Source organism: Pararge aegeria, chromosome 9 (assembly GCF_905163445.1).
Source record: "Pararge aegeria chromosome 9, ilParAegt1.1, whole genome shotgun sequence".
In the NCBI taxonomy this organism is placed as follows: Eukaryota; Metazoa; Arthropoda; class Insecta; order Lepidoptera; family Nymphalidae; genus Pararge; species Pararge aegeria.
In genome coordinates, this window is record NC_053188.1 from 15764556 (window position 1) to 15885560 (window position 121005).

Genomic DNA, 121005 nt, shown 5'->3' on the forward strand with positions numbered 1-121005 from the left:
AGGACTATGCGTATAACAACACGACAAGATTGCTTTTACTTACAAAAAGGGTCTAGCGTACATAATAATATCGTAATAGCGTTTAGATTTTTTTTTAAATTTTAAGTACGTATATATATATATAATACATAAAAAATTCATCATTCTGTTTCTAAAAACGTTAACAACCTCAAGCTATTAGCAATAGTCAACAATGTTGTTAATTCTAGATTTAATTGCAATGCACACCAGAACATGGAATTCCCTATCATAGGTTGCGAAAATAAATAATACATACTAAACGATTGGGAGATAGTTTTGCCGAATTTTAAGTTGTGTATAATTCGCGGGGCTTATGCTGTAAGATTTTGGCATTCAAGCAACTCGCGCAAGTCGTGGCTGTCAAACTGACAGTTTTGTCGACGAAGACAGGAAGCTTTCGACTGGCTACTGTAATATCAATTTTCAGCCTAAGCCCACAGAATTGTAAATCGTTTAATTTGCACACATCCTTAGGAATCAATCGACTAAACTATCGGCCGTTCAAAAGTTCATTATATCCGGGGGCCCTTAGGTTTAAATTTTTCGTGAGAGTAAGTAATTTAACCGCAGCACAATCAGGAATAATACACCACCGATATTTGTTTTTAGTTTTTTTTTGATTAACCTTTTTTTTTCCTGTCTGTAGGTACTGATATTTTTGTGCGTTTGCACGGGACATAATGTGGTACCTTCTTCTTAATTTAAAAATTCATTGCACCTATTGTGAATTTTGCCGAACCTTTGTTGGAACCTATGTTTTTTTCACGCCCCCGACACAGAATTTTTTGAAGACGATAAAAAAGGGGATGGAAGGTTCACCGGACATAAATAAAGAGAAGCTATGGGCAGCTAGTTGATAGAGTATATGGTTTGAATTTCATATTCTCCTATATGACTACGCTTAAATTACTGTTTGCTAGATTCGTTTTTAGTCTTAAAGCCCGGTCAACTGAAACAATTGTATGGTTTATCGGGTTAAATTTTGTTTCATTACACTCCCACCATAAGTAATTATTTCGGCTCAAACTCTTTATATAGTGAACATTGAGCGATAAAGTAATACATAGGTACTATATTTCGTTGTACATGACAAAAATCGTGGTTGCGGAAAGCGGCAGATCCTCTTTCCATACAAATAGACGACTGGAAAGTAAGATTACATGGGAAGTAAGATGGATCACAACCGAGGCAGTGTTTCTTGATTACTGTTAAATCCGTGCCGGGGGTTTGAATTTTAATATTTCGACGTAAAATTATTTTTTGATTAAGTAAAATTTGTTGATTGAGTCTCGCATTCTGAGATCCGATTTGTGTCGACATTCGTATCTTATTAATAGAATTCCTGTAATTTATGCTATTTTCAATATATTGAACGTAAATACGTCCAAATAACAAACAGGGTAGGTATCTAGTAGGTAATATTATTTTTATATTTTATCTACACTATACTAGTCATTTAAACTCTGTTAGTGGTGTATCCAAGGCATCTATTGATATGGTGTTTAAAGTGAAGCGATTCGTAGATAATAAATTACGTAAAGGGATAAAAATTTTCAAGAGTTAACAAAATTTTAGAGTTCTAAATTCGATCTAAAATATTTAGATATAACAAATCGGATCGTGGTACAAGTTTAACTAGGTGACGCGAACGGCGGCGTTACACGAACGTATACTTCACCCGTGTAAAGGAGCATGCACAACGCATAAACAACGTGACGATAACATTAGACCTCAAGCAACCACACGCAGAAGGACTCAGCTATATTCTCTCTCGTTAAGGCGATTATACATTTTATACACTATTTAAAATTGCACACTGAACCACCTCTATAAACTTTTAATTGCGATAAATATTTTGTAATGCTGTATAAAAATATTAAAGGAAAAATCGTCATTTTAGTAATTATCCTTAATTATTAACATTCATAATTAGTTCAAAATACCTATTAGCGTGTATTTTACATTTTTACAATGAGACGTCCGAACACTATACCTAACTAACATACGGTGACATAGAAGCCTAATTCACAACAAACTACACACGATAGTATCGAATATAAACTTTAAAGCAGCCGCAGCTTCTATTTTTTTATGCAAAGGAGTGTGTATTTTGAAAAATTCTTACGTAACATATAAAATTACATTTTTGACTATTTACAACGAACTAGTTGAATAGAATTTGGAGCGTAGCTGATGGCGGTACTCTATAAGTTGAAATAGTTTGGCGTCTACGGGCACCCTGTGGCATGCATGGCTCTACAAATCCAATGAAAACTAAATTATTTTAATTTTACGTGACTCAAGGAGGTCGTGTCCTTCGTCCTTTACCAGCCTAACTTGCACCCGTATTCACACTGTGAATTATCACAGTTCACCCGATCGCACAGTGGACAAATTTATCTGGTAATCACGTCAATACGGGTGTTGTAAGACTACGACACTTGGGTGGAGCCAAGCAGTTGCTTGACGTCAATAGAATAGAAATAAATTCATGATATAATAAATACGAGTAGATAAAGAGTAATTTTTGGACAGACCGATTACTTTGATTCATTTATAACTATCGTGCACAACCATATCATTTATTATAAAATTTTACGATCGACAAAGTTTATTTTTTGCATTGATAACCTACGTTAATTTCACAAATAAAATTATTTATTTATTGATTAGCCAATTCATTTAGTTCGCAATATTGTTATGTTTTTTTTAATTGTTTGTCCGTGAAAAGTCATTGTTTAGAATTTTCGTTCTATTTTGGCTTCTTATATTATAAATCGACACAGTCCCTACAGAGTCCTAAAGGTATGCTCAAAGAATTACTTTAAAAAATCATCATTAAAAATCATCACTGCTGCGGTACACATGTTAACTCACTCCATGGTGCTCAAAGCGTCGCAAAAGATGAGGTGGGAGAAGGTAATTTTGCTAACGTTTTGCCGGCTTACGAGCTAGAGGAGTCCTTTAAAATCTTCTCAAAATATTTTCACCACAAGCACAATTTTATATTATATTAAAATGACTGTTTTTGCGTCCATTAAATATGTCGAAGCCAGTGTTAGTAAGATTTATTGTTACGTTAACCGACCCTAAAGATATTTAACAGAATATTTGGATACATTTTTATTGTTCTCTTAACTGGATCTCAGGTATTTTTGTTATTATATATTTCTTTTAAACACGCTTTCTGTCGTTGCTAAAATAAAATATTATCATGTAAGAGACAGATCACATTTAAATTTTCACGTGTTTACAATTTTTACAGCGTAATGAATGCACAATAATTTTTAGCGCTCGCAAGCATTTTGTACTTTAAATTAAATCTTTAACATGGCCTAAGAAACTTCATAAAATATGGCAGTATGTTTGCACTCAATTCCTTTACGAATTAGTGACGAACTTTATTTTGGACCGTTTTTAGGTTTTCAGGAAAAATTGGTAGATATTATTAACCTACGTATAAGGCCGGTTTTGCCTATTCTATTTTAAAGATGATCCTATTTTTAACCTACAATCGCAAAACTAGGTGAAACACGGTTTATCACATAACTATACTATATATGCCTCATTTACACATGTTTGTTAACACCCGAAAAAAGTAGTTGCAGCCATTTGTATGTCTTCTGACCAATCTATAGAATACTTATTGTTTAAAAGACAGTTGGAAGTTGGTCGAATAATATCACGCGATTTCGGCGTTCGTTTGGCTGTTCCACTACCAGTGTAAATGTTTCTTTATAATATATTAACTTTCAAAGCCTTCCTGTCGCTTATTTGAGTATTTCGTAAATGAGCTTCATTTTTTGATTCGATTAACATTACGATTACAAAATGATGTGCTTCAATATTGCTTTTCTATAAGACCAAAACACGAACAGTTAGCCAATTAAAAGATATACAAATTTATATCGGCAAGGTAATATCCGCAATCAAAGGCTAACTGCACACTTACGGTCCATTTCTTATTACCGTTCGTAAAACGTAAACAATATTTTTTCTTCTTAATAGTAGAAAATATGTTTAAAATATGTAAAAAAAAAACAAATTAAAAAGATACATAGTAGGTTTATAAAAAAAATAATTTATACAAGTATATATTTAGTAACACAATTTTTTTTGTCCTATTTTTATTTTTAAGGCCTAATTTTTAAAAAATATTGTTTAAATAATAAGACACGTAAAAATAAATGAACTGTATGTATTCTATGGTCATCATAAGAGCCCGTTTACACGACGATATTTACGCGCGACATTTGTCAACGTACGCTTATATTTAATAACCAGACTGCAACTGTATCGCTTTTGCAGCTCGTTTCAGTCGCGTTTTCAATGCCCGTTAAAATATCGCTGTGTGCTCTAAATCTCGATAAATTCCCAACTTTATACAGGATGTTTGACGACAATCCAAACCTTTTAACATTAGAAAAACAAAACGATTATCTACGATTTGAGGTATTTTATTCGTTAACGACTAACGTGAAGTTATTAGCGTGCGACGCGTTTAACATTATATTGCGATCCCTATTACACTATGTATATTTTAACTATTTATCTTCATCAAACATCTTGTGGGTAACTTGATTAAGTAATAAATTATTGCATTATATAGTCGTGTTGGGTAGTTTTGTTTTTTATTGTAACTTTGACAGTGCACTGGAAAAGGGCATCTTATTTATTTTAAATGTGATTAAAATAAGTTCGGAATATCAAAAAATTGTTTTTTTTGTTGTTTTGTTTATTAAATAATGCATTCGATAAAAAAAAATCAATTTCCTATTGACTGCCAAAGTTACATTGAAAAGCAAAGATACTCAAATTGAACACACGAACGATAACTAGATGATGCTATAGGTATGAGCCACTAGTCACGTGAGGCGAATCTGACTAAAATAGTACTAAAAAAAATTACTTATGTAACCCTAATTAACTGCCCGCTGAGAATAGTGTATTTATCAAGTTAGAATTTTGTTTTTCAGTGCAGTTAATTAAAGTTTTCTTATCTAATACAATAAACTATGAAGTGTCCACAATCGTCAAAGCACCCGGAGTTAAATCTAATTACATCGCAGGCTTCACAAGCCATTTTATAACAACGACGATCTCAAAATAATATCACACATTAACAGCAAAACCTCACTTTGCACTCTATCCACGTATAACCCATTGGATCTTTGAACATACTCTCAATGGCAATTTTTAGTAGTTTTTTTTTTAATATAATTTGTTTCAGTTCTTTTTTTTAATGTGCAGCGCCGCAAATCACGTCCACTTTGACAATCCCCCGCCCTAGTTTGGGAAATAAGAAACCAAAAAAAAACGAAAGGTCTTTCGAAATGTTTATTTAAAAAAAATAATAAACAAAAAAAAATACTATAACGGTGTGTGGTTTAATAGAAATTGTGGTAAAAGTCGATATTTTCTGTGCAGAGATAGCGTTAAGCCAAGTAAGTACGAGATACACACAGAAAATATAAAGCAATCACCTACTCAACTACTCTACGATTACAGTAAATATCAAAGAATATAAAGAACTAAAATATGAAAAGGGGTGATAATGTAAAACATATGCATACTACCATACCGTGCATAATTTTTAAAGCGATAACAAAATTGTATGTAGCACTAACGCCTTTATGAGGTTTGCTCGTTCCAGTGTTCCGTGTAAGAGCTTTGTAGTATTACCGAAGACTACACATGTTGTGGAACCAATCCCATTCAACATAAAACCGAACGAGTATTACTAAAAAACTGTTAATCGGTACTCGTAAAAGGAATCTCCATATTAATGGCACCTAATGTAGAACTGGTGCCCAATGTGGAACTGACGCCCAAAATGAGATCCGAGCTTAAGATTCCAAAATAGATCAAGCACAATCTCTGGAGTATTTATAGATATACTAAAGTCGACCCGAATTCCCCAACCTAATGAAAACCGCTAGCGCTACACATCTTAAAATAGGTATAGAATTAAATGGGAACCCAATAAAAAACAACTTAACACAATATAAAGTAAGAAAATGTAAAGATATGTTGTGATGTGTGATAGTTGAACTTCGATCAGTCGACAATGACTATTATAAATGCTTAAAATAATCTACATAATATAAATTTAAGAAATAACCTTAACCGTGAATACGAAAAAAGTCTACTGGACAAGGAATGGACAATCTAAACGATAGAGAAAAATATAATTGAAATATGCAATACCTTACAATAATAGTTCGTCCTGTTAAAACCGGTCTTGCAATTAAAAGTTTAAAAGGTTCTCTTTTACATTGAGCATTTGATTATATAGTCCAAGTAAATACACCTATCGGTTAAAGTATGCCTACCCTCACTTTTGTGTTTGTGTGTAGTGTTCCGTTTATAGTTAGGTATATACAAGGTCAAAGATTCTCCCTTACGTGTACGTTTTTGCTATAATCTGACATGGCACAATCTACATTTTCACGACTAAATATATTGAAACACCGAAAGCTTTTTTCTATCTATATTCTTTGTAACCCTGTATATACGCAATATAAAGTGTTGAGTGTACGTTTTATTTACACGTAACTATAATAATTCAGTCTCCGGTGCAACTTTGAACGTCCAAGAATAATGTTTTGTTTTCCGAAAAACGAACACAACAACGAAGCAACACGGATCTTCTAGAATCTTCTAATATGTGCTGGAAGTGAGTGAAAGTTTTGCAGTGCAGTGTCCGATCGAAACCAAAATAAAAACTAAAATAGGGAAGTCCCGATTTAGGTGAAGTTTTCTTTGGGTGGAGGAGATAAACGCATCGAATCCCAGAGCGAATTAATATGGTATGTACGTATCACTTTTATATTTACGATTATGCAATTTTTTCCAACCAATTATCTTTGTTTTTTAACGACATAGATTCTAAATAAGTAAATAGATAGAAGTAAAATAGATTGATTGTAGTTAGCATAAAGTATACAGGGCAAATATTCAGTGTAAGAGAATCAAGAAAAATAATGTGTCGTCGTACGAATGGAATATAAAAGCAATATGCACTTAAAAAAGGTGGAGAGAGCGCATATTAATTTGTGCTAGGATTCGCGAGCACAACTAAAATAGGTCCTAGATGTTAGTGTTGAGTAGAACTTAAAAGGGGCAGCCGTTTAAAGCTACACGATCATTTCATTGATATGTATATCGTATGTGTAACGAATGAGTTTATAGAGAAAAATTGTTTGTAAATTCAATTATTTTGATGTCCTAATCCTTGATGGTGCGGTCAGTACTTCAACCGGCGGATAGATAGGTTTTTCACGAGAGAATTGTACTTGTCGTGTAGTACAGTCAAATTGTGACGATGCTCGCAACGGTGCGGGAAATCAAGTTTATTATCATGGGGACGAGACTGCAGTCAACAAGAGTCAATCAAAAGGCCGGAATTCATCTTTTACCCGCCTTCTGATTGATTCCTCGCACCAAGGCAATTCTGACGTGAACTTCATCCAACAAGATCGTGAAAGATGAGTTTTAAATAGATATTGATGTATGAACCATTAAAGTTAAGTTAAGAAAAGTCTGAATTTTGGCTTAGTTTTAAGTTTTTACTCAACACTATTTCTGTTGTATAACAAAGGGGCAGGGGTTCTCGGGTCGGTGCGGGGCATCGAGTTGGGGTAGGGGGGTTATAGTAAGGTCAGTAGGGGTGGGGGTAGGGGGTAGGGGGTGTCCCATGGGGTCGCGGCGACGGGCCCCGGCGCCTAGATGTAGGAGTAGGGCCCGTCGGTGAGGGCGCTGCACAGCAATAGTCAGGACGCGTCGTCCTTGCCGCCCGCCGCCGCGCGCCTGTGCGAGCGGTACTCCACGCCCGGGTCGAACTGCATCAGCACGAACACCTGCGGGGACATTCTGCTGCTGAATCGAACTTTGAACAGTTCCAAACAATTCGCACAATGTTTGTTCATAACATCCACCCATTACCGGCCAAATATAAAGCACGGGTCTGCTTCCGAAATGTGAAAATGGTTACACCACACTGGCCCATTGCGGATGTCATTATGCTGCTAATTCGATTTTTGAACAGTTCTAAACAATACGCACAATCATTACTAACTGATTTTTCATAAAATCAACCCTTTTCCGTCTCACTACTCATGGATCTTCTTCCACAATGAGAAGGGTTTAGACCGTAGTACTCCACGCTGGCCTAGTGCGGATTGGTGGACAAGCCTTGGAGAACATTATGGAGAAATATCAGGCGTGCAGGTTTCCTCACAATATTTCCTTCACCGTTGAAATAAGTTATATTCTAACGAATTCGGCCCCGGAAAGTGAAGCCGATGCTAACTACTGGGCTTCACAGCTTCATATGTCCATTCTTGCTTAACTAAACATCTCGAACATCACACGCGTTTCACGGAGTTATTACTAATATTGTTTGCTTGTGTGTCCTTCCTTTGTGCAATAACAAAGCAATCAACCAACTAGATTTTTGGCATAGAATTGAAAGGACGGTGAGTGGCATAGGCTACTTTTATCCAAGGAAAACAAGCGGTTCTTACGGGATTTGTTGAAAACCGTAATTAATGCGGACGTAGTCGCGGGCCACAGCTAGTTTACTATAATCAATAAACAATAATAAAGGAGATTTCAAGCATTTGTATTATTATACGGAATTATAATTTCAATGCACATCTTTTTACACCATTTTTGACTAAATTCAACGCGTGTTATTTTACTAAGTAATAATTACAAACCAGACAAGTGTATGCGTTTTTGTTTTCAATTTTTAGTAACCACAAACAACACACAACACATATTCTCATAAAATATGTTATCTATTCACATGTCGCTTCATTACCGAAGCATTCTCAGAGAATGTTAACTTGAAAACGCACAATTGGAAAGGTTGTCATCCTGTGCGTTGGCACTATAAAACAAAAAAAACTACAAACTCAATAAATTATAAATTTCACATTTAAGTTCAGTTTAATGTTAGTTGCAATATTTTTATCTTACCTTACTACCTAAAAATAAATTCCTAGTTATACTCTGGCCTACCACACTAAACCTACCAAACTGAGGAAGCTATAAAACTCCTTACCTGATCAGTCGGCAGCAAGCAGAAGTCATCAGGCGGATTGGTGATGACGTAGCGTTTGCTGCTCGCGTCACAGGAGGACGAAGTATCCCGAAATCGGTAGAGGCCGATGCACAGCATCCCGTAAGTCCTGAGTGCCGCCACAAACAGGTCCCCGTATTTACCGGCCTCGCCGAACTGCGCCAGTGGACCATCGTATAGAGAAATTTGGCCCACTCTACACCGATCCCTGTAGATAACGGAAGATTTAGTGGATGTGGTAGGTAGTTTTTTTTTTTCTCTTGAATATTTATTTTTGAACATGTGTTTTTGCTTGTAGCAAGAAGGCCCGGACGCAGCTCATTGTGATATTTAGCCGTTGTATCTTAAAATCGCTAAGTGGAGTGCTATGAAGATATATTGAAGTGCACCCACTGTAGAGACGTGACACTACGGCGACAAATAGTTGCAGTTCCGTTGTCTAACGAGATCAAATGTCGCGCGGCCACAGATCACGGCTAGTTCTTTGAATTCTGTTTCAAGAATGAGTGCGTTTTGTTGCCCAGTCACATTTAACAGTGTGCGCATTGTGAGTGACAGTAGGTGATGCTGGTGACAACGATAAAATATCACAATAAGCGGCGGTCAGTTGCATTATTATGTGAAAAACTTATTACCGCATATAATGCAGTAATAACGATAGTATAAACCATTAGATACAAAGCTTATATATTGCTCTTTAACAAAAAAGTTGAATATTACATAACCGGCTGTTAGAATGTTGGTGTTCCGACCTCTTTCTTGAGTGAGCACGATAAGCCGTAGCAATAGTCTTTGAAAATAATAGTTAACGCCTTCAAACCTGTATTGTAGAAGTGTGGAGGGTCTAAAGTTCCAGAAGTGAGACTAGAGACTAGTAAGGTATGACTGATAATCATAAAATGCGTTACCTATTGGCCAAGCTCTCAGGCGTAGAGTACCCCCCACGGAGACCAGCTCCCTCGGCGAGGATCAACTCCAGCTCGGGCGTGGCGCCGCCCGTAATCAGCGACCGGATCAGCGTGAGCGCGTTTTGGTTGAAGTATGTCTGAAACGTGTACATTTTTTTTATTGTAACATTTGGCGGACCGAGTTGATAACGGACAGAGTACACAGATCAACACTTCGAAAATTGCCGTCCTGTGTCTATCATTTTGAGGCGTTAATGTTAAGCCTTATATGCGTGTACAAACACCGGCAACCACGTCCTACAGACCCAAATCTTAAAATCACTGCTGTCAAACGTCACTTTTCCACACAGAAAAAAAAATAAAAGTGACGTTTGACAGCAGGGATTGCAAGATTTACGCCTGTCACAAGTCTGTCGCGAGATACGTAATCACCCTGCAGAACACATCAATGCCGCTTAGCGGCACAAACAAACCGTATATTCTCCGAGGTCTCTGCGAGAAATAAAACAATATAAAATACACCAAGCCATTACTTGTAATAATTATGCACGATCCGTATTTGAAGCGCCGGTTAAAACGCAGGATACAGACAGTAATTTATTTACTTATTTACAGAGATCTTTACAGACTTAGCGTAATGCAATAAATAATGTTGCTTTTTTTTCTAACCTAACGAAATCTCACTACTGATTAAGTAAGACCATACCAGTATTACGAGTTGATACATTTTTTATTTGGCTCGCGTTTAATTTCTTGCGGGGAATCAACTAAATAAACAGGGCGGTATTACTTCCCCGGGTGAGCTTTGTCATAAAAAGCTATACTACCATAACTCCACTACTATTTGTCAAGAGTAATAATTACCCAACGTAACTTCATACGTAACTGGTAGTAACAAGTTTCAGATTCCGATCTAAGAACATTATTTTATGTGTTTAATCTGGATGCGTGCTAGTGTGTAATTATTTGTAAGTATGTATAATGTATCTTATATTAATACACCCCACCGTTCGGCTTCTCTTGGTTTCCCTAATCCCAAGGTTGCCTGGAAGAGATCGCTACTAAGCGATAAGGCGGCCTTTGGTATTCTATTTTTTTGTTTTTTGTGGTGTAAAAATAGAGAGGCCTGCATAAACACGTCCTTACCAAAAACAAAGACTTTTAATATTTTTAGATTAAAAGAACTCGTTATTTTTGGATAACGTTTTCCGATCGTTTAACGATTGATATTGGCTGGACAAATTACTATTGTTAATGCAATCGATTCAGTCTGTGACACCTAAAGGTTAATATAATAATGTTGTAATATATCTCACAGTAGACATTAGGGAGTCTAGCACGCTGACAGCGAAGGCAGTCCCGCAGGCGAAGGGCTGCGTGAGGTACAGCTCCGTGTCGGGATCGTCATCGTCGTCCTGGTCTAAGAACTGCACGTTGCTGTCATTTACTAGCTCTGTATTCAAACAAAAAACATCACTTTAATCTTTTTTTAATCTTGCGAGTTACGACGATCGAAAGTTCTATTTACGAATGAGACATTCTAGAGTGTTAGAATATAGATTAATTCTTGATTGTATAACTACTTTATACAATTAAGAATTAATCTATCGTATCATACGCATACATATATGCATCATCTAAGATAATGGAATAATTTACCATGAAAAAAAAAATCAATTTATATTGATAACTTATATTTAAATATTAGTTATCGGTAACAGAAATACAACATCTGTGAAAATTTCAACTGATTAACTATAATGATCATGAGATAAAACCTGGTGACGGACAGAGAGACAGATAGATTGATTCGATAGTAAGTGAATATTTGGAAAAACTTGGGTGTCGCCTACACCGTCGATGGGGCGGATTCTTTAACGGCTTACGAAGGTATTGAAGGTCATTATATCAAACCATTACCGGCCCACTATAGGGCATGGGTTTCCTCAGCAATGAGAAGTTAATTAAGGGTTCTTACCCGTAATCATAGGCACATTGGCACCATACACCGACCCTCTTCTCTGCAGCAAGACCGGCGCGGGATTTCCCCCAGGAGGCGGCTGCGTGGTCGCGCCATTTGTCACTCCTGCACTCAACACTCCAATGGTATCATCAAACGTCATAGCCTTGATGTTCAACGAAGCCAAGATAGCTTCCTTGTCAGCCAGCGTTGGGTCATCATTGGATGGCACCTTCGCTGACAGAATGCAGCACATGTCGCATAGATTCACATTTACTGCACGCAAGTCGGCCCGGCTTAGCGGTGATCCCTGAAATTTTAAAAGAGGTTGCATAATATTCGAGACCGCTTGAAGTATGTACTAGGTGGCAATTACGCTGTCGTTTGAGGTGTAGTAAAATCGATACGTTACGATTTTTTATTTTTACGTATGCTCTAATGTGAAAAATTTTAGTTTACTTCCTAAATCTGGAAATCTTGTATCCCACCACCAAGGTATAAGGTGCAAGACAATGCAACCTGACAAAAGGTGTGTTTGAAGCAAAGCGCTACTTTAATATGGGACTATACCTAATTACCATTAATAAAGCTTTTACATAGCTTGCAAGATATTATGGGAATTTTGCCATTAATTTTTAAATGACTTGGTAAATTGAAACAAGGCGAATGTTTTATTATAAAATATCTTATAGGGTCAAAATAAGAATTTCTTCTTTGTAACGAGGTCAGGATACGCCTTATTACCCTTTTCCACGAACCTCAGATACTGCATAGTTGCTGGTTCCTCTGAATCACGCAGAACCTTTGAACTTACTCAATTGTGATCATCATCATCATAATCATCGTCAATTCAACCAATTGACGACCGTTACTGGATGTAGGTCTTTTGTAGGGAGTTTCACAATCCACGGTCTTGGGCCGGTTGCCTCCAGCGGCTCACAGTGGCCTGATGTCGTCTGCCCACCTCGTTGGGGTCGATCTACGCTGCGCTTACCGGTGAGGGGTCGCCATTCCAGCACCTTAAGACCCCAACGTCAAGCTATGTGCCCCGCCCATTGCCACTTCGCGACTCGCTGAGCTATGTCAGTAACTCTAGTTCTCCTACGGATCTCCTCATTTCCGCTGCCCGCTGAGTGACTCTGAGCCTTCTTATGAGACCCAATAATGTGTATTATTTAATAATGTTATATTTAAAGCTAAACTCACATTCAACACAGATATCTTGGGTAGATTCTGCAACATCTTCCACTCACGCCTGATGTAGTCCACGCTGCCAACAATCACCACGTGCTTTAACTCGTGGTAGTGAAAGTTGGACGCTCTTAGCGGCATCACCAGATTTCTGAGTCCTATCAGAGGCGAGTCTGGATCAGCGAAGAGGCAAACTACCACGTGGCCGTTTAACACGGTCATCGCCGCTTGGTTTCTGTCCTGTGGAAGGTGAGTGAAGAATAGGATATTAAATTTTCTGAACCTAACTCTCTTGTTATTGACAAACTCGATCACTGCGAGAGTTACAACCTATAGAAAAGACTGGAACTCGACTAAATAACATTCAGTTTTCCCCGTTGGGATGCAAAGAAGCTGTAAGTGGCTCAGAAGAAGGAGAAGATAAACCATTATAAATTATTAAATTTACAAATTTAATAATTAAATAGTTAAATAGATAAACAAATAATAGATAATATTTCGCTTCACGGTATAGCTTTATCCATTGAATCGCAAGGGAAGTGTAACCACTTTTACAGATAATACCAGGCATAATAATATAATATAATATACCTGATACCAGAAAATGAAAGTCTATTAAATGATCCGAAAAACTTCTCAATAAAATAATTTCCTTTTCCAGTTTTTAATACACCAAGAGAATCCCGATCTTCAATTATGTGTCACAGTATTCCCTCTTATGATATGAGATAGTTCCTTCAAAACCAGATTAAATATATATTTTATGGCAACGCCTTTGAGTTCTTATAATTTTCAGTCATAAAGTCAAACTGTTTGTTTTGACAAAATAAAGTAGGTACTTTAAAGGTAGTTAAATACGTACTAATATACAATCTTCTAGATTCCTCGCTGGACTCCAATGGAACATTCCAGTAGAATCGTACTTCATTTCAGTCTTTTCAAAGTCGAAGTCCTTCGACTGGTCGTCCGCCAGCCCCGCTGGCAAACTGACTCCGTTACTGTTTTGATTACCCCCACTACTTCTACTCGTCGGCCTGGATTATAAAATTACACTTTAAATTCCCCATTCCGGCAGAAATGTCAGCAGAGCAGCGAATGTTACTTTTTGGGTAAAAATAACTCGTCACTTCATTTTTCGTTTATCTGACAATGGTATACACAAACCTCCAAACTAATCTGAAATAGCAGATGTAAAGATAATGTTATCCTTATCCACGAAAAAACAATATGAAAGGCACGTCACTACTTTAAATCCTGTCAAAGCTTAGATTAGAGATTCGCGTACAACAGTATCAGCACAAACGCATAGCGATCTAGGGTGTTCAGACAAGACCACCGAACTGTATTGTCACCACTCGACGGGCTGCTGTCACTTTGATTTGCATCCAATTGATTGATGCCATTTTGGCGTTGTAAGTGGGCGCTCATGGGAGTGTCCATGGAACTAAAAGCAGAATGACTAAAACATTATATAGAGGATACGACAAGCGGTTATAGCGCATATGGGTAGGAGCTCGACTTCACTTTCGGGGCCGAGTTCGAATCCCAGCACGCACCTCTAATTTTTCTGTTATGTGCGTTTTAAGTAATTAAAATATCACTTGATTCAGCGGTGAAGGAATACATCTTGAGGAAACCTGCATGCCTTAGAGTTCTACATAAGGTTCTCAAAGGTGTGTGGAGTTTACCAATTAGCACTAGCAGCGCGGTAGGCAACGGCCTTAACCCCTTCTCATTGTGGGAGACGTTCCGTGCTCTGTAGTGGGCCGGTAATAGGTTGATGTGATGATGAAAACACCATATAACTAGTTCCAGAGACACTCGTACGTCACACGTGGCCCTCAAATGGGGACAAATTTAACCTGACATTTGTATAGAGACAGCCAGTCGGGTGTGTACAATACAAATCGGTGTTGTTATTGATAATATTGAAATTGCTCAGTAAAAAATTATCCTAGTGACGAGTTTTTACTCGAAAAAATAAACTCGAAGCTCAGGTGCGACTTGTACAGTGTGCGTGATGTAAAAATTTAATTTTTATCATGTGCATTTATTTGCATGTCGAATTATACCTAGTTCGTTTGCTTATGTTTTTTTAGCGTTTGGTATTTCGAAATGGGTCAGTTTAAAAGAATCGTTGGAAGAATTAATTCTCCAAGTATATACGCACAAAAAAAATCTAGATTTCACCAACTAGCAAATATAAATTGAAGCACACACGCACGTAACAAGTACTTTATTAAATTACTTGGAGCATTATTCGTGAAAATAATAAATAGTTAAAATATAAAATAGTTCAAACGATAATTACAAGCAAATTATATAATAATTGCTTAATGCATTAGGTATAAATAATAATTGGAAATATAGGTAGACAGTAGACAAGTAAGTATTATTTAAAATTACAGATGCATAAAATGATTTCTATGTATACGTTCAGTACTTCATATGTTTCAATATTTAGCTACAACAACATTTCATAGATTATATTTGATCGTGGAATGGAATAAAACAAAAATCATTCCACTTAATCGCTTGTATTTAAAGCACACAATCGTTTGAAAGTATTGAATCAACTCGGCAAGCATGCTTCCGCGGTGCATAGCAAATTTATGATCTATCACAAGATGCGCTTGTTCAAGTAGTATAGATTATATTTGATCGTGGAAAGGAATAAAACTAAAATCATTCCACTTAATCGCTTGTATTTAAAGCACACAATCGTTTGAAAGTATTGAATTTAAAATAAGGACAAATGTACTCGGCAAGCATGCTTCCGCGGTGCCTAGCAAATTTATGTTCTATCACAAGATGCGCTTGTTTAAGTAGGTAAGTCTTGTCGAAGGTCAAATTTGAAGGTAGAAAAGCGTGTTGAAGGTAAAAACGTGGTTAAGCTTTACCTAAAGAGGTTGACGGTACAAATTAATTTTCGTCTTGATAGCAATAATTTTGAAAGAGCTGGGCCCAGAATATCCATTTTTACTCTGATTATTGTGAAAATGGGATGGGTTTAAATCTTTGTTTGCAACAATATTAGATCTTATAATCTATGAAATGATGTTATTTACTTCTTTCCGACAGTCACACAATATGTTCAAGGCAATCTACTAAGCACGATGCAAAATAAAGAAAATATTTCATAAGTACTTTTGCGTTACATCGAATAATGTAATTTATATTGACAGTGAATTTTATTGACACTTATAAATTCAGGCAATATTTTCTTTATTAAAAATTCACCCATAACTATTATTCAAATTCATCAAAAGTTTTAAGTGCTGTGCTTAACCTAAGTGCAGAATTCATCACATAGCTTAGGTGGAATAACAAATATCTAACATACTAAAAAACCTAATGTCCCACTTCTGATTTTTGTCTTTGTAACAAAGTCTTTATAAAATGCGTATGGAAATCCGAAGCTGCATGCATTTGTGTCACAGGAACGCATTTTCATACGCAATAATAAATTATATTCGTTACCATGACAATGTCACGTGGTGGGGTTCTAGGTGGAGATAAACAAAAACAATAAGGTACTAATTCTACACGCTACACATAGTCCATTCTCACTAACAACTGAAAGAACATAAATCACTGACTGCATAACCAAACTACAGATCAGAAAAATATCTAGGTGATATATATAATTTTATGAAATTACATGAGTTTTTTCACTTCGTAGGCTAGATGATAGGCTTGGTAATTCGTATCTTGGTCTTGCGTATTCCTGCAAACAGGGCCAGAGTTTCGTCTCCATTGTTTAAAGGAGCCGTGGAAGTGAGACAAAATATTAGACAGAGATAGACATAGATAACGTTGTGCCGTGCATACATAGTGCACTTCGTGCTAACAGCAGACATCAAATGCTTGTAAAAAGCAACAATAATATTAACTTGACATAATAAACGGAGTTTTTACAGGTTTTTTTTTTGTTAGTCTTAGACGGAGGTTACATAATTGCGTTAATTCAGTCCATGTCCCCGAACAATATCAATCTGAAGACGGAATACGTTATCGATTGGTTAGCATAAGAAGTTCAATAAAAATTCCACTGGACTAGACTTTTTAAAAATCCAAACGCTCAAACCTCACGTTGTTTTGACAACCGTCATGGATGGAATTTACGCCAAACTACGTTGAACCTCCGTCTTATAATATTTCGTAAATTAGAGGCGTGTTAAAGTGGGAAACCCACTAGTGGCTGTATGTCAGTGTCAAACAATCACCTTCCTTTTGTATGGAAATATGTAGCTGTCACGTAAAGGTGATTTTTTGTCACCGTGACAAAAACCACTAGTGACGTTGTAGGCTAAGTAATAGTGTTTTTTGATAATTATACTCCTAGCCAATAGAAGGAGCACCCAGTGCCTCTTACCACTACAATGCGTTTAGCATTACAATAAATAATTGGCATAGTATACATTTATCCCGCTGTCTTTTCGTAAATATACCCAATTATGTGTATTAGGTGCAACAAATTATATACCAGTATACCGATATGGCATGAGTACTTATTCTTTTAATTCATACCAAATATCTTCACATATTAGGTACTCAGAGGTTTTCGTTTTACTTGAAATAAAAATATACTTATGTGTATTACTGGATATATTGCGAATTATTAGATAAATTAGACCCACCTTCCACTGTTGGTAAGTAGCTTTTTCGCAACAATCAAATCAATTGCAGTTCGGGGAGCATTTAAATCAACGTTTAAGTTTAGGAAATATACGCTTTTGTATATTTCAACAACATATGAATAAGTTATAACTCACGTACAACTTACGATTCATTTTCATTCATTAACGCTCCGTTTACCACTCTCACAAAAGTGTATTTTAGATATTATACCCACCATACTGCTGCGATGCAGATTGATGGGCCTATTTTAAATTGTTGTACAAAACCTCAAACACGCAAGTTGTACATGAGCTCAAGCAACCGCTAACAATAAAGAAGATAATAGATTAAATAAGACCCAGCCTAGCTGTAAAACTGTCAGTGGTACCAAAAAATTATAGAGCACACAACTCTTAGTAACAAGCAAAATGCCAAAAACGTAAGAACTACGTACTAAAGGAGGTTTCTTCAACTGAATCTTTGATCAACACCTGACTCCCAGATACACCTATCATTTGTAGCGTAATAGACTAAAATAGAATATATAATGTTTTTCTTATTGTCTTGTTTTGCAATAGTTTATTGCAAAACAAGACAATAGGAAAAACACAAAGAAAATATATCCGTTATGCGTAGCGCGCAGACTTTGCAATGTCATCTCAATCATAAGTAAACGAAAAGAGATAGTAAAATAATAATAAATAAATATACTACGACTATACACACATCGCCATCTAGTCCCAAAGTAAGCGTAGCTTGTGTTATGAGTGCTTAGATAACTGATAAATAATTTTAAGAATAATATACATAAATACTTATAATATATAGATAAACACCCAGACACTGAAAAACATTCGTGTTCATCACACAAACATTGTCCAGTTGTGGGAATCGAACCCACGGCTTAAGACTCAAAAAGAAGTGTCGCTGCCCACTGCGCCAATCGGCCTTCGATCATGCGAACAAACTTTCTCATTTTTGGCATGCGAAAGAAAAGTTCTTACATAAAACCTATTTTTTCTCATACGCAAATGTTCCTAGTTTTTTTTTTACCATTAATTATATATTTTCGTTGATCTTTCCATAGTACGTAGTACATTTTTATTCAAAGATACTAAGCTCGGCAACTGTTTAGATTCGTGACTTTTAATTCTACAACTACACTGGAGTCGATATACCGCAGTCTCCCAACCACCAAGCAATGTGTTATTATTTCATAGCGATAATCGCAAATATCGTTTTTGACTTGCTTAAAGTGTATTTTTAATGAGCGAGGCAAAAGGCGATATAAACGTGGATCTGTCAGCTCAATACGAAAATCGAGATGAGTATACATATAATATTACTGACGCTATCAAGTTTTGCGTGCTCCATGACGAGCTTTTAAAACAATGTTTAACTTTAGAACTTTACTCTTCTGTTTTTTCAACGACGTATGAATAAGTTAGAATTCACGTACAACTTACAATTCATCCTTTTATTATTTCTGGGAACAGTTTTCTACTGTCCTGAAAGTGTATTATTATGGGGGCTACCTGTTGGAATAGTTACTGAGAAGCTGGTCATCCCGACTTCTGTGGCTCACACCTTATGGTTAGATAAGTTAGTTAAAAAAAAATGTAACCCAAATTTTAACTAATAGTGTCAAATCAATTGCGATTATCACTAGACTTTTGCCAAAGTTTGGTGGTAGGGCTGCAGATGGCTTACACAGAGAAATAAAAAAAAACCAGTAGTTGTTCACTTACGTATCAGGCGGTGCTCTGTTGACGTTTGGCTTCACCTTGTTAACCTGCCTTGTGGTGGTGGTGTTCATGAGCTGGTTCGCCATTGGGGACAGAAGAGTCGTGGGCGCGGCACTGCGATGATTGCGGTTTATCACTGGAAGTGGATAAAGGACATAAGTAAAATATATCGTATTCATCACACAGAAGGGAGTGATCTTCCAAGATGCAAGCTTCAGGGATATCCGGAAAAAACGTCATTTCCAAAGTCCATTGCGGTTTACCGAGATTTTCCTAAAACTTAATTTTTTTTAATGGTAAACAAATAATATAAACTGACAGAGCGAACCTATTAATAAAAAGATAAGAATGAGTTAGAAAAAAATATAATGAGGCAATATTTTAATGACATAAGTGTTTAATGTAGTTGAGAGGAAACGAGAATAAATGCTGAACTAAGTCCGTGGACTATATCTCCTACTGAAGTACCTACAGCCCTTATCACAATGATTTTCGTTAGTTTTGTGTACAACCGATTAAGTTTTGAATAGGAATGAAAAAAAAACATGATATAAATAAAATAATTATTCCTATCATCATTAAAATTTTGTTACACGTATATTGAGGTGATAATCATGATAATCTGATCGGTTAACAGGACCATGTAAATACGGGAAGATAGGTGATGCCATTTTTAATTGCCTTCTAAAACAGCGGAGGTCCTCAATTGGGCATAGTTTTTTGTATGTAGTTTACACTAACCTCCCAAAAGTTAACAGACCGAAGCGCGTATTTTTTTTTAAATCGGCATTGTATCATCAATTTGTTAATTTTGATAGTGCCCAATCAGACGAGTTGATAGTCTAAAATTCATAAAAAAATGCATAAAGTGCAATATGAATCCATAAATTCAAAATATTTTCATGAAATTTTAAAGAATTTGAAATTTCATGGAAATATTTTGCATTAAATTCACTTTAAAACTTTTTCATAGGATATCATAAGAAATACTTAATACTTACAACTGATATCTTCTCCTCTCTCCCTTGCGATTTCACCTTGAACAATAATTTTGATTATTTAACTATTCACGTTCATATAAATAAAATATATTGAATTAAATTATTTATTATGAGTATATTTTTATTTAGGTAATCAGATTTAATTATTTGAAAATTAAAATTAAAATTTAATTATTTGAAATTGAAAGATATCTCTCCAAAATCTACGACAGAAGCTTTTTACAGAACATTCAATCACAGATATATAAAAAATACAGTAAGATGCAATGTCATGAGAGAGGTCTGCAAGGCTTTAGGATACAAACCAGAAGATAATGAAGATATCCGCTTTAGAGTTAACCAAGAAGCATAGATCAATGAAACTTTCCCAATTTGGAATTGCAATATCTTTGAACAGAAAATGTGATGCAAACAAACAATATATTGCCGTCGGAAACGTGTTAACAGGTTGTATAAAACATCAAGAGACCTAAAACTTTTGGACAGGAAGTTTTCGCTCGCAAAGCGTCAGTGTACGAATACCTCCGAGTACTGAAAAGCTTCTTAAAATTTGAAGGGGACCTTATATTGACATGCTTTCGGCTTTTTTTCTGAAATTGAAAACATCAAAAACAGTCAGATGATATTTTTGGTAACCTTACCATTTAACTAACGTTTCAGTATTCGACCGGTAATCTAAGCCAGGGTCATGCTTGATGGAAGCAAAAGAAGACCATCAGATGGACATTTTTTTTAATTTTTCTTCATCCATTGTGCTCGCTATGAAAAGGCGTGGTGAAGCATCTAAGTGCGTTAATTTTTTTTTTACTTTTGAAACCTATGGGTAAGCAAATCTGGCAGTTATGTGTGGGCCGATGACAAAAAGAAAATAATAAAATCACTCAGTCCTTTGAGCCTGAGAAGTACCTCGAACATGGACCTTCTTGGGCAACTCTGGCGGCGTGAAGGTGGGGGGAGGATGGTGGTCATCTGCAAAACATCAGCACAGTTCGCATTCCAATACACCACTCAATAAAACGACCTACACATCGCATAATGTACCAAAGTTGTATGACATTTTGATGATACACATTTATATATAGTAAGGAAAACAGAAGACATACGGTTTCACCTTTTGACCGGAATTCAATGTTTATAATTGATAAGCTTCATTGAAATCTTCTATAAATGTATCCTAAAATAATTAATTTTCATTTAAAGAACATTTATTTTTTTATTTATATATTCTTGCATCATTTTTTAAGACAAGTAACTTAAGGGCGTGAAAATATCATGAAGCTGATCAAATAAAAAAAGGAAAAGTTCTTTCTTAAATAAAAAAATTGAAACATTATTGAAATGAACTTGATAATATTAGTGCAATAATTATATAGTAATTAGTTTGATAGTTCTATAATTTTTTTTAAACAATTGTTACCTGACATTATCTTAGATATTAAAGGTGAAACTGATGTATAGAAAAAAAATTAAAATAATGAAACATCAATTTAAATTCTTATTAGATGATATAATTGTTTTCAAATCAACCAAAACATTCACATGCAACAAACTACGACTAAAACAAACAAACAACATTAAACATTAGACAAGCGCTGTGTGGGTCTAAACACTAAACTAGTGGTAAACTCTGTTACTGAATTAATTCTTTTTAAGAAATGATAATGACTAATGTTAGTAGAAAATGAAATGAGACTTAAAGATGTGATGACCAGGAGATGGCACCGAGTGTTCTAGGTTACTAAGTTTAATGAGTTTGAGCTCTAATGAAATTCTGAGGTCTTACACGATGTACAGTAGCGTATACCAAATTATCGACGGAATCTGAGGCATTGAGCGACCACTGCAAGGTCCTTGCAAGTTGCAATTCTATGGAGGCGGGGCCATCTAATTTTAAATTAAACTCTCCCTATGTAAATGAATAAAGATTAGAAAATTTCATTTTAACAAATTATAAGCACGTAATCTCAAAATCTATGACGATACAACATCAATTTCAGAGGGGCTATTATTATCGATGCACAAAATTAAGGATCAAAGATACTCCTAGAATAAATGTCTGTATTGATAAGATGTAATAACAAGACCAAAATAAAACTTAAAACGACATCACAATATGTCTCTCTATGTTTAATACTAATAGAGAGGCGAAACATCTAACTGCTGTATAAAATGCACATAGATAACGTATACAAGACAATGACAACAGGACACGGTTCTGCTATAACCGGTGCGTGCGACCAAAGACACCATCGCATCGTAACACCACATCGACATTTACAAGGAAATGTATACATGAGTTACGTACTTGCCCGGCCAACCATCTGGACGGCTCGTACGCCTTTCCTGAATGTAGCCACTGAATCGAGAAACAAATTTTTAGCTTACTCGTTACATTTAACCAAAAACGTCCTGTTTGTGAACTGAAACTGGAACAGGTATAAGGTAGGCGATGGATAAATACATAATTATATGCAGACAGAGATGCAAAGCTTAGACTTTTGACATAATTCGTCGTAATAGGTGGCCAAAGGTGTAGCACCTTTTGGTAACCAATTCCCATGAAAAGCACCATAAACCATAACTTCATCAATTTAGAAAATCTTCAGTTAATATGTTATTGAAAGAAAGTGAAGTAGGCAATTGATATCCAAAAGCGTTTATATGTTCCTAATTTCCTTAACGCTTTATCACTGTATATATTAAGCAATAATATTAACGCAGTTAACATTCGTGAATTAGCATTGCTGCTTTCTATTTGCGTGTTTTTTCATCGGTGAATTAGCATACTTTAGCCCAATTTTATAAGAGTTTTGAGCAGTTGTTAGTTAATGCAAGAAAACTAGTATTGTGAGGTACGGTTTTTGGCGTTAAGTCAATACGTTCCGTACCGTCGACACTTCGATATGTATTAAGACTTTGTTTCACCATCCCCGTCTGCATCATCATCATTCCGACATCTGTAAAAATTTAAACACTGACACATCCGAAGGCACGCTCCTGTTTGACTGAACGGGAATTGATGCTTGACCTTAGTAGAACCAAATTTACAACTACACGAAATCTTGAAAACATTATTAAAGGTAGTTTAGCAGAATTGTAACATGACTAAATCGTAAAATTGATTCCACCAAATGCGTTTGATGATATGAGTAGCGACCGGATCTCTCGACCGTGCGTTAGTCACTTTCAATAGCACAGACAAGCCGGAACTGTCCTATGAAGCCTTTGTAAAGTATCAAAGCTCGCCTCATGAGAATTATTAACGTCCTTTAATCACTCTGACTTTCTGAGACATGCTTTCATGGATTTGCATTTTAGACAGTGTTTTAACTAAGTGTTCAGGGATAAATGAAAGTGCAAATTGCGTTGCGAGTTTCAACTCTACTTTATATCATGCAGTAATGCCTCGGTGGGCTTTGAAGTGCATCATATCAATTTATATGGTTAACTGTCTTAATTTGAATAAAATACTAAAGTGTGCTTTAAAAAATAGTGGCCAAACTGTGTAGCTAAGCACGTTTTGCTACGCACTTGTTGTGTTCGTATAACATTGAATGATGCACTAGAACGCTCTGATTCGAAATAAATCAGAACAGAGCGAGAACTTTTAAAGAGGCATAAGTGATGTGTCAAAGTGCTTTTATTGTGTCGGGCGTATCCATTCACGAGCGAGCAGACAAACACAATGATCGCTAAAATAAGGGTGTGAACGAGCACGGATCGAGAATGGCTTGCAGCCGATCCAGTCTGTGAGGTACGGACGCAACACCACTAAAGCAACTCAAAATTATATAGACACGAAAATAAATTGAAAAACGTCAATCTGTATGCTTATTGTGTGGTGCAAGTTACCTATATCGGCTCCGACCTTCCGCTGGTGTGCGGTCACTAAAAGTTTAGCCGAATATATCATTAATGCTTCACAGATACAAGAAAACATTGCGCTTTACATGTTCCTAAAGTGTTACACAAGTGACATAGATAGGTACATAAAATAGAAAAAATAATAGAGAAAGTAAGTGTTTTGTGGTCTCAGAAACACAGCAAGTGATGTTAGAGAGTCCCAGAAAGAATGTCACAGAATATTGTTACTTTTATTGATTGTATTAACCAGTCTTTATTTCACTTACAAAATATAAAACAAAGAGGTATCTTTATGTCATGGTTCTTATTTAAAACATTAAAGTACAAATTAGTAAAATATATACGATAAAATATATGACACTTACAATTTTTACATTTGCACTTTTTGATGAGCGTCTCGTCTTTGATGTCTTCGTGGCATGCTTTGCAATAAAACCAAGCTCTAAAAAAAAAAAAACTAAATTAATCCAGTGTCAATGAATATCTAGCACTTTCTGATTGATTGATCCCACTCTCGGAATCGGTTTACAATTAGGTATTATATTTTATCTACATTTATTTTTATTCAACAATTGCATCTAAATTATACAACTTCAGCTATAGTAAAGGCCTTTGACCCGTTGACTAGGCTTTATTATGGAATATTAATTCATCTAAAAACATGTTTTTAAAAAGAGTTTTGACACGATGAAGTTCCCGTAAGAGTAAAAAAAATATCAGTTGTCAATACACACTATACAATCCCCAAATGAGAGCGGTGCTGTGATCATGTTTCTTATTTTTTTCGTCCAGTTTACATTTGCCCCTAAATATTGACTAGCATTTACTATGCAGTTATTATTGATACAAATTACAATTAAGAATTACCTTTTTACTTCATCTGCGGACTGTGCAATAAAGAAACCTTGTGTGTTCGCGTGTATCTTTACGTTCCGTGGGTTTATTGAGATTTTGCTGTCTGCACCCTCCTCTCCTTTGATCTCAATCGCCAACAGGAGCAATTTCAACTTTGTAAAACACAACCTGCGAAATATTTACTGGTTTAGGAAGCTCCGCAGCATCATTTTGCCTTTACATAGTTACTAACCTTGAAACTTAATGTGTGGTTTAAAATAAATAGTCAGCAGCATAACTTAAAACAATTACCCGAGTAACTGTAAAATATATGCATACCATACATAAAAGTAATGGTGTAAAGAAAAATAGCATTTACAAATATAAATAAACGCTGTAAAATAAACACTCAGGAGAAATTTAATAAATAAGAATAACGGTTACAATAACATCACAGAATATTTACATGTTAGTAAAATAAAAGAAAAAATGGATGATTAAAACAAAGAAAAAGCTTATAGAAAATATTTTAACAAAAGAGTTTTATTTGAACCTAACCTACCTCTTTCTTAACATTTTAGTACACCCTTACAGCTTTCAGTCAAAGGTGTTGGATTAAAGAACTCTGAACTCAGAATTAGGAAGCTACAATAATGCATATTGAATAGCGTATTGTTAAATAGGTTCTACTTAATGTTCAGAAGAAATGAAGAAATCGAAGTAATAATAATAGGAAATCAAGTATACTCAGTAATCTTACTCGCTAGCTTGTGTAAAGCTCATTCCAGTAAAGGAAGTCGACAGAGTTTCCGTGTACATCTCACAGCCTGTGCCTTGCAGGTAATCGTTCTGCCAAGCCTGAGTGTCGGGGGACTGCAAAAACCAATGAAAAACGCTGAAGCTCGTGCCATGTTAGTCACAGCCAATCACAGTCCTGGTTAGGTTCCTATAGTGCACAGTACTCACAATAAAAGCCAATGACGTAACAATTGTAGGGTTACTATGATATGGGATATATTATGATTTGTTTAAGGAAACTTGTGAATCAGTATAGTCATCACTCTTTTGTCAGAAAGTTAAGCGTCATGGTCGAATACCAGTTCACTTATTCACCCTTTTTTAAACTATTGCTATGTCATTGAACATACCATTCATTCTGCTTTTATATTCTATATTAGTATATTATATCAGACCTATTATTCTAGTTCCAGACTATTTAACAGGACTGCTATCGTTATTTGGTGCTAGCTATATCCAGAAAACATGGACCTAAGTAGGTATAGAGACCGAAAGGGCCACCGCAAAATAATAAGTCTAGATCGGCCGATAGTTTGGTCGTTTACTTATTAAATTGAATGTAGGACTATAGCTTGATCGCTGAAAGCGTGGCTTGAACAGAGGTGTTCATAGTATTAAGACAGTGTCATTAGATGTTAAACATTTTAAGGAACATTTAAATTTGAATATATTATTGTGTACTGCATATTTTTGTTTAAAATCGATTATTTTGCATTTTGCTCTTTTTTCAAACGTCTGTGGCTTTACTTTGCCTTTTAAAGATTTTTTTATTCTCCACGACCCACATACTATCGGCATTCCTGTCTACGTCGATCAAGCTATAGAGACAAAGTACTAAAGGCATTTCCATACTATTAAAAGTTGCCCCAATTATCGGCCGATCGGTAAGGCTATATTCGGTTGCGAGGACAGTAAGCTGGCAAAGCTGGTATGTGTAAGATTTTTTTAAGTTAGTGACGTCTTTCGTAGGCCACGTTATGAGATGTGATTGAACGGGTACTGAAGTTCAATATTTGACGTTGCTTCACAGCCTGTAAGCGTTTGTATCGCACTTACTCCGCTGCATGTATGAACGCCATTCCAATAAAAGTTGGACTGAGATTGTCGGTGTACATCTCCATTCCGGTACCTCTTTTGTATTCATATGTCCATTTAGCCTTTTTCCTTGACTGCGAAAATGCCGCATAGGTTGTGTTAGAGACCAAGTATTCAAAGACATTGTTGAATGGAATTCTATTTTGTACGTTCTTGTCTAACCTAACCTAACGTTTGAAAACTTTTAGATCAAAATTGTTTCAAGGAATTACGATAGCAAAATTTATATAAGTAATTGTAATACATTGGCCAAAATTTCTTGTGATTACCCTAATCGCACATCGTTGCTAATCGATAGAAGACCACTGCTGGTCATAGGTCTTTTACAGAGATTTATATAACACTACAGTCATGTTCTGCCCGTTTCTGTGCTACTTTCAACACTACGGTTATCATAACAACATACGGTAGGCTAGCTAGGTTAAATACAAATAGTTTTTATCCCTGACAGGTTAGCCCGCTACCATCTTAAGACTGTCTCACCAGATACACTTGATGAAATTTCAAATGCTAAGTGAATAAAAAGAAGTTATTCCATTCCAGCGTAAGGTGCCTAAAATTTTAATGGAAAATTTCAAGTAATTTCCCAGAAATGAGTAGTCTGTTTTAGTATTGGGAAACAACTTAAAAACTAAAAGTGTCAAATTACTGAAAAGAAAGCTGACCGTTTTGAAACTTCGCATAGCGAAAAGGTTGGCCATCATAGTTGAGAAACCGGGCGCTAGACAACTCTGCGCTATAAAGCCCAGCTTCAGCTCCGCTAAGCAAATGACGTCGTCTCCTTGCTTCCAGTCCCAGGATGGAATGTTAAGTAGGTAGGCCTAGAATTGGAAAGAAGAGAAATATGATCAGGTGCGTCCATTGGTCTTATTGCTTTTTAAATTTTATGATGCATTTCAAGCATACTTCGTGGTCTTCCCCTGCCTTCGTTTAGCGATAGTAAGATAATAGGAGATTGACGAAGGTTACTCTCAGATAACTCAATTCTAGATACTTTAACTGTAAAACGTTTTAGGAAAAATTGTTTTACCGAGTTCCTCGGACTCTTAGTCAAATCTGCTTTCCGAAACGGCAGCAGTTATCTACTACAAAAAACAATCAACTTGTCAAAAAAACTTTAACTTCGACTAAAAGCTTAGAATAATTAAATGTGCCGTTAATTAGAAGTGTATCGCTTCAAACTATTAGGCCTTCGCCATATATTTTAGTAATATTGTTTTTGTTAACCTTATTTTTCTTTTATGCATACTTTTATCTGTCTATTTACAAATGATCGTTGTTATTTTTTATATTTCGTAGATTGTAGCTGGTAACCACGACCATTGTACCACCCGTCATCTGCGATGGGCCATGCGTGAAGCTCACCAAGGTTTGAGTCCCAGGGCTCAACGACAAGAGAGAAAGATGTTGACGTCTTCCCCTCTTGTGTTGTTGGGTTGACCCTAAGGGCGCCTCCAGTAAGGCTCGAAACTTATTGATGATGTTTGGGCAGTTTGAGTTTGTTGAACTAGAGTCTAGTCTATACTCGTAAATATCCGTGGACGTGGATGCACATCCGAATGACATCAGACATCGGTGATCTCTGTACAGGGTTTATATTTTCGTGTCCCAATAATTTTGGATGCATCGTCGGTCGTTAAACTGTCGATATCGTTATTTTAATTGGCCGACCAAATGTTATAACTTAACATCACAAATACTTTGGCAGATTGATGAAGTTTGGAGAGACCTCTTACTGACCTTGTTGTGGTACTGCATCAATTGGATGATGACCCTGATGTCATCGGAGTAGTTCTTAATGGATATAACCCTCATGATGTTCGCTGCGTCCTCCGCGTCCGGGTCTTGGCAGTATTTGTTGGCCAGTACCAGACACGCGTCAGCTTCGTGTACCTAAATATCAGCGTCAGTTTTAACTATTGCAAATTAAGTAGAACAATTTTTTTAAGTTTGTTCATGTTTTTTGACAGTTATATTGTGATTTTCTACGCACTGACATTTGAAAGTTGCATTAAGTTGAAATGTGACAAAACACCGCATAACGGCGTTTTGCAACGTTATTTATAAGCCCTTATTATTCATTTCATGTTACATGTATTTGCGTTCTTCTTTCTGCTATGTAATATTGTATATGAAAATGTTAAAGCCAATTAATATGTTTGTTTATGAAATTATCAAAGTTAACAAAGAATTGATCAAATACTCATAATAGGTAGAATTCGAGTTATTTTATTGTGTTCATTCCACAGTTAGCAAATTGTGTGTCTTTGTTAATTAATTGTTTGAATACTTACTAACTTTGAATAGATGGCTCATGTCAGAAATCGTTTTGTTATATTTTGTAAATGTGTGAATTTGTAAACAGGTACTTTAATTATATAACTGTGATTGTACATAGATAAGGCCATAGAAAAAGACAACAAATAATGGGGAACCATTTAGAAAGAAAAAATGTATAACAAAAGTAGGGTAGTAATTTAATACCAACAAAATAAATTACAGTGCACTTATTGAATTACACAAAAGTAGGGTATAAGACAGCGAACGGAGCCGAGACGTGGAGGAATATACAAATCACATTATTGAAGAATGCCGTCATCTTACAATAATTTGATTGGTATATTCCGACAGATCATCTAGGTCGAAACGGACACTGACTCTTTGCACACGAAGGCATTTTCATGCGCATTCTCAAGCTACGCTTTCCAAGGAGTGCGGTACCGCTACGTGACGTAGCGGTGCGTGAACTCAAAGAAACTTCTATACAGACAGAAACATTCCATGCATATTTCATAATCGCTGACGGCGAAGCTAATATATTTGGTACGACGAGCTTTATAAATCTATATCTGGATATGGTCTTCTGCTGATTTCATTTATCTTCTTAATAAACTAGGTCATGGTCATTTCCCTACGTTGTGATGGTGATGAAAGTTTTCATATGTCAACACCATTATAACGGCAGCCTGCACGGCCACTTTATCATCGTAGTATTACGGTCATAATTTGACGGCACCGCTCTCCTAGGAAACCGAAGCTTTCGAGATACAGTCACAGCCTGTTTACTTTTGCATACACAAATACAGTTTGCAACACTTCTAATACACGCAAATATATCGAGGTACTAATTATTAAGTAAGAAGAAGCAGATGGTTCTACAATCTACACATGACATGCAAGTAGTATTCCATAACCAAGCCATGCAGCTACAACTTACCGTAAACACTCGACAATATCGACAATCGACATCTGTACTTCGATCTACTGATTAAAAGCCAATTTTGTAACGGAAAGTCTTTCAGCGGCAACCATTAATGCCAATTTTCTTTGTTATTATTTTGTTAGCACTGTTCGGAAAGTTCTTAACTTAAGTTGTACAGTACGAGTAGTTAATATCGATTGTTTAGAGTACACATATTGGGCAAACTCGCACACAACACCCAGGTAGGTACAACAGACACATGGAGACGGGCCGCGGTCGCGGGGAGCGACAAATATCAACACAGCGATAGCACACACACAGCCCAAGGTCATGGCACAGAAGGAACTGTACATAACTCCAACGATAGAACGCCATCTCGTCTGAGAGGGTATAGAACGAGCATCGCTCTACGTCTATAGGGAAGATAGTCTGCACAGCTTCAAACCGACACCACGCTCAAAAGATCACATCGTGGATTGTGCAGTGCTACTTACTTTCACCCTCTGTAGGTCGATTGGATTCATAATGGTGCCTTGAAAGAATTCCACAGTAGTAAAGTGTCTCTTGAACAGGCCTTCGAGCTCCAGGTCGGGCGGTTTCCTGCCATCAACGCTCAGTTAACTACGGACCAGATCCGGCGCGGGTCGCCTTACATGCACTCTAGGTAGTACCAAAATACGCGTGCGGCAGGGCCTGGGCACACGGCCGCAGCCCCGCCGTGAAGCAATGATTGCATTAAAGGAACCACAAGATCAAATTACCAAAGTGATAAATCCTACTGTGACTATGAAACAGCATCTTTACATAAGAAAAGTTCCGATTGATAAATGAATAAAAATACTGGTTCGGATCGGACGCGTATCAATGATAAAAAGTAGGGCCGTGCGGTAACTAATTGCCAGCGCTATTCGGTCTTACGCTAACCTTGACTCGCTCAAGGTCGACGGCATTCATCATTGTACCCTGAAAAAACTCCACGGTGGTGTAGTGACGCTTCAGGAGACCTTCCAGCTCTAGGTCAGGCTCCTTTCTGAAAGCGCCGTTTGATCATACATGATACACCACGCTGACACAGTACATACATAAGTGGATTTATTGGCATTGGTGGATGTGTAGTATCTTCCAATACCCAAACCCTAAACAAACTTAACTCTAAAAGCTGTTATCATTTGATGTTCACGGTTATCATTTGATGTTCACGGTTCACAAATTACCTACAACCTGGAACAGTTTTCCATTCTTGATGTTCGGAGTAAAATTACATGACTGGTTGTTAGGTAAATTCCTCTGTAAAGGAGTTGTCTATAATAAAAATATATTTAGTTGTTCTGTTTTAATGAATTATTGTGTAATAATGTTTGATTTTAATTTAAACATATTAAATTCATTTTAATCCAATCAATGGATTTTAATAATTCATCTAACTTAAAACGATTTGCATATAATAAATTTTCATTGAACATGTATGAATACAAATCGTTTCATATTATAAGCAAATAGATATATTTGAGTTGAATTCGATACGAGTAAATACCGTTTAATAGTTTCAATATCAAGTTATCTTATATTGGATTTCCAATTGTCTTAAAACCTTCGTTCGGCACTAAAATAAGTGAAATAACATTGGTTATATTACCTGTGTAAAAAAACAACCTCAACATCCACATCCTCACGGTCTTCATGTAGGAAGTCTTTTAAGAAATGGCTCACTGATTCGTACGTTATATGTCCACATACGACTATATGCCTGAAATCGTACAAATATATTATAACACCCATCCTTATAATCAATACGAAATCTTCTACAGTGTGAAAATAAAGGAAGAAGCAGACAAAGCGAATTTATTTATCAAAACTTATTAGCTTTTAATTTTTACTTTAAGAGTCTTACAAAATGTCATCAGAAAAATAGCGGAGAATTTAAAAGTTTCCAAAGCTCAAGTGTCTTTATTTACTGCTTTAATTAAATATTTATATTAAGTATAAAAGCAAGTTACACAAAAGCATAGTTCTCATAAAAAGAGAGGAAGGAAAGAAGTTCAGAAATTCGAAGATTTGTCTAACTTCCGTGACCTCCTAGAATTTAAAATGGTAAAATTAGGCAAACTGAAGTCACACCAGATGTTAAACAAAACTAAATGATTAAAGCGTGATACAACTAACAAAGTTTAAACAAAGTCTTCATTCGAATGACACAGACTCAAAATATATAGCCAATACAAAAGAATGGAATAAAATTGTATTAAAGATATTTTTAAACTAAATTTTGACAAATGAAGACCTTGCTGCATTAACCTCCGTAATTCACAATTAGCTTTGTTCATTAATTTGTGATAGCATTATTGATTTATTCAGTTAAATGAGTAACAACGAATTAGGTAAATATAATATTATTGAAGTGAAAGAAACAACAATAATGCCACAAACAAATGAACAATCTCAGTTTCGTTCAGGATACGTAGCTATCTACCGCACTAAACACAAAAATAAAACACAATATGAACAAAATAATACGTTCGAGGGACTATCGCAACATTTCTGTAGATCCAAAGCGTATGCACGAAGATAGGGCGGAGTCGAATGAAATTAATAGACAATATAATCTCGGATATTTACTTTATGAGTTTAGAAAATGCGACTTCAAGGTGAATGTCAAAGTCGGATCTAAAGACAATAGTTATCAGACTGTAGCTAACTTGTTATTATTAATCTTTGTAACCCACATCGTATCCTTTGATATTTAACTACATTCTTTATTGTCTTTAGATAGGCACGTCGGAATAATAATAACAAAAATAAAAGCGCGACGATACACAATAACTTGCCTCTCAGTACAGTGCATAAAAAAAATCAATAATTCAATGTATGTTTTGTATGAATTACAAATGGATTCATTCATATGATCGAAACTCAATTCTTTATAAGTTCAATCAAAAGGGGTTAGGCACGGCATGACATAGAGGTGTAAGTGTAGTAAGAGAGTAAATGTAGAGACAATGATGGAGGTCGGTGTGTTAATACATACAAAAATTCAAAAATAGAGCAGCAAACGTTAAAACGCGGCAAACACTGAAGAGAGTTTAGTAATTGGAAATAAAGAAAATTATATCAAACAAGAAGTTGCCAACTAAATACATCATGCAATCTATGTATTCATCTAAGGTGTGGCAAAGGAACTGAATTCATTTTGATCATAAAACGTAACAAATCTCTACATCATTATGGCTGCATAAATTCGCAAATAATTTTCAAATAATTATTAATTCAAAATTCTGTATGAATGATTCGTGTAGTCTCTTGGCTAAGATGATTTTATTTACGATGGTTTGCCGAGAACTAAACTAAGTTGGCATTAATAATTAATGTCCTCAATGCACACAGCCTTGCCACGCTCTATGAATCTTTACGTAATAAATACATTACACTAAACAACCGAGGGGTCGAGTCAAAAAGTACATTACATATTACAAAATATGATAAAGAGGGTCAACATTACTCGTACAGTACATAGACGTGCAGGCAGGAGTCGGGTCAGGACTCAGGGTTCAGAGGAAGCGAGCGGAACTAGGCGCCGCTCAGCGCCCGCGGGCGGCTGCGCAGACTGTCCAGCAACACACTACGTACCACTCAACATTGACTCGCCCAACTAAGCTTACGTTACCATTAACATTCCTCATTACGCACGTACGTACTAACAGAAATAATAATAACCTAGGACACGAGCTTACACTAGCCACTATCTGCTGGTTCTAGTCAACTGAATACCAATTCACAGATAATTACAATCAATACCGACTCAAACAAAGACAATGCGCGGGACTCGCGTCCCGCCAAGATAAAGTGAGAACACAGAAGCGTGCTAAGAGAGGAAAAGGAAGATATAGATTTACAACACGGAACACATTCAACGGAACGGAGTGAAGACAGCGGCTCACCTGCGTCCCCGCTCATTCTTGAGGGTGCCGCCATACTTGGGTCTAGTGCCGATTAAGTCAATTATCTCTGGGATACAACTGGCAAATATCGCCTAAACGCCGACAGACAAAACAAGACATTCACATTCAAGTCTCGTGGGCGCGGTCGGCGCTCGCCGCGGCTCGGGTGCGCGGAGCGGAGGCGAGCGCCGATGGCGGGCGGGCGCGCGCGGCACTGGCTGTGTGTCGCGGGACGAGTGCCGGAGCTAGCGCTACAGCGTGGCACAGGCGTCGTGTGCAAGCGAACAAACCAAACACTACGTCATCGACAGCATTACACAACGTTACATCGGCTCTCTCCTGATCTAGTCTCGTTAGAAGGATTAAAAAGCTCAATGGTATCTCGAGTGTGATTTACGAAAAAAGGCATGTAGTAGTGCGTCGGTCGACCGCGCGCCTGTCTCTCGAGTTCGGGGAGAGGGGCGCGGCCGCCGGGAGCTAACTCTTCGAGCATGCGCCACGGCACCGAGAGACCGATTCTAGTGAAGGATTAATAAATTTCATTAGCAAACTCCGCATTCAATCAACCAAGTCAGATCGAAACCGTGAGAGGAGGCCCTTGGAGCGGGGGCGTGAGAGCAGGGTACCTGCGGCGGACGTCCTTGTTGTACCGGCCGCCGTATTTGTTGCGCTGCGCCGCCAGCTCCGTGATCTCGGGGATCCAGCTGGCGAACACAGCCTACGATACACAGCAAACACCGCGAGGTGAGCGAGTAGAGACCGCCGCGCCCGCCCCCCGCCCCGCCCGGCCGCGACCCGCGCGCGCGCAAGGCTGTGTGTCTCTGCGTCTGTCTGCGAGTGGCTGTGTGGGTGCAGGACGTGGGTGCCGTGCCGAGCTACCTAGCGCCGTAGCGGCTACGTGGGCAAGCCGAGGGAGCGCGGGTGCATGCAAGGCTGGACGCTAGCTATCGATGAACAGAACTTAAAAAGAAACGGTATCGCCGGAACTAAACTAACACGATGGCATTCGGTATAGACGCATGGTAGTGCGCGCACACGGGCAGGCCGGCGCGCGAGCCTCGCAGCGCGCGGGGCGCCGACGCCACGGCGTGGCGCGGGCGTCCCGAGCGCCGCCGGCGCGGCGGGGCGGGCGGGTGTGCGCGAGTAGATAACGCAATACATCTGACGGCACTGAGCAAGCTGCAGGATGACGCGAGAGGGGCCGCGAGTCAGCCCGCCGGCGCCGGAGCGGCCGCGGGGTGAGTCGCTTCGGCTCTCGGCTCAAATTATACATCAATCTGATACCTTTTTCCGTGTTCGCGCTTCAGCTCGCCACTGTACTTGGACCTACTTCCTACCAGCTCTATAATTTCGGGAATGCTACTAGCGAACATTGCCTGCAACAGACCACGGTGTCGGTAGGCGGCGAGTCTGCGCGCGGACACCGTCGTGTGGTGCACGACAATGCCCACCTCGAGTCTCGGTATCGCTAGTGACGGAGTAAGTGAGGCCGATAGCGGAGCGAAAATAAAAGAAAAGGAACGGGTGTGTGTCTACCGGTGATGTGAGCAACTGAACACAGCCAGGCACAGGTGCGCATGCACGCGAGGGGAGGGAGGGACGCGGCGCGGGCCCGGCGCGCTCGCGGAGCGCGGGAGCGAGGTGCCCCGCTCAGAACACGCTACCACGAGCCAATGCTCGCCATCGCTCGCTGCGAGACAGATCCCCTGGCAGCACATTGGTGGTCAACACGTAACAAAGCAAAAGAAAAAGAAAACATTCATGCAAGAAAATCATCGATCGAAGGGAAGCTCGTCTCGTACGATAGATGCTCCTTTGAAAGCGTTAGAAGGTTGCACATAGAACGGCGACCGGATGTACCGCGTCGGCGACCGAGGCGGCCGGCCGTCTGCTCCCGGCCGGGTCGGGCATGCTCTAGTGAGTGCACTAACAGGCTTACGGTCATTCAACGAGCTGTGCGTTAAACCAGTAAGTACAGATCTCTACCAAGTCCCATGTGAGCTATTATGGTAATCTTAATTATGGTAAGAATCCTTAAATTTCCTTTTGCTTTGTTAAATAATACGGCTCAATGCAAGAAATCGCAAGCGCAACGCGTAATAAGTTTAAATCTTCTGGCTTCTTTGGCAGAGACTGACAAATCGGATAATTTGATGCGACATATATGTTAAAATATCAATTAGGTACTCTTACTTGCCCCTCCTTGCAAATTTGAACTCAAAGAGATAGTTGTGAATTTAAATTTATTCGAATAAGTATACAGTATATTGTTATGGTTAGTACAGAAGTATAACGAAATGAAACTTACCAAGCCGACGAGCAGAAAAAAAACCAAAAATGTTCTGCCAAGAACAGTGTGACAGAACACATCACCGTAACCTACAGTGGACATGGTGACTATAAGAAAGTACACACAGGTCCAATACGACAATGATTGCGCATTGTCAAACTCTAAAGGATCACCAGAATTTTCCAACTGAAACAAACCATGAGCGTCTTGTTAAGCTATTGTTATTGGACTACTGTGGGTACAACTGGGAAAAAATTCCGACATCTTCGTTGCAAGTCTTAATTTTGTTAATTTTTGTACCAAGAGATGGGTACGCACTTTGATGGCGAACCTGTAGCACTCTGAACTTCTGCTGAATAGTTTTACACGCTCCCAAAATATAAGCGACGTCAGTTAGATGGCGAATACAAATGGCTGTGATTACGACAGTTTTCGCAGATGACTTATTCATTAAATCATTAATATTTTCAAAGGGCTACAGTTTCGTTTCAAATATACAAATCAATCAAACTTGAAAATACGCGGATAATTGAAACAACTATTTACAACAATTAAGCACACATAATTCTCCATTGACAAATAGACAAAGATAATCAAAAATACAACTTACTAGATGAATAATGCCGGCCGCCGTAAGCCATACTGATATAAAGATAGAAACTAATTGCGCCAAACGAATTGAGCTCGATGTCTTTAATATATTGAGGTACTGCAAAATATCAGGCACGGTCATTAAGCGTAGAGCTCGAAGAAACCTTAGCCCTGGGGAACAGAGAGAAATTTGTTAAATTAGATCAAGCAAAGGTTGAGACATAGTATTGACATGTAAAGGATGAGATTTTGGGATGGGTGAGTGAAACGAACCGTTGGTTCCAAATGTCCATCTCCATAGTACGAGCTAGGTATATACCATTTTTTTTAAAGAACGTTGCAGCTTTTCCATACTAAAAGTAGCCTATTTTACAAACTATAGTTATAATATGTGCTAGATTTTGTCAAGAACGGTATAGTGTTTGAGCTGAATAAACAAAAGAACACAATTTCGCATCTAAGATTTTTCTCAGGATTTCTGTTTTTGGTACAGTCACCTATTCCCAAGATCTCACCTGGAAGGGTTAGGTAAATCAAGAACTTACCTATCCACGTTCTATCCAGGTATATTGATACAAAGGATGGGGGTATCGTGAAATAATCTACAAATGAATACATCTCGAGCATGAACCATAGTTTGTCACTAGCTGCTATAAACTGAAACAGAAAGAAGAAAGTTTAAAAATATTTCATTAAGATCGTGAAATGACCGGATTCGATTTCAGTATGCAACTTAGGAGTCCTAGAATAAATCTCTGACAAGCAAACTTAAGTTATAGGTACGATATAAGCTGTAATAGCCTCGTGGTTAGGACTAAGTCGTCCCTTTCGGGGGATCTTACGGCTACCCAACAAGTCACTCTAACTTTCCGGAGATACGTACATTTTATAATAGTCCTTTTATAATGTTCCAGCTAATACCCTCTCTTTTATGAAAAGTAAGCCTGCTCAGCCAAAACACGTTGTATGTACAATTGTTACAAGTGTTGCTAGCAAAATATCTTATTTACATGAACACGAAAACTAGTCAGCAATTATTTACTGAATCAAGCAGCAGGTTTCTGTTCGTTTAACTAAGTTCCCTAAACTGATGCCCAAGCTTATTTACTTTAACCTACATAGAACTTCAACTGCACTTAATTGACTGAACTAAAGTCTGTTTCACCCATTCCGGTTTTTTTTCGCGGACAAGGGGAGCACTTTTTCAGTTTTCAAAATAAGTTTGTTGCATGTTCAGCTAAATTACTTACTCGTATAAAAAAGTAGACCATAAAAAATATGTTAAAGGCAAGGTCGATTTGCTGAGTAATATTGTCACTCCATTTCTGGCATCGCTCTACCTCCTCGCTAAAAACAAACAACATTATGTTTACAAGAAGAATAAAATAAAATACGAAAGAACACTCGTACATACGGGTAAGCTTCTAATACAGATACCAGCAGTAGTTTAGGGCTAGCGGACACTGGTCAAGAGAGATTTAAGGGCCGTAACACAATACACAGACACAACACCTCTAGTAGGTCAAATATTACACAAAGTTGCTACAATAGCTGCACATGTGGTTCAATACATAATATCCGTACAAATTGAAAATACCTGCAGGCCTAGCCAAGGTGCAAACTTTTGACATGACATTTTGTTGAAGCTGTATTATGTTGATAGCGGAAAACTGCAAACTTTTTTATTTTCTTGTCTAGGCCTTATTGCGTGTATATACAGATCTTTCAGGATCGAAATAAGAGTGAGCAAGTGAGTTTTAAAACACCTGTGATACGGCACTTAGATACCCTACGATAATTTTTAGCGACCACAAAAAATATTAAGTCGTAGCGATAGGATTATAAGTACAATACTTAGCAGAACTTCTTAGTTGTTAATGTAGTAGTTATCTTGACTACTATCAGCATAAGCCCAATACAGAAGCTAACATTTACTATATCCAGCAAAACATTTGATATCACATTTTTGTGGGACTCACGTATTCCTTATGAATTCAGCATTACAAGATATTATATAATTAATATTGTAGCTACGTTATGCAACTAATCTAGTTATAGAAATGGGTTTTACCTGGACGCGTCGATGAAGTAGATAATCAGCGATGCTATACTCAGAATGAACACCAACACTACCTGGAATGAGGAAAAAAAGTCTATAAGTTAATTTGGAATATCGCTTTATATATGAATACAAAAAGAAGGGTCCTTTGTGTTACTACAACCATCCACTGGGATCACCAACCCGTCTGCCTAGTGTGGTGATTATAAGCGTGGCGTGTGGTGACTGTTATATAGGCTATTGATGATGATCGGTATATCGAGGGAATCGGTGATAGCCCAGTAGATAGGGATTTTTATGGACCAGCATCTTAGGATACGATAGTCAGTTAGGTTGCTAGATTGATAGCGTGTTGGGACCGAGATGAAAACAAGAGGGATTTTTTGTACCGATGGCCATTAAAAATCACAACATGTGTTCTAAGATGCGCGTGATTCATTTATGATCGTATCTAATAATGATAATGCTAACAAGATTAACGTGTTTGTTTTGTTTACGTGGTTTACGTAATGACTCAACCCATCTGCTAGTTTATAGGTTTTGCTGTATCGCTTTTTAAGTATCTTAGAATTTGTATTGAGCAGGTATAATTAGGGTGCTTTCTAAAGGCTCTTCGTTTTGGTTTATACAGACGTTATATTAAAATGCTTTGCTCCGTATTAACGTCACCTTATTTTCAATAGATCAGTGCTGGAAAACGAAGTTTTACTTGCGTCCCTTCCTCAATTGGTCTTAAACGTGGACACTTACTGACGGAATTATACAAGAGTTACCAACAATTAGTTAGTGACCATCGAGCTTTGGAGGAGGTTATGATAAGAGTTTCCCCGAAGGATATAATTCGATTTGATTCGGTTCGATTAAACGAAGAGATTCGCATGATAATAAATGTAACTAACATAGTCCAAATCATCAGCAAATAAATTGTTATAATATAAAAATAAATTGAACAAATTCTGTATATTCGGGGTTGCATGACAAGACATGTTTTATCACATATTCATAAAATTTCATTGCTTTAGTTACGATATGGCGGTGAACAAAAGACTTTTTAAAAAATTATAAATTTAATTATCAAAAATTAATTGAAAATTACAGAAATTATTTAAATGAATAAAATAACAATTAATAGTTAACGCGTGTGTAGGTGACTTCAGACTGACGTTCTTTTCCATTGTTCTCTGCGTGGTTCATTTTGCAAGCTGGCATTCCTCTCTGGCCTATTGTTCGTGAGGCTTGCTGCATCAGCGGGATGCCGTGGTTACGGCATGGTAACTCTTTTAAAGATGTTTTTCTATTGATATTCAACGTTGGTGAGGTGAGAGAGAGAGTGAGTCAGAGTGAGACTGTAAATAGAGTGAACATGAGTGTTCGATCACTCTTTGAGCACTATATTCATCAAGCTGGCTTCGAATGGTTACGTAAGATAAGAGATAAATTAAAAAAATACATTACACACGTAGTCAATTAAAATTTGAATCTAATATGTGTAAACACGTGACATGTTCGTTAAGATGAGCATGATAAACGCTATAGCGTCGCGATATCAGGAAGACAAATTTGTCAAATAAATAATCTAGGTACTGGCATTTGTCCACATTATTCAACCTTCGCATTAATTCCAATCACGCATTTACTGCACGGTATGTGATAATGTGTGCAATGCATTATATTCGCATACTTAGTAAGGTCACTCTGACAGTAAATGTAATACGCTTATGCATGAAAATCTAACCTTAACAATTAATTAACAAACGCTTAGCATGGGTGGGACAGGGCAGAATTCAGGGGCGGCATTTCAGAGACCAAAGTCAACGGTCTACGTGGTAGGCCGCTTTCGGGGGGCCGAGTTCGAATCCCAGCACGAACCTTTAACATTTATAAGGTGAAAGAAAACATCGCGATGAAAGAGTTCTACATAATGTTTTCAAAGGTTTGTGGAGTCCAGCAATCCACACTTAGCCAGTGGTGGTGGCGTGGTGGACTACGGCCTTAACTCCTTCTCATTGTGGGAGGAGACCCGTGCCCTGTAAGTGGCCGGTAATGGGTTGATATGTAGGAAGGTATTGCGTATACATCAAATTTGTGGGCACTTGATACGTAAGAGAATCAACCGATGATGAACTGGGAACCCATAGTTCACTCGTGTATTCGTTTTTTACAGGCCCTCGTTTAAAATTAAACTTATGGATCAGAATTTTTGCTTTAAAAATCATAGAGTGACTAATTTCAAATTTGCAGGCGATGAAAACTCACGCTATGTCACTGCATATTATACGCACTCGATACGCACGCACGTGTTTACTTTTCGGAATTTTATATATCAAAAATACGGGACCTGCATGCCTGAGAGTTCTCCGCAACGTTCTCAAATGCGTGAAGACTGCGAAGTCTACAAATCCGAAGTTCGGTAGCGTGGTGCTTATCTTTCAAACCCATATCATGCTGAGAAGGGACCCATGCACGTTCCTAGTGGATTAATGATTATGATGATGAATATTAAAACCAAAAATCAGCTTGCAATTAAAACAAAAAATACCTACAAAACTACACAAAATACAGCCTAATATATTATATAGCGAATAATATAAATAGCTGCTGGAAAAAAGCGGTGGTGGATTTTGAAACGCCCTACAAAAGATCTAATGTCCAGCAGTCGGACGTCAGTCAGTTAAAGTGATGTTGATTGAATAATTTCAAATGATAGCGTGAAATGGTGATAACAAAAAGAACACCCGGCTAAGTTTGTTGTGGGCTTCTTCTTAGACCACTGCGCGTTTGGAACCCTCGTAGCTTTAGTTTTAAGATTACGAGTAGTTATCGCCATCATCTTATGTACATATTTGTATTGAATGAATGCATCCAAAGTGCCATCTTATTAGAATAAAGAAATAATTGACTTTGACTTTGAACTAATACTCTTGTGAGTCCGTTGTAATGTATGGGTACTAAAATATTCCACAAAAACTATAAAAGTAAAAAATAAGCCAAGTTCAACATCAAGGACGTGAGAGATTGCCAGCTTTGCCGTTAAAAGCATCGATATTCAAAGTAGCGTGAAAATACGTGTAATATTTAAACACATGGCCGGTGCTACGCCCTTTCTGTCTGAAACTTGGCTTTGATACAGTTTTGTTCGTCTAGACTGCGGAGATACTATGAATGGCGTGGCCGAGCAAGTCGTTGTATTTGGTGTTTGTTGTATTACACCAAAATACGTTTTAAGTACCAAATAATAAAGATATAATAAGAAAGATAGTTATGTCTGCACCATGTCCATCCGCTTTAGATTAAGCTCTTCTCAGAATGATGATGATAGAGTCTAGACGCATGATCAGCGTCTTGTGCCCGCCGGGCGAGTATGTATTTGAGGATGTTGATAATTATAGAACAACAGGTTTTGTGGTTCCTATCATAAAAACTTTGTTCTACGACTTTTCAAAACAAGTTATGTTATTTCTGTAAACTTGAAACCAAATACGTGTGATTGGACAGCATCGCGCAGTCGAATTAATATTTATTTTTATTTATTACTAGCTGTTGCCCGCGACTTCGTCTACGGTTGATTTTGTTTTTTGATGTGGCATTCAATTTAGTTGTAGTTCTAAAAAAATTTAATGTATTCAGTATCGCTCAGCCGATTTGCTGAGAGAGAAATTTGCTGCTGTCTGCCGAAGAGTTCAAATTCAAAATTCAAATTCAAAATTTATTTATTTCAAGTAGGCCTAATATAAGCACTTTTGAAACGTCAAGTCTGTCTGTTTGTAGTGATTCTACCACTGGTTCGGAAGGCAGATTCTACCGAGAAGAAGCCGGCAAGAAACTCAGCAGTTGCTCTTTTCCAACATCAACAATTTACATTTTGCATTTTAACATTCATTTTTCTATCTTGTGTGAGCTGATAGCGGAGCCGGAAGCTTCCAAGCAACCTTGTCATTAAAAAATACATCAATTGTATAGTAACCTCGCTGTAATAAGTGTGTTTTAACAAATTCTTTAAACTTGTGCATTGGCAGGTCCAAAATCACCTTAGGAATCATCATATTATAAAAGCGTATACTCAATCCCACAAATGATCCCTGTACCTTACGCAGACGATATGCAGATGACACTAATTTATGACCATTTCTTGTACGTCGACTGTTTATGTCCACTTTTTGTTTATAAATACTAATATGTTGTCTTACAAATACTATATTGTTATAAATATATTGTGAAGCTACAGTAAGTATGCCTATTTCTTTAAACTTCTCACGGAGGGATTCGCGTGATTTAAGTTTATATATTGACCGTACAGCTCTTTTCTGCAATATAAATATAGTTTCGATATCAGCTGCTTTACCCCATAACAAGATTCCATAGGACATAACACTATGAAAGTACGCAAAATAAACTAGCCTAGCTATTTCAACGTCAGTAATCTGTCTAATTTTTCTGACTGCGTAGGCAGCCGAGCTTAGTTTACCCGCTAGTGAATCTATATGGGCACCCCACTGTAGCTTATTATCCAAGGTCACGCCCAGAAAAACTGTGGAAGTCTCTATTCTTAGTGATTCACCATTTATCATTATATTTTTATCAATTTTCTTTACATTTGGTAAGATAAATTCGACACACTTTGTTTTTTTTGCATTTAAAAGTAAGTTGTTAACTGTAAACCAGTGCGACACATGCGACATAACGAGGTTTACTTCGTCAGAGTTATCTTTACTCCTATCAGTCTTAAAAATTAGAGATGTATCATCTGCAAACAATACAATGTCGCATGTTCCACTGACATGGTACGGTAGATCATTTATATCAATCGTAGTCGTCATTTAATCGTATCGTTCTGTCCTCTATATCCAACCACATTCATCAGATCTACACAAAGTTTGGGCAAAATTAAACACACGTTATAACCTCTATAATACAAAATTAATTATTTAAATCGGTTATAATTTGTCGGAGTTATGTGTGTGAAATCGTCAAACACTTTCATCCCCTCTCCCAAAGGAACCAAACTTAATGTCGGGATAAAAAGTATCCTATATTACTTCTTACACTTCCAAGAATATGTGTACAAAGTTTCATGAGGATCGGTTAAGAAGTTTTTGCGTGAAAGCGTAACAAACAAACTTACATTCACATTTATAATATTAGTAGGGGTTATGTAAAAAAAGTCATAGAACAAAGTTGTTAGTTTACGTGTAAAGAACTACAGGCCGAGAGCTTTCTGGTATTTCTTATAATGCTCAGTAAAATATATAGGACTATATATATTACTGAGCATTTTATACAGAAATGGTCGGTGCTGCCGCTATGCTTATTTCCGCCGCCAAGCAGAATAGTTGTGTTTTGTTCTTAAGGGTGTGGTTGCCGGTGTGATTACAGGCACACGATACAGTAAATATATAAGCTAAAGTATTTACGGTGCACATGAGATGAAGGATGCTTTGAATGCACACAGGGCGCACATGCACATTGTGACGGCCGAGTGGCGCAGTGGGCAGCGACCCTGCTTTCTGAGTCCAAGGCCGTGGGTTCGATTCCCACAACTGGAGAGTGTTTGTGTGATGAACATGAATGTTTTTCAGTGTCTGGGTGTTTATCTGTATATTATAAGTATTTATGTGTATTATATTCATAAAAAAATAATTATCAGCTATCTCAGTACCCATAACACAAGCTACGCTTACTTTGGGGCTAGATAGCGATGTGTATTGTCGTAGTATATTTATTTATTATTTATTTACAGGGCGGAACTTTACATTGCGTGTATTAAAAGGTCTGCGAAGTGATTCTCTGTTTATAGCCGATGGTTTCCCACTAATATCGGGTGGGTACGTCCATGATTATATAAAAAAAAAAACTTTGATTTGTTCAGCTAATTTATCATTATTAGGTAATAATTGCGCTACGATTGCGCTGTAGATCGTATTTTTGTCTGGAATATTAAGAGCCTACTTCAATGAATCTATTGTAAATTTTTAAAGTGGGTAAATAATTAAACTTTTGATAACTATAAATTCATTTTTGCCAGATATTTATGTTCATGACATTGAGTTGGTGGGTATTTTGATATAAATACGACTGCATTATCGATGCACGGCAGTCTTACATGGACTCGAGCGATGCAAAGATGCCTCCCGCCGTCCTAGTTGTTTAACACTATATATATCCATCAAAATTTGATATATCCGTCTGGTTTTAGAGTCCACAAAAAGTGAACATGATTGCGTGACCACTAAAATACCAATACTTGGTTTACAATTCGATGAGGTCAAGGGTCACGCTATATGAACAAAAACGAAATGTAGGTACTCCTGTTTCCATCTGTTTGCGATTGTTTTTTGTAAATAAAAAGCGAAGATTTAGAATATGAGACTTACTTGGCGTGTTAGTTACAATATTAGAGGTACAGCGATAACTCAAGACGGCGTTATACAATTCAAAGTTGTTAGTTGCGTCCACGTATGTTGCGTTAAACCGTACGTGGACCAATAGAACCCACGACGTCATTTATTACCGTATGCTTAGACACTATCCAATATTTATACTTTATACTCGATGCCTGCTTTGTATCTCGTCGACTCAGTGGAATAATACAATACAAATAAAATGATTGAACTAGCATACAGCCACACGTACTGCATAAGTAATAATTAATATTCATAAAGTCCACTTATTACTCACTGCCGCGCTCATGATCGAACGTGGTTAGGTGTTGATGTAATGTTCTTAATTTATTGCAAGATGGTATGACGCTAGTTCCGTGGAGACTGGGGAGGTCGCTTGTGATAAATGACTAAGACTCCGGGAAGCATCTTTGCATCGTTCGAGTCCATGTAGGACTGAGGTGGATTTCGATTTTCGGATGGACACTTGCCGCTAACCACCTGAGGGGTTGCTACAGCGTCACCGGAGGAGTGGGGCGAGCGCGAAAGATCGCCATGAGAAGAGCCCCAGGGCTCGACGACATCGGGGGGAGAGTGGGAGACGTCGACCCGAGGGTGCCTCCTGCGAGGGCTCGGACCTCTGCTCGGTTTGACGTTGATCTGAGTGTACTGAGGTGCATCGATAATGCAGTCGTATTTATATCAAAATACCCACCAAATCAATGTCATGAACATTGGTTGTTAATCAAATATAATTTTAATTGTTTCTTGAAAACTGTTTAATAAAATATCTGGCAAGTATGAATTTATAGTTATCAAAAGTTTATTTATTTACCCACTTTATAAATTTACTGTAACACTTGTGTGGGATCAGTGGCGTGCATTTCATACATGCTCAAAAGCACTGCATACCCAAATTATTTTATATAAGTCGTATTGGAGGGGAATTTTTCCATTTTATGCCATGTACCGGCTTTAGCATACCCTGTTAAAAAACCCTGTACACGCCACTATGTGGGATGCAGGCAACCTCGTCAATGGTGGGTGCAGCTGCTACCAGTGGCGAGCAGGCCAAGAGGCGCATATATGAAAACCTTGATAGCAGTTAGGACCGTGGGCACCGGGGGCTCGAGCTTTTCTTAAAGAATTGTCATACGGCTTAAAGAGTTTACCGGTGATCCTAGAGCTGGCAATTACCTTGGACAAAGAATTCGTTTGGCGATTCAAATGAGCAATGGCATCGGTGGCACAATGCTTCGCTGCGGTGGTTTCAAAGACGCTTTAGGTTTTATTTTGGTACATAGGTTATTTTTGTAATGCAAGGCTTGTGATAAAACGACTAAGACACGGGAGGTATCTTTGCATCGTTCGAGTCCATGTAGGACTGAATTGTATAGAAAATGCACCCGTATTTATATCAAAATACCCACCAACTCAATGTCATGAACATAAGTTTTATTATTTACACACTTTGTAAAATTACAGTAGCACTTGCTTAGATAATTATTATTTCGTAGGCATTTTTTAATACGGGATGGGACTGCGACAAGCAATATTATCATCACCAACTATTTGAGGTATAAGTACAAGTGTATATATTTTGTTTCGATGTTTTTTTCTAATGGGTCCCAGATAACCCCCCCCTTATTCGTCTCATTTTTATTTTACAAGAATTACATTGAGGACCTAATTATGTTTTTTTTTTTTTCATACTTTTTAAACTGAGTAACTATTAAAATAAAAATTTGCGGACTCTTACAGCTATTTCAGCTTTCTTTGCAGCTGCAAACCTCTTTTGAAAAAGTACTTTTATAACATTGTTACTATAGTGGTTTTAGTAGGTTTTTTAACCAATTAATATATAATTCATAATCTTTTATTTTTAATTTAATAACAATTTAGGTCGTGGCGCTAATGACGGGTGAGTGGCGATAAATCAATCAGTCAATGTCGATCACTGTTGGCCGGTCGGACAATTTCACGAAAACTTTTTATATGAATTTCAAAGCTCCGCTTATTGGCTACCTTTAAGTACTTAGCTTGAGCTACATGCATTTTGGATGACAAAATAGTTTCTGTAATTATTCATTTGTCTAGAAGAAGACGCTTCGTTAATTGCGAATATCCATAAGAATGTTTAAATTTTGTTAATTATGATATAATATGATACCTCTGCGCTGTAGCCTTAGTACAAGTTTTGAGTGCCCGCAATCGTAATTTAGAGTAAGTTATTATCTCTGTATCAACTACAGGGCACGGATCTCCTCTCAGAATAATGAGAGCTTAGGCCGTGGTCCACAAAGCTGGCCGAGTGCGAATCTGTAGACTTTACACACACACTTTTAGAACGTTATGGAGAACGCCCTGGCAAGCAGGTTTCCTAGCGATGTTTTCCATCGCCGTTAGAGCAAGTGATATTTTTAATTTCTTAAATTACTTTCTTTCTGACGATTTCCCTGGCGCAACGTAGAGCGCCGTGAATTAAGAAGAAGGTCCCTGGTTTTAGCAATTTGGGAATTTATAATTTCTGAATTTTCTCTGGTCTCGTGGGAGGCTTTGGCCGTGGCTAGTTACCACCGGCAAAGACGTGCCGCTAAGCGATTTAGTGTTCCGGTGCGGTATCGCGTAGAAACTGATTAGGGGTATGACTACCATACTCCCTAACAGGTAAGCCCGAGATTGCAGTCATGGGCTAACTTGTAGTGGAATAAAAAAAAAAAAAAAACGTACATAACTCCGAAAAGTTAGAGGTGTGTGCCGGGGATCGAACTCGGTTACATCAAAAGGGAGGCCGAAGCTGTAATCATTAGGCTATCCCCGCTTGTAAGATAGGATCACATAATTCTCTACACAGGTGTAGGTATAGGTCTACTCATAAGAGATTTACAATCTATTAAACATTACTCATACAGCACACTTATATAATCCTAAGAGTGCAAAGGCCTTCGATGACTCATAAATCATAATTTTATTTCACGGCGCATGTGGCCTACCCACATGCGCCGTGAAATAAAATTATTAATCATCAACCAACAATTGTTTCTACAGTTATGATGGCTGGACTAATCGCTGGCCTACCTGTTTTTTTATCAGAGCAACACTCCGCAGTGCAAGGAACACGTGCTTTAAAACGCCGCCATGTTCTCCATAACTTTCATTTGTTATTAAAGATTGTAAACTAAGTTTTTCATGGTTAATAAACATTTCTTAAACATAGTTCAACATGCAACCTGCAACCCAGTTGCATGCAACTGGTTCGAAATATCGACAAATACAAAATATTATCGTAGTATGTACCCGTTGAACTATATTTAAGAAATGTTCATTCAAAGTCAAAGTCAAAGTCAAAAATATCTTTATTCAAGTAGGTGGCACTTTTGATGCGTACATAAGAATTACACGGTAGTGAGATGATGGCGATAACCACATTCGTAAACTTAAAACTAAAGCTACGAGGGTTCCAAGCGCGTCCTGGTCTAAGAAGAAGTCATTTGTTATTTCACTAACGGTTACTGGTTAGCCCTTGACTGCAGTCTAAAATGGTAGCGAGATAACCTGTTAAGGCAGTTATATTTATCACACACCCCTAATTGGTTTCTATGCGACTTCGTACCGAAACGGTAGATCGTTTAGTGGCACGTCTTTGTCGGTGGTACCGAGCCTCCCACGGGACCAGACTAGAGAAAATTTAGAAATTATAAATTTACATATTGCCCTGCCGGGAATCGAACCCGGGACCTCACACCGCTGCACAAGGAGATCGTCAGATGTTATCAAAGGTGCGTGGAGTCCACCAATCCACAATGAGCCAGCGTGGTGGACTACGGTCTTAACCCCTTCTCATTGTGGGAGGAGATCCATGCCCTGTAGTGGGAAGGTAATGGGTTGATGTGATGATGATTCTATTATTTTACATCATTTAATTTAGCCTTGAACTTGGCTGAGAAACTCTATATGCAAAATAATTTCAGAATAAAAAAAAAGCCTCCACAAAATTATTATTCAAGGAACCACGTAGCACATTAATGAAAATTACGCCGTTAATTTTCATTAATGTGCTACGGTCAATCAGGTGGTTTTTTACCAATTTGTCGCACTGAATACTTGATTTATTGCAAATGAAAATACGGAGAGACCGGAGACTTTTTGCGGCCATTAGCTAAGATGGTATCGGAGACTTGCCAAGTGGGCGGGTACTTCACTAAGTGGGGGCAGTTGCTAACTTTTTTCTCTCTTAGACATTTTAAGTTGGCACAATGAATTCTCAATTGTAGTTTTTTTATGAATGAAGCCGATTTTAGTGTACTTTGTTTAAAGAAAACTTCCTTTGTAAGTTACTTGTTTGCCAATACATTTTTGTTTGCGTATTCTTTTTTATGTATATTTTCTCACGAAAAACATTAATCTTGTTCGCAAAAACTATTGACTAACATATGGTTAAACTAGCGGACCCTAGAAGCGGTGATAGCAAAGTGGACTTCGGGGGGCCGAATCCCAGAACACACTCTAACCTTTCTAAATTTATTAATGCGTAGAATTTCTGATTACCGTGAGCTCAAAAGTTTTCTCACGGTTAAACTAAGCAAGCAACAGGCAAATGCTAAAATATATACGATCCTTTCAATAGTTTAAACGAAAGATGGCCACGAACAGACAGACAGACAAAGTTAGCGTTCATACCTATTTACAAGCAAGAGACAACTAAGATCATTAATTTCTATGAACTCATAAATAGTCAAATCGAAAACACCTTTCAAGAAGTGGGTCAAACATAATTGTTCACTGAATCGAGAAACAGTAAACATAACTGTAAAAGCAAAATCAGTTTGACCTGCTTGTTTTTTTTATTTTACTATATGGAAACTTTTCGAAAACAACCCACATTTGAAACGGAAGTTGCTACGTTTCCCGCACCGTCAAATGTTGTTGCTAAAAATATTGTGCCACTTTACCGAAGCGCATAGTAGGAATCCTCAGATGTTTTACAGGAAAAATTGACGAAAATAAATATGTCATCAACAAATAGGTTATAAAGCGATAAAATGAAATATTTCTATGTAATCTATTGGACAGAAGCAGTCGTTACTTTGGGCAATTCCATGATAATCCATAAAAATTAAGCTTAATTTTCTATACTACGTGAAAAGCAGCAGAATATGTACGGCGTAATATCCTGCGTTATAAGGATTTATATTAATCATATTTAAAAAAAAAAATCATAAAATATTTATCTCGTTTCGTATAATATATCAAAACTGAGGCCATTGTATCTGTTAACTTTAAAGGTATAAAGTTATAAAGGCTTACCAAAGATAATAACAATAATGTAGGTCTAATTGTGTCGTGTGTGTGTGTGTTTGTTTGTATTTCAATGTAATCGGGGGAAGAAAAGTAACGAAAATTAATCTGGCATAAACAAAAAAGCTAAGTTACATAGAATACAACCAGATATTTAGATTGAATCGAAATACTAAGAAATAAACTACGGGTATAAAGAAAATTGAATTTCTTCCATCTGATTCATTTTATGCGATGTTCTAAACTGCTTAATAGCTATTTGGACCTGTAGAAAACATGAGAGAGGATATAGGAGGAATTAATGTCTTGCGAGAGCACACATAGTTTCGATTGACCCAGATAGATTTTTGTAGAAAAATAGAGTTAGGTCTATCTGTAAATTTCCTAATCAGGATATTCTTGAGAATCTGGTACAAAATCTATAAAACAGCGATGAGCAATAAATACTTAACATATTTTCTTATTATATGGAATACAATGCCTAATCACAAAAGCAAAAGCAGCGGCGGACTCGAGAAAATAATTCAGCTTTATTTCTGCAATATCTATTTAAATTCCCGCCTGAGTGCAGTACTATCTCGGAGTTTAGTCTGTTATTTATTGCGTTTCCGGTTCAAGAGAAAAAGGATTATAATTCTCGAGAGGGGTTTACAGGACTGCATTGTTTTGTCCTCTTGGATAGATAAGGAGAAATGTTTTTAATTAAGGGTAGACTGAGTCTCGGATGTGACCAAGCTCATTTCCCCTGTTTATTATTTAAAGTTATAACAGAATTGTTAAAAAAGTTACACAATAGTGTAACTTTTTTAATGTTTATTGTATTATGAAAATTGAAGTACTAAATGAGCTTACAAATACATAGTAACATTATAAACAAACATCACTGGCTGTCAAAATACAAATAGCAGCTCAAATTTTGTTCTCATTTGAAGCTTCACATGTGACATACGAATGTCTCTTGAACTAATAAGGTTTTAGTAATTCTCACTTTAGTTCCTTGGACACTCATATAACCGCGTCACACAAAATGGCAAGATAAAAACATTCAAGACTTCAGCCTGTCCATTGTCTATTGATAATAATAACTAATAATAATTGAAATTCGTATGAGTTTATATTATATGTAAGGTTAAAGAGGACTAGAGGACAGTCGATTTTCGGATGGACACTTGCCGCTAACCACCTGAGGGGTTGCTACGGCGTCACCGGAGGAGTGGGGCGAGCGCGAAAGCTCGCCATGAGAAGAGCCCCAGGGCTCGACGGCATCGGGGGGAGAGTGGGAGACGTCGAACCGATGGTGCCTCCTGCGAGGGCTCGGACCTCGGCTCGGTTCAACGTTAATCTGAGTGTTCGTGGACTTTTGGACTAATTATTGTTTAGTCCGAACGCCCCCGTGACCGTGGTAAGGATCCACGTCCGGATGACGTCAGAAAAGGACAGTGGTAGTAACCGACCTACTATGAGCAGTTGACGTTATAGACGCGACAGTAGCGATGACGTCGAGGTATTGGCTGCAAAGATCTTATTAACTAAAGAGGAATTCAAATCAACTCATTATCGATCGATATCTAAGAGAATATTTATTGTCAACGAGATATTGAAAACAATAAAATTATACATTCCTATCATGAGTATGGTTATTAGATTAAGCGATTACGCATGCACGACGCAATCCAATTAAAGGAATCCAATTATGCAGATCTATGGCACGCTACGCTATCTTGCAAGGTTGGAACCTTGACTTAAAAGGGCTGACGATTGGTGATCAGTCGTCATTTTTTGCTGATCAAACGACCTTTTCTTACTGGCATGTCCTAGCAAGAAGATAAGTTTGTTGTCTCGGTCAAGAACAGTATTGTTTTTATGGGCGGCTCTTTACATAAATATACAAATAAAATTGGAATGGGTGTTTGTTATTTATAAGTAACAGCTTTTTTTAAATAATAAAGCTTCATTATTATATTAACAGCTATTTACTAAATGCATGTTTATTAAAAAACTGTTGAGTTGCTTAGTCGTTTTTTTATTGAAAGGTGATATAGTCTTGAGTGTTCTTATGTTTGGTGATCCAAGATGGCCGCCAACACAAAATGGCTGATTCCATTTTTTTCTTTCGCAATATTGGTATCAAATGAAGAGCTTCACAGTTAGAATAATTTTAACTAAGTATATTGAAAGTCGGAAGTCGTTAAAATTTTTAATTTATATATAATTTTTTTAGATTTTTATTTATATATTTGACGGCCGATTGGCGCAGTGGGCAGCGACAGTATTTTTCAGTGTCTGGGTGTTTTTTGTATAATATAAGTATTTACATACATATATTACTCATAAAAATATTCATCAGTCATCTTATTACCCATAACACAAGGTACGCTTACTTTGGGGCTAGATGCAGATGTGTGTATTGTCGTAGTATATTTATATTTAGTAAATTTTATAATCAAGCGTATTGCTGCAATCAAAACATCCCTTTATAACACTGTGGAGTCAAGATAGATATTATAGCAAGCTATTTTCACTAATCCATCGATTGAGGCGGGCGTAAACCTCAACTTAAGAAGTTTGACTTCAGAAATTTACATACAAATACAATTCTATTTGATACTTGTTGGATAATAGCTAAAACGGCACACTCCGTTCACAGTCAACATCAATGGCTATTCAAATTAAAGTTCATTCATAATTTTTTATTGGAATAGGTATTTCAAATACCTATCTCTTTGATTCTCATGTTTGAATTTAGTTGCACATGTTAGTTCGAATTCCACTCTAAAGCCTCTCGACCCATTTAAATAACCGACTTCGACCAGAATGTAGGGATTGTCGATGTTCACGTAGAACTTTTTATTAGGTCGACTAACTTGAACGTGTCTGTTTTTATTTAGCTCGTATCGTAAATAGAGATCATGTATTCATGTTTTTGTTTAGATATAGGTGATTTTTAAGGTAACGTTAGTTTTATTAAAACCTTAACCCTAACCGCCCGAAACCCAGGGTAAATGAATCACCGAAACCGAATCTAAATCTTTACCGGTTTCCAAGCTCTGGTAGTAGGATAACAGGAATATTGTACACGCGAATAAAGCCATAGGCAGAGGTAAACCTATTTAGCTATTTATATTTTTCACATTGTAACTAAAACAAAACATTAAAACACCAGCCGGCGCATTTAATTTCCAAACCGTAACATTTTAAAAGTCAAGAATCGTATTAATTGCAACAAAATACACAAAACGCCGCGGTCTCTTAGCACGAAACAAAATTTCCGCGGCCAATTAAATAAATACGTGCATTTAAATATTACAATTCGGTACAAAGCGAGTTTTTCTGCGAGGCAAATCTATGAAATTCCACGTCGAGCAAATGTTATTGAGGTTGTAACTAAGGTATACCATGTTATGTCAGCATATGCATATATATCCACATCGCTGTATCCAACTCCACACAGAACGCAAATTCGAACGCCAAAATGGACTTCAACAACAGTCCAGTGCTGAACTAAAGGACTTTCCCTACGGGAGGAAACAGAACCTTTAATCACCAAGCTGGGCGGAAGGGCTTTTGATCTTCGTAGATATTAGTACTAGCACAATTCCCTGGTGTCCTTCGTTGTATTCCTTTAAACGCCTCATATGACACTCGCGGAAAGAGAGGGATGGTGATAACTTAATTCTAATCCGCCGTCATAATTATCATATCAACTCATTACCCACACACGGGTCTCCCCCCACAATGAGAAGGGGCTAAGGCCACCACGCTGACCCAGTGGGGATTTGTGGACTCCACACACCTTTGAGAACGTTATAGAGATCTCTCAGGCATGCAGGTTTCCTCACGATGTTTTCCTTCACCGTTGAAGCAAGTGATATTTTAATTGCTTAAAACGCACATAACTTGTAAAAGTTTGAGGTGCGTGCTGGGATTCAAATTAGGCCCCCGAAAAGTCCACTGGGCTATCACACTTCGGCCGTCATTACACGGAAAATAATCAGTGGCGTGCATAGAGGGTATGCAAAGGTTATGCAGATGATATAAAATGAAGAAAATCTCCAGTACGAGTTATAAATACTAAGGGTAGGCTTTTTGGAACTCTTACAATGCATATCCTTAAGTTTTTTATGCACGCCACTGCACAAAATAAGGGTTTATTGGCGTTTAAATTTGCGTCCTGCGTGAGGACAATCACATGACTGTTGCGGTTGCCGCTAAGGACGCATGATGGACGGAGTGGTCTTGCCTTTAGTGCAAAATATCCATTTTTAACAGACTTCAAAATAGGTGATGTTCTATGTTCTATATGGTGCTTTGACTGTGTATGTAGTTTTATATGTTTGTTCGCGGCTTTTTCCGTCAATTCTGGATTAATTTGGAATTTCTTTAATTGTGTTTCCGTTGAAGTGGTCCTTTTGTTGCCTATTTAGCATTTGTAGTCTTCCCATAACAATCCCATGAAAATTGTCAGAAAAACAAAAATTTTAGCTTTATCTATCTCACCGCTGCGTCAAGAAGGTCGTCAAACTACATACGCCAGCTTCCGCTTGCCGCCGCTTGTTATCAGTTAGTCCTTAATCCAGTTACATAACTTTGCTAGCTTTCAGGATGAATTTGGCTGGTAGTGTTGCTACACTAAAAACAAGGAACTCGACAAGGCTCACTAAGAACAAGGCTGCGAGTAAATTAGCACGTATCACCGGGTCGTTAGAGTATTTATTTCATTAACAGTGCTAACGAAGTGGATCTTCCAAAAGCTTACTTCCGGCCTGTTAGATTTCTACGATGGTGTATAATCAAAAATTAAGGCAGCCCAATGGCGCAGTGGGCTGCGAGTCCAAGGCCGTAGGTTCAATTCCCACAACTGGTTCGTTTTTGTAATAGACATGAATGTTTTTCAGTGTCTGGGTGTTTATCTGTAAGTAAATTTTGAAGTATTTATTTATATTATATTTGAATATTTTATTTTATGTTTTTATTTGTGTATATTTTGTTTATGTATTCGTATGTAGTTATTTGAATGTAGCTTTATAATAATTTTACACCACCTATTTGTTCTCGCTCTTGTTGTCTCCTAATCCTGAGATTGCCTGGCAGAGATCGCTTTTAAGCGATAAGGCCGCCTTTTGTATTCTACTCCAGTTTTTGTGTTTCTCTCTATTCGTCCTTTATTTTCCTAACTGTGTAGTGGTGTACAAATAAAGAGTTTAAAAAAAAAAAAAAAAAAATTCTTACTTTGGCTATATAGCGTTATGTGTATTGTCGTAGTATATTTATTTATTTAATTGAAACAATACCTACCTAATTGCCTTATATTGTTATAATGTTCAAGTGTCTCTATATACGTGTATCTGTACAAATACAAATTGTACAAATTATTATTTAATTAAATTTTTAAAAACTACTTACGTAATACGTAACAGACAGCCACTGGAAATCACCGTTAAAAGACGTGTTGGGCTAAGATTTAATTGTCTACCATTTTCTCATACTATTTTTATTAGATAAGACGAGAAACATTATTATTTAGTGGCGCACATTCAGCCCCCCGGCAAGGCTAACATTGGAAAGGACACAATTGTTTCCCCGGGGAAAGGATATTCAAAAATTCAAAATTCATTTATTTCAAGTAGGCCTAATATAAGCACTTCTGAAACGTCAAGTCTGTCTGTGTGTAGTGACTCTACCACCGGTTCGGAAGGCAGATTCTACCGAGCAGAAGCCTAGCAAGAAACTCAGCAGTTGCTCTTTTCCAACATTAACAATTTACATTTTACATTCATTCATTTTTCTATCTTGTGAAAGATGAAAGCGGAGCCGGATGCTTCCAAGCAACGTTGTCATTAAGAAATTCATCAATTGTATAATAACCTCGCTGTAATAAACGTGTTTTAACACATTCTTTAAACTTATGCATTGGTAGGTCCAAAATTACCTTAGGAATCATATTATAAAAGCGTATACTCAGTCCCACAAATGAGTTCTGCACCTTTCGCAGACGATATGCAGATGCCACTAATTTATGACCATTTCTTGTAAGGCGACTGTTTATATCCACTTTTTGTTTATAAAGACTAATATGTTGTCTTACAAATACTATATTGTTATAAATATATTGTGAGGCTACCGTAAGGATACTTATTTCTTTAAATTTTTCACGGAGGGATTCACGTGATTTAAGTTTATATATTGACCGTACAGCTCTTTTCTGCAATATGAATATAGTTTCAATATCAGCAGCTTTGCCCCATAATAAGATCCCGTAAGACATCACACTATGAAAGTACGCAAAGTAAACAAGTCTTGCTGTTTCTACGTCAGTAATCTGTCTAATTTTCCTGACGGCGTAGGCAGCCGAGCTTAGTTTACCTGCTAGTGTATCTATATGGGTACACTGAAGCTTACAATCCAAGGTCATGCCCAGAAAAACTGTGGAATCTTCCATTTTTAGTGATTCTCCATTTATTATTATAATATTTAATTAACAAATATATAAAAATTTAACTTCTCCCACAGCTTTATCATCTCTCAGAGCACTGGCGCGCAAGTGGAAAAAATATCCAAATATATGTGTAATCAACGGGGGTAAACTTCTCCTATTCCATGTTCCCGTGCTTTAGCAGATGGGCACGTTAATTATATCCCTGGTCAGGGGATATAATCGGGGGATATAATTTTTGCCTCTTGCCTTTGCTAGGCCACTTGGTACTATTCTAAATTCTGTGGCCCTACTGCTGGACTGGTTTCCAGTCACGCGCCCTCGAAGTATCTTGCCTTAGAGGCCCTAAGTCCATGCTGAACTGGTTTCCAGTCAAGCGCCCTTAAAGTTTCTTGCCTGAGAGGCCCTAAGTCCCTACACATAAAACTGAGTAGCCTATGTGTTTATGGCGGTACATTGTGATACACAACTGTCGCCAATATGATTATAAGAAGTCCTCACCATACACCATACAGCCCTCGTCTTTGCTAGGAGATACAGTTTTAGAGCGAGACCTACCAAGCTGCTCCAATGCGGGTCGGTGGGCAAAAATAATCAGCACGTAATTTTTATTGCATTAATGCCTCAAATGTTTTCTTACAGTGGTCGATTTTTAGGTAATGCCATAGGTACTAACCAGTGGCGTTCCTAGGGTTTTGAATTTGAGCAAGCCCAGTTACCTAATTGACAAATTTAACTCGTCATGATCTCTAAGTCACCATTCTTGTTGTGCGAAATGACAAACCATATCAACAAATCTTTGAAAAACACTACGGTTAGGGTCAGCACGCGAATTATGATAAAGAAGTTTCTATGCAATGTTTGCCAAAATTAAAAAGTAATTATAGTAATCCCAAGTGTTTCTTTGAGTTCCGCTCTCTTTAATTCTTGTGATGCCTGGTAATTTATGTCGTAACTAGCCGCGTTCCAACCATTATTTTCATTAGAAAAAAAATATGCAAAAATTTACTTGTTGTTCGCCAATTATTGATTTCGCCACAGAAACAATTTGCATACAAATTGAGCTCATATTTAACAATATTAACTATAATTTTTAAGAAAACAAACCAGTAAAATGCACTATTCAACTCAAAAAAACAATAATAAACTCCTAACTAAGTAGTTACTAATCAATAATAATGAATCTGTCAAGTGTCAACTAGTTGTAACGCAAACAATAACACGCGTGAAGTTGTTTCAATTCGCTCGCTGGTCATCTTCACTAACTTCAACTCGCAATCTGGCATTTGATCTCCATACTAACTAAATACATTGAAATTTCTATGAGAGAGCAGTAAAATAAAAGCCCCATATAAGCAAATGAGTGTAAGCGAGACAGAGCGGGGCCTCCGATCGCGTACGAAGACACGCGAAGAGCGCGATAGTGATAGTTCGGCGCAGCGCCGCGCCGTTCGGCTGGTTGCTACCACAGAGACTACCTGCCAGAGTAACGTGTGCTTGCAGTAAAGTAGACAAAGACATTAATAAGCAAAAGTTAAAACATTGTATTTATATCCTCATTGCTATCAAGTTTTAATTATTTCGTTAATTTCATTTCGGAATAGTCGTGAAAAATTTAAAAGAGATATTGATTGTAACGCAAGCCCGGCTTTTCGGCTTGTATGGTAGTACCGCCACTGGTACTAACGTACGTGTAAGCATGTACCAACCCTACCAAAATATGGCTGGTCGGCGAATATTTTCAAAGGAGGTAAATGGGCAATAAAACGCAGGGGCCCGTAATAAAATTATCGGATAAATTTTATTGGTCAAACATACATTAGTTATGTGCCTTTTTACCATACTGCACTGGGCGGGTAGTTTTTGTAATAAATGAATGCGATGTTTTACCCGCGTTAAAGGAAAAGGTAAAAATGAAGGCCTTAGTACTACTAGTACTCCACTACAAGTAAGCCCTTGACTACAATCTTACCTGGTGGTAACTGATGATCAGTGTAAGATGGTAGTGAGCTAACCTGTTAGGGAGTATGACAGTTATATTTAACCCATATTATCCCTAACCTCTACGCGACATCGTACCGGAACGCTAAATCGCTTAGCGGCACGTCTTTCACGGTAGGGGACACCTAGCTAAAGCTGAAGCCACCCAGCAGACCAGACCAGAGAAAATTCTGAAATTTGGAATTCCCAAATCGCCTCTGCCGAGAATCGAACCTCGAATCGAATCGACCTCCAACTTAAAAACACAGCGCTCACCGCAACCGCCAAAAAGATCGTCAAGCAAGTATGATCTAGTATCTATTTACCTGATAACATTAATAGTAAATAAATAAATAAATAGAAAAGACAGTAGAAGCGGTAATAGCGCATTGGGTAGGAGCCCGACTTTTCCATCGGGGAGCTGAGTTCGAATCCCAGCTGGCACCTCTAACATTTCTAAGTTATGTGCGTTTTAAGTAATTAAAATATCACATGCTGCAACAGTAAAGGAAAACATCGTCAGGTAACCAGAATGCCTGAGAGTTTGATGGTGATAACAAATAAAAACCTGGCTAAGTTTGCTGTGGGCTCTTAGACCAGAGCCCGTTTGGAACCCTCCTAGCTTTAGCTTTAAGTTACCGAATGCATTTATCACCATCACTATTATGTATAACATGTTAAATGTATGAACGCTTCATAAGTGATGGCCGATTGGCGCAGTGGGCAGCCCTGCTTTCTGAGGTCAAGGCCTTGGGTTCGATTCCCACAACTGGACAATATTTGTGTGATGAACATGTATGTTTTCAGTGTCTGGGTGTTTATATGTTATACTTATTATAAGTATTTATGTATATAATTAATAAAAATTTTCATCAGTCATCTCACCCATAACACAAACTCACCCATAACCATGAACACCCAGTTCATTTATATATTATAAGTATTATTGATTGTATTATTAAAAAAATATTGATCAGTTATCTTAGTACACAAGCTACGCTTACTTTGGGACTAGATGGCGATGTGTGTATTGTCGTAGTATATTTATAAGTGCCTGTAATAAGGTCTCCATGAATAAAACATTTTTGAATTTGAATTCTGCATAATGTTCTCAAAGGTGCGTGGAGTTCACCAATCCGCACTGGGCCAGCGTGGTGGACTACGGCCTTGACCCATTCTCATTGTAGGAGACCCGTGCTCTGTGCCGGTAATGGGTTGATATGATGATGATAAACTAGATCATACTAGTAAATCAGCCGTAGGTAGTTGTACCTAACGCTAAAGTGAAGAGACATGTTTCAGCGCATATAAGTTTTCCACTTCCTTGGCCTTTCCTATTAGGAGGTTAATCGTATCAGTGTCGCCTGGCAACCTGTCCTCGTGTTTGTTCCACATTTACCATTTACCAAGTTAATACCAATATCGCAGAATTAAGAACACACAGAAACCGTGTACACAACTAATTGAAGTATAAAAAACCCCTCAAATTTAGTAGTGTTTCTCGAACAGGCGGTTATCTACTCCATTAGATTTAGCAGTTGACATTAATAATTTTACCTCTAATGTTCTAAACGTTTACCATAAAATGGGGAAAATGGGTAAAGTTTGTGAGCAACATTCCGCCGGTGTGAAAGCAGGCGTGCGAGCGGCGTTTTCACTGTTTTTGGAGAGAATGCACTGCATGCGATATTAGCATGGGAAAAGTTTGTGAGCTTGGAAAATTACGCGGGTGTGATAACAAGCGTGCGCGGGGCGTTTGCACTGTTTTTGGATGAGGGTTCTGTATGTTCTTAATTCTGTGACCTATATAAGTAACACGTATGTCTAGCTGAGTTTGAGTTCTTATTAGCTAAGGCCTTAAAGTCTACTATGTAAGGCCTCAGTTTAAGGTTGTGTGGTGCTTTCAAAGACCCTCTTCTTTATGTGGTTGTCGTACAAGGCGACAAAGGGAATATAACGGAGCACACACTCGCACATACAGCAGCGTTTATGGTACTACTGCCATCTACTGCGATCACCAACCCGTCGGCCTAGCGTGGTGACTAGACCTTTACTCCAGCAGTGTACTGTTACAGGCTATTAATGTATTATGAAAATTAAGCTTTGCTATAGTCCGCGAAAAGCAGGAGAATCTGTATGGTGTAATTAATAATTTCTTTAATCCTTATACTCCACACCAAACAGATCTTCGGCAATGTACCCTCTACGCACGTTTCGCTCCGAAACCGGGCATCCTCAGGAGATGTTGACTTTACAATAAATAATTGTTAAGCACACAAGTTATAGGTACAGTTGTTCATTGTAAAGTCAACATCTCCTGAGGAAGCTCAGAGCATTTTCAAAAAATCAGCTAATTAAAAAACTAAAAAATCTGGCACATTTGACAGCCGAGTGGCGCAGTGGGCAGCGACCCTGCTTTCTGAGTCCAAGGCCGTGGGTTCGATTCCCACAACTGGAAAATGCTTGTGTGATGAACATGAATGTTTTTCAGTGTCTGGGTGTTTATCTGTATATTATAAGTATTTATGTGTATTATGTTCATAAAAAAATATTCATCAGCTATCTCAGTACCCATAACACAAGCTACGCTTACTTTGGGGCTAGATGGCGATGTGTGTATTGTCGTAGTATATTTATTTATTTATATTTATTATTTTGAGTTATAGTTATCAAATGTTAAATTAATTATTCACAAAAGTTACTGTAACATGTGAAGCGGTGATAGCAAAGTGGGTAGGACTTCCAACTTTACTTTCGGGAGGCCGCGTTCAAATCCCAGACACGCACCTCTAACTTGCCTAAGTTAATTAAAATATCACTTGCTTCAACGTCGAAGGAAAACATCGTGAGGAAACCTGCATGCCTGAGAGTTCTATAGAATGTTCTCAAAGGTGTGTGGAGTCCACCAATCCGTACTGGCCCAGTGCACGCGTGGTGGATTACGGCCTTAATCCGTTCTCAATGCGAGAGGAGACCTGTGCCCTTTTGTGGGCCGGTAATGGGTTGATATGATGATGATGACTGTAATATAATATACTAGCTGTTGCCCGCGACTTCGTCTGCGTTTGATTTTGTTTTTTGATGTGGCATTAAATTTAGTTCTAGATCTAAAAAAAATTAAAGTATTCAGTATCGCTAAGCCTTAAATGAGGGGTTTGCTGCTGTCCGCTGAGGAGTTCTGTCCTCTATCTCCAACCACACTCTGGGCTAAAATGAAACACATATTATAATCCTATAATACAAAAACAATTATTTTAATCGGTTATAATTTGTCGGAGTTATGGTGTAAAATCGTCAAACACTCATCCCCTCTCCCAAAGGAACCGAGCTTAATGTCGGGATAAAAAGTATCCTATGTTCTAATCTAACACTTCTAAGAATATGTGTGCAAGTTTTATGAGGATCGGTTAAGTAGTTTTTACGTGAAAGCGTAACAAACAAACTTACATTCACATTTATAATATTAGTAGGGATAGGGATAAAGAGCTGCCATTGCCGGTCCACAACAGGGCCCGGGTCTCCTCCAACAATGAAAATGGTTAAGGCCGTAAACTCTACACGACGAGGACTCTCAGGTTCCCTCACGCCGTTTTCCTTCACCGTTAAAAGCGTAACAAACAAACTTACATTCACATTTATAATATTAGTATAGGGTTAGGGATAGGGATCTTCGGGAATTCTCATTAATTCCATATATTCATGAAGGTTCCATTGTACGTATTCCAACACAGTCTGTCCGCGAAGCCTGTTTGGCCCGGGTCCAAGTGGGACGTATTTGGCGCTTCGATCAAGCCAATATTTACGGCTGGGCTGCCTTTCACAAACAAACTGTGTCGGTAAAGCGGCGACTCATAAAATTATATCGTATACTTTTTCGTAAGTGGGTAGGCATAGCTATGTATGTCGGGTGCACATTCGTTAGAGATACGCAAAAATTTATGACTTGCGTCAACGGTGAAGGAAAACGGCGTGAGGGAACCTGAGAGTCCTCGTGGTGTAGAGTTCACGGCCTACACCCTTTTCATTGACCCAGGCCCTGTTGTGGACCGGCAATGGCAGCTCTTTATCCCTATCCCTACTAATATTATTAATGTGAATGTAAGTTTGTTTGTTACGCTTTCGCGCAAAAACTACTTAACCGATCCTCATGAAACTTTGTACACATATTTTTGGAAGTGTTAGAAGTAATATAGGGTACTTTTTATCCCGACATTAAGCTCGAGGGGATGAAAGTGTTTGACGATTTTACACCATAACTCCAAAAAATTATAACCTTTGTGTAGATCTGATGAATGTGGTTGGAGATAGAGGACAGAACTCCTCAGCGGACACCAGCAAACGCCTCATTTAAGGCTTAGCGATACTGAATACTATATAATTTTTTAGAACTACAACTAAATTGAATGCCACAACAATAAACAAAATCAAACGCAGACGAATTCGCGGGCAACAGCTAGTATAAGTATAAGATGATAAGAGTTCTCGGTCCGCGTTTAATACGTTTTTTTTAATCCCGTGGGAACCGCTTTTTTTTTTTCTTAAATAGAGAATAGCCTGTGTTACACTCCGTCCTTTCAATTAACGCTATGCAAAAAATGTGTTGATTCGTTGCTTGGTTGGGGCGCAAAGGAAGGCTAAACAAATAAAGAAACAAATACAATTTCGCAATTATAATTTAAGTAGGTATAGAAGTTGGTGATAAAATATAAATGTTCCTGTAAACAACCCGTGGGATATAGAAATAGAAATATAATAGAACAGAGCAAAGCCTAGGTTGCTTTCCGCCCTTTTCGACTAAATCTATGCCAAAAATACGTGCTTAATTAGGCTATTATTGGTTGCTTAATTAGGCTATCAAACACACTTTCGGATTTATAATATTAGTATAAATAAATAAATAAATACACTACGACAATACATACATCGCCATCTAGCCCCAAAGTAAGCGTAGCTTGTGTTATGGGTACTAAGATAGCTGTTGAATATTTTTATGAATAATATACATAAAAACTTATAATATACACATAAACACCCCACACTGAAAAACATTCATGCAAATCACACAAACATTTTCCAGTTCTGGGAATCGAATCTACGGCCATAGACTCAGAAAGCAGTGTTGCTGCAAACTGCGCCTATCGGCCGTCAAATTTTGATATAAATACGGGTGCATTTTCGATACACTATAGTAGTACAGTATGGACTCGAATGATGCAAAGAAACCTCCTGGTGTCTTAGTTGTTATCACATTTCAATATTCATCATCATCAATTAATAATATCTCTTTTTAAGATTTCTGATGACCTTGAAAATAAGAATTAGAATAGAGAAAGTATATGCAGTACAATTTGACCCGTTATTCGGCGGTAAGCTAAGGTAAGCTGTAAATATAACCTTCACAATACACCTGGATTACCTATACAATATCACTTGGACGCCGTCCAAATAGGCTTCACCTGCAGCCGTGAAGAAATAAATCGCTCAATGAAACAAACATTAATATGAATTTCATAAAAATTTCATCCCCTGAGGACGTCGTTTACGAAGCTATTTACTCAGGTTAGGTTAGTAAATAGCTTCCTCCCAAGTTAGTCAGTGGGTAGAGGGTATGCACCTGTATGCAGATGATATAAAATGGAGAAAATCTCCTGTACGCTCCAGTTCTACTGCCATGCTTATTTCTGTTGGAAACAGAGTTGCTGTGTTCTTGTCTAATGAGCTTGGTTGCCAGTGGAGTTACAGGTATATTATGACACGGGGCGCTAAGTTGTGAGGTATGTTCCTGTGAAGTTTTTATAGGCGATAGTTTTCCATCTTTCATTTACATTAAACAAACGGTGGGCCATCTGATTGGTCCCTGAATTAATTCTATAATAAAAAAACCTTCTCGAATGATAATAAAATTACTCATATATTGTATAAAGCAAAAGTCAGTTCAATGCCTATCTCACATCTGCTTTGAGTACAAATTCAGATGTCATTGAAGAAAACTGTTAACTAGAATGCACGCCGATAGTTTGTTTCCCGGAGCAGATTTACATAATTATGATGGCGTCAAGATTACAATAATGTAAGTATGTCCAATCTTGAAATTTTCGAGTTGAAGTGAAATGAATGCAACTAGTAAAATCCTAACTGCAGGGCTTTCATATCTATTCTTTGTCTGCCAATTCATATCGCTGTAAAAAAACATTTGATAACTATAAATTCACATTTGTCAGATATTGTATTAAATTTTAATTAGTGTTTTTTTTTAAATATTTGATTTAAAGTTATTTTGATAGAAATACGGGATCACTTTCTATACATATTAGTATTGTATAAAACTCTAGACAATGCAGAGATACCTCACTGGTGTCTCATTCGTTATCACTGTCTACATCTTTGCTGTAAATTCGCTCGCCACCTAGTCGCATAGTCCGAAAAAAAAGTTATTGCGCGCTTACAAACAGTGCACTTATTGTTCCAAGCTCTGATAAAAAGCAACCAGTTCTTTGTACAATTGCGCTGAATGCTCCGAACTCGCCTAATTTAAACCTATTGTCGAACGCAAAGGAAAATCTTTTATGGACATAGAATGTTCGTGTATACAAAATCTTTTTCCGCAATCACGTTACAATAGGTTACTAGTACAGTATAAAGATTTTTCTTTGGACCTAACGTGTCGACGGTCGAATTGACTACTAATACCGTTTCAAAAACCAGATGCGATCAAAAACGTGATTGTACTTATTTACACGCGTGAGAAGTTATACTCCTTTGGCTTAGCGAGATAAAAATTTAAAATCTTTTTAAAAATTTCATCTTTCGCCTTATTTTACGTTTGTAGAAAAAGGTATTTAATACATTGAAAGTTTTATTAGAACGCAATATCAGTTAGTTCAATAAAGTTCATTTAAATATCACAAAAAAAATATTTCTATATAATTAAATAAATGGACATAATAAACATAATTAAATTTGGAATACTATTAGACTCATTATCGGACAACCAACATTAAAATTTGAGATGTACAATTGAATAACCCGAATGCGCCCGCTGACTTTGACACTTGAAAGTGTACACTGTCAATCCTTATAGCTAACTTAAGGGTGTCGATTTTTAGTGACGCTGTGCGCGCGCATCGTAAAAATTTAACCTCATCATTTTTCCCTAACGCCCCAAAATACTATAAAAATTCAATATAAAAAGCCTCGAAAAGAAGTAGAACCTGTACTTTATTAGGTACAAATGCTATTTTATTATTGGTAAAAGTTTTAAATTATTGACATTGAGTGTCAATAATTTAAAACTTTTACTTAGCTATTATATTTGACACATGTCTTAGTTTCTAGTCTTCATCTTTAAGTATTATATAATTTTTTAAAGTCTAAATCATTAATATTACCTTTAAATGCAAAAGTCCAAATGAAGAGTTTTTGTTTACATTTAATAAAGCCCCGAAATCAATGCGAAAACGATTTATATTAAACCCTAAAACCAAATGTTCTATAAATAAAACACCTTATTTCTGTTTTTATTAAATCAAACAAAAGTCGAAGGCGTTAAACAAGATATTAATAGTCGAATTGGCATTTAAATCCGTTCCTTAAGCTTCTATGAAAGAAGTAACGTAATCGCCATTAAATTCGTCTTTAATGGCTAAATAACGGCCAAATGTTATTTGAAGTTGGTAAGTACTCTCAATTTTACTGTTTTAGGTTTTTATGTTTGTGCTAGCGGTTTTTCCGATACCTCCCGTGTTTTTAATATTATCATCCGCTTTTTAAGGTGGCGTGAAGTTAATTCTATAGATTACGAGATATTTAATAGGCTTTATGAGATAAATATCGATCTAAGATTTCATCATGCATTTACCGGTCCACCACAGCAGGGTTTTTCAGAATCAGAAGGATTAAGGCCGTAGTAAAGTAAGGACGTTTTCCTTCACCGTTAAAGCAAGTGTTATTTACAACGTGTAACCAAATTACGATATACTTTTGAAGGGTGCTTAAGTATATTTCATAAGGAATCACCCAGTTAAAATATTAAATCAAAATAAGTATATTTATTTTTCCACACAAACTATTTCAAAACATTCTTAGTGTTTACTTGTGACAACCGTTTTGAACACAAAAGACCGACCTGCGCATAGTACATACCCTACGCACTTGATTTGGATTTTGTATGTGATGTTAGGGCTGTATCTGATTTCTTTAATTAAAAACTATGGCAGTCGTTTACTCAATTTTTTTTTTTTAGAGTTTCGGTTTGACATATAAGTGATAGTTAATAATGGCTCTAAAGCTGTGAACTCAGTCCCCCGATAGGGAAGTTGAGGCCACCACTAGGCTATGACCGCTTATATCTTTGATTTATCTTACATAAAGATAGATAACGTTAATGCATTTTTCGTTACATTTAGGTGAAAACACAAGTATTTATCGATTTAAATTTAATTAGTACCTACACGCATAGGGTTACCAGGTTGCCAATCCTAACAACCGGACGGATCAGCCAATTGGGTAAAAAGGCCGGACAACCTTCAGTTATAAGCATTTTGAATTTAAGTATTAATAGGTACGACAAAATATTGATTGTAAAATAAAACTTTTTCTGATTATTACCAGTCATTTCCGGTGAAGTTTGTTGTGGGCTGTTCTTGGACCAGGGCGCCTATAGAACGCCTTCTAGCTTTAGTTTTAAATGAAAGAATGTAGTTATTATTAACATCTTAATGGTAACATGTTATATGTATCAACGCTTCAAAAGTGCCTGTGATAGGTCTACATGAATAAAACATTTTTGAATTTGAATTTTGAATATAAACATAGTTGACTCGCATGCGCTCGCCCACGCTCGGCTCTCGCTCGTTGTGTCTGGCCTAAGCCTAAAAAAAGCTCAACTATGTCCGGGCTTTATCCAGACGCCTGGTAACGCCATACACGCATCACTGAACGTAACAATGCATTATTGGCTATTGAAATGTTTGACGCATTTATATAGTTAAACATATACGGGATAAGTATTACCGCGGTGCAAGAGATTCGGCTATCGAGCAGAGCGGATAAATAGACTTTAATTAAATTTAAACAATTTGACTCTAAAATATCGTTTTATGGTAATCCAACACTAGGCTGATAAAAGTTAAACTGTCAAAGTCAATTCACATGGTTTCGTAAATGTCTGATTAATGTTGTGAGTTCGTTTTTCCTTACAATCTAGAAAGGTTTTAAAATCTCCAAGATGGGGTTTAAGGACCGAAAAAATATTTATTTTTTATTCAAACGTATAAGCAATATATCAATTTGAAGCAAGCAGCCTAGCTTGCTTCAACGGTGAAGGAAAATATCGTGAGGAAACCTGCATACCTAAGAGTTCCCGACAATGTTCTCAAAGGTGTGTGAAGTCCACCAATCTACGGCCTTTAGCCCTTCACATTGTGAGAGGAGACTCGAACCCCGTAGCGGGCCGGCAATTTATTTATTTATTTATTTCATTACATATTGTACACATAGCAACTACAAAATAAAAAATTGTAAAAACTTCACAAATTATTTAGATGTATAATATTTATAAGTTATGGTTATTAGGTAGGTACATTTACATCGCAAAATACCTATGTGCAATTGTAAAAACAATCCAATTGTTCATTGACTACTGAACTAGTATAAACTGTGTTTCAGTACTGACTACCTTCCTCAATTATACAGGAAAAATTACACAACGAGCAAATAGTGAGAAATTTTAACAAAAGGACATTTAAAATAAAATTTATAATTATGGCATGCAAGTATGTTCATAGTGGTGCTGTGTATATGTAGATATGTGTAGTGAAAGTATGCAAAGTAATGTGTGTAGTATGGTAGGTGCATGTTTGACATTAAAAGTAAAAATTATAACATGCAAGTATGTGTATAGTGGTGTTATGTATATGTATGCATGAAGGTTGTGTAGTAAATGTATGCAAGAAAGTGAGTGATTATGTGCGAAACCTTATAGATAAATTGTTTTAAGAAGTTCCTCAGTTTGGACATACGACATTTTAAGAAGGTAATCTCTAACCGTTTTTTTACATAAGCTTAATTTTAATGGATAAAGCTAATGCTGATATGGTATAGACTAAACAGCCCAGTCGATGTATCGAATTGCAGAAGCAGGGCTGCTTTCCCAAAAAGTTAATGCACATGAAATAAAAGAATGTGAGAGAAAAAAGTTATCTAATTTTCAACGCTTTGTCCTATCTGCAGCTTAAATATCTATTTTGCGGCCTATTTACGTCAATGGCGGTGCAAAGGAATATTTGTTTTCAAATATACATTCCAGTGGTAGATAGGGTTGTTATTTGTTCGCCGGCAGTGTATCGACGCGAGGCGATGTCGCGGGCTGTGACACGCGGCTTAAATATAGGCGGTTAAATATAGCGCACTCACATGGGCCGTGGACATGGTCTCCGGTTTTGATTATAAAACATTCAAAGAGAAAATCCAATGAGAAGTACGTTGTATGAAAAACTCACGTAGAACTTTATATTTTACTTTTTCATACTACACGGCCAGTGAATAAGTCGGTACACGTATTTTTTTTTAAGTTATACTTCTTTTGGCGCGTTAGGTAAAAATTATGAGAGTAAATTTTTACGAGGCGCGCGCACACCGTCACAAAAAAACCGAAACCATGAAGTTAGCTATAGTCAACATTTTAGTTTTCCAAACAAAGCTTTGACAGTGTACACTTTCAATTGTCAAAGTCTGCGGGCTCATTCCGGTGATTTAATTGATTCGATTGTCAAAAATTTCGAATTATAATGTTGAGTGAAACTTGTTCGTCCGATAATGAGACAACTACATAATGCATTATAATAACATTTTCAATGTATTAAAAACTTTTTGTGTTCCATCTTTTTAATCGCGGGAAACGCCGCAGGGCGCGGCTAATACAAATCTTATTTCGAGGAAGTTTGCTTTGGAAAATGACAGCTATAGGTATATATTCCATCGACGGTAAATTCAGTTTTTTACGTTTTCTGTAGTACTTTTTACCCTATGTTTTAATGTAGGGTATAAATAAAGAATAAAAAAGTGACATTTTAAGTTGGAGAATCACTCGGTGTGCGTAAACTAACAGTAATACCCACCTCAACGCTTCGCTTATGAAGCGTGCAATAATAAAAAAGAATAAATAAATGAAAGAGCTGGTTACCTACATATACAATTATTTATTCCCCCCCCCCCCCCCCTCTTATCGATTGTACCAGCGACATAAAAAATGTAGTGATTCGAACACTACCATTGTCTATTCTATATTCAATTGGAAACGTCAATTATGAACACCTGGCACACCTGAAAGCAGTTAATATACCTGCTGTAGTTTTTTGAATGACTAACATCAATTCAATATGTCCCTTTATATATATTCCAATCATTTTCGCCCTAGAATTTAGTTCTGGAGCGTTAGCGTAGGATAGGAAGACGTCAAAGAAGCCATGCGATTCCTCGTCAAAGGAAATTAATAACCCTTTTCAGTATAATAAGTTACACATTATGCAGATTCAACGACAAGATCACTCCAGATTTCTAAACATTCACGTTCAACAGATCTCAACTCACGAGGGAAGTAATTAAGGCTTTGCGAAGGTTGAGCGGAAGATATGTAGGTCTATCTAAACAGCTGTTTGTGTGAGATTCTATTGAAATGCCAACTGCAAACTCAGGTCGGCAGCCGACCTGTTCAGCATCTGTTGTTTTACATCTCCCTCCTGAAATAAGAAGATACAGCACCCTAATTCAGCCATGCAGTGATTTGTGTCCAAAAACAGTGAAAACGCCCCGCGCACATCTCACTCCACACCTACAGAATGATGCTAGCTGACAAACTTTTCCGATTTTCCCCATTTTATGTTAAAGGTTTAGAACATGGAGTGAAGTGACTAACTGCATGTTCGAGAAACACTACTAAAGTGGAGTGGTTTTTGATGTTTCTAAATTATTCGCGTACACGGCTTCTGTATGTTCTTAATTCTGTGCGTCTGCCATTTGTATAACGTTCTGCACTTATTAAAATTCTGGTCTTCTAACAGTGTCTCTTGTCAACTTAAACTTCGCGCAAAGCAGTTCTGAATACTGTCCGGGCACCGAAAGCTTTTATTAAAATCACTGACGCAGGTTTTTACGTTTTCACAGCAAGTGAGTGTTGAGAAGACAACTACTGAAGAACGTGCTTATCAATGAAGTTTTGTGCGAGGATGTTACATGACATAGATTTGTTTATTTTATATATTTAACCATAAGTCCAAATTCTAAATTTCATGCATAAAATTTACAAATTACAGACTTTCATATACCCGCAGGGGTAGAATAAAACATTTTCAGTTTTGGCTGTATTTCAGTTAGTCAGGACAAAACCTAAGCTAAAGAAGATATATTCAGCTGTATACCAAGGATTTCCAGGAAGGAACGGCTGCAACACATTTTTTAAAAGATTAGCTTTCCATATATGTATACACACCTAGCTATACATTGATATATATGTATAAAGTATAAGTCTTTTGTCGTTCTTCGTTTTTATATATAAGCTCCAACTCATAAACTGTGCAAAAAACGCGTCAATCGGTTTCTGCGGGTTTGAATTGGGTTAGTCATCCAAATTAAATTGGAGAGTTTGAAACGTGCCAACAGCTAACGTGTCGGGACGTCTGTAGATGTCTAAAATGATGTCTGTATTTACTGAGACGCTATAGAAATGCGATGCGCATACATTCTATATGAATGCTTGGCGAGTAGTGCCCTTGTGGGCGGATGAATGTCGAGTATTCCAGGTAGGTAGATCTTAAAGCTTTCAATGTTATAATGCTTTAAATATAGGTATTTTTTTGCAACTTAAGTTAAATCTATACTAATAACTGCTGCTTGCGAGAGTGTGGATTTATGCTTGTTACTCAATCACTATTGATGTCGGAAAAATAATATATAATAAATAAATATAGTACGACAATACACACATCGCCATCTAGCCCCAAAGTAAGCGTAGCTTGTGTTATGGGTACTAAGATGACTGATGAATATTTTTATGAATAATATAAATAAATAATTAGAATATACATATAAACACCCAGACACTGAAAAACATTCATGCTCATCACACAAACATTTTCCAGTAGTGGGAATCGAACCCACGGCCTTGGGCTCAGAATGCAGGGTCGCTGCAAAGCTGCTGTTGACTGCTGCTTGCTGCGCCAAGCGGCAGTCAAAATGTTCGATTCCAATGGGAAGAGATAGAAGCGGCAATAGCCTAGTGCTTAGGACTACGGCTTCACTTTCCGAAAGTCACGTTCGAGTTCTGTCACGCACCTCTAACTTTTCTGAGTTTCGTATGCGTTTTAAACAATTAAAGTATGACTTGCTTTAACGGTGAAGGAAAATATCGTGAGGTCAACTATATTTAAACTTAAGCTTATACACCGGTATACAAAAACTTGACTTCATGTTAGTTTTTTTTGCCAGCTAACCTCTGGAAATGCCAAAGACACACTTTTTTTTTGTGGCCAAAAAACTTAGTCAAAGTCGAAGAATTCTTTATTTAAATAAAAAAATAGATGGCGCTTTTGATGCGTTGATTATATACAAAATGTGTACTTGTAGTGAGTAGTGATGGCGATAACTACATTCGTATGCAAGCCTCAAGCCACGAGAGTTCCAAACGCGCCCGGGTCCGGGTTCTTTCCTGGCGCCAAGCAGCTTTGTTGCAATGGTTGCCGGTGTAATTACAGGCAAACGAGGCTTAGTACCTTCGCCTCAGGTTTATGGACTCAGGTTGCAGTTCTTTATTTGAAAATTTAAAGTACGTTCATAAAAACATTTCTTGATTTAAGAAAAAATGTGACTGCAATGATTTAAACATTAGAAGTGAAAATAAACTTACAGTGCAATATACTAGGTTACATAAAATTCATAATTCGTTTAAAGGAAATTGCATACAAATCTACAATAAACTACCCGTTGACATCTTGGAGATGTCTCTTAAAAAGTTCAAAGTTTGTATTAAACGTAAGCTTATAGAAAAGTCCTATTATAGTATAAAGGACTACGTAATCGATAAAAAAGCTTGAGTGTGAATTATTGCTCTAACCAGGTTGCTCTTCTAATAATTTTAAGTGACATTGGGAGATGGTGATAACAAAAAAAAAACACCCGGTTAAGTTTGTTGTGGGCTTCTTCTTTAGTTTAGTTTTAAGTTTACGAATGTGGTTATAGCCTTCATCTCACTACCGTGTAATTCTTATGTACGCATCAAAAGGGCCTACTTGAATAAAGATATTTTTGACTTTTTTTTGACTTTGGTCTCTCTCTTGATAGGCAATGTTTTGCCGCTTACAATCAGCGCCATCTGCTTGGGCCGTCAATTATTCCACTCTTCTATATAGAATGCTGATTAGGCTGATTTTACTAACAATTATTTTCTCCAAGTCGTATGCCATAGTTTCTTTTGTTCTGGCACAAAATGGTCTCCGAAACGATTTATGCAGCCAATGACCTCGGAAACTAGACATGCAAGCAAAGTATGTCAGTTGTGGAAATAAAGCCAATTTCTTTCGCTTATGACGATAGCGTGGCAATAAGTCACAGTAATAGGTTCGAACAAACATAATTTTGCGTCGATTTTGGTACAAACTATGGGCATTTATATTCCATCCAACCATTTCTTTTATGCACGCCTACGAAGGTTCGTATGTGGCGTGAATCAATAAATTTAAGGTTGTATTGTTTATTATCAATTTTCAAAAACGTGGACCGTTATCCATCGTAAAATTGGGGCTGGGATCCGAACCCCGCCATGGGTAATTTGGAAATTTTTAATTTCTAAATTAACTCTGGTTGTGTTTGGCCGTGGCTAGTTATTACCTTCCCAACAAAGACGTTCCGCTAAGCGATTTAGCGTACCGTTACGATGTCTCGTAGAAACCGATTACTACTGCCATATTGTAAGATTGAAGCGGACTTACTTGCTCTCCCTAGCAAGTAAGTCCGCTTCAATCTTACACCGCATCATCACCTATCAGCAGGTAAGATTGCAATTATAATCTGATTAGGAGAAAAATGTATCTGCCGAACCCCTGACAGTTCAGTCTGCTACCATCAAACAATTTCCACAAGCTTCGGCCAGTGGAAGTGTTGTGCAGTGGAATAAAAAACATCTACTAAATCAGGTTGGTCGTTTGAAGGTAAAGGTGAAGGACGAACAAAGTCGAATAATTCCGTCTACCGTTCTGATTAATATCTACACAATATTACATTTTGTAAGTAAATTCAACTATTAAACTATGGCAGAACTATGAAGCTCATTTAACAATGGATGAATGAGTTATAATTCTTGGATCCATAATCACAAAGTTCATTATCCAATCTCCTTCGGAGGATTTTACTGTAATTACGTCATGAACATAATTAAAAAAAAAAAAAAAAAAAAATATACTACGACAATACACATATCGCCACCTAGCCCCAAAGTAAGCGTAGCTTGTGTTATGGGTACTAAGATGACTGATGAATATTTTTATGAATAATATACATAAATACTTTAAAATATATATATAAACACCCAGACACTGAAAAACATTCATGCTCATCACACAAACATTTTCCAGTTGTGGGAATCGAACCCACGGCCTTGGACTCAGAAAGCAGGGTCGCTGCCCACTGCGCCAATTGATAGATATCAAGCTGTATGTACCTACTAAACCCTTTGTAGTCAAGTTTATGAAATAACAATTACCTACTCCTAAGTCCTACTGTCACGAAATTCTCGTAACAATTCGTGTCCTGGGATATATAGTATCTATCCTATGTACCTATGTGTTATATTCATTTTATGGGTATATGTGCAGCATCAAACTATTTTCTATATTTGTTTTCTTCGCCATTGGTTGCCTGGAAGAAATCGCTATGAAGCTATAAGGCCGCCAAATTGTATACGTTGTTTTGTTAAAGTTTTTTTTTATGTACTTTTTGTGGTGTGCTATAAAAATATATTCATTCATTCATTCATACTTCTTCATGAACACGGCTACCTCTTAAAGAATTTCGTTAAAATCAGTTAAGCGGCTGTGCGTCACACAGAGAAGAAACAACGCTAATGTTTTTGTAAATCTCGTAGTATTTATTTTTATACAATAAGGAAAAAGGTTATAATCGTCTACAAAAATGCAATTTATCTCTTTGCGTAATCTAAATTTTATAAAAAAATGTGATTTTTCCGAATATAAGCGAATCGAATAATTTCATACATGTGCCATCCCTTACATCTTGTTCGGTGTGGAATAGGATATTATAATATGATAGTTTTTGGACTTGTCAATTAAGTTTATAAATTTGCGTACAAAAGACTTGGCAATAATGTTGCCAAAGTGGTGCCAATTGTGTTGTATAAAAACGATAGTAACACATTATATCTAAATTTTATGTATATTCTGATGTTTGTGTGCAATAAAGTATTTCTTCTTCTTCTTCTATATCAATTTTAAATTGGCATCGCTAAAAATAGTGCATATTTCTATAGGATACATTTTTAATTATAGCATTAACTGTACGTAAATTAATCTTATTCTAATATATAAAGCTGAAGAGTTTGTTTGTTTACTTGAACGCAATGATTTCAGGCACTACTGGTCCGATTTGAAAAATTCTTTCAGTGTTTGATAGCCCATTTATCCGTACTCCATTACATTCCTTCACATAATTCATCTTTCTTCCACCGATCTTTCACTATTCAGGTTGTTAAGCTTTGAAATGCCTTGCCTCTTGAAATCCGAGACGCACAGTCTATTACCATTTAAAAAAAAAATGTTAAAGATCATTTTTTGTCTGAATCTTCGGAACTTTAACATGCCTATTCCATTCTGTTTTGTTTGGGGTTTGAGAATATTGTATATATTTATGTATTATTGATATTCATTCAATAGATATATATCAACTATCTGTATCTATATATTATATTGTAAGTTAATTATGTGTATATATTATATATGTACCACCACCTACCTCTCTTCTTGAGCTGTGTTTTACGCCTTTGGTTGCCTGGAAGAGATCGCTATGTACCGATAAGGCCGCCAAATTGTATAATTTTTGTTAAATTTTTATTTAATTTTTTTCTATATGTTTATGTGGTGTACAATAAAAGTGTTTTCATTCATTCATTCCTTTAGTCGGCTCGTACGACATCTGCGGTGGTAACAATTGTATTCTGAACCGCCTTTACCACAAAACACCAGACATTTCGGTTCGACAGTGCTCAATTGCGGGTTGTAGGCTTATAACCATTCTAATAATAATATCCCACAGCTGAGAACAGACGCAGACAAGTAAAGTAGTTCTCAAAGGAGTCGACATCTTCAGACTTCCAAGGCGGGAAGTCGCTTAAAAATAAATAAGTTAGACGTTTCTTGCAACGGCGAACGTGCAATATAAAATATTCATTCGCATTTCAGATCCTGTCTTGGAATATTCAAGCGACTCTGTACTTTTGACATCCTGTACTTTTATATGCATTGTTCCTTTGAAATGTAGGAGCGCATAAATTGGAATACAGACATTTTTCTTAAGTTTGACGCCCTCCGTTGCGCAACGGTGAGCGCTGTGAATTTAAGTAGGACGTCCCGGGCTCCATTATCGGCAGGGGAAGTTGGGAAATTTATAATTTCTGAATTTTCTTTGGTCTGGTCTGGCTTCGGCCATGGCTAGTTACCACCCTACCGACAAAGACGTGCCGTTAAGCGATTTAGTGTAGAGCAAAGCGGTGCGATAACGTGTAGAAACCGATTCAGGGGTACGACTACCATAACAGGTTAGCCCGCTACCATCTTAGACTGCGTGATCACTAGGTGAGATTAAATAAATAAATAAATATAAATATACTACGACAATACACACATCGCCATCTAGTCCCAAAGTAAGCGTAGCTTGTGTTATGGGTACTAAGATGACTGATATTTTTATGAATAATATACATAAATACTTATAATATACAGATAAACACCCAGACACTGAAAAACATTCATGTTCATCACACAAACATGTTCCAGTTGTGGGAATCGAACCCACGGCCATGGACTCAGAAAGCAGGGTCGCTGCCCTCTGCGCCAGTCGGCCGTCAAGATTGCATTCAAGGGCTGACTTTTAGTGGAATAAAAAAAAAGTAGGTAAAGATCCAGTCGCTTAAAAAGTTCTATGACTGTATTACCTACTGCGCGTGGGGCATTCATACAAACACCGTTAGCGGTTTCATTATTACTTGGTTTCTTATACCGGAGGTGGGAAACAAATACTATCACACTAATTTTATAACAAAGCCAAGTATCCGCTTCCCTTTCGGAGGGACCTCGCACGAACCTCTAACTTTTCGTGTTTATACTCGTTTTCAATGTAAGCAATAATTTCAATATCTATATATAAAATAAAAATGAAACATAAAATGTAATTTATTTCCTTTTTCAATTCGCCCAGCGAAGCGGGCTGGAAACGGCTAGTATATATATAAAAGAGAAAGTGTGTGGGTATGTTCCGTATAGGCTCCGAAACGGCTGGACCGATTTCAATGAAACTTTCAGGGAATCTCCGGATTGTCCTGGCGAGTAATCCTGTAAAGTTTGGTGACGATCGGAGCACTCCTATTTTTGAACTGTAAAATACAGCTTTTATTTACTATGATGATATTCTATTGTTGGGTGTACATGGGTGTAGATAATGATCTCCACCCGCTCGAGAAGATAATAGAAGAGAATGAATACGGAGAGAAATAATTGATTTAATATATTATGAGCCTTAAAATAAAAATTCAATGATGTCAGTTTATTGTTTAAATAAAATAAAGCAAAATCTAGGCCGTTGAAGCGGGCTGGGTACGCTAGTAAGCAATAAAAATATAGCTTGCTTTAAAGGTGAAGGAAAACATTGTGAGGAAAACTGCATGCCCGAGAGTTGTGCATAATGTTCACTGAGGTTTGTGGAGTCCACCAATCGGCCCTTAACCCCTTTCTCATTTTGGGAAACCCGTGCACTGCGGTGGGCCGGTAGTGGTTGGATATTATTTATTATTTATGTACCATAAATTGTGATTGTGAACATAAGATACATGAAGGAAGGCTTATCTCTATAAGAGATCTCTTCCAGCTACCCCAGGATGTGAGTAAGATGATTTAGTTGTGGTATAGGTCAAATAAAGGTACAATATACTTCATAATAACTACTAAGTATATTTAATATATCTAAATAATAACAAAATTCTACATACTAATACAATAAAATTTGAATATACTATATATACAAAATACTAATATTATGATGATTAAAGGTAAATCGCAGCAAATAAAATGTTTTATTTTTATTTTATTTTATTATTCATCGATCTGATTCGCTGCGTTCGGGAAATTCGACATCTCGTCCAAAATCCCTCACTGCCTCAAGACTTCGAACAGTGCGTATTGCCAGTGATGACTTACGGATCAGAGACGTGGTCGCTAACTATGGGCCTCATAAGTAGGCTCAGAGTTACTCAGCGGACGATGGAGAGAGCTATGCTACGAGTATCTCTATGTGATCAAATCAGAAATGAGGAGATCCGTAGGAGAACTAGAGTTACCGACATAGCTCAGCAAGTCGCGAAGCTGAAGTGACAATGGCACAATGCTCGAAGAACCGATGGACGTTGGGGTCTTAAGGTGCTGGATGCCGCAACGCAGCGTAAGTCGGCCACTAACGAGGTGGATAGATGACATCAAAAGACCTATATCCAGCAGTGGACGTCCATTGGTTGAACCGATGATGATGATGATTCGTACATCCACGCAAATCGTTATTCGGTTCGACTTGCACACTCCTACACTGAATCAATAGTTTAGCTGATGTTACGGCACATATACGACTAGTGGGTGGCCTAATACTGAATGAGCAAACAATTTTAGGGTGTCGTTTCGCCCGGCACGAAGTATAAACACACCCTCACTAAAACGGTTTGGTCAGCACGGCGCGACGCGGTAAATCGGTAGTGTTTGGCAAACTGTCGACAGTTTTTGTCCTACTACTTACTGGAGAGTAATATGTTCAATACTCTATAAATCCTACTAATATTATAAATGTCAATGTAAGTTTGTTTGTTACGCTTTCACGCAAAAACTACTTAACCGATCCTCATGAAACTTTGTTCACATATTCTCGGAAGTAATATAAGATACTTTTTATCCCGACATTAAGCTCGGTTCTTTTGGGAGAGAGGATGAAGGTGTTTGACGATTTTACATTTTAACTCCGACAAATTATGAAAGATTTAAATAATTATTTTTGTACTATAGAGGTTATAATATGTGTTTAATTTGCCCAAACTGTGGTTGGAGATAGAGGACAGAACTCCTTAGCGGACAGCAGCAAACCCCTCATTTAAGGCTTAGCGATACTGAATACTTTAATTTTTTTTAGAACTACAACTTAATTAATGGCACATCAAAAAACAAAATCAGACTCAGACGAAGTCGCGGGCAACAGCTAGTAAATAATAAATAAATAAATATACTACGACAATACACACATCGCCTTTTAGCCCCAAAGTAAGCGTAGCTTGTGTTATGGGTAGCTGATGAATATTTTTGTGAATATAATACACATAAATTACATATAATATTCAGGTAAACACCCAGACACTGAAAAACATCAGTGTTCATCACACAAACATTTTCCAGTTGTGGGAATCGAACCCACGGCCTTGGACTCAGAAAGCAGGGTCGCTGCACACTGCGCCAACCGGCTGTCATATTCTATGTAAGTATGAATGAATGAATGAATGAATACACTTTTATTGTACACCAAAAAAAAATTAGTTACAGAGAAATAAATACATAGCAAGAGAGTACAATTAAGTATGTATGCAGTGCCGGATTAACCACGTTGTAAGAGTAGCAATTGCTACGGGCCTCGCGCGAAAGGGACCCCGCATTATTAATACCGCTTATCTCTGCTTGACTGACTGACTTACAGACACGCACACGCACACGCACACAGATATCGCCTATAGTAATTTATAACACTTTTAAATACCCACAAAATTGTAACCTATAGATACCAAATACGTATTTTATTTAAGATACGTATTGAGTTAATATTGTATTTTTACCACTTTATACTTAAGAACCCATAGCAGATCAACGGAGGGTCTTTTTTTAAAAGTTTGCTACGGGCCCCGCGCTTGTTTAATAAGGTACGGTATGTATGTATGTATTTTTGTAAAGTCTTTTCAGCCGATTTTAATAAATGAGCCGTCGCGCGTCGTTGGCTTCCTGTTAGTGTGACCCATAATAATAAAAATAGTGTGTGAGTGTAACCTTTACGCGCGATTAAAGTAAAAGTTTTATAATATTTTTTTTGATAAAAGAGTAAAATTTTCCTGGGACTCCGCCATTTCATTTAATATTCACTATTTCATTTTATGTTCTATTTCAAATTCATTTATAATACTTTCACATTTTATAAATATTTTCATTTGTTAAATAGAATAATTAAGAGTAGAAAATTGAAGGTTAGATCAGCACATGTCAATATAACCTTGTCATTACAATATTATATAATGTCGCAATCGTCACAAAATTTATTAATAATTTATTAATTACAAATTACTTTGCAATTTAAAATATCTTTTTTAAACTGTTGAATATTTATTCACTTTGCTATTCAAAATTGATCCGTTTGAAAATATTGGAAATATATAATCCTAATTGATTATGATATTTGCCACTAGCTGGCGTAATTAGGTCAAGAAGCGTGGAGTATATGACATATACTTACTGGTGACGCCATTTTTACTTTCGGGGAATTATCACCCTAATAATGGATTTTTTAAATTTAGTGGACTGTATATTTTAGGGTTTGCTGGATTCTTTTCCCCTTTTTAGTGCTAAAATATGGCCTTAAAGGAAACAAAACAAGGGATCCTAGTTATCCCTTGTCTTGTTTGGACAAAGAAGTATTTGCACGTGGACTTACAGTTCGTCGTAATGCAGTTTTCCTTTGATTTCTCGTCACACCACAAGGTTCCAATCCAAACAATTATTTTGGAATAGCGGAAACTACACAGATGGCTGATGTAAGCGTTACTTCCGTCAGGTAAAATATCTGAGTACTCCCTAGTCGCGCCTAAAGAAGTTTTACTTCATTAATAATAATCATTTATTGCAAAATAGCCGCGGCTCGCGTCAGCAGTTGACAGTCGATATGATATTGATGCGATGGTGCTTCAAAACTACCCACTTACAATTTACAATTTATTTATTGTATGCTCGAAGATGCAATTTTATATAATTAGCCTCTTTTTGTAAATTAGCCTGTAAGTTCCATATAAGTGGAAATTCCTTTATGGAACAATAAATATCTTAAACCACAAAATACACGTCACTAAGGTTTTACATATTGGTTTAGGGTATAGTGTATTGCCAGTTATTTGGCATGCAATGTTACACAATAGTAACATACGCCCAATCAATTGATGTCAAAAAACAAAATAATAATAACACTAAGTCAGATTAATGAATCGTCACATTAATTAATAGCGATTAAAATATAATTAAGACATATAACATTTAAACTATTAGGCATTGGAAATAGGCAGGCTATCTATCATAAATAGAAAAAATGTGATAAAGTTATTCTTTAAATTGCAAATAGTCATTTATGCTGTAAAATTGTTTTGGAGCTAAGCTATTCGTGTTTTTTTTTTCTCCCAAGTGTTTTTAGCTAAATACGCAAAGAAACAATTTTATTAGAGAGAAATGTTTCGAGCGTGGTAACAAAGAGATATCACATATTTCAATAAACTAAGTTGTGGGTTTTGGCAGTGTTGAAGATTCAGATTGTGTAATCGGCACCACTATGCGTTTTTGTGGCCACCGACTACTCCTTTTTGTTAAATATTAGATCCTTGTTATTAAATCAGGTTTTAAAACTGATTATGCGTACCCACTACCTACTCATTTTCAACCATTATGACATTTGAAACTAGGCTGCAGTTTCAGATGTCTTTAGAAATTAAATTTCACATATTTTTAGAGGCTTTTATTTTACATTTCCGCATCTATTTGCAAGCAATTTTACTACTAGTAGTAAACTAGTGGAGCCCGAATAGCGAATGAGCAAACAATTTTAGTGCGCCGCTTCCACCGACACGTAGTTAAAAACACACCCTCAATATAACAGTTTGTTTAACTTCGCAAAAACAGTAGCGTTTAGTAAACTATCGTCGTTTTTACACATACGTTTAACGAGCTTTAATTTACAGCCAATTCAATTTGTTAACATTTTTTACAGCCGTTAGGAAAATAAAAACGTTGTGAAATATTTTTTTGTAATATCTATAAGTTAACAAACCATACCTACTATTCAAAATGAATGAATGCCTAAATAAAAGTTGTTCAAAACTACCATCGTGTTTTGCACGGATATGACATATATCTATGTGATATCTGTAATACTCTATGTGACATATTATATATGTTATAAGACAGTTTTCCTTATAATAAAATTAGATGTTTTGGGTTTTGATTGATTTTTCGAGATAAATCGTATCCCAATAATGCAATTTATCTCCTTGCCAAATATCGATATCTTATCAGTGCTTATGGCTAAAAAAAAGACAGGTTAGTTACTCTCGTATTTATAATATTAAATATGGGTAATCTAATAAAGATAAGTAGGTAACTATTCAAAATTTGAATGCAAGGTACGTAAGAGGTTAGTGTTATCTGTAGTTTTAACACGACCCTCTTAAATGCAGGCGGTGGAGGAGTGGAGCCGTCTAAATTGGCCAATCACAAGACTTGCTCGAACATGCGCTTTGTGTGATTGGTCGCACATTTGACATAACTTAAAGGTCGCATAGGACGCAATTGGACTCCACGGTTTGGCCTTGCCCTTAAATAGAGACATTAACAAGAATAACAACTCGAATACAAGGCGTGGGTAGGTCAACTTTGTATACTCATGTAGATCCTCGTGTGGAGCGAAATTTCGTATGGTCCTCCATTTCTCAAAGCGGAAAACGAATTATTTGGAACCAGTGATAGTATAGAGCTCTTATGGAGTTATGTGCGTTCTTTTAACTGATGCGATTAAAATATCACTTGCTTTATCGGTGAATGAATACATCGTGAGAACCTGGGAGGAGGATACACCTGCATGCCTGAAAGTTGTCCATAACGTTCTCAAAGGCCTATGAAGTCTACCAAGTCTACTGAGCTAGCGTGGTGGACTAAGGCCTAAACGCTTCTCATTCTGAGAAGAGACCCGTGCCCTGCAGTGGGTGTCAGTCATGGGTGGACGAAGATCAGAATGGATTGAAAACTACATACTTAAAACTATAATAAATTCGAAAGGATGTGATGGTCTAGATAGATTATTTTTGGCCACTTTTATTCATTTCTGCAACAAAGGAATTTATTTAACATAGACCGCTATCCTATACTTGCTAACATATTCCCTGAGCGCAAAGCAAAATAGAGAACTGCGAAAAATAACAAGTGAGGACAGGCAATATAAACGGCACTGTAAACGTTTTATAAAAGTTAGATAAATGTCGATACTTTCATCAAAGGTTAGCTATGTTAGTGCAGTATCAATTTACGAATCGGATTATTGACGCGATTATGAAGTAAGAATGCTCGGAAGTTCTATAGCGAATTTATATTATTTGCCGTTGGCTTGCATTCCCAGTGAAAAAAATGCACCGGTTATAACAGAGAAAAGAAAGAAAGGAAAGGTAATTTATCGTAATATTTAACACGTAAAACAAAAAGTAATAAGGTTCAATAATAAATAGAAAAATAGCCTGAGTTTTAGTTAAGTAAACCTTTTGCCGCAGAAACAAAATGGTCGCCCCTCAGCATATAAATAATAAATAAATATACGACAATACAAATATCGCCATCAAGCCCCAAAGTAAGCGTAACTTGTGTAACTTATGGGTAGTGAATGTAATCGATATTGGATTACAGCTACTAGTACTGGATATACTAGCATACGTAAACACAAACAAAATATTGGAGTACCAGTTCACACAACAAACCTATATGTGTGCATGGCAGCGTTTCCAAGCACTTCTCCTGCAATTTCCAAACACCGCAAATATCAAGGCTAAAAGCCTTGATATTTGCTTAATTCTCTTTACTTGTGATAAAATAGAATTATATTGAACTTGAATAGCTTGTCTGGGGAAATAAAGACCGCGTTGCATCTTAAATATTTTATTTACAAAAGGATAAAGAACTCCTACGTGCAACAACTTAATTCGCGTATTGCCTTGACAAAATGTCTCAGAGGTCGATCAACTCATAAAAGTGAAAACTATATAATTCGGAATAACAATAACTCAATTCCTGCAGACTTAAGATGTTCAGCTGCTATTCTGTGTGATTGAACAATTTTGTCTATCACACTTGAATTCCATTACTAATACTTTGTCTAAATCCCTATATTCTTTTTCAATATAAGCTGTGCCTTTTTCCTTGCGCATAAAAGGCTTAAGCCGGGCACAAGCGAAATCCATTTTTTGCACCAAAAAATAAACGGAAAGACAAGATCCTAAGCCAAACGACAAATGTGGTGATAAGATATATTTTTTGTAGCAAAAGTTTCTGCCATTTAAATACTGCGATCACAAAATTATGACCATTTTTATAGCTAGGCAGAAAATGGTCCAAGAAGATTTGTCTTCTCTGACCACCTTGAAGCCATTATCTTACTTTTTTAGGCGTCCTACTAAGTGTAACCATAATTTGTTCTGAAGCATTTATACTTTTATTCAGCCAGAAGGTTTATCTTCTCTGACCACCTAGACCATCCATCGTCCTACTCCGTCTTCTGTGGTTCTACTACTATCTACTGCGTTCATCATACCGTCTGTCCAGGGTAGTATTTGTGGCCAAACCCTTCCGTCGGGACAGGCCCTTAATCCAGCAGTGGACTGTCAACCAACAGTGTTTTTGTAATAACCATCAATTCTATTAAAAATAAGGGTGATCCAAATGGTTTCCATAACACAGCACAATATACGCGTATGCCAATTTAATATAAAATGAAAATGCTCTGTTAATTATTTTGTAAGTAAATATTGACATGTTTACGTACCAAAAAATAATTTCAACTGGATATTATTGTTTTTCAGCTGAGTATTGATGTTTTGCTGCGAACTGAGCGATAAACTTTAATTAAAGTGTTTACTCGGCACCTCTATAATTGTTTTCCTTGAAAAACAAGTCTTTATTACGACGTCTTTGTTTTTCATTTGCGTATTACCTTAGTCCTTTTCAGCTTTTTACAGCCGCCAACTGTCCCGATTCAGGAACCTTACCTAAATAATGGGTTTCTTAATTTACTTATTTCAATTTTTTTTTAATAAAACATCAACTTTCAATTGCAAAGTCCGTCTTTCTGAGCATCAGCATATCGTTCTTGATCCTTTCGGAAAAGTTCTCCTTCTCTTCAGATTCATTGTTATGTTTAACTACTGATATATACAATAATTATGTATTAATGCTTGCCGGCTTTTTTTTTTAATTTATTTTTGACGGTTCTCATGACAAGCGGAGAGCCATCGCCTATAAGAAGAGCAACGCTTCGCTATTCATGCTAGGAACACGTCCTACAAAATTCCACCTTGTGTCCATGAACCTTAAGCCTCATATGCCTGTTAACGCTGGTTATAACGCTACGTTTAGATTGTATTACAGCAGTACCTTTACCGAGATGAAAAAATTACTCTGCAGCCGCAGACTTAAGATCCTTTTGCGCATTCGACGCCTGCGTTGTTACATCTGACCCATAGTGCTATACGGATGCGAGGCTTGGACTATTAAAGAAGACCTCAGGAAACGCATAGAAGCATTTGAGATGTGGGCATTCAGACGTATGTTGGCCATTAGTTGGACTCGCAAAGTATCCAATGAGGAAGTTCTGCGACGCGTCAACCAACGGCGTGAACTTTTGCACACCATCAAGATCAGAAAAGTTGCATATCTGAGTCACGTGCCAAGGCACGAAAGATATTAGCTCCTTCAACATATAATGATGGGAAAAGTTGGAGGAAGAAGAGGCGTTGGTCGCAAAAAAAAGTTCTGGCTTCGTAACATCAGAGAGTGGACTGGAATCGCGAGTGCAGCAGAATTATTTCGTCGCGCGAAAAATACGCAAGAATTTACGAAGCTGACTGCCAACCTTCGCCAGTCGGAGAGGCACTGCAAGAAGAAGAAGACAGCAGTGCTTCTTGGCGTTAGTACTTCCCCGGACGAGCTCTGTAATAAAAGCTCTACTGCAAATAAAAATGTTGGGTCTTTGGTAGTTGTAATTCGGAAGGTCCGGTGATTTCTTATTTAAGTAACCAAATTTGAACCAATGTCCATTCAAAATATTTTACCGAAACCTTGTAAAATTGAAATATTTTAATTCTAAGTACAACACTAAACTTTATTGAGAGAAAGACATAATTATTTTTCTCCATTCGTAAAACACTATTGAAACCGCGGTGGAAAGACTACAATTTTAGTTAGTAGGAAGCTGGTCTCATTGAGTATAATAGAAGCGCTGAATAGAAAGCTCAGTGCGTTGTGTTCTTTAATGAGGATACGCGAATAAAATGCTGAAGTGACTACAACAAGAAGTCGAGTACCTGTAGTTATTCTACGCCTTCATTTAATAATACGTAGCTACAGGCATTTGTACTGTTCGTGTTTATAATTTATTTAGAATTTTAATTCTAAAATATTAATATTTCATTATACCTCACGTGGATTCTTAGAATTGTTACTCAAAGCGTTTACAGATTTTAACGTACACTCAAACTATATACCCAGATATTCGTCATATTATAGTCACACATATATTTTAAAATCAACGCCCTAGAAATCGGTTTGCAATAACATTTTCATCTTTTATATTTATGCAGACATTTACCTATTCTGTAAAGCCTAACAAGCATCCGCCAGATTTTTTATCTGTTTATTTTAGTGACTTTAACTATCATCCTTTTTGATGGTCTATATATAATTTTGAAAGGTTTTGTATTCAGCATTCTTGGTCTCTAGACAAATATTCATTAGCATCAAACTCTTATGAGTCTGGGTAGCTTGGTCAAGCATATTTTTTTCAGTTGCCATCTGACTCATAGCTTCCACAGCCTATTATTTATCTCCATGGCATAAATACACCGCTCTATAAATGTTCATCTATTTCTGCGATCTTAAGACCTCCAGTTTGGCTATCATTTTAATTTTGGTAAAAAATATTTATCAACATCATCATCATCATCATCATCATCATCAACCCATTACCGGCCCACTGCAGGGTCGATGTTCAGAATGAGAAGGGTTTGGTCTACCACACTGGCCGAGTGCGGATTTGTAGACTTCACACGCCCTTGAGAACTTTATGGAGAACACTCAGGCATGCAGGCTTACTCACGGTGTTTTCCTTCACCGTTTAAAGCAAATGATACTTAAATAGCTTGAGTTAAAAACGCACATAACTCCGTAAAAGTTAGTGCTGCGTGCCGGGACTCGAACTCGGTCCACGATAGGAAAGCCGAATCCTTATCCACTGGGCTATCACCATTTCTCACCGCATAATAAAATATATACTGCTGTATTAAATTCCAAAAAATATTCCCGAAACGTGGTCTCTACTAAAGCCCTCTTTCCAGCAATTGACGAGTGTGACAAGATGATAATGATGGTGACAAAATAAAATTCAAAATCCCTCATATCTGCCTTAGTCAAATAGTAAACGTTTCTAATTATTCTAATGCTAGAACGACAGTTCAAGCAGCCCTACCCCTAATCAATAAATGATGGGGTTATATTAGTGGGGGAAAAACACGCGAACTGTCGACTGCCGTCAATCCCCGGCCTTGTTTGCCATGATTGGTTAGCGATGTTTACTTCATTTCATCGGCTCCGCTGAAATGGGAACGGTGAAAGATTGGTGGATACTGTATTTTATGGACTTTTGATGTTTGCGTTCGGATCATAATACTAGGATTCATGGATTAAAATACCTAGCATGAGTATCGCGAGTAAAAATAGAGTATTTTTTACATGTCTCGGACAGATTATAAAAATGTGATATAGGTGAATTGTAGTGACCGTTAAAGCTTTTGGAAGATTTTCTACGCGAAAATAATATAGGAAACTTCTAGATCTTTCTTTTAGAACCAACGTGTGGTCTTCTAATTTTCTTTCAATAAGCCATCGGGCTTTTAATTAATGGTTCAAGCTTTCATCATTGAATTGGGTTAGTTAAGGTTTTTAGATTCAATTAGTCCAAAAGGTTCTTTACATAACGTTTATTTCAGCCTATCTTTCAAATTTCACTGGTCTTAAATAATTAGAATGTAGCTTGAAATCTGCAAAATTTACAGCCTTACAGCGGATGCAATATTTTGGTTATGAACAGATAAATATCGGAAGCATCGGCTATAAAGCATAAAATTCTGATTAATAAAGATTTGGATGGCAGCAGCGTTACTTAGCGGAAGGCCATGATTTACAATTTGGAGCCGTATTGAAAATCAGCGTTGCAGTATTTCGTAAATACCTACTGCAACGTGGAACCGAGAAGGTGACCCTTTGTAATGCGAAATTGTAATAATGATACCAACCAAATATACCTACGCACCTATCTCTAAAATTCATATCACTATTTTTAAAAATTTCTTTTTGTTTTTCTAATCTAAAAATTCATATCTTTTTGTAATTAAATGTATGCGCTTTTTGGTTCAATATAGGTATTTGTATTATTTGTGCTTCTATTCATCTTTTTCCCGTAGTTTGTGTCAACCGGACAAATATATGCGTGAAATTTATATTATATACCTATTCTCTCTAATAAGTTCTCTACGTACGTTTATTTCCAATGAAAGCGTATTCTTATGCCACACCGCTTCCTGGGGCTGTCCCAGGAAGCGGTGATAGCGCATGGGGTAGGAGCTCGACTCCACTTTCGGGGGGCCAAGTTCGAATCCCAGCTCGCACCTCTAAGTTATGTGCGTTATAAGTAATTAAAATATCCTTTAACGGTGAAGGAAAACATCGTGAGGAAACCTGGATGCCTGAGAATTCTACATCATGTTCTTAAAGTGTTTGGAGTGCACCAACCCGCACTGGGCCAGCCTGGTGTACTACGGCCTTAGCCCCTTCACTTTGTAGGAGGAGACCCGTGCTCTGTACTGGGCCGGATTGATGTGACGAACAGGCCCCCGGAGAAAACTTAAATTGACGTATCCTTCATTTCAAATCAATAACTACATTGGTCCGCCCGAGAAATTTATATTTCTTATAGGGTTGTAAGCGCCAGACATATCGTAAAAGTTACTAGTCATTCAATTTAGTATCAACAACAATATTGAAACTCAATAGTCCTTATCATAATCCAATAAAATATCGAAGATCATAAAATAGCTGTAAATCGTCCGCCGTCTGTCATTAATGTTTATGATGATTAGGCTAGAACCGTAGCCCGGGACGGTCATACACAGTGGCGTGCATAGAGGGTATGCACAGGGTATGCAGATGGTAAAAAATGTAGAAAAACGTAACGAGTTATAAATACTTAAGAGTCGGCTCTTTATAACACCCACAAAGCCTATTCTTAAGTTTTTTATAACTCGTACTAGAGATTTTCTTCATATTATATCATGTGCTTACTCTGTGAATACCCTCTATGCATGCCACTGGTCATACAAGTGCTGGGTTAGGTAGGAAAACTTAGGCCGTTGCTGACCATATCGACTCAACACCGAATGAACTGAAATTACACACTGCATTGTGACATAGTTATTATGTGACATGAAACACATTTAAAAATTCGGTGTAAGTGTTAAGGTACATTTACACCAAACGAGCCAGAGCCAGAGCTAGAGAAGAGCATTTTTTCTTGATATTTTAGTGTAAACGAAAGATGGTCTCCAGCGTTTAAACCAAAGTAACAAAGATCAAGAATAAGAACCAAGAAATAGAATTCTTGGGCGAAAGTTAAGCTCAGCCGAACGAGTGCTCATTGCTAGAATATAAGAACTCTTTGAAGTAACTGCTCCGGGGAGCGAGCACACAAGAACAAGCCAGAACGCTCTAGGCTACTGTTCGCACGCTCTACTGCCGTTTACATCAAGCAAGCTAAAATTCTTAGAATATAACATTCAATCTTTCGAACGCAGATAGAACTATGCCAGAATGTTCTACGTCTGTTTACACTATAATAATTTTTTAGAGAGGAGATTGAATGAGCATTCGCTTGTTTGATGTAGATCGACCTTTCCACTACAACCGATAGTTGCCCACGAACAATGAGTACTTTGAATCATACGACTCACATTTCAATGCTTTAATTAGAGTCGAGATGGTGTAAAGTTGCTATGGTGTATAAAGAATATAGCTGGCGTTAGAAGTAGAACCTAGCCACGGCAGTTATAAAAAAGTTCTCAATTGCGAAAAAGTTAGAAGCCTGCCAAACTTCACTCAGCCATCATCGGCCTAAACCCTTCTCATTTCTAGAGGAGGTTCTTACCCTGTACAGTCGCTAACGGGTTCATAATGGTTGTGATGATGCTAATGTACATTGCAATTTAGGGATTTAGTTAGAAATACAAGGATTCGTTAATGCGTGCATACCAAAAACTTAACGGAAGTTTGTTTTCGTCCTTTTTGTATTTTTACTGTATTACCAATCTAACAATCAGATTAGATGGACTGTCAATCTTAAAACTCCTGCGTTAATGCGTGCACACCAAAAACTTAACGGAAGTTTGTTGTCATCCTTCTTTTTATTTTTACTGTATTACCAATCTAACAATTAGATTAGATAGATTGTCTATCTAAAAACTCCTGCATTAATGCGTGCACACCAAAAACTTAACGGAAGTTTGTTGTCGTCCTTTTTTTTATTTTTACTGTATTACCAATCTAACAATCAGATTAGATAGACTGTCAATCTTAAAACTCCTGCGTTAATGCGTGCACACCAAAAACTTAACGGAAGTTTGTTTGCGTCCTTTTTGTATTTTTACTGTATTACCAATCTAACAATCAGATTAGATAGACTGTCAATCTTAAAACTCCTGCGTTAATGCGTGCACACCAAAAACTTAACGGAAGTTTGTTGTCGTCCTTTTTTTTTTTTTAATTTTTACTGTATCCTGTCAATCTAACAATTTCAGTTGTAATCACTAACGTATAGAATGTATTCAAGTATGCTTCACTACGAACCGTTGAATGTTAGATGCTGATTATGATTGCATAATGCAATTATAGGTAATTGCGTTCCATATCAACTAATTTACTCTTAATTACGCAATTAGATGTTATTGATATCAACCTTCGTAATTAATTAATGGGAGCCAATCTGAGGACATTAAAGATGTATAACAGGTTATTAAATGATGATTTTGATAGTTAGAACCACATTAGGACGTAAAACGGTCGACGTTGACCCATGTCCAGAGCTGTGAGTAGGAATAACGAGGGGTTTTAGTCAGTAAGAGTCTACATAGCCTAGGCGCCTGCCCGTGGAGCAGGGGTATCCATGGGGATTTTCCCACGGTATAAAAAAGGTCAGGAGCTGGTTGGGATTAACTATGGCTTTTTTAATTTTTGGCTTAACTTTTCTTACAGCGGTGATAGCTAAATGGCTTTGGCTTCGCCTTCCGGGGGACCGAGGTCTACCCTGGCCTTGAGGGAAGACTGAGAACGAACAGCATATATGTTACCTATATTTAGTTAATCAAGCCATACAAAATTATAAGTTTGTTGGAAGTTTACCATATACGACACCGTTTTCAATCAGAATAACCCAGCAAGCGTTTAGCCAGCTAACCGAGTAGCGTAACGTGGTAATCTCACGCAGAATTAAGCCATTATTTCATCAATATGCCGCAGGGAATATGACGGCGCAACTTCATTGGACAGATTATTAAAATAGTGGGTATACTAGCTTTCGTCGCCGGAATCATATGATGTATTATGAAATCTAAGATGAAGAAACACTTTATTGCACATATAACATATAGGAAAAGAAACAGTAAGGAGTATACAGTACACAAAGTAGACATGCAAAGGCGGCCTTATTGCTGTAAGCAATCTCTTACAGGCAACCTTTGTAAATAGGACTTACAGCAAAAGAACGGGATAGTGCCAATAGTGTTGATAGATGTACATGTACCAAAATGTAAAGATACAAATACATAGATAATTTGAATAAATATACGTAGTAAATAAATATTAAATATACATGATTTAAGTTTAATTTGCTATACTCCGTGAAAAGCAGGAGAATCTGTACGGTGAAATTCATAATTTCTTCAATTCTTATACTCCACACCAAATACATTTTCGGAAATATAGGGTTCATGTAGGGTAGGTTTCTCTCCGAGACCGAAGCATTCTCAGGAGATTTTGACTTTACAATGAATAATTGTTAAGTCCCACTTAATTGTACAACATTTTCTCTTGCTTTTCGCGGAGTATAGCAAATTAAGCTTAATTTTCATAATATATCATGGATATCCGCAAAGTAGGTTTTTTTTTTTTCCAAGCGACATCATCATGTAAAATGATGTTGAAAAAGAACAATCTGCTGAGTTTCTTGCCGGCTCTTCTCGGTGGGATCTGCCTTCCGAATCGGTGGTAGAGTCACTGCCAACAGACTGACTTGACGTTTCAAAAGTGCTTATAAACTGGGCCTACTTGAAATAAATGAATTTTGAACATCTTACCAGATCACTAAATGGCTTGGCGTAGGTACGTCTTTATCGGTTAGAATAATTGCCCCCCTGTGGGACACTATAGTAAACTGAGGACGTGTGATCCTATCCTCGTCGCCAGTTAAGGATGGCGCAATAAAACAAGGCAGTGGCTAACAGACTGATTTAATATTGGACCAAATGTAGGTACTGTAGCTAACCCAAGGGTCCCTATTAAATGTCTCTCCGTGAGGTTTCATAATTCCTTAAATAACACTGGCCAATGATGAGGCTAAGACTCCAACCTTGTTATCCCATAATAACTCAAGATTTTTAGAGCGTACAAATAGGAGCTAGATAACCACTAGATCCTCCACCTCACCTGTCAGCACATCATAGCATATTCAACTACATCTCCCTACTTCAGGCATTCATATCTCCGTTTAAAGGCATAGTGTAACTATGTATCGCTCCTTCCTCCTAGGAGAGGAAGAAGTATCTTATGGTACCTTTATCTATTATTGAAATATTGGTAGTTGCGACTGCGAGCTCCAACACACGCAGCGCAACGGTGGACTCCTACCCGAGCCCGGACTAGAAACAAGTTCGATTGTGAGGGTAGATTGTGTGGTGTGTTCGTTACAGTACATCCAATTTTGACAGCCGACTGGCGCAGTGGGAAGCGACCCTGCTTTCTGAGTCCAAGGCCGTGGGTTCGATTCCCACAACTGGAAAATGTTTGTGTGATGAGCATTAAGTGTTTTTCAGTGTCTGGGTGTTTATATGTATTTTCTAAGTATTTATGTATATATAATTCATAAAAATATTCATCAGTCATCTTAGTACCCATAAAACAAGCTACGCTTACTTTAGGGCTCGGTGGCGATGTGTGTATTGTCGTAGTATATTTATTTAATTATTTATGGAACCACCCAACATATTAGATCTTTAATTATTAGTCTACGAATTTGTACAAACGATACAAATAATAAAATAGTCGTTACTATACCACAAACGACGCCGGTGCTAATCAGAATAATCCGGCGAGCGTTTACCCAGCCATTAATTCAGCAATATGCCGTCGGGAATATGACGACGCAATCATCTCAGAGAGATTATTGAAATAGTAGTAAACTAGATTTTGCTATCAGCTTTGACTTGCAGTACTTGTTAATAATAAACAAGCGAAAGTGTGTTTATTTGTCCTTACTTTACGGTCTAACTTAACAACCAATCAATTTGAGTTTTAGCATGTAGTTAGTTGAAGTAACGGAGAGTAACATAGGATACTTTTTATCCCAGGTAAACAAGCCGAATCCACAGGATTTGTAAAAAACCGGACTAAAAGCGAAACGAAGAATGCGGGCAACAGCTAGTTTGGTAATATTTTAATATTTTGAATATAACCTTAACGGTATGTTTTTCAGTGTCTTGGGGTTTTTCTATATATTATAGGTATTTATGTATAGGTACCTACTACTTATAGTCAGTCAGTCGTCTAAGTACCCATAACACAAGCTACGGTTACTTTTGGGCTAGATGATGATACGTGTATTGTCCTAGAATATTTATTTATAAGTAACATATATTACAGAAAATGATTTTATGTATGCATAGCGCACTGCCTACTTACCCGAATGTTTACTATAAATATTATTTATTCTTCAAATAAAACGAAATTCGGGGAGGGTATTTATGAAAAGGTGAAAAAGATGGGCCCTGGATAGAAAAGGTTTAAGAGAACAACACCGACAAGAGCTTAGCTATTATATACGTTCAAGAAATATGTATTTAAATTGACTGTCATGATCCGCCGTTACCAAATAGCAGCACCAGAAATAGGTAAGTGGGTGTACTGGAGAAGTCACGTGCTTTAATTCAAAACAAACATTTTATTAATAATACGCGTAATGATATGATCGTGAGTGGACGCGTGAGGACAGCTGACATGGCGCTGGGCCAAGGGACCCAATGCCAAGCGTACAACTTTGACGTAGATCACGAAATATCATTTCTTTATTGACTGTTTGATTCATCATACTAAGCCCTTTTTATCTCCCTAAGGCCTTTTCTAAACCAAGAGACCAAATTAATTTACAAAACGAAAAACAATCTTGATACATTGATCTTTTAATCGAAATATAATTAGAATTCAGTACCAACCGATAGTATCAATGCGACCGCATTTACATTTTTATATTATGTCAAACTTTTTTGGGGTCTAGGGGTTATCTACTTCTTCTCCCCCCCGCCCCATGTCGTTGAGCCCTGGGGCTCTTCTCAGGGAGATCACTCGCGTCCCATTCCCCCAGTGAAACCGCAGCAACCCCTCACGTGATTATCGAGTGTGCACCCGGAAATTTGAAATCACGTAAAAACTACTGAACGGATTTAAATAAAATTTGGTAAGGTTTGGTAGTGGTAGCTGATATTTTGAGTCAACATATAGGATACTTTTTATCCCGATAAACAGTAAGTTTCCTTCGGGAAATGGAATGACATTTTTTAACAATTTTTTCTTCAAAGCTCCGTTAAATTTGAACCTATTTTAATAATTTTTTTTTTTTATTTGAAAGTGTATACAATCTAGTCTAATTTTAATAGAGATCTGATAAATATTGTCGGAGATAAATATTATTATAAATGTGTAAGTTTGTGAGAATGGAAGTATGTATGTATGTATCAACTTAAATAATGACAACTTACTAACTCATTATACTACGTAATATATAGTAGGTAGGTACATAGTTAGCCAGGATGATTATGATGTTCATCCGCTCATACGCGGACGAAGTCGCGAGGGTCAGCTAGTTGTTAAAAAAAGTTTTTTTCCCTATAACATATCATAACATAATATAATAACTTACGCCAACGCGTGTTTTTACTTTTAAAGTAGTAACTTGACTGGATGATCATAGTTCGCTGTGGATAGAAATTATGGACGAAATCGCGGGCATCAGCGAATGCTTTGATGAGCCACAAATTTAAGAGAGACTACCCAATAAAATTTTACTTGGGAGTAAAAATACTACATAAACTTTTATGGAGCGCACTATCGAAATTTTACGACGATGACAATATAAATAAAGGGTAGGTGCCGGGTATCCACCAAAAGTAGGTCACTCTGAATCCTGGTTACATAAAATCTACATTCGTAATATGTTCAGGAATTCAGAGTTATATTACATTCAGTACCCTTGTACCGCTTGCGACGTTATCAGTGTAAAATCCTACTAGGTATATATAATATATTTTTTTGTCAATCAGGCAAAAACGGCTGAACGGATTTGGATGAAAACTGGCATGCATGTAGCCTTTGAACACAGGCTACCTTTTATCCCGATTCCTTACGAGTTCACGAGGGAAAATTGAAAATTGTTAACGAGCTAAGCTTTAGACCTAATTCTGCAGTCCACGCAGACGAAGTCGCGGGCAGAAGCTAGTAAATAATATTACTATGATATTTATTTCGAAGCGGTTTAGTTCAATGGGTAAGTCTCCACTTATCTTTTGAGTATCAATCAAAATAACACTTGTTTCAACGGTGACTGAAAAAATAGTAAGGAAACCTGCATGCCTGAGAGTTCTCCATAAATGTTCTCAAAGTTGTATGGGGTCCACCACCACCGCACTGGGCCTACGGACTACTGGTGGTGGAACACTGCGTTATCCCTATCTCATTAACCTGTAGTGGGCCGTAAAGGGTTCATATGATGATGATACCCATAATTTAAGTGTCTGCTTTTCTTGTGATGTCCTCAACTTGTGGTGTACGAACAAGGAGTATATATAAATATGGACGGCCGATTGGCGCAGTTTGCAGCGATCCTGCTTTCTGAGTCCAAGGCCGTGGTTTCGATTCCCTCAACTGGAAAATGTTTGTGTGATGAGCATGAATGTTTTTCAGTGTCTGGGTGTTTATATGTTATACTTATTATAAGTATTTATGTATATTATTAATAAAAATATTCATCAGTCATCTCACCCATAACACAAGCTACGCTTATTTTGGGGCTGGATGGCGATGTGTGCGTTGTCGTAGTATATAAATTATTTATTTATTTATAAATAAAATTTGCATGACAGGTTTCATTCGAAGAGCTATGATATAGACGTAATTTTTGACAGTGAGATAGATGGTGATAACAAAAAAAAACCGGGCTAAGTTTGCTGTGGGCTCTTAGTCCAGGGCGCGTTTGGCACCCTGCTAGCATAAGTATAATAGTGACATTCTATATGTATCGATGCTTCATATGTGCCTGTGATATAAAGGACAAGCAATAAACATTTATTTGAATATGTGGTAGAGTAAACAGTAATCGAGGTTGGCAAGAAGTACTCGACTTTTCCTAAAGCACATAACATCAGGGGCAAGATGTGGTTTTTACGCTTGGAAAAAGCTTAATGCTCACCCCTTTGTACTGTATTTCTTAGACAGTACACGCGGTCAGAGCGGACGAGGGAGCGGGATAAAACTTTTCCATTTAACAACTTCTTACATGACATTTTATTTATTATTTTAGGAGATGCCCTTAACAAGCCCTTTTTGTCATGACTTTTTTTATTCTTCTTTGAGATAACCCTTGACTGCAAACCTTTGTACTGCAAACTTTTGTACTGTATTTCTTAGACAGTACACGCGGTCAGAGCGGACGAGGGAGCGGGATAAAACTTTTCCATTTAACAACTTCTTACATGACATTTTATTTATTATTTTAGGAGATGCCCTTAACAAGCCCTTTTTGTCATGACTTTTTTTATTCTTCTTTGAGATAACCCTTGACTGCAAACCTTTGTACTGCAAACTTTTGTACTGTATTTCTTAGACAGTATACGCGATCAGAGCGGACGAAAGAGCGGGATAAAACTTTTCGATTTAACAACTTCTTACATGACATTTTATTTATTATTTTAGGAGATAGCCCTTAACGATCCCTTTTGTCATGAGTTTTGTATCTTCTTCTTTGAGATAACCCTTGACTGCACACCCCCCTTTTGTACTGTATTTCTCAGACAGTATACGCGGTCAGAGCAGACGAGGGAGCGGGATTAAACTTTTCCATTTAACTACTTCTTACATGAATTTTTTTAGCAGATAGCCTTTAACTATATTATTATTATTATTAAATTCTTTATTGACAAACAAAAACAAAATACAAAAAGAAACACAATAGATAAAATAAAAAAATTAATAATAAAAAACTAGTTTAGGTGTGCAAAGGCGGTCTCATCGCTAAAGCGATCTCTCCCAGACAACCTTTGGCGAAAGAAGTAATAATGAAAAAATAATGAACGGGTTGATGCGGAAATAAAAATTCGAACCTAAATAATAATATTGCAAACTATACTACATAAATTCTAATACCACACATATAATTATTATATATAATACATATTGTTCATATATATAATAATACATTTTTTTTTATTAGATCTTTGAGTTAACCCTTGACTGCAAACCCAACTGGTGGTAAGTGATGTTGTGAGGCGAGATCGCTCCACCATATTGTGCTAATATCTATTAAGTATATGTTATATTTATTCTGCTTATGTTGCGACAAAACTACCAATCAAACAAAATATGGTCGCTAACCTGTTTTATCGAAGGTACTGGACTGGGGACTGTATAAAGGAAAAACATGCGGGACAATCTTTGGGGAATGCCGATAGAAGTGATAACTAAATCTATGTACATATATATATACAAAGTATATATGTACATAGATTATAAATATATTGTGCATGGGAAGCGTTCGGTAACGAAGACGCGAGTACAGAGTGCAAAGTGTGACATTTTCTATCTACGTTTACTTATTATTCGATCCAGTGAAAGTAAACTACGATTTATATGGTACCAAAAAAGTGCGGTTTCCCAGTATCTTAACTAGATGGCGTTCCTTCGATACCATATAAGTCTTAGCACTCGGAAAACTCCACTACCGCTCACGCTAACTACATGGCCTCAGCGTGACAGCGTTCCTGGGAACCGCACAAGTGCTGGCAATCGATAGGACTCCACCCATTGACCTATTTAGAGATTAGGCGTTCTCCAACCGGGCCTTGTGTTTTTGTCTTGTAAGCTACTGGGGTGTTACGGGACTATCGTAGCTGCAAAACCTTCCTGTTTTTTTATAGGCTTTTATAAACGCCCGACGAGAAAACAGCCTGTTATAAGTTTGACGTATCTTTGTGTGTGTGTGTGTGTGTGAAGTTTTTCTGTTTGTGGAATTGTGGCGCACGAACGGATGAAAAGATTTTGATTTTGTTTTTCTTTTGTTTAAGCGGTGAATTAGTCGGGAGTGTTATATAGGTATGCAACCACTGTTCCTTCAAAACTATTTATACATTTTTTCTAGTTCAATTATTTATAATCTAAAATAAACTACGTAAAACTTAATAAATTCAAATTCAAAATTCAAAATTCATTTATTTCAAGTAGGCCTAATATAAGCACTTTTGAAACGTCAAGTCTGTCTGTTTGTAGTGATTCTACCACCGGTTCGGAAGGCAGATTCTACCGAGAAGAAGCCGGCAAGAAACTCAGCAGTTGCTCTTTTCCAACATCAACAATTTACATTTTGCATTTTAACATTCATTTTTCTATCTTGTGAGAGCTGAAAGCGGAGCCGGATGCTTCCAAGCAACCTTGTCATTAAAAAAATCATCAATTGTATAGTAACCTCGCTGTAATAAATGTGTTTTAACAAATTCTTTAAACTTGTGCATTGGCAGGTCCAAAATCACCTTAGGAATCATATTATAAAAGCGTAATCTAAAACGTCTTCGAAACCACCGCAGCGAGGCACAGTTCTTAAGATGCTGGCAGCATTGCCCATTTATTCATTAAATAGGAATTATCAGTACATTTGTTAAAATTCTAATCAATGTAATCAAATACTTGGTATTTAAAATCAAATTATAGCTATCCAAAGTTTAATTATTTACCCACTTTATAAAATTACTGTAACATAGTGCTATCATGTTTAAATCTTATGATCAGTGTTATTTTGAATGGACCTACAAAATAACACTGATCATAAGATTTTGTTATTATACAATTGATGAACTTCTTAATGACAAGGTTGCTTGGAAGCATCTGGCTCCGCTTTCATCTCTCACAAGATAGAAAAATGAATTTTAAAACGTAAAATGTAAATTGTTAATGTTGGAAAAGAGCAACTGCTGAGTTTCTTGCCGGCTTCTTCTCGGTAGAATCTGCCTTCCGAACCGGTGGTAGAGTCACTACACACAGACAGACTTGACGTTTCAAAAGTGCTTATATTAGGCCTACTTGAAATAAATGAATTTTGAATTTTGAATTTACAGATATATAGTCTTATTTTAATAATTAACTAAGACGTAAATGAAAGATTTCATCGCGTTCAGGGAGTAGACAAGACGGGTTTAATAGAATAAAGTGCATGGATAAGTACAATATTTTAAGCCTAATTTAGCCGACTTTTTTTGTTTTTTATTATTCCACTACGAGTTAGCCCTTGACTGTCAATCTCACCTGGAGGAAATTGATGATGCAGTTTAAGATGGTAGCGTGCTTACCTGCTTGGGAGTATGCCAGTAATATCCCTAATCAGTTTATATGCGACATCGCATCGGAACACTCAATCGCTTAGCGGCACGTCTTTGTCGGTAGGGTGGTTGGTAACTAGCAAAGACCAAAGCCTCCCACCAGACAAAATACTATAATATGACTATGGGTTGTGCGTGTTATAGACAGTCAGAAAAAAGTACCTAAAATCGCCTGGGGTAAAAAAAATAAATCAATAAAAAAAAATATATACTACGACAACACACACATCGCCATCCAGCCCCAAAGTAAGCGCAGCTTGTGTTATGGGCATTAACATGACTGTTGAACATTTTTATGAATAATATACATAAATACTTAAAATATACAGATGAACACCCATCCACTGAAAAACATTCATGTTCATCACGTAAAAAAATTCCAGTTGTGGGAATCGAACCCACGGCCTTGGACTCAGAAAGCAGGGTCGCTGACGACTGCGCCAGTCGGCCGAATGGCGAAAAACCATGTGGATATAATGATCTCGGAAAAGCCTACGCTTAGAAGGTGATGAAGGTGATGATAATAAAACAGAGTTACATAAGCGATGATTTCACTTTGTTTACTTTAACATTAAAAGCTCTGTAATTTCAGTATCGCCCGTACATATCCAGAAAGCGTAACGAGAATAATCAGTTTTCATACGGCACTGAGCGGGAATAATTTATTTCAGCGGATACCTCCTTCATTCCTTTGAATTTTCTATAGCGTGAGCTGTTGTGACCTATTTCTCACTTTATGTAACTGGCATATCGATTATATCTCCCACAGAATTAAGAACATACAGAATCCACTTTCAGCCATTATTGTATGCAGTGCATTGTGTCCTAAAAAAGTGTGAACGCCCCGCGCACGTCTTACTTTACACGCGGAATGTTACTAGCTCACAAACTTTTTCTCATTTTCCCATTTTATCGTAAACGTTTAGAACATTAGAGGTAAAATAATTACTTTCAACTGCTAAATGCTATGAAGTTACTAATCGTTTGTTCGATAAACAACTGTAAAGTGGTGTTTTTTTTGATGCTCCAATATCAGTCATGTACACGGTTTCGGTATGTTCTTAATTCTTTGATATATTCTATATGTGAAGGTAGGTACATACAATTCTTGTGTCGGCTGTTGCATTCATCTATCCAGTATTTTTTGCATCTGAATGCTCTCGGGAGGGTACCGGAATCGCAATTATTTATTTGAAGCTTGAACAACGAATGATTTTAACTTGTTGTCACGAAGATTTATTAATCATTTTAAATGTTTTAACACAAGATTTCCTACCGCAGAGGACATCCAAATCTTTGTAACCAAGATTTATTTATTTTTCTTTAATTGAAAAACCAACAGTACAAAATAGTTAACAAACTGGTAAAACTAAGAACAGGTTTCCACACATAAGTTTTATATAAACAGAGGTACCTGGTAGAACCCAGCAAAAATGCAGCAAACTATAACTAAAAGTTAAGTTTACCTAACATGCAACAGTATATCTACTAAGTTGCGACGTACACGGTTCATATTACCATAAAATAAATCAATTTCGGGGTCATTGTAAACAGAATTAAAAAGGCGAGAAATACGGATTACAAAATAATTAAATCTGTTCTTAGTTTTAGTTAAAGGTATGTTCAGAATCTTTTTATGCCTAGGTAATCGTGAGGGTACAATAAAATCTAACTTAGTAGGTAAGTAGTTCCGGACTATCTATTGATCCTCTAGCAATGTTAAGTAAGAGACAAACGTCGGCGATGTTTCTACGTATATGAAGGGGTACAAACAAGGTGAAAGTCCGAACATATTTCGTAGGAAGTTTTAGGAAGGTGAAATCTGTGCTAAAGCTCGTATTGATTACTATTAGATATTAGATCAAAAATATCAAATTATCAATCAATAAAGATTTATCAATTAAGTTGTTTCTATAGATATATCATCGGATGAGGATGTATGACGGAACTGCTCAACAAACAATGTAAAATCGAACAAACTATCTGTGTAATAGTTATCGGGATATTTTTTTCAACCACAATAGATATCGCATCGAAGACGATTTTTTTTGACATATTTTTATTTTCTCAAAACAATGCGATGTTGAATTTTATATTCGCAAATGTATTCTTCCTTAATATATTTTAAAATGCGAGATTTTTAAATTAATCATTCAAAACTCTCCATAAACATATTCCAAAGTGTCTTTTTTGCAGTTTAAGATCGTCCTACGTATACCTAAAACCTCTGAACCTGTTATCTTGATTAAATTTGTCATGTGTTTACTTTCTGGAGTTGGGCATACATGCGCTACCGCGGGTAGATATCTTAATCTCACGGGTAATCAGAAACCCTACGCGGAAAAATTCACTGGCGACCACATGTTTATTTTACCACGCCGGCATTGAACAACGCGTGGTGGGTCTGATCAACTATTAAATATATCTTTCCCTCTCATGAGTGTGACCAGAAGTGGGACTTTAACTAGGATGATGATGAAAATGTACTCATACAAAATTAAACAAGAACTGGATATGAAAACTGAAAGCTACGTTGCCTCATGCTTCATTGTATATCTCTCGACTCAGGGTTTTTTTAAGAATATGCATTCAACGTCCAAACAAGTGTCTTAATACGTAACGCGGAGGAGAAACGGCTCCGCTCTTTTGAGGCATTCAAAACGAGGCTAGAGACAAATCTAGCGTAACTTCTGAGCGCGGAATTCATACAATATTCGACTGACATAGGCTACTTTTTATCCCGGGAAAATGTACGGCTTCCGAGCTCTACGACAAATGCGAATATTCCAATATAAAATCCAAAATAACATAGTTCCGCTTGGAACTAGACAAGAGATCTTTCTGGAATGTTTAATAGTGTGTAACAGAACGGAGCGCGGGCCAGGACTCTTTTGTCTGGATCTGCATTTATAGGGCCGATAAAATTGGGTATCCGAAGATAAATTAGGGTTGCCTTTTAAATAAATTCCGAGTCATGATCGAGTGTAGGGCCTTTCATACAGACTGCTTCCGACTTTTATTTTCTTGAATTATATTTCTTAAGTCATGTAAATAAAGGTATAGGCTATTTTAATCACAAAATGATTCGAAGTAGGGCACCTTCTACATTCGGTCTGTATAGTGGTCCTAGGCTTTGGCAATGGTTTTTTACCCATTACCAAATAAAACTAACCACTGTGCCGCCGCGTAATAAATAACAGCATTTCAATACAATCTTTAAAGATTTTAATGAATACACAAGACTTTTGTACTAAGCGTACTAAGCGTCAACAAATCCTTAAGAAATATAAATTCCTTGCCTCTTATCTACATCAAGAACGTTATTCAATATCCGGAAAATAAATGCAAAAACTGCTTTCCTAAAGCCCCAGTTTCCCAGCGCAGCCTTCATAGAATCCCGGCGTCTACGGAAATAGCCGGATCCACTTCCAAAAGGTCACTCAATTTACCAAACAGAACTTCAGATATAAATATTAAATTCTGTATTCCATTTTAGGAATCGTTCCGGATGGCTCTGCTAACATTCAAAGGTCACACCGTCTGGGGCAAACGGATTTGGAAACTATCTTTAGGCCGTTTATATTAAGGGACACTGGGATGCTCGAATAATACTGTTTAGTTGAAGTTACGGAATACAAACAGTATCACTGATATAAACCTGAGCTGATTTTGCTGCATTGGTAATTCTTTGCGTAATGGTTGCTATTTTTAAGCCAATCAAACGACCAAAATATTTTGAGCCATAACAAAAAAAAACTGGTGGAGGTAGCAAATAAATAAATTAAAGATTTAGAATTAAGTTGAAAATAAACGAGTCATGAAACTACCTCACGTTTACTCTCGTGATAAAACCGCCTAAATATATCTGCATAAAATAAAGTTGAAAAGTTCTCTTCGAAAGCCACAACTCCAGATATAGCCTTCAGAAAATTCCCGATCGAAGTAACTTCTACGAAAATAGCCTGTTCCACTTTCGAAGATCAAATATTAAATCTAGTATCTACTTAAATATTTACTAACATATTGCTGATATTTCAATTGTGTAGAACATGAAGCCTCGCCGCAATTGACAGGTCTAAATGAAAATATCGTGAAAAAGATGTTCTAGAGCCTGTCAATTTAGTGTAGCTAAATAATTTAGAAATTGCTGAGAAATGTTATTTGTTTTTCCTTCATTAAAACAATTGACTGAGTTTTGAGGACAGCACACACACACATTTTTCTACAAAAATCTATTTAGCTTCGACGTTCACATTTGAATGACGCAAAGTGAATTTAAGTAAAGTGGAATGTAAGCTAAGTTCTATATCTAGTTACGACAGCGCAAATCTGTTGATTTCTTTGGAATTAGACATATTCTCTACAAACTACCTCAATAAATCAGATACCAAACGTAAAGTTATTTCCTTCGTGCCGGAAGTGCCAAATATACAAACTTATGTAAAATGATCTATATAATTATAATTAAATTTTTTAAATAAATTTATATATTAAAATAATAATTTATGTATAAATATTTAAACAAACGACTGAAGTATGGGCAAATAATATATTTGTTCTTGCTCTTAGAGCTTTAATCACCCACTTATTTGTAGCCATATTTGAAGCCATATTTGAAGCCATATATTGATTATGATATTTATTCACGAAAATATAGCAATTGCCAATGCGTAGACGTAGCAAAGTACGAAGTAGACAGAAAATACTACTGTATAATATTATAAAAAGCAGGAAATACCGGCAAGCAAAACCTTTCAATATTTAAAATTTCGATCGAATGAATAAGTAGGCAAATTTCATAGCTAAGTTCTTGACATCATTCGCGTAAAGAATTAAAAATTTAAAGAGGAATAACATAGTACTATGTGCTTTACAGTTTTTAATTCGCAGAATACACAGTTGTTCAATGAATGCGATTTCGAATTCACGGAATGAAATAAACGGTCTTATTCAGGTTATATTAACTAGGTCAAGTTATATTCATATGTAATTAAATACACATATCAAATACAGATCTCAAAGTCGTTCATCGTTGGCGAAAGAGAAGGATTTAGACAAACTTGTACAAGATAAATGATGATACTTAGAATGATAGAAGATCAGAAGCTATACAATCGTAGCTTCTGATCTTGCAATGATTTGTAAAACGGTGTTGACTAAGTTGTTCTTGTTATGTCTATGAAAAATAATTTAAGAAGGACACTCAATCGGTGGCAACCTACAGAGGGTGATTCTTTGAAGGGTTTGAAGTCAGACGATTGCAAATTAACTCCTATTTACCAATTAAAAATATAGACGGTTGGTTATTTTTACACTGAAGAGCTACTAGCAATTCTAATAGAAATTCAAAAGGGGTTGGAAGTTTAAATAAATCCATTAAAATATATGATGAAAATTAAGCTTGATTTGCTATACTCCGCGAATTTTATTATTATTATGGATCTCCGCAAAGTAACGCCTGCTTTTATCCAATCCATTAACATATGTATTCAATTGTTAATACTGAAACGCGTTGTTTTGACATACCATGTGTTATAGAGGATGAAAGTTAGAATGGAAAAATATTCAAATCAGAAATTGTACGCGGATAAAGTCTCGTAGTGAAAAATATGAAGTTTGCAAACATCGTTCATTTTGTTACAAGTACTAAAGCCGGTGTCAACACAATCGATTTTCGTAATAAACAAAAACTACAAAATGAAAGTCTAGTGTTTGTACACAAAGGTATTGGAAGTCTTTCACTTTGATATAAGCGCTGCGGTCACGCGACGCCACTCGTTGGGGATTACTTAAAGAAATGAGGGTCGCTTTTAGTTCGTGCTTTTAAAAATGGTTTCTGCATTCCCATTTTTCAACGTATTTCCAAAATGGACGAGATTACCGAAAATGACATCTTTGGTGAAATTACTCCAAATCTGGCGACAAAACTAAACCGATTTCAATAATTGTTTTGGAGGGAACCTTATCAAGCGGCGATTAGTTGTTTTTGGAAAGTAACTGAAACTCTGTCCACTACCGCAGAAGCACTACCACAGTGGTTGTTCTAAAATCGCAAGCTCTTGTATAATTGTTCTACCACGCAAGATATTGTGTCAAATAAAGGAATGAAGAAATTGTATCCATCCTTTTCGCTCAACGAAGTAATTCACTAATTTAGAAGTACTTAATTTAGTTTAACGAATCAGAATGAGTCAATGAGACATCCAAGTTGAGTTCAAGCTAAAGTGTGTATTGTAAATACGCTTTCTATTGCAATATTGGGATGCTTGAACAGTCTTCTATATTTGATGCTCTTCCATTACATGTGACATTGGATAAGTGCAAAGTGCTGGTTTCCGATACAAGTCCTTACTTACTAGGTAACATTGTTTACGTCTTCTAGGATATATATATATATATAATTAGGGTGGCGCAAAAAAAACGACTATTTTTTTTTTTTGAGTCTCGGATGAAAAAATGTTAGTTTTTGATGTTTTAAGAGCCCTCTCCAAAGGACAGCTCAAAAAAAAATTTTTAAGAGGTCACTCCAAATTTTTTTAAATTTCGAAAAACGTCCAAAATCGATTTTTTTTTTTTTTTTAATTTTTTTTCTCGTTACGGTATAATTTTATAGACCAAAAAAAAATAAGTTTCTGAAAGTTTCAGTTAAAAATTTTAATTTTGAAAGGTCGCTCATAATTTTTTTTAATTTATTAGTAAATGACTTTAGATTTTTTCGAGTGACCTTTTAATATTAAAATTAAAATTCCGGCCATTTTTTTTCCTTTATTTAGGTACAATAATCTATAAAAATACACCACGAGATGAACTAAAAATCAAGGATAACAAAAAAAACACAATTTTTTTCTAATTTTATCATTTTATTTAATCAACTACAACATTTTAACAGTATTTTAATGAACTTTGTTTGTAATTATTTATATATATATATATATATATAATATATATATATATAAATAATAAATAATATATGATATCGATCTAAATAAAGTTAAAATCGGTTATAATTTAAAATTTAGTTTCAGAATTAATAACAAAGTTCATTAAAATACTGTTAAAATGTTGTAGTTGATTAAATAAAATGATAAAATTAGAAAAAAATTGTTTTTTTTTGTTATCCTTGATTTTATAGTTCATCTCGTGGTGTATTTTTATAGATTATTGTACTAAATAAAGGACAAAAATTGGCCGGAATTTTATATTTTAATATTAAAAGGTCACTCGAAAAAATCTAAAGTCATTTACTAATAAATTAAAAAAAATTATGAGAGACCTTTCAAAATTAAAATTTTTAACTGAAACTTTCAGAAACTTATTTTTTTTTGGTCTATAAAATTATACCGTAACGAGAAAAAAAATTAAAAAAAAAAAAAAATTCGATTTTCGACGGGTTTCGAAATTTAAAAAAATTTGGAGTGACCTCTTAAAAAATTTTTTTTGAGCTGTCCTTTGGAGAGGGCTCTTAAAACATCAAAAACTAACATTTTTTCATCCGAGACTCAAAAAAAAAATAGTCGTTTTTTTTGCGCCACCCTAAATTATATATATATATATATATATATATATATTTCTTCTATATGTGCAGCGAGCTAAATGATATGAAACAAATGAAGTAGTACACATTTCAATACTTTAATGAAAGATAAGTTTATAAAGTGAATTGAAGTAGTTCATTTCCTTCAATAGTGTTAGAACACCCACCGATATTTGTTTATGTTCTAGCGAATACCTATCAATGAAGTGTAAAATCTTATTTCGAGGAAAGTAGAAATTTCTGGCAGCCAAATGCAAAGCGTTGCCAAAACAATGGGTTCAGTACAGTTCAAACAAATTACAAATGCTTTCTGAGTACAAAACTACTACGGGGTCATGTTGTGGCATCAAGCTTTGTTATTATTGATAGTTTTTGGGACTACGACCTCAGCAATGATCTAAGAAGGGCAGTCTTAACGTAATCTTTTTCTGCCTTACACTACCAGATTAAACGATAAAAAAGCTTGGGTGTGAATTGCTCTAGCTTCGTAGCTTAATTTAAATTTACTGGAAGATGGTGATAACAAAAAAATAAATTTACCCGGCTAAGTTTGTTGTGGGCTCTTCTTAGACCAGGGCGCGTTTGGAACCCTCGTAGCTTTAGATTTAAGTTGGCGAACGAAGTTATCACCATCCCGTTACAATTATGTAAACAAATATGTATGAACGCTTCATAAGTGCCTGTGATAGGCGTACATGAATAAAGAAATTTTGAATTTGAATTTGAATTAATCAATTTGAGAGTATTTCTTGTATTCTATTAAGAGTTAAGCTTAGGCTTGCAGTTTTTTTTATGGTTTGATATTAATTTGCTGAAAATTTGGCACCAGGATAGCTTGGATACTTTTATCCCACGGAAAGCAAACGGTTCTCGCGGGGTTTCTAAAAAACTGGATATTTTTTTTATTCTTATACCATGCAAAATCTTGACTTTCCGAAATACGCATTCTATGCGCATTTAGTTCCGAAACCGGATATCTTCAGTTGTCTTTACAACGCACAATGCAATGAGTTACTTAATCTTTATTACTGATTCACGTCGATTATTACGCAATGTGCCTTTAAACCAACGATATATTTACTGGTATGCATAGCTAACATATCCCTACTACTACTACACATAAAACTCGTTAGATTTTACGTGTTTTTGTTGCATCTAAATATATTGACTGGTTAACCTTCAGACATACTCGATGACTAATTAGTTACTTAAGTCATTCCTCTTTGGCACAGTCATTTCGGAGGATATGCTCCTTTAAATACCTCGACGACGAATTACGAGATCTTGCTTTCAAGTGCTATTTTTTTGGGCACCTTGACTAATTATTTTACGCCTCTTATTGTACCATTTTGGTAAATGCTACCTACTTAAGAAGGTTATTTAAAATAACATCATCCAACATTATCATTATATAAAAACTCCCACGTTTCGTGTGAGCCAATGTTTCAGCCATAGAAAGGACGTAGCTACTGTTAGACTTATATCACACGAACCATTTAGAGCCAGTTTTACCCTCTTAATAACTCTTTATCTATTAAACAAAAACACATGAAATTTGGTATATTTATTGAATCCACGAACGAGTATAGACCTCTTCATGTCTTATTTTTGGTAGAAAATCAGACATGGAGATCATACTCAAAGCAATGTGTGATGGTATGTCTAGTGTTTCACCAAAATAACAATCGTAAATAAGGATCTTCTTACCAGGCAGTTGGGAAGAGTTTGTTAACTCTCAGTCAGAATTATATTTTATTTTTATATATTACTGGATTTCTTTGGCCTGAATAAAAACTTGCCCCTTTTCAGCATGGGGGGAGATCCGTGCACTGTAGTGGACCGGATGGGTTGATATGATGATGATGGAAAAATACTTCAATTTAACATCATTATTTCACACTGATTCACTGTGAGCTTCTTTATTAGGGCCATAGTCAGCGGCCATGTTTACGCACTGTTCGAAGAGTTCAAACATCCCCCACCGAATCGCAAATAAATAGGCCATAGAACCTGATAATTCGGAGTGTTATTTCACGTGCACTGTCAAGAAGCAATGGAAAATCCATAAGTCCATACATTTTAACGTCAAAGACGCAAATACCTTTACGATTGTCGATATCCAATAAATTTAGGCGCATCGTCTGAATGGGGAAAGCGAACGTACTTGAACCAGAGGGGGTGGCACATCGATAAAGGAATTGGGTCAGGGTCTGTGGGGGACGCTCTACAATCACCCGGGCGCGTTTGCGCGGACGGCAGCGCCTGTTGTTATGTAACAGACTTAAATTGAGTAAGGTTATTCTTTTATAAATTCTCCTTTTTTGGTGGTATTTGCTTCTCTTTCAAACGAGTCGCTGGTAAAAGACAGAAAGATGTTTGCCGAAGACCATGGAATTTTGAAATCTCGACAAAAGATCTATATGTTGTCCAGTGGACGTCCATGGGCGATATGAAGATTTGCTTTTTTTTGTTCAAAAAAGTAACAAAAAAAAATGCCCTTCGAAATTCGATTAAAAAATCCTCTTCCTTACTTTTAAATTGTTAAAAGTACGATACAATGAGCATGAAATACACAGAGGACCATATTGTCTTACAGTGAATGTAAATTTCTACAAATAGTAGAATGTTTATATTATATGTGTAGTATAATTACGAAAAATTAAAAACTACACACCTCTACTACAAAACAAACAGTATTACAGATTATTAGAAGTTGTATTTATGTTAGTTGATGTACTTATACTCGGTCCGGTTGCCAACTAGTTGGGCATTTAAAGAGCGCGATGACCGTCTTCTGCATACATAATTATTTGTACCACTCACTAACTTGATCACAATTTTGTTGAATATAACGTAACGTTGAGTGCAGATAATCATTATATTCAGATAAGTGTGAACTGTCCCCAAAGTCACGTGCTGACGGCGCGGGATCTGGCTAACGAATCGCTCGATGTAAATAAGGCGTGGCTTATTTTGTCAGGTTATTTTAACTAAATACCACGTTATTGGTCCATCACGGCTAGGATGGGCAGGATACATTATCTCTACGGGGAAAGGGCAAAATTTATATCTCCCCATCCCAGTTTTATCCACTATCCGAGCATGGGTGCATTGGTGAAGATAATATCCGTGAAATACTAAACGACTTTACCCTATTGCTATGCTTTGGCAGGTAGATAAGTTATTTTTATCCCTTGTCATGGAAGGGCAGGATACATTATCTCTACGGGGAAAGGGCAAAATGTATATCCCCCCATCCCAGTTTTATCCACTATCCGAGCATTGGTGCATTGGTTGAGATAATATCCGTGAAATATCAAACGACTTTCCCCTTATTTTAATATATAAATTTTTATCCCTTGTCATGGATATCAGCGGGGAATAAAATTTGGCGCTTGCCACTTACTTATTCTATTTACACCTACCCTGACGACAAAGCTGTATTACCATGGGTTTGGTCGTTCTAGGGGTTTATTAAAGATGATGTAGGTATATATGGGGCGGGGCATAAAGTTATATAAACTGCGTTACTGGAGTTTATTTTCTTTATTATTTAGTTCTTGCTGTACCAAAGTTTTATCTTTTGTGCCAGTCTGTTAAAATGATACCTAATTCATCACACCGACGTCGTTTTTCCGTAGCACATTGGAGCTTAAATCGTCATCGGCAAAGAATTGCTTACTCAGGCAGCTTACAGAAACGACATAATGTTGCCTGTCTATCGATTTTTTACAGGATATACTTTGGCGATCATGCTCAGGAACTTCATAATCTTGTTCTCCGGCACTATTCTACCACAGAACAGCGAGACGTTGTGAACTCTGGCATCTGGCTTATGTGGTTGACATTCAGTCAACACGTTTCTGAGCATTTTTAATCTACATTTCGCTACTGGAACGTACCGCTACTAAGAACGTTTGGAACGCTCTTCCGGCATCGATGCTTCCTGCCACATACAACTTGAATACCAAGAGTGAATAGGAATTTTCTAGGTATTATGTTTACGGTAATTTAGACCGCTTTTCTTCAGGCATGATAGTTGTCTAGCGCAAGTCTATCTAGTATCAATAATATTGAAATAAACTCAAGTATTTAGCACGCAAAAATGATAGTAGTAGTAGTAGTAGTAGACCCACTACAAGAGTTATTATTTTATTATTATCACTCTTTATTGGACACCATATTAAGAATTATACCAAAAAAAAAGAGTTGTTTCGATTCGATTATAATTGGTTAAGGAGAAGTTTTACGTAAAAAAAATCAATTTGCTTCTAATGTTCTATGAAAATAACAGATCATATTCGATTATATTTCGACTACCTCTGATTTATTATTATTACAATAATATAAAGTACTTAAAAAAAACTCGGAATAGGAAGCATTTTTTTTATAATAACAAACTGAATTTAAAATTCTCATTTCATTTGTCAAATATATTATTGCCTGACACAACCATGGCCCGTGTATGGCCAATGTCCTGGTGATGAACAAAAGTAAGTAAAGAAAACTGAAGTATGTTTTATTATATCCCAAAATAAGAAAATCACTAAGAAAAACTTACTTCAAATTCCACAAGTATGCGGGAATAAGGAAAATTTCAGAGCGAAAATATAACAAATCATTATACTATTCCTAAGTAATTTAAAAAAAAATGGCTATATTCCTTTGGTCCTGTTGAGAAATATCTTCCAATAGCACTTAAATAAATGAAAAAATAGAGTACACGCTTGAAATCGCAGTTTAGATTTCACCAAGACATGGGAAAACAGTGCCGAAACAGAATTACGCCTTGAACTGTATTAAAAAGAGGCAGGGCAATGCCAGCTAACATGAACAGGTGGATTAGCCGATTACGTCGACAAAAGAAATGAGATATTCGAGTTAGTGGGAGAAAATTCTTTAATGCTACATTCGTATCAACTGACCTACCTACAGAAATAAAATGTTTGCTTCCGACGAAATGTATAACTTAAACTTGGCAAGTTTTCATATCCACCTGTTTAACTCGCTGGAGTGGTCTATGTTTTTTTTAAGAAACTCATAAAGGAGATATCAATAAGCAAAAAATAGAGTATAATATTTCGAAAAATATCAAGTACTGAAAGTTTAAAAGAATGGACACGAGCCAAAAAAATGAAACTTATAGAGCGTAGAACAAAAACTAATACTTAATAGGCACAAATCCGGAAACGCTGTTGAAATGCCGATTTGTGGGCTTATTTTCTTAATCTGTGTCCCCACGAGACACGAAGCCTGTGTTGTGATTCGGAGCCTAAAAACCTAAAACTCTTAGTTGTGCCATCTACCTTGTCCGTGAATTATAACTATAAAAAAAATTGTACTTAAAATTTCAAACTCCAACACCAATTATAACACATGGAGCTCTGTTAGGAAATCGCCCATTGGCACGCTTACTTCTTCTTCTTCTAGCGCCTTCTATAGTAGGTTGGTAACAATTAGGGCTATTATGAAAATTAAGCTTAATTTGATATACTCCTCGAAAACCAGGAGAAACTTTATGGTGTAATTAATAATTTCTTCAAACCTTATACTCCACACCAAACATATCTTCGGCAATGTAGCCTCTCCACACGTTTCGCTCCAAAACTCGAGCATCATCAGATGTTGACTTTACAATGAATTCAGGATTGATTAAATGATTTTAACAATTATTCATTGAGAATAAATAAGAGGTAATTCTCAGAGGTATAAAAAGAAGATCGAAATAACACTCAAATGAAATAAATGATCGAGGCGATCTTGTTAGGTTGTGAATATATTGAAATAACTTATAGAGCAAATTCACAATTCACAACCGTTTATTTTAAATTGTAACAACATTTTGTTTATTTTTGCTACATTACTTTTTGATTGCCGTAGACAACAGGGCAAGAGGACAAAACAAAATAAGTAAAACTAGTAAAACGCCATAGATCTTTACACCAACTGGGATGACTATGAACAAAGATGTACTTAGTAACTGGATCGATACTTAAATGTTTTATTGTTCAAGTATTGAACAGAATTCTAGTCTATATAAGCCTGTGATTGGAAGTGTATTCTTGGACTGAAGAGCTGATTAAAGTCTCACCCGAGTCGCAGTAATAATAAACTTTATATTTATAAGGTGTCCTCATTGCAAAACCTCTAACACTAGCGAGTGGCACTATTTAATAGATAGCCACGGTAAAGATGGAATACAGAGCAGCTGTAAATATAATACAAACTGTCTGACGCTGTTGTTATCTTCTTTATTTATATTTCTTGTGTGCGTGTGTATGTCATTAAACTCCTCCTAAACGGCTGGACCGATTTGAATGAATTTTTTGTTATGCGTTTGGGCACCCTGGATGGGTTAGATTCACAAATCAGCCCGACAGGCGGCGCTGGGGTCCGCTAGTATAGTTATATAACTTAGGTACAACCTATGTGTTATCTAACGGAATAAGAACTTTTGAAATCAGAAATTAGACTGTTACTCGTAGTTCCCGATTAAAAAATCTGGTTTTACAATGTAACTGAAATGAGAAGCGATTATCTTTTCAGTTACATTGTAAGCATTCTGGATTTTAAGTAAAAGGAACCCCTCACTAAGAATAACTTAAAATCGCAGTAAAGCGACAGACAAATGAAATTACCATGAATAAAAAACTGATAGGAAATCCCTAAAAATTATTGACCGAAATAAATATAAAGTGGGTCAGACTTAGGTCAATCATGTAGCAATTGCATTTCGACGACCGAAAATATACCTCGAACCTTTTCCTAAGTCTTATTACTAACAATAGTCCAACTTATGTACTTACGCGGATAAATGATGAGGGTAGTCAAGGAAAATCGGTCAGCGTGCGCAATCCCTGTTAGCTCGTGATCTGATGCCCGATTCACTAACTCTTCCATAAATTTGTCAACTTGTCGTCTTCATACAAAACTCATGATTGAATGCTGACAATTATCATAAAAAAAAACGATATTATTTTACTAACTTTTAAAAGAAATTAAAATTTAAGAATAAGAAAGATATGGGGTTCCGCTATGTATAGATACATACAACTGTATGTATATATATTTACCAGATTACCAGATTATGTATTTACCAGATTATGTCAGTTGACATAATCTGGTAACAGTGCAGTTTTAATGAATTTTATTCCGTTACAAAGGGAGATATTCTGGATTTCCTTTGGGACAGATCGGGTTACTTAGCTATTTAATCCATTAAAAAACGTTAGGTAGCCACTAGCCATCCTCAGCAAATCAAGAGAAGACAAGAGGATCCTCCTAAGATCGTATTGGTGTCCCATAAAATATATACGCGGTGGCGTTCAAGAACAAAGGAGTCGAACTACTGATAGGTTATATTAAAAATCATCATCAGCATCATGTTCATTTCCACCTATACACGTCCACTTCTGGATATGGGTCTTTAGTACTGCCACACTCCATGGTCCTGTGCCACAAGCGTCCAGCGACCTTATGCAACTCGCTAGATGTAGTCCGACCACCTAAATTGGAGGGTCTACCAACACCGCGCACTCCATTTCGAGGTCGCCATTCCAGCACCATGGGACTTTAGAAAGGACTTCAACAGTCCAAGGTCCTATGCCACAAATGTCCAGCGACTTCCAGCGACTCGCTTAATGTCGTTCGTCCACCTATATTGGAAGATCTACCGACACTACGCTTTCCAGTGCCAGGTCGTCACTCCAGCGGCTTATATCATCAATTTCTATCAATACTTTTGTATTGAGTTAAAGAATGCGCCAGATAGTTTCAATCACCACAAAAACATTAGTGGTGAAGTTAATGACTAATTAAATTAACATCACCATCATAAACATTTACCTTAACGATTAGTTAGATTATGAGTATTAAATCAAAATGTTTGTTTTGGAGCATATAGCAAGACCAAATATGAACCACGCCCTAAAGCAGGTAAGTCATCAAGGAGTTGGGTAGTCAGCAGTCTAACCTCTTTTCAGCATCAGGTCACGTTTGCCACATTATTGCAATTTTATTAGAATTATTAAGTAACCTGTTTGGATACCGGCCGAATGGCGCGGTGGGCAGCGATCCTGCTTCCGGAGTCTAAGGCCGTAGGTTTGATTTCCACAACTGTAAAATGTTCGTGTGATGAACATTAATGTTTTCAGTGTCTGGGTGTTTATCTGTATATTATAAGAATTTATGTATATTATTCATAAAAATATTTATAGTCATCTTAGTACCCATAACACAAGCTACGCTTACTTTGGGGCAAAATGGCGATGTTTGTATTGTCATAGTACATTTATTTATTTATTTATTTATTTATACCAAATTTCTTTCCTAACCTAACCTAACCCGTCAGTATAAAACTTTCAAATCAATTATGCAAGTGAAACTTATTCAAATAACAATTAAATAATAAATAAATGTACCAGCTAAAAATACCTGATAATCCTCAAACGGCTGGACATATTATATACGAATTATTTTTATGAAAAATAAACCGCAATGAATGAATGAATTCAAAAAATATCGCATTTATGTCATGTACGGTAATATGAAATGACCAGAAAAAAGAGATATATTTTACAAGCTTTAATTTTTTTCGTACGTTTTTCCGTTTTAAAATTTATATCCGCTTTTAATAATTATTGGCTGTCATCCGATTGAGCTGAAACGCATACCTATAGTAATAAAATCATTAAATCTTTATATATTAGGTGAAATATTCTTGCCAACGCATTGTAGTGTACCATAGTTACTGGGCCATAATTTTTGCTTAATATTTTATCTTAGACCTAACTTATTTGTAATATTGGAGCCCTTTAGGGTGTGTTGCTTGGTGCATATGCTTCAAACAAAGCCATTCATTCATTCATCTAGTCAAATACGTTATCATTAGCTATTCATATTGTTTCAGAATAGTATGGACCTTAGATCCCAATAAGCTATAACGTGAGAAATCGTGGCTTTGATTTTTTACAGTATTGACATCAGTTTAAAAGATTTTCACACAAGAACTGCCAAGTATTTCGTTGAATAATTGTATATAACCTTCAAGGAACTTGCTCTGTGATTATCCTTTAAAGCTTATATATATTTTAAAACATACCGATCAGTTTAGAAATAAGCTCGACTTTATACCACTAAAATATAGTGAACAGCTTAGAAGTAAGATCCGTAAACTCCCTGAAAAACGCTACGAAATAAAAACATAACATTCGAATCTAGCGCCCCCTTGTGGTATTTACTCGGTAAAACTATCTAAGGAACTGCCCTGAAATGACAAATCCGAGAACATCGAAAGTGCGGGGGTAACGTATCTGTACGCCATCCTTCGCCGCGATGTCCCGGGTAGCTATGGAACCAAATCCGAGTACAAACAATATCAAAAATGGTTATCTCAAAGCTGTAGATGAATATTTTAAAAGCTAATACGGGTGTCGATAGTCACGCTGATATAATCTTTTGGAGCAAATGCATAATTTAAAAACAAGCGATTAGTCATGAAATCATAATTGATCTTATATGTCGAAGATATTACTGACAGTTGACACCTAGACCCGTGTCATGTGAAGGATGTCTGCATTGGAGGTTTGTCGGGGTACTTACCAGAATTCGTCCGGTGGTGGTCTGGCCGGAGATGAGTTCGCCGGCCCAGTCCTTGGCCTCGGTCATGAAGGTGCCCTCGAACTCCTGTTTGCCCTGGCGCGCCGCTTTCTGCTCCTTCTGCTTGGGGTCGTTGGGCGACAGCTCCGGCTCGCGGCGGCAGCACATGAAGGCGCCGACGCGCCACGCCACCACCACCATGAGCCCCGCCGCGAACGTGATGATCGACGACAAGAGGAAGCACCACCATTTTCGCTCGCTGAGGCAGTCATCTTCATTGTTCGGCGCGGTTGTCGCCTCTTCCTCGGACGAAGCCATTCCCCGAGGGCGCGAGGCATCCAGACAGACGCGCCATGCACGTGCAGCGACGCGCGGCTCGCACGCCGGCCCGCGCGCGACTGAGCCGAGCCCGACACTGGCTGCCCCTTACCGCTCGATGGCGCGCGATCGATCCGCGCACGCGCGACGCCCGCCCGCTACCGCGCGCCCATGCCGACCCGCAGGAGACCTTCCCTCCTCAGCGCTGCGACCGCCACCTTCCTTTCTTTACCTTCGCCCTCTAGCAGCTCCCTTCACCGAGCGAGCCCACAGCACGTTCAGCTATCTCCAAATTCCCTTGCTTATGAATTTTTGAAGAGTCCGATTCACGAATGTATTACTTAACACAAGCGTAGACTGAACTCCTCCGCCTTTTCCGATAGCACGCCGATCTTACGCTGTTTCTTGTAGGTATTATTATCACCTGTCACATTTATTTTATCAAACCGCCGCAACGTACATCTCGGTATCGCAAACGCGCGCAACTGGCTCGGACCACTCGTTACGTCTGCGACGGTTTTTTGTTGTCGTAACACTACTCGCCGATTCGATTGGGCCGAGTTTTTGCGGCGCGCTCTTTCATTTGTTGCTATGTTCAGCTCGATGTTGCAGTCGGAAAATAACAAGCGTGGTCGTCTCGACTCGACATTTGGTGGGGAATGCGGAGGTTTGAGAGGTCAATGTTTTCAGGAGCTACGACGCCCTCTGCGTGCGTCACTGCGCGCTACGAAACTCGTAGACGGCAATAGACTACAGATTCTACAGAACAGCTACGGACTACAATAGAGGAAATATAGAAATCCTATGCAAACGTCCACAGAATAGCTCGGCTCTCTTTGAATGCCGTTTACAATGCCTCTTTTTAAAACTTTTGCAGTACGTATCTAGTTATTTAAAACACAGTTTTCCGATTGAACAATATAACTTGAATTTGTCCAAGTTCAAATCACAAAAGTAAGCATTTGAATGCGATTCAATACGGTTTGTACTTAGGTGACAATTCAGCATGGTGTTACCGCCTTCGTTGTGGGCTTTTAGACTAAGACAAGGGTGTGTTAAGAACCCTTAGTTTTTAATTTGGCCTTACATTAATATAAATAATTAAGGATTTAAAAGAGAAAGCTAACCTATTTCAATAGTCGTTTCTGATTCTAGAAGATACAACTTTGCCTTCTAAAATAAATTAATAATTCTGAAAAACACGCGTTGTATTTTAAGACTAACTAATTTCTACCTTTTAGTTTAGTTTATATATGAAATCGTGTTTTTTTAGTTTTTTAAACTATTATTTTTATTAGAGCAAATTATCGATAATCCATTCACCTTCGACTTCTTAATATGAAAGAAATTTGGCCAAAGATAATTGTTAAAAATTAAATTTGATATCATTCCTACCTTATCAACTATCGATTCAAATTATATACATTAACAAAAATCTTATTTTACAAATTGAAAATGGAATAACCTTATCAAATTAGTATATTTTCATCGGTCCTCGTTATAGCTGTAAAGTTTGAACGAATTCAGACCGTTTAAAAAGGGTCAAACTCAAGTCCAAAGAGTCGCTTATACAAAAATTTATTAATTTATCAGGATGAGCTCCTTAGCCCTAGAAGATGTACATATGTTGAAAGGAGCCGAATAAACCTCTCAACTAAACATTATCTTGTTTAGTTGATACCTAGCCCCCTCGGTTCTGGGCTAGTTGGATTCTATAGACCTACATAATAATAGAGGGTTATATTTCGAAAGAGGCCAAAGGAATCCCTTAACTAAATAAAATAGCCCCTCTGTTTATGGTTCACAGATTTTGTCTTGATAAGTTCTATAGCCCTAAATTAATTGGGTATGTGGAAAGGGGTCAAAGGAATTCCTTAACTAAACAATATAGCTCCTTCGGTTCTGGGTTCGTTGGATTTATCTGGATGAGTTCCGTAGCCCATCAAGATATGTGGAGAGGAACCAAGGGAGCCCCAACTAAACAAGATTGATAGCTAGCCCCTCGGTTCTGGGGTACTTGGATTCGCCTTGATCACACATCACCATCATGATATCAATCTATTACCCGCCCTCTACATGACACCGGTCTACTGCCACAATGAGAAGGGGTTAGTCTAACACGCTAGCCCATTGCGGATTAGTGGACTAAGTACTATTATAGCCCCTAAATAATGTATAGGGTTATATGTTATCCTACTTTGCGTCGCAAGGACAGAGAAAGTTTACGAGTAAACTCGGTAAACCTGGAATCGGATGCGTTTAGGTCATTGCGACCTCTAAACGAGCGCGCCGTGTCTTGGGTAGCCGGCCCCTAAGCTACAAGAGCACGGGTGCGGAGTTTAGCACAGCCCTCCGCAACGACTGCTTTACTGTGTAGAAACGGACTCCCTAGAAAGGGTTATATGTGGAAAGAGGCCGAAGGAATTCCTCAACTAAATAAGTCAGCTTCCTTGGATATGGGTTTGTTGGATAATGGATTTACCTTGATAAGTTATATAGCCCTAGAAGATGTACATGAATGAATGAATGAATACACTTTTATTGTACACCACATACATATGTGGAAAGGAGCTAATGAACCCCTCAACTAAACAATACCTTGTTTAGTTGCCCCCCGGTTCTGGGCTAGTTGGTTTCGCCTTAATAAGTACTTACTATAACCCTCAATAATATACAGGGTTATATGTGGAAAGAGTCCAAAGGAATCCCTTAACTAAATAAAATAGCCCCCTAGGTTTAGGGTTCGCAGAATTTGGCTTGATAAGTTATATAGCCTCAGATGATGTGGGTATGTGGAAAACCGCCAAATTAACCCCTCAACTGAACATTATAGGGCTCTGGTTTTGGGCTAGATAGCTTAACACGCATTTAATGTAGATATTGGTGTAAATTGTCATTGGTTAACCAACTAAATATTACACCTAAATGCGAAATTATGACTGATCACTTGTT

General features: G+C 36.9%; 1 protein-coding gene across 17 annotated transcripts; it reads right to left on the reverse strand.

The window, feature by feature from the left end:
* Window positions 1-5344: 5344 nt before the first annotated feature.
* LOC120626293 (calcium-activated potassium channel slowpoke) lies at window positions 5345-118594 on the reverse strand. Of its 17 annotated transcripts, none has more exons than XM_039893744.1 (27): window positions 117739-118594; window positions 39212-39273; window positions 38391-38487; window positions 37686-37797; window positions 37160-37311; window positions 36568-36735; window positions 34886-34977; window positions 31961-32071; window positions 30819-30924; window positions 28863-29015; window positions 27788-27943; window positions 25990-26102; window positions 25263-25418; window positions 24761-24837; window positions 23420-23488; window positions 22837-22887; window positions 21438-21500; window positions 20532-20567; window positions 19534-19666; window positions 16827-16892; window positions 14028-14199; window positions 13181-13405; window positions 11993-12284; window positions 11331-11467; window positions 10015-10151; window positions 9089-9314; window positions 5345-7880 (listed from the first exon to the last, which is right to left on the reverse strand). In XM_039893744.1, the coding sequence occupies exons 1-27, from the start codon at window positions 118051-118053 to the stop codon at window positions 7794-7796; spliced, it is 3564 nt and encodes a 1187-aa protein (XP_039749678.1). In that variant the 5' UTR covers window positions 118054-118594; the 3' UTR covers window positions 5345-7793. The 17 variants fall into 17 exon arrangements, with proteins under 17 accessions (XP_039749678.1, XP_039749677.1, XP_039749681.1 ...); XM_039893743.1 differs by lacking the exon at window positions 34886-34977 and adding an exon at window positions 35544-35635 and having other exon boundaries at window positions 117739-118593; XM_039893747.1 differs by lacking the exons at window positions 23420-23488; window positions 34886-34977 and adding an exon at window positions 35544-35635 and having other exon boundaries at window positions 117739-118593.
* Between the last annotated feature and the right edge of the window lie 2411 nt (window positions 118595-121005).

Coding starts and splice junctions, on each gene's coding strand:
- LOC120626293 (XM_039893744.1), bottom strand. CDS start 118,053: ATGGCTTCGTCCGAGGAAGAGGCGACAACCGCGCCGAACAATGAAGAT. Junction 25,419..25,989: donor AGCTTTACACAAGCTAGCGA/GTAAGATTACTG, acceptor AATATTTCGCAG/GTTGTGTTTTACAAAGTTGA. Junction 7,881..9,088: donor GCTTGCTGCCGACTGATCAG/GTAAGGAGTTTT, acceptor ATGTCCCCGCAG/GTGTTCGTGCTGATGCAGTT.